We start from the raw sequence: 144,179 nt of genomic DNA on the forward strand, positions 1-144,179 counted from the left end.
TAAATAAATATTCAATCAATCAATCAAATGGCGGGGGGGGGCTGGCTCTTGTTGTTCCCCCCCCCCCGTGCGAGTAGATTCCGCAGGACGGTTGCCCGGTGCTCCGAGTTGCGGTGCTTTTGCCCCCGGGGAGGTTCTACATTTCGGCGTCATTTTCCTCGGAGCTTTCTCAAAATTGCTGGTCAAGCTATTTTAATTTGCAGTTGAGAAGCTTTCAAAGAGTGATTTCCTTGTTCTGTAAAAAAGGAAACGTTTGAGCGCACATCTTAATGTAGCAACGCTGGACATGTTCCCTGCCTGTGGGAGCGGCAGAAATGCGAGAGTCAGTGGGATTATATCAGTCCGGTGGAGTTGCTCTGGCCGATGTTTCATTTCATACGATTCAATTAAAAACCTTTATTTTCCATTTGTGTAATCACTCGAGGGGTCGGCCGTCATTAAAGGAGCTGTGAGAAATCACCAATCCATTTGTGTGCTTGTTATGCTCGTCCACTTGTGTCTTTCAACTGCTTCACAGTGAAAATGTAATTGTGAGGGAAAAGCTGCGACAGAAAAAGTTAACTGTGGGGGGGGGGGGGGGGGGGGGGGGTGGTGAAGGAAAAGGAGTACAAGGACTCGGCTGCATAATGCAGGAGCACTACTCTGTGGACGATATGTAATCACCTCGGCACAGCAGCTACCTCTCCTCTTTTGTTTTCCTCCGTGGGGCCTGCTCAGGTTGTATGTTAAAGTGGATGAAACACTTCACAATTTCTTTTTTTTTTTTTTTTTTTGTGCCATCGCTGCATTAGCGAGGAACAGTGAAGAGGAGACAAGGCGAACGACAGAGAGAACACGTCCCCTCACCACCAGCCTTTCCCTCACGAAACACGGGACCGCAGAGCTGACATATGCAAACTCAAACGGGTGGCGGTGTTTTAAAAGCTTTAATCACACCGCTGCTCCGAGCCCGCTGCACTCTGCATCATTGGACGCTTGTTTTATTAATGTTGTCCAGGGTGAAGTATGGTGAGATAGAGGGGTTGGCTTGGGGTGGAGAGAGGGTGGGTGGGGGGGGGGGTGCTGCATTGTGCTCTTGATTTAAAATGGGGTGGGGTGGAGCAGAAACAATAGCCATGAAAAAAACATGGCAAGGCAGAGAGAAGCAGCACATTTCCATTACTCGGCTCGGCACAAAGCCTGACATGGTGCACGAGAGAGAGAGTGGACGCAGAGGGAAACATTCTGATCTGATGGGTCGTCATGTTTCAAAATGACACGTAATGCCATGTCCGTTTGTAAGAACAGGACTTCTCAATCGTGGAGAAGAACTTGAAGCTCCTGTGCTCCGGACGACTCTGTGCGTCACGTGACACGTACGAGCCAATCACGCCGCCTCTCGAGCGGGCGGGCGGGCGGGTGGGGTTGAATCTCATGTGAGTCGGAAGCCTAATTGCTCTCATTAGCAGCCGACGTTCACACCAGTTATTCTGCACAATTAACCGGCTGCCACCGAGATGTTATGAGGCAGAATATTGCGGTGGGTCAGGGGCGAGGAAAAAAAAAAGGTTGTAATTAATTCTCACTTAAATTAATGATTTCCAGATTTCGAAGGCTGGTACAATGGCATTCCGTTGAGATTCCCCAAGGAGGGACCACTGATGAGTGTAATTTGGGTGTGTGCGTGTGCCTTGTGTGTGTGTGTGTGTGTGTTGTGGAAATGAGGAAGTGCCCACCGTTGATGGAAATCAGGAGCCATTGTTGTTTGACAGTAGGCACCTTTGCCGTGATTGCCTGTGTTATTAATTTGTGAGATGAGAGGAGGCAGGCTCCTCCAGCCTCTGATGGTTTACGCACCGCATTAAAGAACTGCTGCTATGAATGACACTCAGGACTAATGAATATGAATACGTTTACAAAAATAGGCACCGGCTCCCCCTTCTCCGTGCAGATTGGGAGTGACAGTCACATCGGCTGGGCACGGTTGATGAGAGAGGGAGCCGCTGCCCCTGGAGACGGGGGAATGTTGCAGGGATCAGACAAACAAGCCGCACACACACACACACACACACACACACAAACACACACACAAACACACACACACGGCCATTCACGAATCCTCCCGCTTGATGACATTCAAGGCTCCTGCTTTTAAGACAATCTCGGATCCTATGACAGTATTTACACGCTGGACACAAGCAGTCTGCCTCATCACCATCCCAGTATCATGAAGCTAATTGCTCCATTCATGCGTGATGTCACAGCGGATAGATCACCCATTGTACGTGTGACATATCCAGCAGGTGGGTGGCTGGAAAGAGGTTTTTGTCTTACTATTGGAAACCGCAGGTGACATATTGTTTTGGCTCGTAATTTATGCGTCGCAAACAATACATTTACATTTCCTGTCAAGCGATTTATAGTCTGTTTCCTGTGGAAATGAAGCACGGTAATTTATTGTCATTAACACTCGATTCATTAAGGTCAGATCGACTTTGGGGATGTGAGGAGTCGCCTCTCTGTGTTTGCAGTTTGGCATTTAAGCACAGTCATTACCTCACATGCATTAATAATGAACCGGTGTTAAATGAAATGCATTTGTTCACATTATCCAATATACATGGAGGAATGCCTTCAGCTCTGTGGTTAATGTATGCAGCAATGTGTGGTGGCAGTGTGGTTTTTTTTTTTTTTTTTTTACTAGAAAAATACTTTGGGAGTCATCCATCACGTGTGCGGTCCATCTCACGGAGTGTTGTCTCTCTAAAGATGTATTACTTTTTGCTATTTATCAACATCGAAAGCCGTGACCTCAAAAAAACCCTCAGTCATCAGAGAAATGAATCACCGAGCGCGTTCTGTCTGTGAAGCAGACGAGAGATACGCCAAACACCAATAATATGCAAATGCAGTCATCTGTTTCCCTCGGTATAGGCGACCATTTTTAAATTGATTAATTGAAGATGTTTATTTGACTGGTCGCGGCTTAATAATCCACTAGGTTCCTTTTCTTTTTCCCAGTTGAGGTGCGACAGTGTGTCTGCCACCCGCCTCCTTTACATATTTACATATTTTCCCAGGAAGTTAATGTGCTTATTTTTTCCCGCGTTTGAAGCACAGGCAGAACCAATCCCTCGGAGATTTGTGAAGGACTTTGATTGAGATGAGCGGGATCCTCGTTGCCTCGGACGGACGTGACCTTGCTGTGTGTGTTCTCTGGCGGCCACTTGAGGAGCACGGGAGACAGGGGGCGCCGGACGCCGGCCGTGACTGATGCCACGGCGCTGACCTTGAAGCCAGGTTCCTCCCGAGCAGCGGCTCCGTGTTTAAGGGCCTGGAGAGAACTCATGGAGCAGCTGACTTAACTGGGTTAGACTGCACCCATGGACGAGCGCCATCAAACTGAACTAATTAACAGCGGAAACAACCTTGAAAGCTGCAGACAACAGTGTGTTAGCAGCGTTTTGCCCACCCCTCAAACCACTCTCGAGCCCCCCCCCCACCCGTTCCAACGCAGCCCGCGCTATAGTGCTGCGGCGCTCCGCTCGTTTATTTTGCACTTGAACAACGGTTACTTTATAATATTTCCTCACCAGCCGAAATTAGGTTTGAAGTAGCTTCACATCAAACCGCTCTGTTGCAAATTGGAGAGGCATAAAAAGACAGATAAAAGCAATACATTGTGCCCCTGGAAAAAAAAAAAGCCTGTTGGTTTGTGGGGTTGGAGACAGAGGAAGAGAGGGAGGGAGAATCTTGGAGAGGAGAGGCGGTGGACTAGTGGCAGAAACTTGGACTATGGGCAGAAAAGGTCTCTGGTTCGACTCTGGTTCGACTCCACGGAGAAACAACAAAAAGACGAACCTGGATTGATCTGTCCAAAAAATCCAAGAGGATTCTCCCTACCCTGTCTAGTGCCCCTGAGCAAGGCACCTTACTCCCCCAACATCTGCTCCCCGGGCGCCGTACATGGCTGCTCACTGCTCTGTGTGTCCTGCACCAGATGGGTTCAAAGCAGAGGTTACATTTCCCTCCTTGCATGAGTGTTCCTGTGCATGTCTGTGCAGATGCAAAGACCAATAAATGCTCATCACTTTCTGGGATGCCCAAACTCTGCTGAATGGCATGACTCATTTATTTACTCATTTGAGTTTTGGCAGGTCTGTGTTGCCTTGGAGAGGGAACGTCTGGGTCTCGGACTGGAATCAAAAACAGCAAGAAAACGGACGAGACTCATCAAATTCTGTCAGATTTCAACTCTCAGAACTCGAGGCCCCGGGGGGATCCTGTTTGATTTCCTCCGCCATTTCCCTTCCGAGGGTAGTTTGGTGTGAGCTGATGCTTTGGGGGGGGGGGGTCAGGGGCCAATTCAACATTATTGAATAATGAATAAATAGAAATGTGTGGCGGCCGTAGCTGATCCCTGTTGTTTCTTCTCCTCTCACTTACCGCGGCAGACAGACAGCAGCTGCGGCCTTGTAGTCCCTGTAATGGCCCTGTATATATGCAGGGTTTCATATTTCAATCACCGCCACGGCAGCAGAAATAGGTGGTTTTAAGATGAAGTTGAAATTGGAAAGTGGCTATCGTGTCTGCATGAGGAAACACATTTGAATCCCGCTGGAGAAGGTGCTCGGCAGCTGCGTCTGAACAGCAAGTCTGACAAGTCCTCGGGAGCCGAGTTAAAGTTAGAGCCACAAGTGCTCCGGACGCTTTTCAAGCCGGAGCCGAACAATTTTTTTTTTCCCGGCGGATCTGGAGGTCGCATCAGGGACATGAGATTTTTGGGGGGAAGTATTTCATAAAAGCCTCATAATCAATGATTCATCACGGGGGAAATATAAATGAGCCCATAAATGATGTATTGGACTCTGATGAGGTAGATCTACAAATCACATCGTTAAATGTCACCGGGGCTGCTCAGTCATGATGGTAATAAGGTATTTGTAATAATTAATGCTTCGTTTTTTTATTTTTATTTGCCTGTGAAGCGATCCGCCAGCGTTCGTTGGGTGGATTGTCGGGCGTCGTTCTGTGAGGCTGTCGGCGAGTTCGGCTTCTCGCTGTCACTTAGTTCTTGTTCCACTCGCAGCCTCGTTCCTCGCCGCTACATTAACTGAATATTCATTATGTGGCTAATAGCGGCGCCTTTGAAGAGGAATGATCATATTTAATTTTTTTTTCTCTCTCTCGCCTGCGAAGGAACAAGCCAGTAAAGGGGGAGCCGTGGAGGAGCGAGAGAATTAGATCAAGCGATGGATCGAGCGGCGCAGGGGCCACGGAGTTTATGGACAGGCGGGTGGGGGGGTAGGGGGGTGTGTGATGTGGGCGGCTGGGCGAGATGAGTGTCCAGATTACAATATGATTATATCAAGTCTATCCCGCCTGATAGCATTGATTGACCTGCACCTGTGTCTGCGGAACTCCACCTCCTCTCCCAGTGTGTGTGAGGAGGCTTTGTTCTCTCTCTCTCTCTCTCTCTCTCTCTCTCTCTCTCTCTCTCTCTCTCTCTCTCTCTCTCTCTCTCTCTCTCTCTCTCTCTCTCTCTCTCTCTCTCTCTCTCTCTCTCTCTCTCTCTCTCCTGGCGTTGTGCCTCCTCTGTTTGCAAGAGGAGATTCTTTCTCTCTCTCTCTCTACTCCCCCCACCCTCCCTTTACTCTTGGCGAGAGAGGATCAGATTATGAGAAAAAGAGAAAATGAAAGAAAAAAGCTCAACCGGTGGCCGCGGGGGTATTTCTTCGGCCTTGCCCGTGTTTATCGCTTTATCGATTACCATCACAAGGCAGTAATTTGCTGGGACTTGCCCGGGACATGATTAAAGATCCGCCAGCGATGCATTCGGTGGCTGAAAGTTGGTACCGGGGTGTTCAAGGGAAGGGAAAGAGGGGGGGGGGGTGGGGTGGGGTGGTGCATTCCTGTCAGAGTCATCAATGGCTTTAAATCCTCCCGAGCTAACCTTTTAATGCTCTCAGATCCTCACGGCCCGGCTGGATAATTGATTGTGTTTGGTCTAATGGGATTAAGAGGCAGCGGCGGGCGGCGGGCAGCGGCCTCGGGGCTGGACACAGTGGCAGCGATGGGTAGTGGATGGGAAGATGGAGAGGTAGATAAAGAGAAAAAGAGGGAATGGGAGTGTGAATTGAATGGAGACATAGGTGTGTGTCTGGGAGAAAGAGTGAGACGTCGTGGCAGAGACGGAGAGCGAACAAAAGCGGCAGGGTTGAGAAAAAGGGGAAAAAGAAAGGAGAGAGAGAGAGAGAGAGAGAGGATGAAAACAGGGTGAATAGCTGCAGGTCTGCTTCTCAGTCCGTCCCTAATTAGCCGAGCGAGAGAGAACCAGGGGGGCCGACGGTCTCCCCCCAGTGAGAAGCTTGTTAGCGTAAGAGATGCTATCTGCCGGCTATTGGTTTTGGCCGTGTTTTGCTCGGGGTGGGTGAGTGAGTCACCGGGTCTGCGGCGTGAGCGGCGGCGAGATGAAAGCGGCGGCAAAATGAGAGCCAAGGTGATGTCGGTGGTGGGGCCCATCCCCCCCCCCCCCACACACACACACACACACACACTCTTATCCCCCAGGATAAAGCCTGTCCCTATCCCTAACTTATCAACACCCTCGGCGCTCGAGCCTCATCCGCCGACACCGGAGCTGGTTTGAATGTGCCAGTCTGCGAACCCCCCCCCCCCCTCCACCCCCCCCTTCCTTCTCGGGAATTATTTTTAACTTGGCTCCACACTTGGGAGGAGATAAAAGCAGAAGTTTGTGTGGGAGCCTGGTTGAGGGATGTGGCTGCGGTTAGTGGATTTTTTTTTGGTTGCTGGAGTTTTTCACTGACTGCTCGGAGCTCTCGTGTCTGGAATCCCCGGTTTCTTCTTCGGGCGCCAGGGTCTCACTCGGTTTCTTCTTCGAGTGCACACGCAGCAGAGAGCTGTCATCGCCAGTGCCAGATTTTTAACGTCGACTCCCCCTGTAGTACTACTAGGGTTGCAAAATTCCGGGAATATTCAAAGTTGGAAACTCTCCATGGGAATTAAAGGGAATAAACAGGAAATGTTGTGGGTCATTTATACTAACTGTATTGACCTTGTCATATACAGACATAAATATAAACATTTTGTTTTGTCATAGGCTGATTTGAGCCCTGAGGAAACTTTGGGCACTTGACTATATGCTTCTGCATCGTTGTGTCATTCTTAACATAGGTCTTTGCACAGTATTTGCAAATGTACACAGCCTTTCCTTCTACATTGGATGGGGTGAAATGTCTCCACACATGAGAGAGTGCACGTGGCATTGTTCTGTAGAATAAGATGAGAAAAAAGTTTGTAAAAAAACACTAATGCAATGCCAGAGATATAAATAGTTAGCCAAACAATTGGAATCGTCTGTAAACATATTTTACAATTGATGGATAAATCAATGGAAATAGGCTAGATGAACAGATGAACAATCCTCAATCAGCATGCTAATATATTTTCCCCAGTAATATCATGGAAACTTACCTGACTAGTCCTTCACTCTACAGCAGGCCTCAATAGCCCTGCTGTAGAGTGAAGGATGCTGGGAGTTATCTGTGCATGTGATGGAAGAATGCACAGTGGAGGCTTGAAACTCAACGTTCCATACATCTTTAAAATAGAGTTTTGAATGATGTTTTATTGCTCAGCGTTTAATTTGCGTATTTTAATGTAATTTTTGAGCTAAACTTCCCATGGAAAGTTAGGGAAAGTTTCCGGAAATTAACCGGAAACTTTCCGCCCCTTTGCAACCCTAAGTACTACACACCATCAGCCCCTCCCTCTCCCTCTATGCGTACAGCCAGGCAGCGACTCGCAGTATGAGGGTTAACAGGGTCCGCCATCGGTGGATTGTTGGCTCTATTCACACGCCCAGCCGGCCAGATCATACCACAGATCCAGGTTTTGTCTCCTGTGAATAGAGGGGCTGCCGCAGCCCACCCGCCCTTTATACCGGGCTGCGTTCTCCCTTTGGTGTGAGAATATGCCAGGTCAGGATAACCGTTGCCCTTTTGGTGGGAGCGGTGGAAGGCATTCTCCCAGCTGTCTGTGGCGTAGCTGAAATGTGTTTTGTCGCGAGCGGTGTGTTGTGTAGTGCTGAGTGAATGAGAAAAACGGAGGAGAGAGAGAGAGAGAGAGAGAGAGAGAGAGAGAGAGAGCTCAGCAGAGGGGGGAGAGAGAAAAAAGGCAAATGAGAAATGTTGCTGTGTGTCGAGCAAGAGTGTCTGCTCGTGTTCTGGTGGGAATACGAGAGCGTATGGGGAACTGCACGGAAAAATCATCACGGTGCGTTTGGGAGTCGGTGGAAAATGTGTCACCGTGACCTGGCTGTCTGCCTGCTCCTGTCGAGGAGGCGACAGGTGAGGGGGTTGCTATGGTTACCTGGAGTACGGGGTAGGGCCGGAGTGAGTGTGGCGGCGCCGGCTCCCCCCCCCCCCCATTTCACGTGTTCCAGTTTTGTTTTAGGTGATGGGTGATATTGTAGCGCCATATGGGTGCAGCAGGTGTTTGCTAGTAGCCGAGTGGCGTCCCCCTCCTGCACATCGCGGGCGTTAGAAAGAGCTATCAGTCAGCCCCCCCACCCCGCCCCCCCCACCGCTCCACAGAGGATTCCCAGGGAGCTGTGCTGTCCCTACAAGCGCCAGATGCTGCCTGGGTTTGCTCGGCTGCCCTCTTTCCTCTCTTCCCTCATTCCCAGGCCCACATCAAACACGCGCAGCCCATTTCCCCCCACAGCTCTAAATCTTTTTAATTCCATCATCTGTTGCCCATTGAGGGTAGCAATTTAGTCTTTACGCAGCATTTTACTGTGCCATTAAAAAAAAAAATTCCGTGAGGTTGGTGGCCAGGCCCTGTAGCAGCGGAGAGGTGGCCGCTCTTCAATCTGCGTCTCGGCGTCCAGCCCCGGACGCTGCCCTCTTCTGAGACACATCCGAGCGTAGAAGAAAGTGTTTGAACAGCTCGGCCTGAGCACATAGAGAAGATATTGCATATCGTGTACACCCCACCACTCCGTCAGGATGACTGTCCGTGTCATTACTTTATGGGAATGACCACAGAGGCCACACTCCAGCCTTGTAAGGGGCTGCCTGAGTAATTATCAAGAAGGTATTTTACTTTTTTCTTCCCCCTCTCTGTCGTTTACAGCCTTGTACATGTAGAACCAAGTCACTTCAATGTCTGGCAATCGTATAATTTGACCTTAATCAACATCTGGAGCGGAAGGTTATATAAGTGCTGCTGCCTGGATTTTATAGACACGAAGTTTTATGCAATTTCCAGCAATTTCACCATTACTTTTACAGTGATTGGAAACTGTCTGTGCTCGGGTAATGACTTCCCTATCTCCCAGACGGAGAGCGTCGCCCACCCTCCAAAACAATGACGTAACAATGACTTGCAAAACACGCCTGTCTCACATAATGATAGCAGTGTGAAATGTTTACATCGTTACAGCAGCAGCACTCCAGACTAACCTGAAGCTGCCTGCGCTTAATAAGCAAGCTGTACAGAGTCAGTGGGGGTCTCCTGAGGTTGGGTTTCACAGGTTCACTCCAACTAATAGAGTCTGGTGAGCACTGTGGCCGTTCTCTTCCTCCAAGGTGAGAGAGAGCATGTCTTTAGCAAACCTGACCCCTGACTCTAAAGGCTCCATTATGCTTCTACTTATCCGTGTCGCGGAGAGGGACGCACGGATACCAGGGAGTCTTTTTGATTTTTGCTTCTCCGACGACCGTCCGTCTGAAAACAATTCACCGCCAAACAGAAGGTGGCGCAACGGAAAACAAGCTCGGAGAAGCCTACCTCAACCCCAGCTTCCACACACAGTCAGCAGGGACTCCCGACACTAACTACTACCCAGTGTTTGCTTCTAACCTGACGGTATTATAGAAACAGTGTCATGATAGAAGTGGAATTAAAGTCGTGACGGCGGGTTTTTGCTCTGTTACCACCGCAGTTAGCATGGTGGCTAGCCTGCTAGCCTAGCCCGCTAGCGCCGTTATGAATTGTTACGAGCCACCGTCAGCCGGACAACTCCGCTGGCTTAACACACACGTCACATTAATCGTAGAATCATAGTTGTGTTTGGGTTTGTTGTGACACGGAAAGAAGCAGGAAGTCTGAGGTCTGGAAATGACGTCGTACGGAAATGATGTCGTACGGAAATGATGTCGTTAGCGGACCAATCACAGCCAAGGCCTGTCCGTAGGCTCTCCGAAATAAACACGGACAGTTAGAAAAATCAGAGGTGCATGAAAAGCTCTCCGAGGCGCTCGGAGAGGGCGTTCCACGGCGAATAGGGCGGTCCTATCTGTCCGTATCCAAAAAAACGGAGAAGCATAAAGGAGCCTTAAGAGTGATTGGCCTTTCTTAATCAGTGGAGTGCCTTGCAGCAGCAGGGAGTCCCTGTTTAGACGAGAGATGTCCCTCTACCCTTCTGCCACGGCTCAACCTAATTTTACCAACACCCTCTCAAAAAAACCTTTAACCACTATCTCCACCTAAACAGACAAATACAATACAAATAATACGATAGAGATACTTTTTCTTTAGGAAATGTTTCTCTCCCCTTAAATGATACTCGAATACTGATTCTCTCATATCAGTTTAAACACTGCAGAGAGCCCTCTGGAGCGTTCACAAAGCCACAGCATGATACAAGGTCTTATGTGTACTCGTACGCTTCTTGGCAGGGTCACCACGACCAAGCGAGAGATCAGTGTCGAGTGTCCCTGGAAGAGGCAGCGCGACTCCGACACAGCGAGAGAACGAGTCATAACACAAAGACCAGCACCAACCTCAAATACATAACACACCTCAATGGTCTGTGTTTGCATTTGAGATATCATGCATGTTTATCACACGGCATTAACCAGGATGGATGCAGAATAGTAGAAATGAGATATTTGTTGTCGAGGGACGAGAGACTGCAGTCGTCTGTTTGATGAGATTATTATCAGTAAATAATTCCCGTCCACCTGTTTACTCTGGCGTCTCATTGGCGGCGCTGTGTGTGCGTGTGTGTGTGTGCGTGTTTTCCCCCCAGTATCGCACAGACAAAGATAAACACCGGTGTTGTTTGCTGGTGAGCTGATGTCAACACCCGTGATGTCACTGATACGCATGGTAACAAACAAAACCCAGGAAACAATGATACGGGATTAGCCGGCCGCCGCTCAGGGACGGCCTTAGGGCAGCCGAGCGATACGGGTGCCTGTTTAGCGCTCTCCGGTTTAGCACATCTGGCTGACAGCTGTCTGTCCACATGTCAGTTGCCGGAGCAACAAGCCCTAATCCAAGGCTGCCGTGGCACCTCATGCATACAGCAGCGGTGACAGTAAGGTGACCAACAACATGTGCCCCCCCCGTCCCTCTCGGGTCGGAAAACGCTAGGTGCGGGATTACTCCTGGTGTGGCAGATCATCCGCGGCCCTCTCACCCACCGCGGCAGCCCCGGAGGTGGATTAGAGGCCGTGTAATCTGACTGTGTGTGGTGACACATGTCAACCAGGGGGATGTCTCGAGAGATGAGTCGGGCTGAATTAGAAATGGCTGGGTAATCCAGGATGTACAGCACCGGAGAGTCTTTCAACGCGCTCAACCGCACAGAAACACACACACACACACACACACACACACACACACATGTACAATCCATGTTTGTATATTGCACGTACACCTGTGGGCTCCCTTGACATTACCTCACTGACACCACCTCCTCAGAATAAGCCCAGCCCCGGGATTCCTGTCACATCCGTCCAAGGGGGCTAGAATCACTCTGAATCACAGTGAATCCGGTGGCGCTGCACAACCTTTTTTTTTTTTTCCCTCCTCGACTCTTCCTCTCCTCCGCTCCTCCTCATCACAATGTCAATCATCACAAAGCTGTCACTTTGGATCTGTCTCTGAACTAAGCCGTCTCACAGCTGAAGCTCCAGACACACTTGAGAGACGGAGGCAGACGACTCACCGAGACACTTCTCTCTCTTCAAGATCTACAACTCTCTCGCTCCTCTCTGCCTCTCGACTCTTCCAGACGTGTTTCCTTTTTCTTTTCCGTTTCCAACATTTGATTTTTTTGTCCTTCTCCTTTTTTTCCACTGATCTAATTTGCAATATTTCCACATATTAGATGAAGCCTGTACATGCGGAACCGAGTACACATGGCCGGGGAATTGAGAAGTGCAAATAATTCCCTCATGTGGAAAGGCTGCAATTAACTGGGGATGTCAGCCTTTGTAAAATATAATTGAGTTCAGGACGAAATGAACGTCTTTAATCCGGCCGACAGAGCACTGTCACTCAGCGCTCCTTGCACCCCCCCCCCCCCAGAAAAACCAACCGCCGTGCTTGTTTGTGTCTCACCACCAAATATTTGGACACTAATTCTCCGGCAGCTGCCTCTCTTTAATGCGTGGGTGACTGGGTGACTTTGCACACGCCGGGCGGGCGGGAGCGGTGCTGCCGCGGCGCAGGGGGAGAGTGGACATCTGTTTTCTCTCCCGCTCGGGCTGGAGATAGCGCCGTGCGATCAGGCGTGGTGTCAAACACCTGTGTGATTGAGGAAACATTTTCTCCATTACCGAGCACAAATCGCCTCTCGTGACGTGTGGGATGATATCAACAGGGGAATGCAGCTATTAGCGTGTCATGGCTTCACCGCAATTCCAAGGGTCGAGTAACGGTGCGCCACGCAGTCGATGGGGCCCCCCCCCCCCCCTCGCCCGTTGGTACCGCGTTGTGAATTACCTCTCCCCGTCATCGCAGGGCCGTTCGAGGCATCAACCGAGACACCCTCCTGGAAATGTCAACCATTTACAACACTCAGATATTGCTTGTCACGGCAGAAAAGATGAGCGTTGACCTTAAAGTGTCGGGATAAATGAGTCCACTTAGAGGAAAATCATTATTTTGTCCTCTTTAATTCCTTCCCACCTGTCTCTCATAAGGCGCCGGCTGCTCCGGGGCTCTGATCTACGGCCTCTCTCTAATCAACCCTCTCACCGAGCGGTGCCGGGCGGCGCACGCATCCCTCACAACAGGCCTCTGTGTCTCTGTCCTGTGTGAGTCACACAGCTCAGTTTTTTGTGTGTCTAATGATTGGCTTTCAAGGGTCTCCTTAGTGATCCCCACTGACTCCCAACAGGCTCCCATGGAAATGGATTAATTACAGAGCGCCTGACAAACGACGTCCCACAGCCGCGGCCGCTTTGTTCGCTCTTTTGATTAATCAGCTGAGGACAGAGCCTGGTCACTCAGCACGACCTCATCACCGGCCCCGGCGCTGCAGCCGCGGCTGAAGGGGCTCCGGTCAGAGATTAATTGAGTTGGACCCTCGTTGCTGCTCGGCCGCTAACTGACGCTGTCATCTCGGGCTCGTCAACAAAAAAAAGCGAGGGCTCTGTCGTGGCAATTTCTACAATCCCACCTTAGCAACGAGGAAACGAGACACAATTCTCTTACAGTATTGTCACACTTTAATGCTCAGAGCATGGTGCACACCACAAAGTTTAGTTTGTAATATGCACCCAGATAGAAAACAGTTCACTGTCTTTATACATTTGGCTAACCTCTCCCATACTGGAGGGGGTGTGTTAAACAGTCAAAGGTTGAGATCCTTTGATCACATGAATACAACAATGCCTAGTCGAGGGCAATCAAGGCAATATGCATCTAGTGGCTACAGGAAACACAGCATGATCAAAGAGAGGAATCAGAACAATAAACATTTAGTGTCTAGACAAAATTAAGGTTACAGTGGCTATGGTAATCAGGTCAATAAACATTCAATAGTACAGGAGGCAGCATGATAAAGGTTACATTAACATAGAGATAATCAAGTTACTGTGTCTAGAGATTCAATCATGATCAAACAGAGGGGAAATACATGATTATTATGGTCAACTGTTATATTTCCCTTACAGCTCTTAACGGCAGACACCTGTGGAGCCGGCGTGATCGAGAGAAGATCTCTCTCTCTCTCTTCCAACTCCTCTTCTCTGAGAGTTGTGATCCGTCAGCGGAACAGATTAAATGTTGATCCCGTGCACTGTGACCTGGGTTCTCTGTGGATTCCTGTGGATTCGGTGCCCCCTGTTTGCTGTGCTCTGTTTCCTCTGGGATCACAGAGCAGGTGAATGCACATTATTCTGTGCCGTCTCAAAGCGATCCGGGGGAAATTTACATCGATGCTCTTTTCGCGGCTCATCGGAGCGTCACATCAAATGAATACGCAACCCTCGTACAGGAGAGACGGAAATGTGTTTTCACACACAACTGATGTGCAAATATCTGTCTCAAATATCACTTTTGCGGCTTCAAAGCTTCAGAGAGAATTACTCGGGGAAAAATTCCTAAACCCTCTCTGAATTGATCTGTTGTCTGTAACCTTGTTTTCTCTGCCACTTACCTTCCATGTTGGTTTTGAAATGAGTTTCTTATCCACTGCTTCAAGAGGAGATGCTGAAGTTTGAATAATCATTTAATATATTAAATCTCTGATTTCTGGAGTACAGAGAAATACCTGCAGCATTGTCTAAACTGCATAAACCTGTATCATACCATACAAGAGGAATACACAGCCTTGTGTATAGAACACCTTAGCAAGTATAGGTCTGTGAGGTGCCTGTTCAAGGCAGGAATATTGCACCTGCATTCCACCGCAGGGCATTCCTGCTCTGCTCTCAGACCTGGCACAGCGCTACACTGGGGGTCCGGGTGGGCTAGAGCCATGTCACAAATCTATGCAGCCCCAGTCAAGCCCCCTCAGGTAGTTTAGGAGGCTATATTTCCTTGTGGCTGCACTGTGGATAGTTTTCATTTACATCTGAGGTTGTGACAGACATTTGTTCTGTAACCAAGGCACCGCAGTGCGCCTGGATTCAGCCGTGAACATTTATCTTGTTTGCAAAAGAAATATACTCGTGATGATAACTTTTCATATTCCCGATTTGAATTTGGGGTTTTGTGATAGCCTTTTCCTGAAACATTATTACAATTGCACTGTTATCTTGTTATGATAACGGAATAAATGCACTTCTTTTTATTGTGCTTTTGGATGTGTTTGTGGAATAAATTGTACACTGCACTGGCACTGTCCGGTGCTTTTGGTTTGTTTGAATATTCTTTGGCCAAGTTCAATTAAAAACGATATCTTAATCGAATATTCTGCGCGCCATATGTGCATTTGAGGGGAAAACTCAATATAAAAGTTACTCTGCTCTGAAAACTTGTTTTGTGTGTTTGTAAAGTGGAGACATGTTGTGGGACGCGTTTTGTTCAACGTTCTCGTAATATAGGATCCTCTTAAAGACAATAGAGGTGGGTTGCTGCCTTAAAGGGTCTTAGGGTAAGTGTGTTTGCAGGGAAGAGAGAAGGTGGGTGAGAGAGGGTTGGTGGAGTGAGGGCTGGGCATGCGTGATCCCCTTCACCAGGTTCCAGATCCACAGGCGGGGGGGGGGGGGGGGGGCACTGAGCCCTCAGTCAGCACATCACATGAAAGCACCGGGATTTGCGGGATTGCAAACCGAGAGTTCATTTTCCCCCCCTCGTCGGTGAGGACAGGTTCTCTGCCATTGTGAGGCGCACACAATGGAGTCCACCATTATCCCAGCTGAAATCTACCATTATAGTTTGTCTCCCACCGAATTGTTTTCGATGGCTACGGGACAAAAAAAAGGCCTCGGAAACCGACCGTGTGTCCTGGTGCTAAACAACAGGGCGGATCATCGTTCCAGCTTAAACCAACAGCTTGTAAATTGAATCCTGTGGCATCCAGTCAAGTTTACAGTGTTCAGTGGAGCTTCGCCGCTATCAAGCAGCCAGCAGAGCCCCGAGCCGACCCCGAGGATCAACAACACCTGGCTCGCTCTCCCTTGTTAATCACGGGCACGCATCCAATCCAAATAAAAGTATCTGTGTAGCCGTGGCGTTCCACGTGAGGCCTGATCCGTGCCCGTTCGCCACGTTGTTTTAAAACATCGTAAACAATGCTTTTGCCTCATGTTTGCCGGGTTATAGTCTCTGTCAGACGTTCTGCATTTTACCTTTTTTTCCCAGGGGTTCGGTCTAATTCACTGTACGCCGTTCTCATTGTGTCTGCATCCATTTGTCGTTTTTCGCTCCCTTTGTCAAAGGGTACTATTGACGCTAATGGGCTTAGATTTTTCAACTAAATGTGTGTGCTTGTGCTTGTATTTGGGGGACGAACTGCTACTTTTGCGCATTTGTGCATTCGACTTTCCCTACGCTTCAGGTGGCTCGTCCTCGGGGGAACGCTCGCGACAAATATCCAGAGAAATTATGGGCGACAGCAATCACTTTACATTCCCGGATCTAAGCAGATGGGGCGTGCTTTTCAGTGAGATAAACACACCGCTGAGTGTAGCACTGGTAAACTCCAGCCAGCTCAGGGGGGGGGAAGGGGCAAAAACATGGAGAAAACAACATTTGGCAGAGCTTAGTTCGGGGGGTGGGGGGGTTGTCCACTGTGTTGATGGACTTAAGGTGGACAATTCATCTGATGATCAAACTAAGACTTGTCCCTAACACCTCGTCATCCGTTTATTTCAAACACATCCCTCAATCTGCTCTCCACTCTCCAAATGTCTTCTACATTAAGTGTGTGAGGTGGTGAAATAGGATTATGGGAGAACTGGACCACATATGGCCTGTGCTGGTCCCGGTCCCTGTCAGGGGATGTAATCCCACACCCCCCACCATGTTCTGCCCTGCCTCATTATCAGATGGCCAGCTTGTGTATTAGTATTATGCCACATAGCAACACTATCAGCAACCCTCTCTCACGTCGGACTATCCTGGAGATGTGTTTCTTTGTTAATAAGTTAACTGTCATCTTTTCTTCCTTTATCTCCCCCTGTTTTATGGATGACCAGGAGGTTTGATGTAGTATATTTGGGGAAAGATTGGTGGACCAGAATGGACTTGCAAGGAGATTACAGTGGGCGAAGTAGAACGACAACAATGCACGGATTACAGGCAGGATTTGTGTGAGGAACACATGATATCCTCTCTCATCCCTTTATCAGATTGTCCGCGATGGCGAGGCGGTGGTGTCGGGGGGGGGAGCAGGTTTGAATTCATCAGGACAGGGACAGATCAGGACAGGAAGTGAGGATAGCGGCTCATGATTCTATTGAAAAGATGATCTGACAGTCAGATGAGGCGGCGATCTGGAAAGTCTATCTTAACAATTAATGTCAGATTATTTTTTTTTCAAACAGTCTATGATTCAACTTGACTCGATCAGTGGATTATTATCAGTGGTAATAACGACACAACAGCGAGCTGTAGTTGAGAAGTGCAATGATTTCATGTGCAAGTCGCTTGTTACTGAACAGCTTTCTGTAAATTTAGCTGAAAAACTAAGGTTTAAAAATAAAAAATCTCTTGACTTTGTCCCCTAGAAATACTACAGGACAATTTCAGAGAAATATCCCAGCTCCCAAAAAACTAAAAAAAAGAAAGTTCAAGTGTTGAACCTCTGTAGAGGCCGATGAGTCAACAAGAATCTGGTACTTTGCTTCGGGAGACAGATGTTCGTTTCCTGTTTCCTAGCGACAGTTAATTTATTCTTTTTTTTTAAATATGACTGCTGTAATTCTTTGATGTTAACTAAGAACATAACCATGGAAATGATGGTCTACTAATCTCAACAAGGTGTGTTATTTTAACCCCAGACTAAATATTTTTTTTATTTTAACCCAATCTACACACTTTCCTTTAACCCAATCCAGGTGTTTTGTGCCTAAACGTATCCAAACCATTGAATATTTTAGTGTTCTGTAAACAACTGATGCATTTGGATAAAACACAGATAAATTAAAACTCTTCTTTCATTAGCATCAGATCAGAAAATGGTTAATCTAGAGGGCCGCTACAAATGAATTATTTTCATGTTTAAAATTCTGGTTTCGCATTACTGTGATTTCTTATAATCCAGGCAAGTGTTGGTATAACTTCAACCAGTACTCTGTTTTTAATTTTACAAGTTACATTTTTTTCTGAAATTTGACAATATTTTTGGTCCAAATTCGACCATCTGCTCAGTAAATTCCATTACTGACTGACCATCATCATTTGCATTTAACAGTGAATTTTTCCAATCGGCAGCCCGACACGCACCCCGCTGTGCTTGGTAGAATTCCAGAGAAAGGCGTGAGAGATGAGACGTTTATATAATTTTATAAAAATATAAAAAATCCACATGAAACAGAAGAAAACTTTCAAAATATATGGGAACTTTCAAATTTCTTTGGGCTGTTTATTCAAAGAAACTCTAATTTTCAAACAATTTGTCTAAATCGCTGTATTGTAAATCACAACATTTATCTTAGTTAAAGATTAAAATGCACGAAAACAACCTGTATGGTCCTTTAAGAGAAGCCCGAGATGCATTTTTGCTGCAGTGAAGTCGGCCACATACTTAATGGGAGTCTCTGGAATCTCAGTGGTGAGGGAGTTGTAATTTAACCTATACCGACAGAAAATCTATTCTTTTCCTCCCATGAAGCTGTAGGCAAACACCGAGCAATCAACAACATGCCCTTTACCTATAGTTATCTGTACTGACCGGGGGGGGGAAAATGAATACACACACAGAGCGCCGCCGCAATATTTATCGTGTGTGTCCAGGAGAAGCAAACTCAAACAGCACCAACAGCCGACCAAGCTGGCTCCGTCGCTATTCAGGCGGATGCACCTTATTACAACGCTGTCCTCCCACACCAATCTCTCCTCTCCCCCCCCCCCCCCCCCCCCCCCACATGTCTCCTCTAAATAGCCCCGGTGTACGGGCAAAGCTCTGCATGCGGTAACTGTAAAGACAAAACTCTAAAGGGACGAAAAGCGAGAGCGACCGACTGAGGAGGGCGAGAGAGCGGAAGGGATAATAGAGTGACGGGACCGGGGAAGGTAAAACGGATCGAACAAGAGGATGCCATGACAATTACAGGCGACAGAGCCCCTCACGTCAAAGTGGAACTCTATTCCTGGGAGCCGTCCATTCTTCCAAATGTGAGACAGTAAATACCTTGTTTCTATCTCCCCCAGACGTCATTGTGAGCGCCTGCGCCACAATGGAAACCCTGATGAGGAGCACATGCAATTGCTCTCTCTTAATAAAATCTCACAGTTCCCATTACACCGGAGCACAATGGGCTTCTCGCCTGGCCACTGATTGAGTTCCTACTCTCCGGGAGCTATAATAGCAGCCAAGCCCTTCCCTCCCTCCCTCCCTCCACCCTCACCCTTTTTACCCCCGCGTCCCTTCCTCCACCCACTCCAGCCCGATGTCCGTCTCCTTCCCCCTGCTCGGGCTTTCGATTTATTTTTTCTCCTTCCTTTTAAAAGTAAGATCTTTTCACTCAATGCCCACATCCCTCCAGTCCTCTCCTCTCCACCTTATTTCCTCCCCCTTTTTCTTCCCATCCTTGCGACATTTCCTCTCACACAGAGGAAAGAGTGACAGCGACCTGGTTTCTTTGGCTCCTATCGATCTGATCGATAAGTGGCTTCTTTTAGAGTGTTACCCCATCTGATTGATGCGAGGCACACCTTTATCAGGACAGACTTAGTGGCTCGGGGGGGGGGGGGAAAGAGAGTCTGTCAGAGAGCGGCGCTGATTATGAGGGATTTTGAGGAGGTTTGCTGAAAGGGTCACGAGGCTCGTCGGATTCCTTTCCTGGAGAAAAGGGCAAGAGGTTCTCAGAAGTGGGTGAGGTTGTGGGAAAAGGGATATGTTGTAGTTTATTCTGTTAAGGAACTGTGGCCAAAGGAGGGACACAGCTGACAAATGTCAAAGCTAACATGTAACTGACCTTTCTAAGGCATTGGATCGAGACAGGTCGGTTATACTTGATGTTCAAAAAAACTGCACAGACTCATAGATATCAGCTCCCTAAATCTAAAGATGTTTTTCTGATCAAGATGCTTGAATTGTCACCTGGGAAATGTGCAAAAAATATATATATCCTGTTATATATATATATCCCTGATCTTGATTAACACCAACATTTAACAGGTTTCTCTCTGACACATATCACATCCTTTCACCTATAGATTCGTGGAAATCTGCTCAGTTGTTCCCATTGCTCACAAACCAACCAACAAACAAACAGAGGGAGAGGAAAACATAACCTAAATGTAAAGTTAATGTCAAGAAGTCCAGCATTGTCCATGAATACAAATTCCCTTAAAGGGACTCTTACCTTTGTTGCATTTTTACCCTTTTTTTGGATAAGGTTAAATTGTTAGTCTGCTTGTAAATAAAGTTTCTTCAAAAAAACACCGCGGATGGGAACGAGGGGGTGGGGCATTGGAGGAAGGCGGGATGATTTGAATGTGCTGTAATTCTCAAATGCAACAAAGGTAAGAGTCCCTTTAAGTAAGCCATCTCTAAAATGGTAACAAATTAAGAAATAAAGATGTGCCTGAGGAATTTAGTCGGAACATGACCCCACATGACCTTTTCCGGCTTTTTAAAGCTGTGGTTTTGTTGCTGAAATGTCGCAGTGGTTAGAACGTCCGTGTGGTTACTAGGAAGTAAACGATGAGAACGAAACTGGTATTTGATTTATTAATTTTCCAGCGCCTCACGCCCACTTTGAGGTCCTTCGCAGCTCAGCCTCCGTCCACTTTCTAGTGGATCAAAGAGCTAATTTCCGTTTCCATATTGACTTTTAATGATACAATCAAAACCTTTACACGAGCACGTGCACGGCGAAGTTGCAGGCAGACACACACGTGCATCCACAATCTGACCTGCTGCACAAGTACACACACGAGTAGATAGACAAACAGACCCACACACACACACACACACCCCCTCACAGGTGGTAACCCATTAGAGACCTTTTGATTAGCTGTTTTCAAGATGGGAGTCAGGTAAACCGTGGCACTCCCTGCTGCTGTGCGATGCTGGAAAGGTCAGCAGCTGGGGGCTCCGCTCCTGTCGACACCACACTCTCTCCCCCCCGAGCCCAGCCTGGCCCCCCCCCCCCCCCCCGGGAGGGAGGACAAAAAAAAATAAACACATGAAAAGCTTGCATTCACTTGCTGGCTCCATGTGGAGGCCACACATGTACGCTCCAGAGAAAACATATTGACTTCTGAGTGGATTTAATAAAGAAAATAGGAAAAAGAAAGGAAGAGAAAAATGGGATGTGCTATTTCATGCCTTCCACTTTTTCTTTCCAGTTAAAAAGTATGGCTTCCGGTATCACTTTTTTTTTCTGGCAGGGACAATTTCACATTTTTAAACTTGTGTGAAAGCGGAGATAGAGAGAAATAAAAAAGCTGTGTCCAGTCCAATGTTTAACTTCGTTGAATCTGTTTCATGTAGGTCAGAGCTCTTGGTGCGGGCTTACTCTCACTCGGATACTCCACAGGCCTGACATCAGCTGCTTATGTCATATTCATTTCGTATGGACTGTTAGATGGGCAGCCTCCGATGTACTTTGTATTGATTTTTTCCCCGTCTGTGTTGTGTTACTTATATTTGCTCCATTTGGCCGACTCGTCTGTGAGTGAAAAAGGACTGATTCCATAAAGATAAGGGTGTCAGATCAGTCGGGTGCCATGCTTTATTTCCCCCCCTCGACAAATCCGCCCAAGTTTTCACATCTCATCTCGGCGCACGGCGGTGACAGCCCGACAGGAAGGGTCCGGCCCGACACACTGCAGAGACAGACGGCTCACGCTGACAAGAGCCCATCCTTTCTCATTTCGTTGAGAGGGGATACGGCGAGAGAGGGAAAGAGGTGGGGAAGAAAGAGAGGGAGGCTGACTGGCATCCAGGCGGAGAAAACAGACCAATTTATGTGCTCCAGTCGGTCTGTCACCACGATGGAAAGTCCTCGGCAACACCCTTCCTCTGCTGGGCCGGTGGACTGTCAGGCAAACATAGATTATACAAACAATACCTGTAAGCAAGTTAACAAACTTTCAGATTGGATATAATGTCTACGGTACAAGTTCCCGACTCTAATTGAATTAAATCCAATTAAATCATGCCCTCGATAACAGGACAGCTCACCAGTGTCTATGACAACTCGAGTGGAGCACATATCTCCGCCAAGTCACTTTAAGTTCAAGCTGCACCAAATTACCCACACTCATGGATATCAGTTTCCTGAATATGCTCGATTCGTTTCATCAAGATCCATGAAATCAAAAATGTCAAAGAAAGAAATCTTATTCACAACTCTCAGAAATACATTTATTTGTTTTGAAGCGTTCATTAGATAGATAGATAGATAGAGATAGAGTACTTTATTCATCCCCGAAGGGAAATTAAGTTGTCATAGCAGCCGGTATATTTGAATACAACAAAATAAAATACAATACAATAGAATAAAATTAAAAATATTGAGGTAGAAAGAATAAAAAAACAGAAGCACAAGATAAAATACAATAAAATAGGTAGATAAGGTGCATTGGCAAGATGATGGTAAAAGTACTGATGATATGATGGTAATGTTATTGTTAGACAGTATATAAGAATAGTACAGTATATATAGTATATAATATAACATAATATATATTTATATATGATAGTAATTATACCAATATAAAAGCAGAATATGGTAATAATGGCAGCAACAGTATATATAATAATAATAGTAATGGTGATATAATATAGTAATTATAACATGTACACATAAATAAATATGTGTATATAGACTTATGTAAACAAGAATATACAGAGAGTATATGATATATAGTAGAAGTATGAATATGAATATAGGTATTTGACTATACAATAGGTAATATAATATACTATGAGTCTAAGAATATGTAGACAGAGTGTGCAAAAGACAATATTATTGTATAAAATGATATATAATATCAATATGGTTTATATCAACACATATCACATATGATGTGAAGTAAGTGTATATGGAGCGGAGTGTTGTACAGGTCCACAGTGCAAGGAGACAGGTTTAGTGCAGTTCTATGATGGTGGCTCTGACAGAGGTAGAGGAGTTGAACAGTCTTATTGCAGTTGGGAGGAACGATTTCCTGTATCGTTCCTTAGAGCAGCGGGGTTGAATGAGTCTGTGGCTGAAGCTGCTCCTTAGCTCATTCTGACTTATGTTTAAAACGAGCACGCAAATCAAATTTCCACTTACATATGCATGGGGATGTTTACATGCAGTCGGCAATCGACACTTAGCTTTCTGCACAAGTATTTTGGCACAGCTGGTGTTTTCGCACCCACATCACAAATCCGAAAGACAAATGATTTCCACTCGTGCGCAGAAAAGTATGTCAAACTCCCTCCAGTGAAAAAGCTGCCAAACCAATGAGTGATTTCATAGCTCAGTAAAAAAAGCAAATAGTCTGTTATTGTGTTAGAATGTGGGTGTGTGTGTGTGGCTCTGGGAGACCGATGTGACTTCATGCTGCACGTATAAGTTTGACTTGAATTTTCATATTTGGGGGTTTGAGCTGTTAATCCAATCTCAAATATGAGATCACATCTGTGACCTCCACAGGAAAAACCATTATTACTTTTAGCCTCAACATAAGCCATGTTTTTCATGTTTTTTTGCTATGACGACAAAATATCTCTACAATGATTTTTTCTCTCTTTACTTTTTCTTGAATAAGACCTCAGTACTGGAAATACATAAATATTAAAATAGCAGACTCTATTCCTCCATCGACCCACTGTCCAGTCTGCGTTACGCTGCTGGGATGAGATCTGTCAAGACAACAAACACAAATATAGACCGTACATAATTTAGAATAGCGAGTGAGCGTATTCCTGTTGTTGTGAGGAATCCCAAAAGTGTTAAATACACGAAGTCAGCGCTGCACAGCCGACTTGACTACTCAACATAACAAAAATGAAAAAAAATGACATTCTCTGTCTGATATGCATTGGATTAGATCCGAGTGGATTAGAGGGGACGTGGAGGCAGGTTGGTGAGAACAGATCACCTAGATTGAAGAGGGATTTCTCGCACTTCTAAATGAGATATGGGCACGCATTCGGAGATAAGAAGCCACATATGAAAATGGGTCAATTGTTCTGAAGGTTTAGCTTGTGATTAAGAAGATTACGTTCCACCAGTGAACAACAATGGCAGAGTCAGACGGCAGCCCAGTTGTACTTACCCCACTCCGTCGGCCTGGCTGATCCCCATTCTGTCCTTTCACCGTGCAGCATTCAGACTTTCATGTTTTGAGCGATGGGACTTAAGTGCTGAGGCTGTGCTTGTCAGGCAGCAGATTTTCTGCAGGAACAGAGCATAACAAAGCAGAGAATAATTTGACTCGTTCCCAGACCAAAGGCTGTTTTGATGGAAGTTTATGTGGGTGTGTTTCTGGTCCTACAACCCTCATCCTCCATCTTGCAGAGGAGAGTGATTAGAGCATGGGCACTTAGGCCGGAGCTAGTGGACCCCGGTATTGATTGATCAAACCTGGCCATTCAGTCCTGGAGACGAGGGAGGGTTTCCACACAGTCCTCTATTCCTCTCTAATGAAAGGGAGGCGAAGCTCGCTGCCCGCTTTGATCCAGAAGGGATTAAAAAGAGTGTGTTGCTTATGGAAGTAGAAAGCTCCGGGCTGTCTGTTCCTCTGTCTGCCCCGTGTACCGCTGAGCAGGATACACGGGAGTCTGAGGCTGGGTCAGTTCACGGTGAGGCCGCCAGATCTGATTCACTACATGGTCAAACTAACCCCTCGCCATCACCACGCTTTGATCATCAGTATCATCATCACTTGCACATTGAAATCTACTTTCAACCTCCGTTTTTCTGCATTCTGCCGATTTACGGAGATATGGGCCGTGCCACTATCTCCTCTGTCTCTCTTTGATTCTCATTTCCTCCCCGAAAATCGCGTCTTTTTGCGTTTGCCGCTATGACGAGTTTCCTGTGTGTGTTCGAACAGTCGTCTAAGTGCGTTACAAAACCTCCCACTGTCGACAGCAGATCTGAGCTTTTTGACAGGCGTCTCGTTGCAACACGCCAGGCAGATTAGAATCAATAAGATCATTTTTGATATGCTCAGCGGCGCCTTGGACAGCAATTTGAAGGAAGTCCCGAAAAAACACTAATAAACTTGAAGCCACGCTTTCAATAATTAAAGCTGATTTTCTCGGAGAGAGAAAACAGTTTTGGAGCGAGCTGGTGAGGCGGAAGGCTTTGATAGAGCCTAGAAGCCTTCATGAAAGTTTTAGATGTAGCGAGAGTAATTGACATTTTTCGCAAGTTGGCAGTCAGAACCACACTCGCTTTGCCAAGTGGGCCCTCAAGTTCTGTGCGGTTGGTTTCTCTCTCTCCCTCTGTCGCTCCATCGCTCTCTCTCTCTCTCTCTCTCTCACTGATGCACACACACACACACCAAAACACACACACACACACACTAATGCACACTTTCTGTCCAGTGCATTTTCAGTTTGATCTGTTTTATGGATTTCTCTCACAGCTCAGTTGAGAAAAAAAAAAAATTCAATTAATTGAGCCATGCTGTGAAATATCTATCAGATGAGGATACAGACATTTTTTCAGAGTGTGGACGCTGCGTGATGCATAGAGTGCAAAACACCAAACCCGGGTGGAACAGTTGATTTATGCACACATCTTCCTGATTAATCTGCCCTGTTTCACACACACACACACACACACACACACACACACACGCACAGTGAGGCAAGCGCTTCAGGTGATGAAGCAGTGTAGCTCTATAGCTGCTAACCATATGCACTTGTTGCATGCCCTTGTGAAGACACTGTTTGTGGAGCCTTCCAGCCACTTAGAGGGGTCTGTTTGTGCTAAAGCCAGCCACCAGGGGGGTTGTTGATTGCCGGGTTAGCACACAAGCACAGCTGCCCCCCCCCACCCACCCACATGCATGTTAGCACAGAGGGCAGTTGCTAAAGAGACACCGATAGCCGCTGGCAGAGAAGCTGTAGCTCAGTGTGATCGCTCTCTCCAGGAGCGCTGTGCATGGGAGAGTGAAAACACAGCAAGTGCCATTAAAAGACAGACAGAGAGAGAGAGCGAGAGAGCGAGAGAGAGAGAGAGAGAGAGAGAGCGAGAGAGAGAAGGATCAAGACTCTCTCTCTGCCCCAACTTTCTCCAACTACCTCCTCATTAGGCTGCCACTGGAACGTCTGACATTATCGGCTATTTATCTGAAGTTGCCGAAGTCATCAATGCACTGCCCGGCGTCAATACATCAATAAATCAGCGTTCACTCTGGGCGGCCTTGACTTCTAGAGCTTCCTGCCGCCCCCGACACACTTTTATATACTCCCATTTTATTCACTTTTTATGTGCGGGGGTTGATGTATTTTATCGAGCTAGTTACTACAGAACATAAACTAGGGATTACAACCCTGTGCATAAAGAGAAAATCTGCCCCCCAGAGAGAAATGGAAGCAATCTGTTTTTAATATACCCTACTTCTCATTCTCTCCACCACCGCTGCCGCGCTTCACTTTTCATCGCTCAGCCTGCTTTCCCTCCAATGTATGCAGGAACTGAGCAACATTGTTTTTTTTTGTTTTTTTTTTATTATCTAGAGAATTTCCCTGGCCCTCTGACTCCTCCAGGTTCTTTTTCCTTTTTTGTTACCTCTCTACCTGTTAAGACTCCAGAAGCAGATGCTGTTATCTCCAAGGCTTTCAACGGCCTGTCACATCCTCTAGCTGCTCCCGTCTTCAAAAGCTGTCTCCACACTACTCCCTGCAGTTCCCTGAGACCTGCTGGGAGGCACAGCCGGGGATGTCAAACTTGGATGACTCTGGGAAAAAAAAAAAGAAAGGAGGAACCAACACAAGGGTCAGATTGATGGAAGGGTAGAGAAAGCATATGAGTGAGAGAGTGAGGGGGTGCCGCTGCAATGAGGTTGTAATTTTGTTTTTCGGTTTCCAAAGCTGACTTTATTGATTTTTTTTTCTAACCTGAAACACAGCCACAGTAGAACCTTCCATCGTCCTATAGATGGGTATCGATCGCCTTGAGGCTCTCTTGTCCTGTAAATATTTGCAAGACTTTATTGATCCCATTAGCGGCTGGCTGCTATTTGTGACAATGGTATGAATGGTTCCTGTTGGTAAGATTAAACAAATGCTGAGAGGCCGGGGCCTTTTTCCACTGCACATTAAAATTGTGTTTCACACGTGCATCGTTGTATACGACCTGTCCCTGCAGCCATTATGAGGTAAAATGGTCACCTATACTTGATATGTGTGGCGGGTTCTGAAAGCTATTTATGATGTTGATATACAGAACAAGCTCACAGCCATTTCCATTAGTCGTTTTATGCATCTTTATATCATAGCCTGTATGATTTCTTTGCGGTAAACCACACACGGAGGTGTTTTATAGGAAGGTGTCAAGGGCCCGGCCTTGGATGTGACCCTCGGTAGCAGGAGATGATTTCCGCATGGTGGGAAGGAAGGGAGGGAGGGAGGGAGGAGGCCACAGCGTTAAAACAGCTGAAGTTTCACACTCGTAATGCTCATATAGGGCCCACTGACGTATGGTGGATATAGACTGTGGGTGTTTCATCTAATCTGAGGAAGCAAGGGGCCGGGAGAGTGCTGCTTAAGAGCACAGGGGAGAGCGAGGTGGCCCACGCACTGCTGCTTTGTTAATCCACATCTCCTCAACCCCCCCCACCCCCCCGGTCCTTGCATATTCCACTGTTGTCTCAGGAACACAAAGACTATTTTCAGGCAGCCAATCCACGGCGGAGTCGGGGAGAAACTGCAGCCCTGCGTGCCCCTAAAAGCCTTCATGACTTTTTAATCGGTGGCTCAGGGCTCTGCGTCCGGCGGTCGGAGAGTGGACCCCTCCGCCAGAGCTCCACTCCACGGAGGGATCAAATCCCCCCCCGCCGCTTGGATCTCGGGGCCTGTCAAAGCAGTCAGGCATGGAGGCAGCGGATGAGTGGCATCTGAAGATGACAGAGAGAGAGAGAGCGAGAGAGAGAGAGAGACAAAGTTGGCAGTGGAAAGGAGCTGTTTGCGGGTGGAGAGGGGGGGGGGGTGGGGTGGGAGGGAGCCAGGAGGGGGGGATGTTTGTAAAGGGAGACAGAATTTATGTGAAACTGCTGAGAGAAGGAATCGCCCTGTACCGAAAATAGCAATTTCTGAGGTGAGAAGGAGTTTGTACAGTTGAGTTAAGAGAAAAGTGATGTGTGTGTGTGTGTGTTTTGCGTGTGTTTGTGTGTGTGTGCGTTGGTGAGTGCATGGCACGCTCAACACAACATTTGGAAGTGATGGATTGTTACAGCATACCAAACAGAGTAAGAAAGGTGGGCGGTGGATTCCAGTGGAGAGCTGGAAAGGTTTTGTGATGAATAATAGTCATGAGTGAATTGGTCATTGTCGGAGCCCTCCAGAGCCGAGTGAATGAGCCGGGCCCGGGGGGGTTTCACAATGAGCTTCAGCCATGAAGATCAGCCCGTTGGGTCGTAATAGATGGAAAGTGAGTTGATGGAGGCAGGAGGCACGATAGATGAGGCGAGCTCTCACCACTGGAGCAGCGTTTGTCTGTGGGGGAAATGGGCCACGGGAGAGACCTGTGTTCTTCCCACACACTGTGCGGAGATCAAAGAGCAGTATAGATGCATTTGATGATCGCACACACACACACACACACACGCTTGGTGCACCACAGGTACACGCACACATACAATAAGACACGCTGCATGTTTACTAGGCGTGCTGGCTAATGATGCCGTGTTGACCTATCGCTAATGATCCCCCTCTACTCAACTAGGAACATGATGGGCTTTGATCTGCCTGTCATCACGGGACTGATGGAGTACATTCGCGCCCCTTTAATCTGATGAAGAATTCAAATATACACGGATCAACTCAGCAGAGAGACGCATTGACACACATTTAGAAGCGGGTACTCGCATATGAGTAATTATGAATGCGGTCTCACATGTGAAGACGCAAGTAAACAGCTACTGTACACAAAAAAAACATGAGTGTACAAGACTCGACCATGCAGTAACAGTGATTTTGCACACACACACACACACACACACACACACACACACACACACACACACACACTATACACACATTTGCATACGTGCAGGAAAGCGCAAAACCCTCAAATCCATGACAGAGATTAAACATGTAATTTGCTCTCCGTGGTAAAGGAGCAGTAATAAATAAAACAGACGATTTATTAATATCCAGAGTTGTAATCCATTGCATTATATGTGTATTAAAGCACATTACTTACCATGACATGGTGAGCGTTAAAGTGCTTCTAATAAAATTCTTAAGTGCCTACAGGCATTTCAAAGCCGCGGCAGATCTCGGCGCAGCATCTCCTCAGTGTCTCACTAATGGGACTGATGTAAATATGTTCATTTGTGAATCTTCCCTCCAATTTAGCGCTGCTCATATTGTAGATGAAGATTATCCAGGGATTATGAGGCTGGGAGGAAGAAAAAAAAAATCCGCTATTTGATGTGTATTTATGCACGGCTTATAGATGTAGTAATAAGGAATTAGGTCCCATCACGGGTGGAAAATTCAAACGTGAAAAAAAAAAGTGTCACTCCCACCCCCCCTGCCTTTTGGCTCCCAGTCAGGTTGTCATTTAGTGATATTCATTTTCAAAAGTGGAAATTTAACAGACGTTTATGATGCAAATCACAGGCTATAACTCTGCGCCGCATTAAGCCTTCAAATCACTCATGCCGTTGCTTGGGCGCCAGTTACATTATGATCGTTTGCACATATTTCAATGCGTGATTGCAGCCAACAGCAGTCAATACTTCCACTTTGGAGGTCCTTCCAAGCGGAGAAAGTTCAGAGAATCACCAACATGTTTTTTTTTTCACATCGATGTGTTAAGAGCAGTGGTGGGAACATTTCAATAACACAGCAGAGAATAAAAAATCGCTCTCGGAATACATTAACGTGATTGGCGAAGCTGTTCTTATTTAAATTTATGTAATTTCTAACGATAACCTCCAGGATATACCTGACTTTGTGTGAAGACTAAAATTGCTGTGGTTGTAATTCCATTTGTTCTTTTTCTTTTTTTTACCTAAAGAGCTTTTGCATATGTATAGGACTGTGTCAGAAAATAGAGCTAACCTTGGTTTTTCACTTTCACAAAACTTCTTTACTCTTTTCCATATACTCCACATTCTTCTGCATATGGAACAGGCCTGTCGGGGCGGGGGTGTGGAGAGTTAAAGGTTTGAATCCAGGAGTGGGTGGGGGGGATTTTTTCCCTTTTAGCACGATTTTTTAAATCCAATTCAAATGGAACAAAGCAGGACCCATGCCAACATCGCTGCAGCAGCACCGGGAGCAACGTTAGCTTGAGTGCAAGCTTAAGAAAATAATTAGGAGAACATGATTAACCTCATATATTGGATAGCATTTTTGGCCCAGGACTCCAGGCTGCAGTTGTGCCAGTGTTATGATAGGTATTGATTATCAAGGCGTATGGTTTTCTTGTAAGGCAGCTTGCAATTTTTTAGATCGCAATCTTTAAAAGCAGAAATGTGGACGTGTTACATTAATCAGGAACAAAAGAGATGAAAGAACAGAGAAGGGTGATTGAGTGGCCGATGTAAAAACAAACTGTATTGTATGACAGATTTTCCAAATTGTTATTTGTAGTTTACTAAGAATAACCTTCAAAATGTTTTGGTGTGGTCCGTCAGAAGAAGTGTGTAATCATTATATTTTTTCAATTCTCAAGCGTTTATTATTTCATAGCATTCGCGTAGGACGTCATTATGCACACCCGATTTTAACAAGTTGTGTTTCTCGCACTACAAGCATCTGTACAGGATCATGTGGAGCGAGTACAACCATTATAAACGAGATGACCATTGTGGTGTGAGGTCGTGTAAGGACCACCCAAAACGCTACCATTAGCATAATGTCAGATCTGTGTCTCTCTAGCCTGCTAGCGTAGGGCCATGTCGTCACATGGTGTAACTTCAGAGTAACAGACAAAAGCAGTCCTGTCTGTGTGGGTGCCGTGGAGGTCAGGGGGCGTGGCCTGGTGGGATGTTGGAGAGGAGGTCGGCAGCTTTGAGGTTCTATAAAGGAAGTGGATTTTTTTAGGGTGATGGTGGGCGGCTGTCACGCCATCAGCGAGCAGGACTTGGTGCTCCAACACGGACGATGGGAGAAAATAGTGGTCAGAGGGCCTCTCTGTAATGTAGTGGAGAGAGGCAGTTATGTGACAGGCTCCATTCTGTCAGCTCTCACACTCCGGAGGTCCACATTAGGAACAGGGACTCTGTGCTCTGCTTACAAAGGTGATGATCCTGCAGTCCTGATCCTCGCCAGATATACAGAATATTTCAAAAAAAGAACGTACGATGCGTCGACAAAAGATACGATTAAGATACATTTATTTGTCCCAAACACATGCACAGACATGCACAGGCACACTCATGCAAGGAGGGAAATTTAACCTCTGCTTTTAACCCATCTGGTGCAGGACACACAGAGCAGTGAGCAGCCATGTACGGCGCCCGGGGAGCAGATGTTAGGGGAGTAAGGTGCCTTGCTCAGGGGCACTAGACAGGGTAGGGAGAATCCTCTTGGATTTTTGGACAGATCAATCCAGGTTCGTCTTTTTGTTGTTTCTCCGTGGAGTCGAACCAGAGACGAACCAGAGACCTTTTCTGCCCAGAGTCCAAGTTTCTGCCTCTAGTCCAACGCCTCTCTCTCTGTCTGTCTGTCTTATTCAGAACAGGTAAATAAAGCCTACACTGATTGCTGTTCACGTCTGGGCCCCAGAGGGAAGGAGGCAGACAGGCAGACTGGCCGCGTAAATGTAATGAAGGGATGTAATAATTCTTTCCTCTGTCAGCTGCTCTCTGCCATTAGTATTTACTGCCAGCCGCTGCCACTCACTGCTTGGCGCCTGTGCTCTCTGCCACACCGATAAGAATCACAATCACCAGCCACTCCGAACGCATATATTACAACGGCGGGCGGCCCGATACCTCGCACCTAGCAAAACATTATTAGCATGCCGATGGTATCGCTCCAATTCAGAGATTCAAAGAAATCGGCCGTGGGGGGGGGGGGGTGGGCACGGATGGGACATGGCAGGTGGAGACGATGCATTTTGCCCGATAGTATTCTGGTGTCTGTGTCTAAGAAGACAACCAGTCACAAACACACAAAGATGAGGGCATCCAAGCTATGCACATCCTACAGTATGAAGGAGAAAGGAGAATCGGGAGCAGACAGGTGTTGAGGGATTTTTGACCATCCTCACCCATTACTGTATATGCTACTATATATTATGTATATTGTATATTACTACAGGAGAATAGTGCCTGTCTGAATTCCACAGTCCCTTTTCTCTCTGAGCAGTACCAAGGGTCAGGTTATAGATAGAGGGCAAACCAACAGTACCTTGTAGTGTCTACGATCTGGAATTTCATATCTAACCCAGATGTGCCAGACAGAGAGGCACCAACTTCAACTCTCACCGACTTTAACTGTTTTCCGTATTTTATCATTACATTACATTACATTACATTTAGCTGACGTTTTTATCCAAAGCGACTCACAATAAGTGCATTTTAACCCCGAGCGTACAAACCAAGAACAACAAGAATCAAGAAAGTACAAGTTCTTCAAAAATAAAGCAAAACTACAAAATGCTATAAGTAAGTGCCATTGAAGTGCTACTACATTGTTAGTTTCATAAATTGTTAGTGTTTTTTTTAAATTTTTTTTATTCAAGGTATAGCCTGAAGAGGTGTGTTTTTAGTTTGCGGCGGAAGATGTGTAAACTTTCAGATGTCCGGATGTCGATTGGAAGCTCAGTGGCAAGACGTAAGGACACAATGTGATTTTGGGATACGTATTTAGACTTAACTATCTAATAGGAAGCGAACACCTACATGTAACACAGAGAGTGACTAGCGGAATTCTGTGGAAGACATGGTGAGACTTGGGGTCGACAGTTGCTCCTGTTACTCTGTTGACGTCTGTACATTGTTCCACCTTCCGGTCTCCTTGATGCATCAAGTCTCCATTAAAACCGTCTGAATAAGACATCAGCTGCTGCCTGAGTTCTCCTCTCACCAGCTTCCAGAAAACTTCCATAACAACAGTTTTTTTTTTCTTTAAACGTCAAGAGCAAAGATAATTCTCACAAAAGTATAACAGGACAGCTCTATCTCTATATGTCAATGGTGGGAAAAAGGAAAGCTCCAGATTCCGTCTGGTGCATCAAGCAATTAAAATCCAGACCCTGGGCGATAGATACGTCTTCATGGAGAATCCCACCGAGGTCCCAGGACGGACGGGCGTGCAGCGCAGCATCGCAGGTGCATCTGAGCGTCTCCATCTCAATGCGTGTGAAGTAATGTTTCCCCACCATACCATCTACTAATTAGGCTCTAATTATCCAGCCTAGTGTAAACAATCAAGGCAGATGGCGTAGCGCGCGGTATTAACTCTAATGACCCGGGGCCCCGTGGAATTCACATTTCAGCGCATTTGTTTATTTCCCTCCATTAATCTTTGCCCTACTTTCTAAAATTCACTTAGGCCTATTCCCAACCTTCTCTTGCCTTGAGAGAAAAGCTGCCCGCCTCCCGTTCCCGATGCCGCTCTCATGGTTTTGTTTTTTTTTGCATTTGCTATTTCTTCCCGCTTACTGTCGTTTACCTGTTTGTGTTACTTTCTTCTTCCTTGTTTTCACAGTGTCAATTAGCTCTCACAAAGATCAAGTGAAATGTTGTACCTATTTTCTCCCTCCACCCGCTGCCGTCTCCCTTCTCCCCTGTGAAATAGAAAAAAGGAAAGTGGGAGAGAGACGTGTATGTGATGTGGCGCATGAAACCCTTTACTTCTTCCTCCAAATCCAAGCTGTCTGTCACACCTGGGAAATGATACTGTGATATCAATCATACACACACACACACACTCACACACCTCAACGTGTGTAAAGCCTATAGATCCTTTCCCGTCGTGTTCTACCCATAAGAGCTCACTCACCAAACCTCACTTCTTGGAGAAAAGAACCCTTTCATATATCACGTCCTTAGAAAGTGAGAAATTGCCACAGCGTTTCTGAATCGTGGCAGCGATCTGTTGCTGCCACGGCTTGCTGCCGCAGGACATAAATCTTATTTGAGTGCCACAAAAGTCAGACAAGAACCCCGGCTTTATCTTTTTGTGCCGCTGTGACTCTCCCTTCGTGATTAAAAACACAACTTTCTTACATCTAGTTCCAGTTGTTCAGACGCGGTTTCCCCCACTGTTCACAGGACGAGGTTTGAGCCGACTCGAGGCTGGATGCTGCAGTGGGCGTGTGATGGCGGCTGTGGGTGTGTGAGGTCTCATTAATTGACGCCAGGCCTCGCGCCCGTTGCTCCTCTGCGTGCCGTGTTCTCTGCCAGGAGCTGGACTGGCTAATTAGGCTCCTGGATATCACAGACACGTCCCCCGGTGCACCGTACAATATACTGCGAGTGACTCAGAGAAACAGAGTGCTACAGAGAGGGCCGGAGGGATGGAGAGGGAGACTAGGAGGAGCGACGCAGAGACCGGGAAAAGATGGAGAGACCGCTCGGCAAGAAAGCTCGGAAGGAGGGGATGTGGAGGGGAAAAGTGGGAGAGAGACAGATGACAACTGATGAAAGGGCAGTGGGGGGGGGGGTAGTATGAACACTATTGAGTGGAGAGAGAGAGTGCCACAACAGAGAGGAAGCTGTTGTTGTGGTCGGGGAAAGAGAAAATAAGAGAGAGAAAAAAAAATGTGAGTGAATCAAGAAGAGAAAGATAGTTTGAGACAGTCAGAGCAGAGAGGCAGAGGGATTCCAAACAGAGATGTGTGTGTGTGTCTGGGGATGTGTGCGACTGTGAATTTGTCTGCGCTGCCCGCTGGAGTTTGTGTCCAGATAATTCAATCTACTGCCCATTGACTGGCCTCCCGCTCTGTCTTCGCTCCTAATTAAATCTCCATTTGTTGGTTGGATGCTACTGCTTCTAATTGCGTTGCCGTAGCATCAGAGAGACACACGGGGCGGGCACACCTACACACACACACACGTTGCACGCACACAAAGGCCCCCTGCAGCAATTGGGATCACAGGAACGTCACCGCGGTACATTACACCTCAATTAATCACATCAATTACACATCAATTACACATCAATTAACCCGTGACAATCCACTAAACACAGCTGGGGAGCCGGCGGTACTTCATCTGGAGCAACCTGAGGATTTTTTTCCCGCAACATCAAACCGGATACATCATCATTTTTGACAGCTTCACATGGGAGTCCATATTACTACCTCATCTGTCCCTCTGAGCATCGAGCATGACTGTATGTATGGCTCTTTTAAAGCATGTCACATGGGCCATGAAGTCTATATTGTCACACCTTAGATACGGAGAGGGATCTTATAAAGTGCAAAGTCCCACTGGAAGCCGGACGAGCTTGATTTAGAGGCTGTAGATACGAGATGGGAGGTGATGGGGGGGGGGGGAGTGATGGAGTGGCGCTCACCTGCAGCATGCAGATGCTGCACGGGCCATTTCCTAAAATGAATGTGGATTAGATGGAGGCTCTCCATCTCCCCGGCCTGTCTTCCAGTCCTGGGCTGCTTGTTTGGCTCCTGCCGTAATGGGTCGCTTCACCTTGCTGCCCGGTGTTGGAGGACGGCCCCCTCTCTCTTTTCATTTTTCTTTCTCCACCTCTCCAGTCCCTCACCTCACCCTGCCTCTACATCACTTCTCCATCTCTCTTTGTTCTCAGCGCTCAGCCCCTGCGTTTCTCCCGCCGTCTGCTTCACTGTACCTGCTCCTCTGTCTCCTCTCGTTCAGCCTCTTTCTTAATCCCTCCTTTCGGGTCCACCTGCTTTCTGACTCGCCCTAAACGATAGTGTGTGAATCGGCGAGGTGCCTGTTGTCACGGCGACAGCATCTTGTGACAGAGTGATAGATCGAAGTGACCTTCAGCACGGACCATTGTCACGAGGGAGAGGTGTGAATATCTGTGTGCGCATTTTATGTATTTGTTCAAAGATCCTCATCTCAGCTCGCAACGCAACAAACAGGTTGTAAAAGGAAACCTAGCATGTGTGTGGCTGAGTGTGTTTGCTTGTTATGCATGTGTGCGTCCCTATGGGAGGTGTTTCATCAGCTTTAAAGATGCTTTTACCCCCCCCTCCACCAGCCTCCCCCCCAACACACACCCTCTTACAACACATTACTAGGCCAAGGTCACTGCCATGACTGTTGCATAACCCCCATAAAAGAGGCTAACCATAACCCATCTCACATGTTAAAGTCCAATTGAAGAGGCTAAATGACAGCTCTAAATTTCCCTGGATGACAGGATGCACCAGGAGGTGAAGTGGAGGTGGTCGATGGAGCAGGGACGTTATGTGCATACGTGCGAGCGCGTGTCTAGGAAGAGAAGGAGTGCTGGAGCAAATGGATAGATAGCAAGGTTAGAGTGAGTGATAATGGGGATAGAGTGGGAGCGGATAACAAGAGAGGGGACCTCCAAACGTTTCCAAAGCCAGGGTCTCCCCTTTATCACCGGATATCAGTTGAATCGAGTGCAAGCGAGGATGTGGCGCGTTGTCTCTAAAGGTCGAGTTATACAACTGCGTATGCAACCGCGGCTAGCCACGCAGCTGGATCGACGGACTCGTTTTGGTTTATGCTTCTATAACGTGTTGCGCGTGTTGCAAACCAATTCCCCGCCAGAACACTAGGCGGAGTAATGTTTTTTGTCGAAGTCGGCCGTTTATTTACATCGCCACGGCGGCTCCTCAGAGACTTTTTCTGGCGGACAAATCCGCCGGTCAGTGACGGGTTATACTAGTGGTCATAGTTTCGGATCTCTTCTGCCAAGTGCTCTTCTATTTGGTCCATATTCGTTCTTCTACATCTTCCGTGGTTTCCGCCGGTTCCGGGCATGAAACCGGAAATGCGACGGATGTAGTTAGCAGACCAATCACAAGTCTTGCCGGCTACTTAGGCTCGCGTCGCTTTGTCGTATAGTTAGAAAAATGGCGGACGCACGCAAGCCGCAAGAGGGGGCACGCAGGCATGCAAGGGGCGTGTTGCGTGTCTTGCGTGCAGGCGTAAAATCCGACTATAAATCGGCCTTAACGCAGGAGTCTGAGGATTAAACGGATGGGGGGGGCTGCAAGAGCTCCCTGCTGCTGGAGTCAAGCAGAGGTAAGGAGGTGCAGCCTAAAATAAGCAAGAAAGAGGAATATGTGACAAAAGTCGAGTGCGAGCGCCGTCTGTGTGATTGCCTGCCAGCACGGAGGCAATGGGGAGCACAATGGGCCTTGGTTTACAAAGCTGCCCCAGTGCCTGTGGTCTTTGTCTCAAAACCATTAGAATTCTGTGTATGCAGCAGCGGACCCGGTTGGAGCCATGCCACCATTCAACCTCAGCTGTCAGGTTAGAATAAGGTGTTTTTATATCTGCGGTGAATGAGCTGTGGTGGTGCAGCCCGGCTGCTGGGGACAGCTGCTCCGCACAGCAGCCACATTAAAGCCCACCTGGTCTTCCCATGCCAGCTTTCGGTCTCTCCTAGATCAGGTGACCTGCTCGGGTTCACTTTTATATCCGTCCGTGGTGCTGCAGGAAGCCCAGGTCCAGCAGGACTGGCCTCTAGCTCTCCATCTGGATTTGAAGCCCGCGGCAGGCAATGGCGTGCGACTGCCAAACGCACCGGTGCTCCTTCTTTCATTACTGGCATGGAAGAAGAGACTGTTCCTCTTGGCTAGTGCTGTTTGTGTTCTCCCCCTCCCTCCCTCCCTTCCTCCCATGCTGGTATCTTCAATAAAAAAATGACAAATTTTACCTTGACACTGAGCAGCCACGCAGTTCCAGGTAGAGACAAATGTTCCCTGTTGACGCCATAGACCCATTTTGTACCGGACTTCTTTGATTTTGCTTTCGTCGGGCATGTCTGTAAACATGCGTGTGTGTAATATGTTCCATGAAGTCCCAGAGATAGAAGGAAGGTGAAATGTGAGACAAACCATGGATCAGATCAGCACAGGTAATACTGAGCCTTAGCAACAGCAGCACACTCGTTCACGGTGTGTCATCACAACTGCTCATTCTGTAGAAATGAAGTGAGCATTAATACCGTATGTACATCGATGTAATATTTCACTGCAAAAAAATAGACAAGGATGTTCCCACCTTGACCTTTATGCATGTGCAGACGAATTACTCGTATTTGTCAGGCCTGGACTGGAATGAGGACTCAGAAGCAGAGAATATCACGTACCAGCACACTTTATTGATTTCAGAACCTCAATGCAGAGTGACAAACAAGAAGGCTATGAAAATCTCACTAACTATATCTATATAATAATATAATACTTGGCAAGCAATAACTGGGGAAAAAGAACTTCCTAATAAACAAAAAATCACTCTCAAGGAGGAAACAGAAAACAACTTACGTGGCGTAGCAAGAAACTCTTTGGCAAAAACGACAATGACTGTGGGTAAGGCTTAGGTGCACGAACAAGAACGAAACACTTCGGGAGACGCAGACTATAAGCACATGAGGGTGAAGGGAACAGGTGGAAACAATCAGAGACAATCAGACCGGTGACACATGAGGAAGGGCAAGTGACCTGAAACGAGAGGAGAGTTAGGATTTTAAAATAAAACAGGAAGTTACGAGACAAAAACCCCAAGACAAGACAAACCTCACCGCGGTGTGACAGTATTCATTTGCAGTGGCTGACGCACACACAAAGAAATTGTGCGAAAGATTAAAATGATTCAGCCATCGCTTGGCGTTAAAAGGAAGAGGAGATCGAGAGTCACACAGGAGGTTTCTCTGCAAACTCAATGTGTTTCCAGAGTCGAGTATGCAAAGAAAGCGGTGCCATCTTCCCGCAGCAGCATGAGTCTTCTTTGCGGTCTGTGGTCATTGAACTTCTCCCCTGGTCTCGAGGAATTGCAAGTCACTCCTGCCTCTGTTGAATGAAAACACACACTTCTGCCTGAATGTGAAATTGGCTACAAGTGGCGCACGCAGCCAGAGCTCAGGGATTCATAACCAGGCCTCAACTGAGCTCGCACCGTGAAGCAAATGCGAAAACCCCACCAGCAGCAGGTATCCAGAGCGGTGATTAAAGCGCGCCTCAATTCCCTGTACCACAATAACGCAGTGGTAACTCGGTGTTATACATATTCCGTCTCTCAAACGCTAAGTCAGGATTTGGCAGGCGGAGGTCTCTCATGGCCGCTTGTTGATGTGGCCGCACGGATCCACCGAGCCCCCCAACACGCTTGAAGTGGTTGGGTGTTGCCTGGATGGGAATTTGTGCAGGCATAAGTGAATGCCTTGGGACCGAGTATGTGTGTGTGTGTGTGTTTGTGTGTGTACGTGTGCGTTTGTGAAGTATGACCGCATTTTCTCGTGGATGGAATTACAGCGAAGCCACTACTCCACTGCTGCTTTAGCGCCTGGGGAAAACAGGGATGGCTCCTCCATTTGGGCTCAGACCGGGATCGGTTTTGTCGAGGGCCTGTTAGGTTTTGACAGAGCGTGTTTGTTTTGGAGAAGTTCACGCGAGGAATGGTAGAAAGAACAGATTAGCCAGCGAGTGGGGGGGGTAGTATTGTTACCAAAGGGGAAACCTCCAAGGGGCTGGTTTTTTGGAAACAGAAAGCGATGAGATGGCTGGTTTGTTTTGCCTCCTTTTTTTTATGAGTTGTGTGTTTGTGGGTGACAGGAAGCTGCAGCTTTCGGGGGCGGGAGGGGGTATTGTGCGTGCATTGTGTGCACGTGTCTTGTTATCGTGTTGGACGGAGTGCGCGGACGATGTGTGAGATTTATTGTCATTCCTTTATTTACAGTTTCAATCGGTTTCAGTTTTCAGCCGCCCTTCTCTTCGCCCACTTCCACCGCACCAGCTTCTGCATTTACCACCATAAATCTTTGGGTGGGAACTTGCGTAGGGATGTGGAGAGAGAGCGCCCGTGCACGCCCGAGAGAGAGAGAGAGAGGGAGAGACAGAGAGGGAGGCTCCAGTAATCAGCCACGAGAGTGAGTCAGTGGTGCGGTGGAGCTACAACCAGGCATGCTCCAGGCCTTGGCGGCTTACTGCAACTATTAATACAGACTTTAATTAGCCCGCCACTAACACGGGCACAATCGGCTCAGCGTCGCCCATGGCTGGCGAGGCAGACAGATCAATAGGTCTGATCATGCCTTTTTCATCAGCTCAAATGAAAGCACTTTGTCTCTGAGCCCGGGCCCGGACCCTGTGTATCACCTTCAAGGCTTTCTGTGGCTGCGCTGGCTCGCTGCAGCGCTGCGGACGGGCCCCGTATAATCTGGCTGCATTAGGGAACTATAAAGATAAATGAAGGGAGGCACAGAGCATAACTCATCCTGTCAGAGAAGGAGGTTTAAGGCTGGAAGACTTTGTGTTTTCTGAAGCAGCCCCGGCCACCCCCACCCCCCCCCATGGCTTCCCAGTTTCTCACTCTCTCATCTTCCTAGTTGCTTGCACTCTTTTTCGAGTGTGTGCGTGTGCGTGTGTGTGTTTACAATCTTGTATTTTTTCTGCCTTATGCTGTCTGCCTATCACCCCCTCTCCCCTCCATCCACCTCCCTGTCTCTCTCCCCCCCATCCTCTCTTCCTGATCTAGAGGTAGGGAAGTGCTCATTCACACTTCTTCTGCCGCACAAATTGCTCCTCCACCTCGTCGCCAGCACATTTCAATTTGAAATAAAGGAGCAAGCTGCTTTTGCAGTAACAACTTATTCCTGGTGCTCCTTGGCAGGCTTTTCTGTTGACCTTCAAGTTCCCAATCAGTGCAGAAAGAAAAATGAAAATAGCTTGTTCGGAGTCCTCATTTCCTGTGAATTGCGGGAATTGTGTTGTGTGTCTGCTCACAGTGGTTACGGAATCACAGCCTTTTTACCAGTTAACCCCTCTCACTCATTTCCTTTCTTTCTTTCTTTCTTTCTTGCGTCCCCTTCTCAGTAGATGACGTCCCACCTTATTTCAAGATGGAGCCTCCTCAGAAACAGGTTCACCTGGAGGGGAACCGCCTGGTCCTGACCTGCATGGCGGAGGGCAGCTGGCCCCTGGAATTCAAATGGATCTACAACGGGTCTGAACTCACACGTTTCTCTTTGGAATACAGGTAAACAACGAAACCCTGCCCACATGAGCTGAATCTATTCGTTTGTTTGTGTGTAATTCTTCAACTATAATTAGCTTCCTACATAAGGACATTTTAGCGGAATTTAATTGTACCTAATAGCTCAATTGTGTATTTGTATTCATATTACAGGCTCATGTTTATGGATTTATTCAGGACTGATTTGGCTGCACGTCTCCCTGAAGTCGTAACATCTTGTGTTTAGGGGATTGTCAGATTTATTCCTGTTTGTAACTCACACAGCATTCAACATTCATAGATGGTGTAGGCAGATACTCGGGGCTACTTTCCTCTGTTAGCATTAAGATGCTGTTTCGCAATTTATATTGCATCATCTTGTAAACACAATGCTTCAGAATTCTGATAAAAAACGCCGAATGCGGTTGTGAGAAATCTCGAGCCTGGGCTAACAAGGTCTTTGTGTTTGTGTGTGTGTGTGTGTGTGTGTGTGTGTGTGCATATATGCATGAGTTTTCTCTGCCCATTCCTATATGTACTCTAAGCTTGAAAGTCCGATGTTTCCTCCGAGGGCTCTGTTCATACCTGAGATGCATTTTGGTCGATCCATTCACAAGTGGACTGCTCCAAGGCCTTAATGCCTCTCTGTGTGTGTGTCTAGAATCGCCACTTGTGATTAGATCTTACCTTCCCGCTCTCTATGCAAATAAAGATGCATGTCCATTCCCGCATCGCTGTTTTTAACACTCTCTGTGTCTCCTCTGCTAGAAATTAAAAGAAAAAGAAATGAAAACACTTCAGACCACTTCTATTCCTTGTCAGGTTCAAGGCAACCCAATGCAATATTGGTGCTCTATAGGCTTTTCAAATTGTTCAGACGTCATGTATAAAGCCGGCTTACCAGAATTGTGCAACATGCGTTTGTTAATAAGTGCAGCTGCTTAGAGACACAGAGGGAGGAGGTGGTCTCTCTTTGGGGCCCAGGACACATCCACATTCACCCTGTAACAATTTAGGTCTGTGTGGGTGGAAGTAAAGAGCTTGGAAAATAATAATAATAATAATAATAATGAATCATAGTTTGGTTTGTGTGCAGTTTGAAAACATTTTTTGGGGATAGTTTGGATTGCTTTTAGTCTTTGCCTCAGAGGAAATAATGTTTGAAAGTCGAGGATTTGCATTTTTAACGAGATTAAATTTAATAATTTTAAGGAAGAAATGGACATTGGTCCCGAGCAGACTTTCAGTTGGGAAAATTCCCTCAATGTCAGGTTGGACAGGGACAGTCTGTCTCAGGTGGCTTTGCCTGATTGCAACCGGTGGTGATACCTCACTTCTTCTTCTTCTTCTTCTTCTTCTTCTTCTTCTTCTTCTTCTTCTTCTTCTTCTTCTTCTTCTTCTTCTTCTTCGTCTTCTTCTTCTTCTTCTTCTTCTTCTTCTTCTTCTTCTTCTTCTTCTTCTTCTTCGTCTTCTTCTTCTTTCTTCGGCATTTGGCTGTGCTCTCACGTGGCTTAGTCCCTGGGTCTGCCTCGCAGGCCAGCCCACTGCTTGTTATTCTCCACCAGCCCTGATCAAAGAGGAGAACTGGAATCCATTTAATCAGACCCCCTCCCTCCCCTTCCCCCAGAACCCCACCACCACCACCACCATCACTCCTCCCCACTCAGCCCCCAACACCACACACTCACACACACTCACACACACACTCTCACACACCCGAGTTGCAGCGCAGAGGGAACATGGCAGGGGCAGACTCCACACTCCTAAGTGGCTGTAGCAAACCAATTAAAGGGGGCTCAGCTCTGGGGTTATCTCGCTCGCATTTCACACGCACCATTTAACATGAATGCACGTCAGGGGAGAGATGTAGCTATGACTGCCGAGGACCAACGTGTGAGAGGTGCTCATATGATTTGATTCAACTGAGTGAAGACACAAGACAACAACGGGGTTTTGCAAGTCCTGCCAATCAGCGACTCCACTCTCTGCCTCCAAATGACCTTTTTTTGGAGTTCACTGCGTACTCTCCAGTGTGACAGCAGCAGCAAATTACACTTTTTAAACTCCTAATTTAGAGCATTTATGTCTCATAGCTAAGTGCAATGCCATTTAAGATGTTGTTCAGGTGCCCGGGGAAACATTTCGATTCTTTTACCACCTTGAGCGTGGAGGGACGACAGCGACGAGATGACAATTGTCCCCGTCCTCCGTGCTGATGATGACTAATGGATCTTTGTGTTGTTTGCGCCCCTCAGGTACCTGATGCCCTCGCTGGACCGATCCCACGCCGGCCGCTACCGCTGCATCGTGAGAAACCGAGTGGGCGCAATAATGCAGTGCAGCACCGAAGTGCAGGTTGCCTGTAAGTGCTGGTTTCTTTCCTTACATCCGAAAGGCGATGGGGAGAACACTGTTTTTGTGAATTGTTTGTCATGCACAGTATGTGGATGAGTCACTCTGAATAAAAGAGGTTGGTTTTTTGTAAATGGTATATTGCTTGGTAATAATGGCGATAGTTCTTTTGTCGTCTTCTTTGTTCGGCTTGTTTTTTCTTGGGCCATACATTTTTCATTTTAACTCACTTTCTTTGTCTCTCTCTCTCTAGATATGGGTGGTTTTGTGGAGGCTGAGAGGTCTCAGACGGTGTCCCAGGGCGAGGGGGCTCTCATCCACGTGCCGCAGATCCACAGCTTCCCCAAGCCACAGATCACCTGGTTCAGAGACGGGCGTAAGATTCCCTCCAGCAGCCGCATGTGAGTCTCCCTTCACCTCGGAGGCTCGCTCTGTTTGGTTCGAGCGGAGAGCGACTCCGGTGTTTCTAGCCGAGCATGTGCTCTCTTATACGAGCCGCTGAAGCAGAAAATCTTGCACTTCACAGAGTTCTAAGAAGTTCAATACTGCTCACAGATTTTCTCCAATAACCCCCCCCCCACACACACACACACCATGAGTGAAGTTGAGCAGAATAGCTGATGATCCGATGTGTTGGCGCCAGCCCTATGTTCATCGTTGAATCACCTCTCAGTGATAAAGCGGGTTATTATATGGCCCCTATTGACTCAGCAGGCAGAATGATTGAAGGGTAGAGCTCAGGCAGGCAGCAGGGGAACCAATTAGACAAAATTGGACAAAAGGCCTCAATTGATGATGTGTTTTGACTGACAGCGTTCAGTGTGCGAGGTTGTGTGTGTGTGCGTGTGGAAAGAAGCTGCGTGAGGCCGTCGGTACATGATGGGAGTTCTGCCGGGTGTTACTGTATTTCAGTATCGCTCCGTGCTCCGACTCTGGAGTGTGTGCGTGCGATTGCTTTTTTTTTCTTCCCTTTGTTGGATTCGTGCCTGCTCAGATATGCAATTTTCCTGAAGAGGCACTGTGCAGGAAATCACCTGAGATTAATTGCACCATGCCGACAAATAGAGGAAGGCAGTCCACAGCTCCTCGGAAACCACCTCCCCATGTATTATTCAGCAGCGAGCTCTATGTTGTAGCTGACATGAAGACTTCCACCCTGACTTGCCGTGCTCCTGCTTCAGGAACAGATTGGTGCATGTCTCCTTTGCCTGCAGGGCTCCTGAAGCCCCGGTACAAGCGCTGGAAGGAAGCTGCAAGGGGAAGAAATCTCAACCCCTGTCAATGAGTGTTGGACCGATTCTAGACTCTGGTTACTATGCGGCATGTTTCCTATCCACAATGAGGTGCTGAGGGTTTGCTCTCGGGGAATCGAGAGGCATTGACAGGACACTCAAAGCGCTTGTTAGCTCACTTTGTGTCACGCCGCACTGATGGCTGCTGCCGTGTGCGTGTTATTGCTGTTTGCGTGTTTGTATTAAGTGTCTGTTGATTCCACTCCTAATTGCGCAGGAGAGTGTCTGTTTATCCGGCAGCCATCAGACAGATGCTGGCAGATTCAAAAAGCCTAATCTGGCTGCATGTTTAGCGTCAGCTCTCATTTAATGGGCCCCTCTCAAACGTTCAAGACCGATCAGCCGACCGGCGTTCAGCCGAGGCTCAAAGCTGCGGAGCCACTGCAAACCAGATAAAGCATTTCATGGTGATATCTGCAAATTTGAAACTAATTGCTGCTCTTGGAATACGTGTGTTTTTCCACATTTTGTCTCGTAAATTGTGGATCTTAATAGTTACTTTAAATGCGATTAATGTGCAAAAATCTATTGCAAGCGGATGAGACGTCACAGTTCTAACATATTTATATTTAAAGATCGATGACGCATCTCCCAATGTTTAGAAATTAAGCTAAAAATCTCCTCATTAGCAATGGAGGGATGGAGCTGTGGATATACAAGCTCGACCAATCACCTGTCAGTCTCAGCTTTCAGTCATGATGTTTCATTCCATTTTAATAACTCATTAAACCAAATTCCCCGTAAAAATTAGCACTCAAACATACCACTGTGATAAGAACTACCTCAGAGTACAGAAACCGTCTTTGATCTAATTGTACTTGATTTGTACTTTTTGGTTTGGTTTAAGACCTATACTGAAGCCAGCCACCAGGTGGAGATCGGGGGAGCTTTGGCTTCACTTTAGGGGGGAGCTGTCATGTCATCCATCTTTATATACAGTCTATAACTACCACAACACTCGTCTGGTACAAAGATAATAAGGACTTTGAGGGGTTAATTAAGTAAAACTATACTTGTTTTTCTTACCCTTTTAGCATCCGAAAAAATATATTTAAAATATGTAGATATGTGTTGCACCATGTTGTTGTAGGACGAGTTTACCTATCTTCATATCCAGAGACTTCAGAGGGTGTCAGGAGGCATTTGGATTGCTTGTGTTTCTTGCTTGTGCTTTTTGAAATAAAAAATAAGAAGATAACGTGACCTGGACGACTGAGAGTCTTCACAGATACATACCCAAACTCTATTCCAACAAAAAAAGTCAAATGAGCTTCCGCGGTCAAGCACTCAGGCTGGCCTATGGTATCTCACCAGAGCAGCCGAGCCTATCGTAGCCCCGGGAGTTTACACGGTAATTAAAATGGCTTCTGAACTCGTGGTTCTCCTCCTGTTCTGCAGGAACAGCCCGTGCACAACAGCCAGATAAATCCTCCACTATTCCTTCAAGACAATGTGGTACCTTGTAGATGGAAGTGCTCATAAAAAATGTTTTCGTGTGCTTCGTTTCAGACATAATTTATGAGTTTGTGCGTGTGTGTGTGTCTGTGTGTCCATGGTTTACCCTCAGGATTTATTGACTGTGAGAAACAACTACGCACCGTTTAATGATACCAGAGTGTCGGCGTGCTTGTAAGTGAATGTATGTGCGTGCCAATGCAGTGTGTGTGTGTGTGTGTAGGTGTGTGGGGACAAATGTTTTGAAAGCACACCAGTTGACGGGGGATGTCTGTTTAATTGGGAGGCTGATGTTTGACCCCCCCCAGTTGGATTTAACTACATTCAACACAACGTTAAGCTGTTTCTGTCCTGATTAGGAGAAAGTTGAGTTTAAGTCAGAGAATAACGTCAATGAAAATCAATGCTGGGTCCCTTAAACGTATGCTAAACTCATGCATGTGTGTGTTGTGTGTGTGTGTGTTTGTGTGTGTGTGTGTGTGTGTGTGTGTGTGATTATGTGCTCAGTGCCATCACGTTGGACAACACGCTGGTCATCCTGTCCACGGTCGCCCCTGATGCTGGACGCTACTACGCCCAGGCGGTTAATGACAAGAATGGCGAGAACAAAACCAGTCTGCCCATCACACTCACAGTGGAGAGTAAGTAAACACACACACCTACACACACCTACACACACAATTTCACACACTCAGGAAGCAGCACATTGTTTGTGTCAGATTGCGTTAAAAGGCTTTTCCACGTGAAAATGTGTAGAAGGAAAAAGAAAAGAATTCCTATAATTCTTTTGAGCTCAAGGCCTCAGCGCTCAGTCAACACAACAGGTTGGTCAAGCATCAGGCAGCAGACACAGAGATAGCGCCCTCCACTGGCCGGCCTCTTCTTTCTTTCCACAAGTCTCTGCAGACTTAATCATACACATAACCTGCAGCACAAGGGCCGTCCTCATGTTCTGCAGTGACCCTCTGACCTCTGGCTCCAGCAGTGAATTACAGTCAGAAGGTGCTTTGCAGGTGGAGCTCCGGCTGCTCCTCTCTGTCTGGCTGCAGGTGCCGGCCCGTAAAGTGGACCTTCGCTGAAATCACTCCTCGCAAAAAAAAGCAGATTTATGAAAGTGATTAAACGCATACGCACACCCCCGAACCTGCACCGCACAAACACGTCACAGATTCGAAGGTCGGCCTCACTCACGGGCCGAGTTGCTCACGTCTTCAGATGGAGTTTTCCGTTGCTGGAGAAACAACGGCTACGTGTCAAAACATTAGTGTTCCACCAAACCTGACGCTCCGGTATCCCGTCGCCTGCTGTCACCTTCCATCCACACGCAGTCACACAAACCCTCCCACCCGCTGCTGCTCGCTTTCATCCAAACAAATCAGCCGCTGTCTGCACACAAACACCAGCCAATTAAAAGAGAGTCCCGAAAATACGCTTTATTTCTAAGTTGCTCTGTGGATAATATTTATAAGATTTTATCAAACATCCCCTCGCAAAAGATATCAGCGGATCCCCTCGTGATTTGTGTTCTTTATGTGCTGGTGGCTTCTGACGACCTCACAAGGATTTGAACCTGTTCGCCGTGCGGCCGCTCACTTTTTAATATCGGCGTCCCGCTCGTTCCGGCGTCTGCTCATCGTCTCGTTAATGCTGTGTTTGTGATTCAGTGCTCAGGACGCATGACGCAGCAGTCTGCAGGGACCAGATATCACTGGACATCACCGGATCTGACCTTGCGGATCGCGCAGCTGCATTTTGCATCTGAAAGTCAATAAGGTTTTTTTTCTACAGCTGCATTTGTTCATTTTAGCAATTCTGTGGAGACGAGGCAGGAGAAAAAATATGCAGTGGCAGGAGCTTCTGGTTCCAAAGGGAGAATACAAATGAGACGGAGTTAAATCCTGATAGTAAAAGGCAAAGCGACGGCGGGTAACACTCCGACATGTGGGCACATGTCTTTGGGGGTTTGTTTGGTTTGTGTCGCTCTCTCTGTTTTATTCCTCAGAGTGTGAAAGGCACTACAGTCGACCGGGGTTTACAAACGTCTTTGGACACAGACAGATGTCAACAATGCGGTGATATTAGAAGCGAGAACTTGCTATGCAGGTCACCACGTTGTTTACTTTTCCCATTTAATTAGAAGATGACACACTTGAGGTATTCTCCACAATGAGGGTTTATGAACTGCAGTGCATTAATTAGTGTCTGCCAAGGAACCAATCACGTCGCCTGGAAAATAAAACGAGCTTCTGACAAGTCAAATGGAATGTTTTTCCTTGTGTGTCGCTGGCGAACGTAGACAAAATTGTACATTCACCCAAATCTGTAAGACACATGGACACTGAACTGATGTAAATATGTGATGTAAGCATGAGGGAGAACAGCAGCCACCACGTATTTCTCTTCACACTTTCAACATGATTGCATCAACGATTTCAATCAATAAATCCCCCATGAATTATTCATGAATGAGTCATGAATTAATTATATCTTAGGTCCTGTTTATGCCATTACCAGTTATTGGCCCATAACTGCTTTGCTTATCCTTCATCTCCTCCTCTTCTCACTCGATCATTTCTTCTCCTTCTTCTTCTTCTGCTTCTTCTCTCTTTACTTCTTGACCTCTAAATGTATCAGACTCTCAGAGACCATCAAACTTTCCACTTTATCTCGCCCATTAATTGGGAGAAGAGAAATTCCATAGAAACTGTAATTTTACATTTTAGCCAATAACTCCTAACCCAAGTGAGTTAGATATTTTTTTTTCTTTCCTCATAAATCCCCCGGACTTAAGCCGATCATTGCAGCCTGTTTGATTTCTTCTTTTTCTTTTTTTTCTTCTTCTGATGACTTGAAAGCGAGAAGCTGTTCTACATGGATTGATTGGTCTTTGCGATGCTAATTAATACTGATGTCAATAACACCCTCAACATGATGCTTGTGCCACCGCGATGAAAGAGATTAGCAGGGATGTGTTGTGTGTGTCTGAGATGAAACACGGCTCAGCTCCTTTAAATCAGAAAATTAGCTGTTTGTTAAGGAATTGTGGTTTAAATCTGTATTTGGGTGTTTACCCATTTCTCCCAGTTTCTCCCTCTTAACCGCATAGAGCTGTACAATCAAAGGTAAAAGCAGGGCCGGGTCTAGGCAGGGGCAAGAGGGGGCCTGGCCCCCTCAAATAAATGTTGTGCCCCCTCAAACTAAATCCCAATTTATAATAATAATAATATAATAAAGCACAATGCCCCCTCAAGATTTGTGGCTGCCCCCTCATACATGCCTGTCTAGACCCGGCCCTGGGTAAAAGCATCTGTATTAGTCCAGTATACTTTCAGTAGAACCTCATTTGAATACAACTAGCTTCTGGTTGTGTTTGACTTTTAAAAACATGCCCCTTCTGTGGACATTTGTACTCAAAGTTAAGCTTCACACCGATTTTTATTAGCTTATATATCAACCTGTTTTATTGAAGCCCATAAAAAAAAAAAATCACATCTCACAAGGTAAATTGTTACAGCAAATTATCCAATGTATTGAAACGTATACAATCGTGATGAGTTCGACATCGTGATTGAATGAAGCAATCAAGTGGGCAGCGGAGCCACCCAGCGGTAACCCATCAGGGGGCCGGCGCCGACATTCATGCAGTGTGTTGGTGGAGGACGCTTTGTCATTACACCACTGAGATCCCACAGAAACGTGTGTGTGGGGATTTGTGAGGGCGTGATTAACAATGAGGTGGCACAAAATGACAATAGCGATGATGAAAACTAGATTAGGGACACTATTAAGCAGGGGAGGGAAAAAAAAAGAAAAACTTCCACAAACAAACCTTATTTGCACATCCACACAGCACACACACACACACACACACACTCAAACGGAACAAACCGTAAACACGCAATCACTCAAACACATACAAGTGCACAGGCCCCATAGCTGTAGACTGGGGAGGTGGGGGAAAAATGAGATCAGATTCAGAGAGAGATCACTGATTGAGGGCAGTGAATCGATGGTTGGCTGGAGGCTCCGTGAAACCAGTGAGTGATGGTGCTGCATTTAATCGCCTTTTGTGTTTGTCTCAATTATGCTATATAATGGCTTCTAACACCTGGGCTAATACTGTGCCGAGGGAAACCGCTGTGTGCACGAGGAGCCGCTTTTTAAAAGTAAAGACCGGGGTGTTGATGGTCTGCTGACAGCACGCCGGCCACGGTGACAGATCGTCTGTCTCCCGTGTGCGATGGGATAGCCGCGGCTCGGTCGGGTACATCACCCGGTTGCACCGCTTTAATCTGAGGTCTGCATATTGTTTTTCATTTCTCCAACTTTCTCTCCTGCTTCTGTGTGTTTCTGCGTGTGATAGACGTCGGGGGGCCGGTAGACCCCATCGCTCCCACCGTCATCATCCCCCCGAGGAACACCAGTGTAACGGTGGGGAGGAACGAAGCCGTCATGGAGTGTGTTGCCAACGCCAGGTAAACGAAAAACATGTTCACGCAGACACCGAGGGAGAAATAAATGCAAATAGAGACGTGCACACATAATCAGTATACGCCTCCACCTTCCCTCACCTCCAAATGCGATATTTTGCGATTTAAATGAGTCTTGACATCTTTTGTTTGAACATGATAGCAGCGGTGTTTTCTACATCTCTCATTTTGTACCTCTCCTCCATTCTTCCCTTTGATTCAAGGCTTCACTCTCTCTCTCTCTCCCTATCTCGCGCAATCCCAGTCCTGGGTTCTGACTATTATCTCCAATTCAAAGACTTAATCAGAATGACAGATGTATCCCATTGCTCCCTCAATGCTTTCTAACCTTGAAACAGAATATGAAATCTGTATTAAAAACCACGCTCCCCGTCTCTTGCTCTCTCTTTTTTTCTTCTGTATTCGTCTTTTTTCGTCTTGTCTCTCTCCTCCAGACCGCTCGTCAAAATGAGCATCACTTGGAGGAAGAACGGGGCGGTGGTCAGCACGGGGATCCGGGATTTTGGCCGCAGGCTGGTCATCAGTTTGCCCGCGGTGGTTGACAGCGGTTACTACGAGTGTGAGGCGTCGCTCCGCAGCAGCAGCAGCGTCCCCTCCGTCACCGCCGGGGCCTTCCTCCATGTTCTTGGTAAATCACCCGCAGCTCACGTTTTACCCTCGGATGGAGCAGCTGAGTCCCAATTACCCAAATATTGCATCAGCGTGACAACCCCCGTGTCGAGAGAACATTTTGTAATCATGTTTTATTTCAGCCGCTGAGTTGACGCTGCTATCTAGAGTGGTGCTAATGCTCATTTATCAGAGAAGGGTCAAGATAAAAAAAGCGCCCCAATGATTTGTGAGTTGTCTTTTAAAAGCTTTAACCAGGGTTGCAAAGGGGAGGAAAGAAATTTCCATTCATTTATCCATCAATTGTACAATATGTTTACAGACGATTCCAATTGTTTGGCTAACTATTTATATCTCTGGCATTGCATTAGTGTTTTTTTACAAACTTTTTTCTCGTCTTATTCTACAGAACAATGCCACGTGCACTCTCTCATGTGTGGAGACATTTCACCCCATCCAATGTAGAAGGAAAGGCTGTGTACATTTGCAAATACTGTGCAAAGACCTATGTTAAGAATGACACAACGATGCAGAAGCATATAGTCAACTTCCGGAAACTCTCCTTGGGAAGTTAAGCTCGGGAATTTGGGGAATTTTGTAAAAAAAAATAAAAATACGCAAATTAAACTCTGAGCAATAAAAACATCATTCAAAACTCTATTTAAAGATGTATGGAACGTTGAGTTTCAACCCTCCACTGTGCATTCTTTCATAACATACACAGATAACTCCCAGCATCCTTCACTCTACAGCAGGGCTATTGAGGCCTGCTGTAGAGTGAAGGACTAGTCAGGTAAGTTTCCATGATATTACTGGGGAAAATATATTAGCATGCTGATTGAGGATTGTTCATCTGTTCATCTAGCCTATTTCCATTCATTTATCCATCAATTGTAAAATATGTTTACAGACGATTCCAATTGTTTGGCTAACTATTTATATCTCTGGCATTGCATTAGTGTTTTTTTACAAACTTTTTTCTCATCTTATTCTACAGAACAATGCCACGTGCACTCTCTCATGTGTGGAGACATTTCACCTCATCCAATGTAGAAGGAAAGGCTGTGTACATTTGCAAATACTGTGCAAAGACCTATGTTAAGAATGACACAACGATGCAGAAGCGTATAGTCAAGTGCCCAAAGTTTCCTCAGGGCTCAAATCAGCCTATGACACAACAAAATGTTTATATTTATGTCTGTATATGACAAGGTAAATACAGTTAGTAAAAATTACCCACAACATTTCCCGTTTATTCCCGTTAATTCCCGTTAATTCCCATGGAAAGTGTCGTGGCAATTTCCACAATCCCACTACCAACGAAGAAACGAGTCTCAAAAACTCTTACAGTATCGTCACCTTTAATGCTCAGAGCATGGTGCATACCAGAGGGTTTTAGTTGTAATATGCACACCGATAGAAAACACTTCAGTGTCTTTATACATTTGGCTAACCACTCCCATACTGGAGGGGGTGTGTTAAACAGTCAAAGGTTGAGATCCTTAGATCACACGAATACAACAATGTCTAGTCGAGGGCAATCAAGGCAATATGCATTTAGTGGCTACAGGAAACACATGATCAAAGATACATTGTCTAGAGGAAATTAGGTTACAGGTCTACAGCAGTTAGACCAATATACATTCAGTGTCTACAGGAAGAGCAGCAGGATCAAAGAGAACAGTCAGATGAATATACATTCAATAGTTCAGGAGGCAGCATGATAAGAGTTACATTGTCATAGAGAAAATCAGGTTACTGTATCTACAGATTCAATTATGATCAAACAGACGGGAAATACATGATTATTATGGTCAACTGCTATATTTCCCTTACAAAAGTTTCCAACTTTGAATATTCCCCGAATTTTGCAACCCTAGCTTTAACAGAACAATATCTCTGTCTTCGCCACAGAGTTCCCTCTGTTTGTCAAAGAGCCACCGAGTCACATCAGCGCCGAGATGGAGAAGGTGGTGGATATCCCCTGTCAGGCCAGAGGTGAGTGATGCCTGTTTGCTTCATCGACAGCGTAGAAAGAATGAAGGGAACAGAAGGGGTCACGATAACAAGGGGAAAGAAAATAAATCCTCTCCTCCCCTCTGCAGGCACACCCCAGCCCGACATTGTGTGGTATAAAGACGCGGTGCCCATCAGCCCGGTGAAGATCCCCCGGTACAGGGTGCTGGTGGGCGGCAGCCTCCAGATCAACGGCCTCCTGCCAGACGACACCGGGATGTTCCAGTGCTTCGCTCGCAATCTGGCGGGAGAGATCCAGACGAACACCTACCTGGCTGTTACCAGTACGTCCCTCTTGACAAAAATCTCAAAGCTATCTGCACGTCGGCTACTTAATTCTGCTCGTCTTCCCCCAACCCCTTTTCTTTTTTTCCAATTCTTAAATCCGCTCCTCTGTTCGTCTCTAATCCTCTTCTCTCCCTCCCTCTGTCTTGCCTCCTACACTCTTTCTATCTGTGGATCTCTCTGCTGTGACAGATTTGTCACCTTGGATGCTTGGGCCATTATTGGCTATTTATGAATCAGAGAATGTGCGGGAGGAAGCGAAGGGGAGATGGAGGCGCCTTGTCAGATTCCCAGAGCTGTCCCTGGGAATCAGACCTGACAGCCGCCCCCCCCCCCCCCCCCCCCTTCTGTCAAGTCTATTAAGCTCTCAGCTGCCGTCTGCTTTATTAGGGAGACGGCTGTTTAATGTCGCTCATTATCACCTCTGTCTTACCTGATCTGGTTTCTCCCTGTGTGTTTCTCTTTGTGTGTGTGTGTGTGTGTGTGTGTGTTTTTCTGTGTGTGTGTGTGTGTGTGTGGCTGACCCCCCCCTCCCCTCTTAGGCATCGCTCCCAATATCACCGCCGGCCCCTCCGACAGCGCCGTGATCGACAGCATGTCAGTCATCCTGCACTGTGAGACCTCCGGAGCCCCCCGGCCGGCCATCACCTGGCAGAAAGGTGGGTGGGCTCGCACAGCAGGAGGTTCTGTTTGTGTGTGTGGGGGGGGTGGTTCATTATCCTGCGTTCCGTCTTGTCAAACGACGAGAAAAGGATTCAGAAAATGCTTCTTTTTGTTTTTTTTTATCCAAGCCAGCTTTTCTTCTTCAGCTTTGCTTCTTCTCCTGTTTTGTTTTCCCTGACATTTCTCCAATACCCTAATCTCTCTCTCTCTCTCTCTCTCTCTCTGCCTCTCCCTCCTGTCCTCCGTCCCACGCCATCAATCACCTCCGCCCGGCCGCGCAGGTGAGCGTGTCTTGGCCAGTGGCTCGGTCCAGCTGCCCAGGTTCACTCTGCTGGAGTCGGGCAGCCTGCTGATTAGCCCCTCCCACCTGTCGGACGCCGGCACCTACACGTGCATGGCCAGCAACTCCAGAGGCATCGACGAGGCTTCAGCCGACCTCCTGGTCTGGGGTGAGGAACCAGACACTTGCCGGATATATTATTCAAGTATTATTCTTAGTTGTGTGTCTTTTTTTTTACCTTTTCCCTTTTACTCCGCACATGTGATAAACACTGCAAACCGAGACACAATAATATCAGGTTTGAATGGAGGAATGTATATAATGGATGTTGAGGGAAGGTGGATCTGACATGCAGGGGGTTCAGTGTCAGGCGTCTTTCCACGTGAGCTTATTACTCCTCAGCCTAGAGGGAGAAATACAAGAGGTAAGCTGGAGAAGAAGGGATGAGTGAAGGAGGTGAAAGAGGATGAAAGGATGTAAGGGAAGGAGGGAAGAGAGGAGGATGAATGGACGAGAGAAGGAGGATGAAAGGATGAGGGGTAGTTATGAGAGAAGGAATATGAATGGATGAGGGCTGGGATGAGTGAAGGAGAATGAAGGGATAACGGTAGGGATGAGGGAAGGAGAATGAAGGGATGAGGTGAGTAGGATGAATGGTCCATGGGAGGAGGGTGAGGGTAGGGATGAGTGAAGGAGGATGAGAGGATGAGGGTAGGGATGAGCGAAGGAGAATGAAGGGATGAGGTGAGTAGGATGAATGGACCAGGGAAGAAGGGTGAGAGGATGAGGGTAGGGATGAGTGAATGAATATGAATTGATGAGGGTAGGGATGAGTGAAGGAGAATGAAGGGATGAGGTGAGTAGGATGAATGGTCCAGGGGAGGAGGGTGAGGGTAGGGATGAGTGAAGGAGGATGAAAGGCTGAGGTTTGGGATGAGTGAAGGAGAATGAAGGGATGAGGTGAGTAGGATGAATGGACCAGGGAAGAAAGATGAGAGGATGAGGGTAGGGATGAGAGAATTAATATGAATTGATGAGGGTAGGGATGAGTGAAGGAGAACGAAGGGATGAGGTGAGTAGGATGAATGGACCAGGGAAGGAAGATGAGAGGATGAGGGTAGGGATGAGAGAATTAATATGAATGGATGAGGGTAGGGATAAGTGAAGGAGGATGAGAGGCTGAGGTTTGGGATGAGTGAAGGAGAATGAAGGGATGAGGTGAGTAGGATGAATGGACCAGGGAAGGAGGATGAGAGGATGAGGGTAAGGATGAGAGAAGGGATATGAATGTATGAGGGTAGGGATAAGTGAAGGAGGATGAAAGAATGAGGGTTGAGATGAGTGAAGGAGAATGAAGGGATGAGGTGAGTAGGATGAATGGATGAGAGAAAGGACTGGTTATGACTGGAGGCGTGGCCTTGCTCCTCAACCAACTGTTTTCGATCCAGAAACTTGTTTCAGGGTTCCCACGGTCATGGAAAACCTGGAAAAGTCATGGAATTTTAAAATGTGTTTTTCCAGGCCTGGAAAAGTCATGGAAAAAAATAATCTTCCAAAAGTTTTGGAAAAGTTTGATTAATGATCCATTGATTAATCGATCATTAAGAACTTCGTCGATGACATTATTTTTTCATCGATGAAAACTATTGCATGTTCCCTATGTGGCAGGAGGTCTGAATATCCGAGTTGCCCTGAACGCAGCACAGCGAGGATGTTAGCAGCTGGAGGAAGCAGCCCGGAGCTAGCCTCCGCTGCTACTATTTTCACTGCATTTTAATATAGCCTATAAATAGTGAATTTTAATATAAAAATATTAATGATTAATCAAAAATCGATCGTTAATTCTCCCGACGATCAATTGAGACAATTTAATCGAATGCCCATCCCGCTGAGTTTTAAATAATTCATATGCTTTTAAAGAAATACGCTCAAAATATAACAAAGCATACTTGGGTTTGTGTCATTTAAGGTGTGCTGTATGCCTTGGAATTCTCATTGTTAGTTTGAATACTACATTTTGTCACTTTTTGTGTGTATGAACCCTGTTGTTTACTTGTCAATGTGTTAACATGTCTGGCTCCTGGAGTCCAGAGTCTACCACCTAGTAGAATGATTCATAGATAATTCACATTACCGGTCCTTGAACGCCTCGCGAGATACTCCAACGACTGCAGCTGCTGCATGATTCACCCTGTTTTCAGAAAGACATTCAGTGAAAGGACGAGTCCCAGTCAGGCAATCTGTCCTCCGAGCGTTCAAGTCCAGAAAAAGCTGAATAAAGAAAACTTGTGTGTTTGTGTTCGCAGCACGAACTCGTATCACCAAACCGCCACAAGACCAGAGCGTCATCAAAGGCACCAAGGCCGTGATGACCTGCGGCGTGACCCACGACTCCAGTGTCACCATCAGGTAAACGCTGATTCATCCACTCATGCAGCTGTTTGAATTGTATCATTTTTATTTCTTGTTTTTAAACTACAAGGAGAGATCACGTATTTTGTTATTTGTTCTGTCTGACACATCCTTGCTGTGTTCGCCCATGAAATCTGTAAAAAGACCTCGTTGTGTTTTTCATTCCTTTCACCACCGACTCCTGTGGGAAGAGACTGAAACTCTCATAGTCAGATTGAGGAATTAGCCCATCACTCCCCCCCCCCCTCCCCCTTCTTCAGACAGCCTTGAGCATGACAGAGTGTGCGTACATGCATCTGTCTCGGAGGGGGGGGTGGGTGGGTGGGGGGGGGAACTGGAACGGGCGTCTGTGGAGCCCAGTGATTAGAGTGCCTGTCACCTGTGGGCCCGCGGCATTGATCAGAGCGGGGGGGTAAACAGACGAATATGTAAACAGCGTAATAACTTCAGACAGCGCCTTTAATTAAACGCAACACAAGAGGAGATTAGCTGGAGAGAGAGTCGGGAAAAAAAGTTGCAATTAATCACCGAGTGTGTGTGCATGCATATGTGCATGTGAACGGGGGGGGTGGGGGGTGGTGGGGGGGGGTTGTTTGTGACAGGGAGATGAGAAATGAGTGTAAGAAAAGGGTTTTGGAAGCGTGTGTGTGCGACAGAGAGAGAGACGCTTCTCAGATTCCGATCACTTTGCCGTCGGCCTCCGAAGACTTTATCATCCGTGTCAACCACCCCCCCCCTGTGTAGTTTCACCGTGTGATCTGACGCCAGCACTCAGAGATACACACGGGAGTTCACGTGTGAGTGAGTGCGTGTCGTGCGCTCTAACACTGACACACATACACGTGTACACACCTGCAGGTACGTATGGGAGAAGAGCGGCTCGGTGATTGACGTGAACACGTCGCCCCGCCTGCGGCTGGAGCCCGACGGGACGCTGCACATCTCCCAGACGTGGTCGGGCGACATCGGAACATACGTCTGCAGGGTGACCTCAGTGGGGGGGAACGACTCCCGCAGCGCCCACCTCCGAGTCAGGTCTGCAGACTTTACACATCTCCTATCTGGCTCTTTTTTGCGTTTGTCTCTCTCTTATTGACATCTATAGGGTTGCAAAATTCCAGGAATATTCAAAGTTGGGAAACTTTCCGTGGGAATTAACGGGAATTAACGGGAATATACGGGAATTAACGGGAATATACGGGAATATACGGGAATTAACGGGAATAAACTGGAAATGTTGTGGGTAATTTATACTAACTGTATTTACCTTGTCATATACAGACATAAATATAAACATTTTGTTGTGTCATAGGCTGATTTGAGCCCTGAGGAAACTTTGGGCACTTGACTATATGCTTCTGCATCGTTGTGTCATTCTTAACATAGGTCTTTTTTATTTATTTTTTTTATTTTTTTTTTATAATTAAATTTTTAAGGAAACAAAGATTCAATGTACATACAAACATAAAACGAACAAACCAACAAAAAAAACAAACATTTATACTGATGGTACACTGATGAAGATAAATGTCAATTCCCACAGTAACAAATGTGTTAAGCGATGATCCTGTGAGGTCACAAACACAATCCATTTTCCCCAGTACTGCAGATATTTGTCAAAACGTAGATTCAGCGAAAAAAACATTCTCTCCATATTTTAAATATCTTAACATAGGTCTTTGCACAGTATTTGCTAATGTACACAGCCTTTCCTTCTACATTGGATGGGGTGAAATGTCTCCACACATGAGATAGTGCACGTGGCATTGTTCTGTAGAATAAGATGAGAAAAAAGTTTGTAAAAAAACACTAATTCAATGCCAGAGATATAAATAGTTAGCCAAACAATTGGAATCGTCTGTAAAAATATTTTACAATTGATGGATAAGTGAATGGAAATAGGCTAGATGAACAGATGAACAATCCTCAATCAGCATGCTAATATATTTTCCCAGTAATATCATGGAAACTTACCTGACTAGTCCTGCACTCTACAGCAGGCCTCAATAGCCCTGCTGTAGAGTGAAGGATGCTGGGAGTTATCTGTGCATGTGATGGAAGAATGCACAGTGGAGGGTTGAAACTCAACGTGCAGCGTGTGCTGCATTCCATACATCTGTTGTTGTTTTTTTTTTACATATATGTTTATTAGTTTTCCAACAGGTAATACAACACAAAACAAAACATCAACAAGACAAACATTTGGCTCACACACATATTCAAATCCATACAGGCAGAAGATTCAGGGATCACGTCCTATACAAGTAAGAAAAAATTAAAAACAGATAAGTAAAATAAAAGTATACAGAAATAAAAGTAAATCAATAAATGGTAAAACAGAGTCCCTCTTTTGAGGCAGAGCATTCTGAGCTATGATACAAACCCTCTTGTGAGAATGGTGGAAACATTCAGACCAACATATGACAGAAAGGGTTTCCATGTTTTACGAAAGGCATCATCATTGCTGTGAAGTTGACATGTCAAATGGTCCAACACAACATATTCAAATACAACCCTTTGCCACTGAGCCATGGAGCTTTATCTTTGATCCAATTCAAAAGAATACACTTTCTAGCACAAAAAGCAAGTGTCTGATAAAGTCTTCTTTTAAATTTGTCAGTGATGCACATGTCAGATATACCAAGTAGCCGGTATAAAGGGTTATTATTACTGTTAATAGACAGAATCTTATTAATGACCTGCCAAAACTGCTGTATTTTTCTACAATCATACATCTTTAAAATAGAGTTTTGAATGATGTTTTTATTGCTCAGCGTTTAATTTGCGTATTTATTTTTTTTTTCAAAATTCCCGAGCTTAACTTCCCAAGGAAAGTTTCTGGAAATTTTCCGGAAATTTACCAGAAACGTTCCGCCCCTTTGCAACCCTACTTACATCTGACAGGGTTGTTATTGATGGATTGTTGTCGTCCCCCTGGTGGTTTATTGCTGTTCTTCTCTCCACGATCCATCAAGCCAATATTTACAATGCAGGACTCTTACTTTGGCTTTTGAATTCTGTTATTCGCTGCCTCTCTTGTCTGATTCTATTTGCCTTTTTCATTCTGTCCCTCTCTTACACTCGTTTATGCTCATGCAGGCAACTGCCCCACGCTCCAGAGAACCCCATAGCGGTATTGAGTGCCACAGAGAAGAGGGCAATCAACCTCACGTGGGCGTCGGCCTTCGATGGAAACAGCCCCCTCATCCGCTACATCCTGGAAGTCTCCGAAAACAGTGAGTGGTTTGGAGATCGTTGCCTAAGCAGCGGCACAGTCACCGCACAAAACTGACGCGTTGGATCGTTTCTTGTTAGTCATTCTAAAGGCAATATTGTCGCTTTAATATTGTTACCCCAGAAGCTCTCATTTCCTACCCCTCTTATTATATTACACTTCCATTGTTTTCTGAAATTGGCCCTTGCGTCCTCTCTTACCTTCTGCAATCAGTGGAACTCGATTGCCTCACCTTCCCCGCGAATGATCAGGGGAAACCGGATTGCGTTGATGTCCGATGCTCTTATCTTCCTCTCGCTGGATAAAAATCAAAGAAATGTGAACGCTCTCGCCTGCGGAGAGAGAACCGTTCGGAACCGTTTCTCAACCGAAGCTCCAGCTAACCGAGGGGATGACAGCTCGTTAAGAGGAAAGTGAATCCGAAGATGCAGATGCGAATCTGTTTTTGCGGATAATTGAATTTCAATCTGATATTTAGAGAGGGAGTACACACAATGAATTACCTGCTTTTTTTATCAGTGTGGCTGCGATATTAATACGGAAAAAGAAACAATGGTGTGCCGTGAGAGTCAGGAATGACATTCAAATATATTTTCGGAGAGATAATTCTCAAGAAAAATGTTCTCGCACAAGGTCGTAAATTGACTGCTTGTTTTTTGGCTCACAGCTCTTTTTGTGTTTGTTTGTTTGTGTTTGTTTCTCTCCGTCTCAGATGCTCCTTGGACGGTGCTGCTGGCCAACATCGAGCCGGAGTCCACCGGGGTCACCGTCGGTGGCCTCATCCCAGCGCGCTCATACCAGTTCCGCCAGTGCGCCGTCAACGATGTGGGCCGGGGCCAGTTCAGCAAGGAGACTGACCGGTGGGTGTTGTTGTTGTTCATCCACTGATATTTAAAAACGCCGCAGCTTAATAGATAAAAGTCCCCTGGTTATTTCCTGTTAAGTCCACTTTTTGGCTTTCACTCCTGCTGGTGTAAAGGGGGGAGATGAGCCAGTTTTTCCGGGACAGGCCGTTTTCAAGATAAAACTGTGAATGAGCTGAAATTGCACTTTGTTGAAGACTTGATTCGTGTGCTGACCCAGCTTCATCTCTCCCGCTGCTGTTAACTGTCTCGGCTGAACTCTGTGAGGAGAATACAGAGAAGCTTGAAAGAGGAAGAGATCCACAAGGAGTCGAGTCTCCAGAGAATGATTCTGTCTGGTTAGAAGAAGCGGTCGTAATCAAATGCAAACACACACACACACACACACACACACGCACGCACCTACACACATACACACACACACACCGACATGCACACAAACACACACACCGGCACACACACACTTACACACAAACACACACCTACACACACAAACACACACCCTCACAAACACACACACATACACACACACACACACCTACACACACACAAACAAACACACACACAAACACCTACATACACACACACCTACACACACAAACAAACAAACACACACACATACACACACACACACACACACACACACACACACACACACACACGCACACCTACACACAAACAAACAAACACACACACACACCTACACACACACACACCTACACACACAAACACCCACACCGGCACACACACACACACACCTACACACACACAAACAAACACACACACATACACACACAAACAAACACACACACACACACAACTACACACACACACACAGACACCTACACACACACAAACAAACACACACACATACACACACACAAACAAACACACACACACACACACATCTACACACACGCAAACACACACCTACACAAACACAAACACAAACAAACAAACACACACAACTACACGCACACACACACAGACACTTACACACACTCAAACAAACACACACACATCCACACACACATACACACACACACAAACAAACACACACAAATACACACACGCAAACACACACCTACACAAACACAAACAAACAAACACACACACACACACACAACTACACGCACACACACACAGACACCTACACACACACAAACAAACACACACACATACACACACACAAACAAACACACACACATACACACACACAAACAAACACATACACACACACACATCTACACACACGCAAACACACACCTACACAAACACAAACAAACAAACACACACACACACACACACACACAAACCCACCCAGACACACACACACTCAGACACCTACACACACACAAACAAACACAAACATACAAACACACACACACACATAAACATACACACACACACACACAGTTCACCTGTACACACGTCTATCCGACTCCTCCGGCGCCACAAATTTCCTGCTTTTACTCGTTCAGCACGAAGCTCTGCACCCCCCACCCCACCGTGCACCCCCACCCCACCGTGCACCCCCACTGTGCACACACCTTTCCGCAGCACACACTCATGTGCGGAGCCTGTGAGTTGTGTGCGAGTGCGCCCGGACCCGAGTGCACAGCAGGGGGCGACGGCGTGCCAGAGCCTCTTTGATCCTAAACACTCGGCTGCAGCTCCGAGGCGCCGGGAGGAAATCAAGATGTCATCTGAAATTGACTTAAGGGAAAAACTCTGCCTCCATCTCTCTCTCTCTTGTTCTTTTCTATCGTTCTATCACCCGCCGCTGTCTCTCCATTGTGCCGCTGCTCCATTCTTCCCAGGGCCTCTTTGATCCTTGTCCTGCCACAGAGAGACGTCCCTCTGTGGACAGAATCATAGAGAATCTGTTTCTGGACAAAGACACAGACACACTTTGCTTTATGGCGTTTTTAAATAAAATATAAAAAAAATGGCTTTACTATGATTTGATGTCTATGATGAAATGAGATTGAAATATACGAAACCGATTATAACGAATGCACGTCTTCACTCTTTGTCTCTTCCATCACTCCTCTCTCTCCCCCTTTTTTCCCTTTTCCAGGCTAACTCTCCCCGAGGAGCCTCCCAGTGCCCCCCCCCAGACCGTCATCGCAAGTGGCCGCACCAACCAGTCCATCATCATCCAGTGGCAGCCCCCCCCGGAGAGTCATCAGAATGGTCCGCTCCAGGGCTACGTCATCAGGTAAGAACACACCGTGACCATAGATATATATATAAAGAAGACTAGATGTCTCGTCTGCGTTGCCGGCCAACGGAGCCGGACGTCACCACATGGCGGCCATCTTGCCAGAGGTTGCTCGCTCACCCATAACATTGTGTTGGTAGTGGTAAATAACCATAGACATATATAAGGCTAGATGGCTCGGCCAATGGAGTCGAACGTCACCACATGGCGGCCATCTTGCTGCAGGCGGCTCGCTCACCCATAACATTGTGTTGCAGTGGTGCGTACTTTTTAAATAACCATAACTTTCCCAATTTTTAACCGATTTTTAAACTGTTTGGTTTGGGATAAACATCAGAGATGTAGTTATGACACTGCATACATTATTAAATTGTTTCGAAAAAATAACATAATTATTCATAAGTATGCAGTGTCATAGCTACATCTCTGACGTTTATCACAAACCAAACAGTTTAAAAATCGGTTGAAAATTGAGAAAGTTATGGTTATTTAAAAAGTACGCACCACTACAACACAATGTTATGGGTGAGCGAGCCGCCTGCAGCAAGATGGCCGCCATGTGGTGACGTTCGACTCTGTTGGCCGGCAACGCGGCCGAGACATCTAGTCTTTATACATGATATCTATGTAAATAACCATAACTTTTTGAAACGGTCTGGTTTGTTATAAACGTCAGAGATGTAGATATGACACTGCATACTTTGAAAATTTTATTTTCTAAAAATATTTAATAATTTATGCAGTGTCGTAACTACATCTCTGACGTTTATAACAAACCAGACCGTTTTTAAAAATCGGTTGCAAATTGAGCAAGTTATGGTTATTTACCACTACCAACACAATGTGATGGGTGAGCGAGCAACCTCTGGCAAGATGGCCGCCATGTTGTGACGTCCGGCTCTGTCGAACGAGACATCTAGTCTTTATATATGATATCTATGACCGTGACAACCCGTCTAGTTTCTTTCCTGTCCTGCCGTGCCGTTTCAGACGTAATAATATCTGTTATGTCAGATCCTTTTTTCCCTGTCTCCACTTCGCTTCATTCTCACTCACCGCTGCAATAGAATAATTGGTGCCAATTAAACACCTTCCTCTCTCCTCCCTATTCATCTGTTGTCACCTCTCTTCTTGTAACCTTTTAATATCTGCTCCGCCTGGCCTCGCTCTCCCACGCCGCCCCTCTCCGCCTCGCTTCTCTTTCCCAGAGAATAGCTGTTCTAATATATTTATGTTTTTTTTTGTGTCCGTCTGTCTGTCTCTGTCTGTCTATCCATTACCCGCCTCCGACCTGCCAGGTACTGTCTGTCCGGGCTTCCAGTGGATTGCCAGATGAAAAACATCACCAGTCCGGACCAGACCAGTCTGCTCCTGGAGGACCTCATCATCTGGACCAACTATGAGATCGAGGTGGCGGCGTATAACGGAGCGGGCCGGGGCACGTACAGCCACAAAGTCACCGAGTGGACTCTGCAAGGAGGTGAGCACTTCCTGTCGGCTTCATGGATCCCACTTAGCAGCCTGCAGCCTGGTCCCTGTGGCTGAGCCCGCAGCACGAGACGTGGGAACGACGGTTCAATCCAATCATCTCTTATCAGCCTTCAAATTAAGAGCCACAATTTTTATCCGTAGCACATCGGCACTTTGAATGCTTTGCAAACCTTGAAACAGGTGATTCACACCCGTTGTTAAGACACTCTCTTACTCCGTCTGCGCCCACGTAGCCACTATTCACCTCCGTTTCTTTGGGCAAGTTCGTCGTGGTTAACTTTGCAGTAAAGCAAGGCTCCAAAAAACAAATTATCTGCAAACATGAGACAAGAGCCAATAGCTTCGTCGCAGCCTTTTACTAAAAGAAGAACAAATATTCAAGGTCTTATTTTCGCCTGGTTGATTTTTACTGTTTTAATTCCCTGATTGGAATCTTTTTTTTTACTAGTGTGCCATGAAAAAGTCTCTGATGGCAACACTTCACAAAAAAATAAATCCCGGAGCCGTTGGCAGCACAGATTGAATTGACTCTGCACATAAACCACACAGGTGATGATGTGCGTCAGACTTGTGACATAGCTTACGACGGAAATTGCCTCCATTGATTTCTTGTCTCATTTTACATGCAGAGAGAGAAATATAATTAGAATGCACGTTGTAAACTCTCCGCTGCATATTTCCATCAATCCCAGAGATTTCATCACCTTCTGTTCTTTCCCGCTCTGTCTATTACAAAATCTTCAGAGGACCTGAAAGCACCATCTGGATGGGAACACAATGTTGCCGCGCTCGATAAAGGAATCAGTCGATCTATCTATCCACCGTAGTCACATTTGTTACTGTAAATTTACACCAAGCTGAATCTAATAAGATTATTTTCGGCGCCACATCACTGAGCATTAAATCGTGAATCTGTCTCTGGAGGAAAACCACACATTAACATGCAGACTTTTTTTTAAAATCAAGATATATAACCAATGTAGACGTTAGTTAATGCATCAGCCTCCTGAAAGGTCTCTTTTTTTATTAGAAGTAGCTTGAACGATTTTTCTCCTTTTCCCGCTTTCCTAAAAAAAAAAAAAAGTCAATTCATAGATTAGTCTTTAAAATGCTGCTGCCAGACTTAAACAAGCAGAAAAAAAAAGAGGATTCCGCTCCTGGTTTAGAGATGCTGCGCTCGCTTCCAGTTTGATTTGAAATTCCTTTAACTTGTATATGAAGCTTTGTAAGGCTTAACACACTCCCATATCTGCCAATCCCTGTCATGTTAAATCCACTCCGTGAACAGAGATCCTCGACACCGGGCTCGCCAAAAACTCTCAAGAGCACTCATAAGAAAAAGTGTGAGTGTTTCCTGCTGCTCGGTTCTTCTCCGCTGCTCAGATGCAGGACTTGCAGATATTTTGGTTTGCTTTAGATTGTTACACATGGCCTTACAGCAAGAAGGTTCCCGGTTCGAATCCCAGCTTAGCCCAGGGGTCTTTCTGTGTGGAGTCGGTGAACGGTTGTTTAAGCAGCATTTGTTTAGTTGGTTTTTCTTTGTTGGCAGGTATACAATTATTTACAGAGATATGATTCCCTATATTTATCTGACCCAGGCGTTTTGTTTACCCGGTGGCTCTGTATCTCCACATCACTCACACAAACACCTACACATTCACACACACACCCCCCCATTCACTCTCTGTCAAATCACATATTCGTGCTGCAAATGCAAATGTCGGTATCGCTGTGAAGAGGCTATTTACATTCATGTTTATCTCTCCTCACTGTCACTTAATTTCTCACTTTTTCATCTTTACATCTCGATTCAGATTATCTGTTGTTTCTTCTGCCTCCTTTATGTTATGGGTGTGGAGTGTGTGAGAGTGTGGGGGTGTACAAATATTCTATTTCTGTCACTTTCATTCGGCTTGATGATTATAAAGTACTTCAGAAGCTCCAGAGGTAATTGATCATATCTGGTATGTGTTATTATTGAAATCTTGGAAACTTCCGCACAGTACTTTTGATGCCTTTTCAATCAATCGTGAAAACGAGTGGGTCCAAACTAGACTCTGCAAATAAACAAATGTGCTGCATTAGAGGAAAACATGAAAAAAGCTTGAGATTTCTGTGTTTAATTCTCAAAACTGTGAAACCTGGAAGGTATGTGGCAGAATCTCTTTTCTCCTTGCGAAAAATTAATAATGATTTCATCATCCCAGTCGCTGTCAGTGAATAGCGGCAGCGAACAAGGCATTCACGTTGCTTAGCTCAGCTCTCATTAATTAGACGTCTCCATCACTCACTCCATTAAAGGCACAAGAGCAGATCATGATGTGAATTGAAATACATTCAAAAGGGAATCAAGGATAGCGCCGGGTGAAGAGGGCCGACGCGTTAACGTGCGACTCCACCGACTCTGTTCCGGTGTTACATCAGAATGGCGTGCTCACTTCAAACACAGAGCTGCAGGCTTCACCTGGAAGCCGCCTGAGGCACAAGCTCTCACACCCGGGTTGATTGGCAGGTTCCTCCCTCCTCCAATGAGACAAAACACAAAAAAAAAAGAAATCCCACTTCAGACTGATTCTCACACCCGAACCCAGGCTGGTCTGAGAAGTGTTCTTTTTTCCCTCATCCACAGTCCCTCATCATCACCCCCCCCCTTCTCTGGCTTTTTCTGCAGCCCCTCTCTCCATCTCTCTCTCTCTCTCTCTGTCTCTCCCCCCCCACTCTAACGCTCTCATTTTTTCCCCCCTCCCCTCCCTGGATCAGTGCCCACTGTGCCACCAGGAAATGTACAAGCCGAGGCTGTCAACTCCAGCACGGTGCGTTTTACCTGGAGTGCCCCCAGCCCTCAGTTTATCAATGGAATCAACCAGGGCTATAAGGTGAGCAGCCCCCCCCTCTCTGTCAACTAGTGCTCTCTAGTGGCCAGAGGTAGAAGAGCACTCTGTCACCCCGAGACGTGACAAGCTGTGACATTGTGGAACTAACCCAATGTTTGTATGTAAATTAACTTAACAAATATATTTTTTTATGTCAACACTTAAAACTTGAAATTACATTTCCCTACCAAAAAAAGAATTCTGTTGATATGATCTGAGCGTTCGTGAGCCTGTAACGTGGAAACTAAAACCCTTGTGCCCAATCGCATCCTCTCCAGCTGTTGGCATGGGAACCCAGTCATGCGAATGAGGTCACCATGGTTACGGCGCGTCCCAACTTCCAGGATAGTGTTCACGTCGGCTACATCTCCGGCCTCAAAAAGTTCACCGAGTACTTCTCGTCGGTGCTGTGCTTCACGACCCCGGGAGACGGGCCCCGGAGCCCCCCCCAGCGGCTGCGCACCCACGAGGACAGTGAGTGAAGCCGTTCAGACGATCACAGTTGCTAGTTGCAGATAAACTGAGATAATTACGTGTCAGGCTGTTGTTCTGTTCATTTAAACTGCCTGCTGTTCTTTTTTTTAAAGCCCCTGGTGCTGTGGGACATCTCAGTTTCACCGACATTTTGGACACCTCACTAAAAGTCAGCTGGAAGGAGCCACTGGAGAGAAATGGAGTTCTCACAGGTAACCATTACAGATAGCGTTAACATGTCTTCTTTTTGCACAATTTATGAGTCGCCGAGCTTTGTTAACTGTGGGAAACTATTCTGGGTTTGCCGACTGGTCCAGGCTACCGTATCTCCTGGGAGGAGTTCAACAGGACCAATACTCGGGTGACCCATTATTTGCCCAGCCTGACTCAGGAGTACAAGGTGACGGGGCTCACGGCCCTCACCACTTACACCATCCAGGTGGCAGCCATGACCGCCAAGGGCCAGGGCCTGCTCTCCGCCTCCACCATCTCCTCCGGCGTGCCGCCAGGTCAGTGGTCAAATGAGCAAAAAAAGAACGATTGGACTGGGAGTAAAAAAATGTAATTAAAATTCAAGTATTTTCAAATATCCACCAAGCACTCTGTTGATAGGTTTTTAAATTCACCTCTTGCGACCGGAGAGATTTCTATTAAGGTATGTTTAACAAACCACGTTTTTTCGAATTGGTCTTTCCTCTGTCCTCCTTTCACAGAGTTGCCCGGTCCTCCCACCAATTTAGCCATTTCCAACATCGGCCCGCGTTCTGTCACTCTGCAGTTCAAACCCGGTTACGACGGCAAGACGTCCATCTCCCGCTGGCAGGTGGAAGCTCAGGTGAGACGCTCTGACACGATAAGAACAACCTGTTTTTTGTGTGTCGGGATGTCTTAACTTTGGCTCACAGGTGTAAGTAGCTCATTAGGTTCATTTATTTAGCTGCTTATATCACTCTGCGTTTCAGATTGGCATAATAGGAGAGAATGAGGAATGGCTGATGGTTCATCAACTGGCTAATGAGCCTGATGCTCGATCGCTGGAGGTCCTGGAGCTAAACCCTTATACTTTCTACAGGTGAGCGCACAAAGCAAATTACGCTTGTAAACTGTATTTGCTATGTAGTAAAACCCATATTTTGCACTGTCGTCTTGTATAAACTGATTCTCCTTTATCCTTTATGATCCGTTTTACTGTCATCCCGAATACGTGGCTCTGTTTGCGTTGTGTTCTGTCGTTCTCTCCTCATAAACGGATCCTATTCTCCATTACTCCAATGACCTAGTTTCCCTTTGGCCATCGTTAAAGTTTCATCCAATCTCCTCTAATCTAGTCTCAAGTAATCTAACCTAATCCTTTTTTCTCATATCGCTCGCCTATCACGAGGAGAGGAATTCCAGAGTCAGCTTTTTTTTTTCTCTCTGCCCCAGGTTCCGAATGCGCCAGGTAAACATCGTGGGCACCAGTCCTCCCAGTCAGCCCTCCAGGAAGATCCAGACCCTGCAGGCCCCCCCGGACATCTCCCCGGCCAACGTCACCCTGCGCACGGCCAGCGAGACCAGCCTGTGGCTTCGCTGGGTGGTGAGTTAGCGCGGCTCGTTGCACATCGGGGGCGTGACTCAGCGCGTCTGGAGTTGGTTAGGTTTTTCATTCGATTATTATTAAAGTCAAATATGCATGTCCGGTGCTTCGACCTTGCACTACTGAAGCAGTGCACTGTACATTAGGACTAGACGACTATTTCAATTTGCCTCCTTCTTTTCCATTTTTGTCCTTCTTGGCGGCGGTGGTGGTGGAAAGTCATGTTGGGATGAGAATGAACTGTTATAATATTTGACTGCTACTCATAAGCCAGGCTTTTTTTGGAAATCTGATTTAGGCTCAGTCATTCTGCCCATAAAAATCACAACGTTCCGATTTTTTGACAGTTTCTTTCTTTCAGTTCTCTCTCTCTCTCTCATCGACTAACACTAAATACTTTAAACTCACTCGTATGGCTAAAACTTCTTTGTGTTTTCTCTTTATTGTGCAGCAGATTTGTCCTATGCATGGAAAATTTGAATGTGCCATTGTGTTCTTGTACTCTCGCTGCTGAACACAGGTTGAGCATTTGTTATATTTTGGAAAGGTGCACGCTCTCTGTCCTTGATTGTGGCTGTTGTCTGCATCAGTATTCGGCCAGTGTGTGTTCCCTGCTACATCTGCCCATTATCGTCCCGGTGCCAGCGGCTGAGCTCGGTGCCAGGCAGCAGCAAAGCCCCCCCCCCCCCGCAGCGACTGCAGGATTAAAAAGAAAAGTACATGTTACCTGGATTTAACAGCGGAGGGGTGTCGGCGGTGTGTGATACAGCACCAGCAAATTAATGGAACAGCGCCATGATTTTGGGCTCTTTTAAAAAAAAAAAAGCTGGGCTAAACTGTAGTAAAATTTTGTGGTCCACTTTATCGGCATGGCAGTGGAGGTGTTGGCAGCCTGACTCAAGGCCACGTTGATTTGAAGAACACGAGCGCTGTCGTAAAAGTCCAGTACATGTTTGCGCTAGGATGCTCACTTATCACGTTCAATTATATGCATAGGTCAGTGTGCGATATTAAACATGTACGTCTGTTTTTCTAATTTACTCTCTCCGGCCGAGTGACTTTCTGAGTCATTGCCAACACCTGCTTCTGCCGAGCAGTTCATTTCTATATTGATGAACTAATCACTCAAACCTGCACAGCGATCAGGCTTTTAATTACTTTTCAATACCTATATTTCCTCGTGAAGTATGAAATATTGAGATACAATTATTAATAATGAACTGGGGGATCTCCTCACACGCAGCCTCTTCCAGAGTGGGAGTACAACGGGAATCCAGATCTCGTCGGCTACAAGGTCCAATACTCCAAGGCCGCCTCTAAAGGGGGGGTTCTGGCTCACGTGATCATGGACCGGCTGGAGAGGGAGTTCACCATCGAGGACCTGGAGGAGTGGACGGAGTACGAGGTCAGAGTTCAGGCCGTCAACGGTATCGGCTCCGGGACCTGGAGCCCGCCGGTCCACGGCAGGACCCGGGAGTCTGGTGAGGGGGGGGGGGGGAATGTGTCCACGGAAGCCCACTTTAAAAATCAGATAGATATGTATAATTGAAGTGCTCTAAACGTGTCCCTTTGCCTCCCTGCTGCAGTGCCCTCTAGTGGCCCCACCAATGTGTCGGCCTTCGCCACCACCTCCAGCAGCATCCTGGTGCGGTGGGGGGAGGTCCCGGCCACTGACCGCAACGGACTCATTCTGGGATATAAGGTCAGATAAGTGATCCACATCAGAATCTCTACACGTCAGGGGTTTTCAACTGGGGGTCCGCGTCCCCCTGGTGGTCCGCGACAGCATTGCAGGGGGTCCGCGAAATTCACTTTCATCACATTTCCAGATCACTCTTGAATATCGTGAAAAATATCTTAAATAAGAAAAATATGTCTGAAATAATATAAAGGTGCTGGTGATCATGAGGTTAAACTTAAGTAGGCCTCAATTGTTTGTGTGATAGATAGATAGATAGATAGATAGATAGATAGATAGATAGATAGATAGATAGATAGATAGATAGATAGATAGATAGATAGATAGATAGATAGATAGATAGATAGATAGATAGATAGATAGATAGATAGATAGATAGATAGATAGATAGATAGATAGATTACTTTATTCATCCCCAATGGGAAATTAAGTCGTCATAGCAGCCGGTATATTTGAATACAATAAAATACAATACAATAGAATAAAATAAAAAATGTTGAGGTAGAAAGAATAAAAAACAGAAACACAAGATAAATTGTATGATATTGTATGATTATCATTTGTGACATATTCTGCATTACTTGTAGCCCCAGTTTATGTTGATTGTTATTGCTCTCCGTTACTTTAACGTTCTCTCAACATGTCGGCTTCATGTCTGTACATTTAAGTCATGAATGTTATATATTGATGTGCATATGGTTCTGAGATGCAGTACAACTACAAACTGCATTTTAAATTTGTTTTCAATTCTTAAGCACTGAAAATCAACCGTTTTTGTTGTTTTTTCACAGATTTTTCTAGATTTGTTTGAGATTTTTAAATAAAACCAACATGGAAAACCAAATGTTAAAACTTCCTTCTATCCACATGCACACACACACACACAGGGAGGCAGTGGGCCGTGGGTTACTTTCTAGTCAGAATGGTTGGTCCCTGGGACAAAACCAGTTGAAAACCCCTGTCGAGTAAACAAAACCGTCCCCTTCAAAAAAGCCCCTCACTGTGTAACGTCCCCTGCGTCTCTCAGGTCGTGTACAAGGAGAAGGACTCGGACAGAGCGCCCGACTTCTGGATGGTGGACGGCAACACCAGCCACAGTGTGCAGCTGACCGGCCTGGGCAAGTACGTCCTGTACGAGATCCAGGTGCTGGCGTTCACTCGTATCGGGGACGGACGCAGCAGCTCGCCGTCCATCCTGGAGCGGACGCTGGACGACGGTAAACGGATTTAATCACGTCTGTTATCGATGAAACATTGTTTTTTTCCTCTCAATGTTTTTTTATGGCACCGACGCTGAGAGGATTGCAGTTGATGATGTTCAATTTTCATTTCCTTGATGCAGTTTTTATGAAAGGATTTATGTCACAAATAAAACTTAATTTAGTCTTTGCTGATCATGCCCATATTTTTTTGGTCTTGCCCCTCCATCCAGTCTTTCTGGAGAGAAGTGGCAAAAATTGTTTCAAAGGTTCTATGCTCTAATATGAATGTATTATTCACAACTCTCTATCTTGGGAATATGCCAGATGGGTTGAGTAAAGCTGATATATACCTAGTTAGGGTCTTGCTGGCTGCAGGTAAAAAGGCCATCACAAAATGTTGGCTCCAGAAAAACGCTCCCACTACAGACTCTTTTGTTAATATTGTAAAACAACTACATGTACTAGAGCAAATGACTTATTCAGTCAGACTCCAAAAAGACTTAGGTGAAAAACGATGGCAGAAATGGCCAATGAGTGAGACTGTGTGCACGTACTGGGTTTGATACTTTGTCTTTTGGATTTATTGATCACCCCTGGACCTTGAATTTGGGTAATTGTTCAATGTTTTGTATTTGTCTTTTGTTTTACCTCCCTGTACTAAAAGATGAAAATGATCTATAAATAAAGAGTTTAAATAAAAACTAACTAATTTAGCTTTTCTTGTTTGTTTTTTTTGTGGGACAGTGCCAGGACCTCCGGTTGGCATCCTCTTCCCAGAAGTCCGGACCACCTCAGTGAGGCTCATCTGGCAGCCGCCCGCTCAGCCCAACGGCATCATCCTGGGTGAGTGTTCAATATACAGACTTCCGATGTTATTATCGTGAGGCGAAGGCGAGAGGCAAATCTATTTTCTGGTGCCTTTCTACAACAAGGCGGTTCAAAGTGCTGTATACCTGCAGCATTAAAAGGCATCAAGACGAGGCAATTAACAAGGACACAGATGAAGAGGATTCATAAAGACAACAATAAAACGGAAGATAAAAGGAATAATTAGACAGAATAAAAGCCGGAGAGTCAAACTTACGGCGCAGCTACAGTGAAGTGGGAGATGTGAAAAGTTCAGAATAAAATTTTACAGAACACAGTGGAAAAGAGAAAGTTCTGATTTCAGCAAAACACGTCTTTCTCTCTGCTCTCCACTATTGTTTGATTTTGAAGTGCGGCTGGATTTTTTTTTTGTCTTTGCTTCTGCTTTGCTATGCGTGACCGGGTATAATATGAGTTTGTCTTCTCAGCCTATCAGATCACATACAGACGGAACTCTTCGAATAGCAACGCCGCCACCGTGGACGTGCTGAGCCCGAGCGCCCGGCAGTACACGGCCACGGGACTCAAGCCCGAGCTGGTTTATGTATTCCGCCTCACCGCTCAGACACGGAAAGGCTGGGGGGAGGCGGCCGAGGCTCTGGTGGTCACAACAGAGAAGAGAGGTAAATAAAACCCCCCGGCTCAGATGCATTATTTAATTTATCCACCTCTTAAATATGTAATCAAGTTCCGGAGTGACGGTGCGTGTCTGTGTGTGTGTGTGCGTGTGTGTGTGTGTGTGTGTGCGACCTTCAGCTCGACCCCAACCCACGAGCCGCCCTGTCGTGCCACAAGAGGAAGTCCAGGCTCGCAGAGTGCTGTTGTCATGGGAACCAGGCAGCGACGGCCTGTCCCCGGTCCGTTACTACACCGTCCAGTACAGAGAGCTGCCCGACAGCAACTGGACCGTCCACTCGGCGTCGGTCCGACACGAGACACACTCCTACATCGTGGACAGGTAGGCTTCTAATGTCCTCTGTATATAAACTGAAACATGTCTGCAGCTGCTTTAGTTCAGTCATGTAACATACAAGTACAAAATATGGGTAAAAATATACATGGGGTGTGGTAGAAAGTAGTTACCACTCCCAAATATAACAAAAAGATCAAGTACAAAGCATACAAAGTTATATGTTGGTATAAAAGAGAAAATTGGACATTTTTTTTTAACAGAACAAACATATTTATGCAAAATAAAAACAGTATGAATATCATTATTTAAACGAGCTTTATCTCTTTCTGTAGCCAGACAATAACACAAAAGGAAACCAATAAATGCACATTTTCATTCCACAAGATAACTCCATTAGGGTTTAATAGAGAAACCGGTCCTGGAGATGTTTCACACAGAGGCAGATGAGGAATTCTTCTCCTGTAACACGACGTCCACCTTTGCACTTTTTCCTCCTTCTCCTTTAAAGGTTGAAGCCGTTCACGTCCTACCAGTTCCGCATTAAAGCCACTAATGACATCGGAGACAGCGAGTACAGTCAGGAGAGTGAGGCCATCACCACGCTGCAAGACGGTGAGACCTCGGCGACCCGGCGCATCAGCGTCGTTATCGGTTGTGTGAACACGCCGTTACGTCCGTGTGTTGACTTTGGATTTTCACAGTGAAAACTTGACATCATCAGCGCTTGTTTTTCTGCTCTCGTGCTGTTCCTATCCAGAATGTTTGAATTATATATCGCTCTCCGCAGCTGGTTTGCTTTGTTAACACCAAAATTCCCTTTTTTTTTCCCTGTGGTGTGTGCTTATCTTCCAGCTCCAGACAAAGCTCCAACAATTATGTCTGTTACACCTCACACCACCACATCTGTGCTGGTGCGCTGGCAGGTAGGCTGTTGAATAACTTGGCGCCATGACTGGAAGAATGAATGGTGACGGTGGAATTTGTTGGCCCGGAGATGCCGGTTGTGACGCACGTGTTTGTGAAGTTTTGAGGCATTAAGCTCACCCCCCTCCTCTGTTCCGCAGCCCCCCTCTGAGGACCACATCAACGGGGTCCTGCTGGGGTTCAGGGTCCGGTTCAGAGAGCTGCACTACGACCGGCTCCGCAGCTTCACCGTCCGCACGGTGAACAGCCCGTCGGCCAACTGGGCCGATCTCACCGGTGAGTTCACCTCTTCTCTGTTTCACCTACTTTGAGTTACATGCACGAATGGATTGAGTCACCAATGATTTTATTTTATTCTTTATTGTCGCAGTTCTCACAATTTTACTTTTTCGCATTTGATGCTTGTACTTAAAGCCGTCAATATTTATGTCTTTTTTGGTGCAAGTGCAGAGAATATGTAAATATATGTATAACAACAATGACAAGAATAAGGAAAGAAACTTAAGAAACTGAGAATAAATTACAAAAATTTGAATAAAACATCTGGCTAGATGGTTCATGAACATATAAACACATGTACACACTTACATGTATATCATATATCATACATGTTTTTTTAATTTATAGTATGGTGTTCACATTTGACCTCCAATTGTTGAATGAAAAGTTCCTCGTTGTGTGTTACATAGCTGTAAATCTTAAATATACTGTATTTGTATCTGTCTATTTCTAAAATGATATCAGATGGTGATTTGCCTAAAATAATACATTTGATTGGGAGTATTATCATGATAGAGATTATATTTAATTGCCAGTATGTTTTGAGTAAGGGACAGAAAAGTAAAAATATGTGAGTGAGTCTCCACCTCTTCAATCCGCTGCATTGGAACGGATTGATTCACCAATGATTTTTATTTAATTCTTTATTGTAGGAGTTCTAAAAATTTTACTTTTTCTTATTCGATGCTTGTACTTTAAGCCGGCAATATTTATGTATTTTGGTGCAAGTGCAGAGAATATGTAAATATATGTATAACAACAATGACAAGAATAAGGAAAGAAACTAAAGAAACTGAGAAAAGGGAATAAATTCCAAAAGTCTGAATAAAACAGTTAGGTAGACGGTGCACGGACATATAAACATACATGTGCACACTTACATGTATATCACATATCATACATGTTGCAGATTGACATGGACTGAATTCTGTATTATTATTATTCCGTTCTGATCTGGATGTTTCAGTTCTTGATTTCTAATTCTATAGTTTATTAGTATGGTGTTCACATTGGAACTCCAGTTGTTAAATGAAAAGTTCCTCGTTGTGTGTTACATAGCTGTAAATCTTAAATATCCTGTATTCGTATCTGTCTATTTCTAAAATGATATCAGATGGTGATTTGCCTAAAATAATGCATTTAATTGGGAGTATTATCATGATAGAGATTATATTTAATTGCCAGTATGTTTTGAGTAAGGGACAGAAAAGTAAAAATATGTGAGTGAGTCTCCTAATGTCTCCACCTCTTCACTCTTTCCCCGACTTTGGTTTGCATTGGAACGGATTGATTCACCAATGATTTTTATTTAATTCTTTATTGTAGGAGTTCTCACAATTTTACTTTTCTTATTTGATGCTTGTACTTGAAATCGTCAATATTTGTGTATTTTTTTGTGCAAGTGCAGAGAATATGTAAATATATGTATAACAACAATGACAATTATAAGGAAAGAAACTAAAGAAACTGAAATAAATTCCAAAAGTCTGAATAAAACAGTTAGCTAGATGATGCGTGAACATATAAACATACATGTGCACACTTACATGTATATCATATATCATACATGTTGCAGATTGACATGGGCTGAATTCTGTATTATTATTCCGTTCTGATCCAGATGTTTTGGTTCTTGATTTCTAATTCTAAAGGTTATTCTTTTAATTTCTAGTATGGTGTTCACATTGGAACTCCAGTTGTTGAATGAAAAGTTCGTCGCTGTGTATAAATCTTAAATATCTTGTATTCGTATCTGTCTATTTCTTAAATGATGTCAGATGGTGATTTGCCTAAAATAATGAATTGGCTTGGGATTATTATCATGAAAGAGATTAAGTTTAATCTCCAGTATGTGTTTAGTAAGGGACAGATAATACAAATATGTGAGTGAGTCTCCTTACGTCTCCACTCCTTCCGTTCTGATCCGGATGTTTCGGTTCTTGATTTCTAATTCTATAGTTTATCTTTTAATTTATAGTATGTTGTTCACATTTGACCTCGAGTTGTTGAATGAAAAGATTAAGTATCCTGTATTCGTATCTGTCTATTTCTAAAATGATGTCGATTTGCCTAAAATAATAAATTTGCTTGTGAGTATTATCATGATAGAGATTACTTTTAATTGCCAGTATGTGTTTAGTAAGGGACAGATAATACAAATATGTGAGTGAGTCTCCTAACGTCTCCACTCCTTCCTGACCCTTTGACCCTCACCCTTGTTCTCCCGCTCTTCCCCCCCCCCCCCCCCCCCCCCGTCCAACCTCCAGCTCCTTACAGTGTCAGGAACCTGAGTGAATCCTCACTCACCCAGTATGAACTGGATAGTAAGTGTTATATAATTTCCCTCTACGTCTTCTCCTGCATCGCTCCATGTGTCTGTCGGCACGTCATCCGCTGAACTTCACATCCACATAATAAACCATTTGTATAATAATTCACAGCAAGCGCCAGTTGCACCATCCTCCCACTCAGCCGTATCCGCTAAGGAGCCGCTGCTGACTCTTATGATGTGTGTACGGCTTTAATCTCTCCAAGATCCCCTACAATTATTTCAGTGTGTTTCCTTTCTGTGTAACCCCCCCACCCCATGTCCCGACAACAACCCCAATTTTAGTTTTTTTTAAAATCAGTTTGCTTTATAAATTCCACAACCTCCTTTTTAATCTTCCACTCTTCCATTTGTGATGCTGTGGTTGCCGTGGGCCTCACTATGCCTGTGTGTGTGTGTCTCCTCAGAATAACTTCTTTATTGCTTATTTTTTTTGTTCTTATCTTAACTGTTCTTTTAAAGAATAATGTGCTGGGTTCTGTCCTTGCAGATTTGAGTAAACACAAACGCTACGAGATCCGTCTCAGCGTGTACAACGCCGTGGGGGAGGGGCCGAGCAGCTCGCCACAGGAAGTGTTTGTTGGAGAGGCCGGTAGGTTTTTTTTTTCTTTATTTCTTAACACTCTTACAAGCAGTGATAACATTTCTACTATAGTTATGATCTGAACTTTGCCCCCAGTTCCAACAGCCCCTCCCCAGAATGTGGTGGTCCAGTCCTCTACAGCCACACAGCTGGATGTCACATGGGACCCCCCTCCTCTGGATGCTCAGAATGGGGACATACAGGGTTACAAGGTTCTTTATTTTTTCATGATATCTTTCTTATTTCTATATTTTCATTTAGAAATACTTTAATTCTCAAAACAATTCCGCGTATCCTTAACTCTTAACTCTGTTTGCAGATCTATTTCTGGGAGTTCCAGCTGCAGAATGAGACGGAGCGCCTGCGGACGCTGTTCCTGCCGGAGCTCGGGGTGAAGCTGAAGAACCTGACGGGCTACACCACCTACATGATGAGCGTGGCGGCCTTCAACGCTGCAGGGGACGGGCCGCGCTCCCTGCCCACCAGAGGGCGCACTCAGCAAGCAGGTGAGTTGCACTGAATCCAGATGTTCAGAGAGAATATGGTTTAAAAAGGCGTAGACTCTTTACTTCTTGACACTTGCCTTCCCTCTGTCTTTCCACTGTTAATACTTCAGATTGTTTAACCAGAATGTGCTCATGTGGTTATGTTGACTCTAACTCAAGGTTAAAAAAAAAAAGAAGCACAATCAATGCTTTTATCTGTCGGTGTTACTCAAAAGTACAAAGTGCTACAAGAGCTTTAAGACAAATAACTTAAGAGCCGATCCTCCTATTTCCCTGAGAACATTCTCACTGAGGAGCTTTGGTCCCGTGAGATACATCATGAGAGATCACCTCCTCCAGGACAGGCCTCGGGGGTGGAAGCCCAGTGACAGCAGAGGAGCAATGAATACAGAGCCCATGTAGATTAGCTTTTTGGCTGCTGCTGCTGCACAAAGACGTCTGTGTTTACCAGCGAGTGAGAGTCCCTCCTCTGCGGTTTCAGCACAAAAATGGTTTAGAGTATCGTCTTTTTTCCGCCCCCTTGAAGGCTGTGACATTGGTGAGGGGTACAAAGTGCTGAGAACTTAAAAACACAGGCAGGAATTTTGGCTCCATGCACCGGGGGGTACTGGGAAGCCAGCCAGCGTGAGCTTTGGTGAATTCTATGCAGAACTGTGGCTAAATCCTGACACTGAGCTGGATCTGCGTTGGGTCAGAATTCTCACAGCGCTCCATCAAGGTCACAGTCACATTCTTGTGTCTATTTTGAGTCAGATTTTTGGTGACGCACTTCCCATTTTTCCTCATTAATATGAGCCCCAGTTGATGCAAAAATACATTTTATTGTTGCTGTGATAATAAACGATAAAAGCTCCTTCACTGCTGATCTCATAATATTTTTGTTTCATATCATCTAGCATCATTTTTTCATGAATGTGTCAAATAGCTTTCCTTGCTTTGAGCGCTGCCTCTGGATTCCCACCATGCTGTTTCTTTGTTGACAGTGTAATTTCCCCTCGTGTGCGTCTGCAACAGAAGCAACTTAACAAATTGACAGTGTGCTAAATTGCTATTATCATGACTTATTAAAACTCAAAAGTCTCCTGAAGAGCAACGTCAAGAATAAGGGACATAAATATTGCGGAATTCAAATTTAAATTAGTGGTTCATTTATCAATCAATCAATCAATCAATCAAATTGTATTTGTATAGCCCATATTCACAAATCACAATTTGTCTCATAGGGCTTTTACATGGTGTGACATCCTCTGTCCTTAACACTCAACAAGAGTCAGGAAAAACTACTAAAAACACTTTTAACTTACCTTACTCAAACCTTCAGTGAAGGTTTGAGTCTCAGTGAAGATTTGAGTCTCAGTGTAGGTTTGAGTCTCAGTGAAGGTTTGAGTCTCAGTGAAGGTTTGAGTCTGAGTGAAGGTTTGAGTCTCAGTGAAGGTTTGAGTCTCAGTGAAGGTTTGAGTCTGAGTGAAGGTTTGAGTCTCAGTGAAGGTTTGAGTCTCAGTGAAGGTTTGCGTCTCAGTGAAGGTTTGAGTCTCAGTGAAGGTTTGAGTCTCAGTGAAGGTTTGAGTCTCAGTGAAGGTTTGAGTCTCAGTGAAGGTTTGAGTCTGAGTGAAGGTTTGCGTCTCAGTGAAGGTTTGAGTCTCAGTGAAGGTTTGAGTCTCAGTGAAGGTTTGAGTCTGAGTGAAGGTTTGAGTCTCAGTGAAGGTTTGAGTCTCAGTGAAGGTTTGAGTCTGAGTGAAAGTTTGAGTCTGAGTGAAAGTTTGAGTCTCAGTGAAGGTTTGAGTCTCAGTGAAGGTTTGAGTCTCAGTGAAGGTTTGAGTCTGAGTGAAGGTTTGAGTCTCAGTGAAGGTTTGAGTCTCAGTGAAGGTTTGCGTCTCAGTGAAGGTTTGAGTCTCAGTGAAGGTTTGAGTCTCAGTGAAGGTTTGAGTCTCAGTGAAGGTTTGAGTCTCAGTGAAGGTTTGAGTCTCAGTGAAGGTTTGAGTCTGAGTGAAAGTTTGAGTCTCAGTGAAGGTTTGAGTCTCAGTGAAGGTTTGAGTCTCAGTGAAGGTTTGCGTCTCAGTGAAGGTTTGAGTCTGAGTGAAGGTTTGAGTCTCAGTGAAGGTTTGAGTCTCAGTGAAGGTTTGAGTCTCAGTGAAGGTTTGAGTCTGAGTGAAGGTTTGAGTCTCAGTGAAGGTTTGAGTCTCAGTGAAGGTTTGCGTCTCAGTGAAGGTTTGAGTCTCAGTGAAGGTTTGAGTCTCAGTGAAGGTTTGAGTCTCAGTAAAGGTTTGAGTCTGAGTGAAAGTTTGAGTCTGAGTGAAAGTTTGAGTCTCAGTGAAGGTTTGCGTCTCAGTGAAGGTTTGAGTCTCAGTGAAGGTTTGAGTCTGAGTGAAGGTTTGAGTCTGAGTGAAGGTTTGCGTCTGAGTGAAGGTTTGCGTCTCAGTGAAGGTTTGAGTCTCAGTGAAGGTTTGAGTCTCAGTGAAGGTTTGAGTCTGAGTGAAGGTTTGAGTCTCAGTGAAGGTTTGAGTCTCAGTGAAGGTTTGAGTCTCAGTGAAGGTTTGAGTCTCGGTGAAGGTTTGCGTCTCAGTGAAGGTTTGAGTCTCAGTGAAGGTTTGAGTCTCAGTGAAGGTTTGAGTCTGAGTGAAGGTTTGAGTCTCAGTGAAGGTTTGAGTCTCAGTGAAGGTTTACCTTTTAAGGTAAAAATACGTAGAAACCTCGCAGGAAGAGACACATGTGAGGATCCCTCTCCCAGGACGGACAGAGGTTCAATAGATGTCAAGTGTAGGAAAACATCATCAGGATTAAAGTTTTTAGCAGCATCGATGAGGGTAAACATTTTTCAAGACTGTATGTCAAGCAGTCCTGCTGCAATCCTAGTCTCATAGTTATCATCTTTAGCTGCTCTTTTCTGTTCCACTTAGATTTTACACATTTTATTTCATGCTAACATATCCGGGTCATTGCAGCTTTGCAGTTGAGTTTGCAGATTGGACAGGGTTAAGTAACTTTGAGGAAATCCAGCTGCCTTCACCTCTCCCCCCCCCCCCCTCTTTCTCCTCCCAAAGCTCCCAGTGCTCCCAGCTTCATCCACTTCAGCGAGTTGACCACCACCTCCGTCAACGTGTCCTGGGGGGAGCCCAAGCAGCCCAACGGCATCATCGAGGGATACCGCCTGGTTTACGAGCCCTGCACTCCAGTCGATGGTGAGAAACCGGGCCCGGAGCCTTGACATTCCTCAGCTGGCTCCCTCAGACACTGATTTACAACATCTAGCCTCACTGCTGTGTTCCTTTTAACTCGCGCTGCTTAAAGCTCACGTGCTAATCTGCCACAGACGAGCACAGGCCCTGCAGTGGCATACATGGCACGGCTGATAAAAAAAAAAAATAAGTTGGAATGCTCTGGTGAGACTCTGCACGGCTTCCTCTCACACTAAGAGAAACATGGCTAATAGCTGGCTGAGTGCGGTTGCCTGGACCAGATTGTGAAGTAATTGAGAGCAGAGGTGGAATGCTGAGCAGGGGCTGCGGTGGTCCCACGGCTCTCCACTAATGGACCCCGAGCAAAGCTAAGCAGAGCAGCCGCGACAGGGAATACCAGTCGGTCTATTCTGAAAAGCGCTCAAGTGTCGCTTCTCGCTTCCTGTCTGGAGGTCTGAGAAGCCGCTTGCATAATACACCTTTTTCTGTTAAATATGCATTTCTTTTATATATATATCAGAATCAGAATCAGAAGTATTTTATTGCCAAGTACGTTCACACATACAAGGAATTTGCTCTGGTTATTGGTACATTAGATTAGATTAGATTTCTTTATTTATCCACACAACGGGGAAATTCACTTGTTACAGCAGAAAAGAGAAAAACAGAATTTAAATAACAGTGCCGAAGCACAAATAAAAAAGAAAGATCAAAATATATACACTACTAAACTACACATAATGAGAGTACAGAAACAAAAACAAAAACAACCTGCAAAACAGACACTGTGCAAAAGCAGGTACTGGGGAGAAAGTGGAATGATGTAAGTGTTATTGTAATGAAAACAAAAGTATTATAAGTAATATTGCAACAGTAGTGACCATGATACAGAAAAAATAATTAAAAAGTAAGTGACCATAATATAAATACTACTACAAGATAGCATGATAACATAATGAACATAGAAACATAAAAACGCAATAAATACAACATGCATAGGAGAGCAATAAAAAATGGGAAACCAGTATATATTTACTCACTGTTTACTTCTTATTAACTCACTTTTTACCAATATTTATACAAAGTAAACATTTCTGAATAAAAATATATAAAAATATATAAAAAGTGAAGTAAAAAGTGAAATGCTAAATGCAAAACAGTGAACAGTGTCATATTGCAATATGCAATGTAATGCAGTATAATATAATATGATATGATATAATGTGTTAATTTAACACATCCTAGAGGGGGGGGGGGATAAAAGTCCGAGTCAGGTTGGGGTCCCGGGCCTTGTTGATAAGTATATATATATAAATATATGTGTGTGTGTGTGCATGTGTGTGTGTCTGTGACAGTGTGTGGTCTTCTAACTCGTAGTCACTGTGAAGTTGTCGTCGTGCCTGTGTGTGTCTGAGCAAAGCTTGGCTTTTTTTCGCTTGTAGAAAGCAGCATCTAGAGTCTTAGTGTTTCCTGTACAGACTCCTCTCCTCGCACTCCAGGTGTCAGTAAGATAGTGACAGTAGATGTGAAGGGCAGCACCCCCTTGTGGATGAAGATCAAAGACCTGGCCGACGGCGTCACCTACAACTACCGCATCCGAGCTAAAACGCTCACGTACGGCCCCGAGGTCGAAGCCAACATCACCACCGGGCCGGGAGAAGGTGCTTTTCTAACGTTCATGTAAATTATCTTATTTCTTTTAGTGGCTCCTTGACAGAATGACACTAATATTGTTGTTTTTTATCGTCCCAAGGAGCCCCGGGCCCTCCTGGAGAACCCTTTATTTCTCGTTACGGCACCGCCCTCACGCTGCACTGGACGAGTGGCGATCAAGGTCGTGCACCCATCACGAGATACGTCATTGAAGCCAGACCCTCCGGTGAGCCAGCTCCGGAGTTCTTTCTCCTTCCTCGGTGAAGTTACAGTGATAGTTGATGTGCTGACATGTTTTCTCCTCTTTAGATGAAGGATTGTGGGATATCCTTATCAAAGACATTCCTAAAGAAGTGACATCCTACACACTTAACCTGGACATGCTAAGAGAAGGGGTCACCTATGACTTTCGAGTAATAGCGGTCAATGACTACGGATATGGATCGCCCAGCGCTCCTTCTCCTTCCATATCAGGTTAATTGCACTATAATTAGAATTAATGCAAAACTGTGCTAATAATATAAAACATGTTTTATTGATGTATTAACTTGTGTTACTTGTGTTTTCAGCCCAGAAAGTTTCTCCCTTCTATGAGGAGTGGTGGTTCCTGGTCGTGATTGCTCTGGTCGGCCTCATCTTCATCCTGCTCCTTGTGTTCATCCTCATCATCCGGGGACAGAGTAAAAAATACACCAAAAAGGGAGATTCAGGTAGGAGACCCAGCTGTCTGCCGAACTCAGCGCCAGCGTTTCTCTTTCGCTATCGACTGGCTTTCGTCTTCCTCTCAGACGGCGCTGCTGAGAATTGCACTTTAATGATCGCACATCCGAGGTCTATTTACCCAAGATGGAAGTGTGAAGGTTCACGCAATTAGACAAATGACCTGCATTCCCGTACATGGTTTGAGCTGACGGCCAAGAGATGAGAGTAAAAGGTTACCAGCTGAAATAGGCAGATGAATAAACATTATTGTTCATGTTTAACTGCAGCGAGGATCAATACTGGGATTAATGGCTTGGCAGCGGTTTAACGCTCAGGTCATTAGTCAGGCTGAGAGTAATTATATAAATACAGCGCCAGTGGCTCTCACAGCACTGAATCAAGAAGCCGATTTTCATGGCTTCGAATTATCCCAGGTGACATTTCTGTAGATAGAAACTCTTCATCAGGGTTTCGTCTTCAATCCCCCCCAAAAAACTGAGGACAGGGGGAGTTAATCAACATTAGTGGATGTAAAGTTCGTGGACAGTTGACAACTAATTCGAGTGTAGGGAACTTTTTTTTGGAATTGGTCTGGAACTGCTCAGAATAGACAGTCGTGGTGGTATGAGAGGAAGGAGGGAGACCTGGGTGAAAAAGAGTGAAGGGTCGGGTCAAGCCTTCTTATATCTCCTACTAGCCGTTCTTTGGCTCAGTCAGTCTTCAGCGTGGTGCCAGGGTTACCAGGGTCACTGAATGGGGCTTGGCAAGACCAGTCCGGACAAGGACTGTGTTTGTGTGGGGATACAAAGAGGGTCTCTCAGCCCCTCTCAGCCCCTCCCCACTTTTCCCAGCCGGGAAGATGAACTGACCCGCTGGCGGCTGGTTGTTTTCCCGAGCGGTGTGGGACCGGACAGTGATGATGATGATGATGTTGATCAACCGATGAAGTCAGAGAAGGCAGCTTTCGATGTTGTTGCGACATGTAAATTGAGGATGAAGTGATTAATGAACTTGGTTGTGACAGTTCCCTTCAGCAAGGCAGGGTGTGTGTGTGTGTGTGTGTGTGTGTGTGTGTGTGTGTGTGTTCATGGTCGGGTTAAACGTTAAGGTCAAATGTTCAGTCTTCCTCTTCTTCATCCTCTTCTGCTTCCTCTTCTTCTAAAATCCATGTGTACAACTTATTCCTCTGGTTTGACAAAAAGTACCCATGTGCATGTTCACGCCTGAAGCTGTGTTGTGTAACTATGCTCCAGACCCAAAGATCACAAATCACTTATTTTATTCCACGACCATTACAGTGTCGTCCTCCTACCCCTGTCCAGGCAACCACTCCAACTGCACAGCGCTGCCCCTGACCCACGGAGAGATGGTGCGCCTGGACGAGGGACGCTTCCCGTCGCTGGAGCTCAACAACAGGCGCCTCTCCATGAAGAACTCCTTCTGCCGCAAGAACGGCATCTACACACGGTCAGTCCCATCGGTCTCGTCCGCGACGGTCAGCTGACCATCACGTTCATTTCCTGCAGGAGGAAAAGATTCCACTTCATAAATAATATTGTTAACCACGTTGTGTGTGAGTCCCCTCTTACAGCTGAGTGTGTTACTTGTGATACTGACTAGGGTTGCAAAGGGGCGGAAAGTTTCCGGTAAATTTCCAGAAACTTTGCGGAAACTTTCCATGGGAAGTTAAGCTTGGGAATTTTGGGAATTTTGAAAAAAAAAAAAGAAGCAAATTAAACACTGAGCAATAAAAACATCATTCAAAACTCTATTTTAAAGATGGATGGAATGCAGCACACACTGCACGTTGAATTTCAACCCTCCACTGTTCATTCTTCCATCACATGCACAGATAACTCCCAGCATCCTTCACTCTACAGCAGGGCTATTGAGGCCTGCTGTAGAGTGAAGGACTAGTCAGGTAAGTTTCCATGATATGACTGTGGAAAATATATTAGCATGCTGATTGAGGATTGTTCATCTGTTCATCTAGCCTATTTCCATTCATTTATCCATCAATTGTAAAATATGCTTACAGACGATTCCAATTGTTTGGCTAACTATTTATATCTCTTGCATTGCATTAGTGTTTTTTTACAAACTTTTTTCTCATCTTATTCTACAGAACAATGCCACGAGCACTATCTCATGTGTGGAGACATTTCACCCCATCCAATGTAGAAGGAAAGGCTGTGTACATTAGCAAATACTGTTCAAAGACCTATGTTAAGAATGACACAAAGATGCTGAAGCATATAGTCAAGTGCCCAAAGTTTCCTCAGGGCTCAAATCAGCCTATGACAAAACAAAATGTTTATATTTATGTCTGTATATGACAAGGTAAATACAGTTAGTATAAATTACCCACAACATTTCCAGTTTATTCCCGTTAATTCCCATAAATTCCCGTATATTCCCGTATATTCCCGTATATTCCCGTATATTCCCCTTAATTTCCGTTAATTCCCATGGAAAGTTTCCAAGTTTGAATATTCCCGGAATTTTGCAACCCTAATACTGACAGGAATTAATAATGGAGTGTTTTGTGTCCCCTCCTCCCCTCACAATAGTCTGTCATTCTTGAGAGAACAAACTGGGCCCTGGAGGAATCCAGCTGCTGATTTCCGCCTCCTTACGCTCCCTGGTTGATATTCAGTGTTTGTGCGAAGCAACAATTTATATAAGGGGGCCGCACAATACCATGCTGATTAGCATTCATGAGCTACTGCATGGGCCCTTTGTCCGTCCGACACCGCTTCACATTGGCCCGGAGCCCAGAGTTTCTCTCTCCAGCGCGTCGGTGTGAGAACGCGTCCGACGGCCCACCGGCCGGACTTTGGCAAACTGGCTCTTTGGTGATGTTTGCTCACACGTTAGATAAGAGGAATTTCGCAAACGCTGCAGCATGAGAAGCAAAAGGAATGTTCCACGCCGAGCCGCGGGTCACACATTGGGTGACTGCACTGGGCGGATGGGTCATGTGGTTGCTTTGTGGTGTGTGGGGGGGTTCAAAGTCTGCTTTGTGTCATTGCAAAATACAACATGATTTTCACTTTAGTGTGCGTATTATTGTTGAATCGAGGGCGGGGGAGACTCTGCTGATTTTTTTCCCTTGACCGTGGAGGCATCAAACCGGCCTTGAGATCCTCCCTCTCTTTGAAGAGCTCCTCTCTGGTTCTGTGCTCTTTGCTAATGATCTGTGGACGGAGGAGGGAGAGAGGGAGGGCCCCCCTGCGGGATTATTTGAAAGGGTGAGGGGAAAGAAGGGTGAATTAGTCAGATAAGGCAGAGGGGAAAATATACAGCGCTCCTAAATAATTCAAAGCTCCCGGGCAGCGTTTTGGGTGTAGGTGTGATCGGAGGTAGGAGCATCCATCCCTCCTCTGTATTCTTCTAATGTCTGAAACAACCTTGTATGAATTCGGAGTCGATATATATATTTTTTATTTCTCTTCTCACAGTCCGCCTCCGCACGCCATCCCCTTCCACCCAGAGGACATGTCCCTTTGTTGTGTCTCTATCCCTTCATAGCCTTTGCCATGTTGTGTCTTCTGAGCTCCCTGATCTTGGCATTTCCAGGGACTTAGCTCCTGCACACATCTCAGTATATATATATTAAATTATTTTTTTTATATTTTCCCTTGAGAGGTCGTCAGGCTTGTCTTGCTTTATGCTCCGGTATTTAACTTGACATCACAGAGTTTTATGCTTGTCTCTTTTGCCCCCACGTACAATGTTTTCCATTTCGAATCATTTAAACATTTACTTTCATGCCATTCCTTGCTTATGTAATTCTTTTTGGCCATTTTTTTTTCTGCGTTTAGCCTGAGCTACATTCTGAGCCCGGTGATGTGGAGATAGTGGTCCGGTCTGACCAGCCCATGCAATCAAAAGCAGACCTTGAACACAGCAGCAGTGATCACTGCACAAGAAGGGAAATAATTGCCTGCACAGATGTTTCTTGCTGCCTCACTTTTTCACGGACTTAATGACTGGAGCCAAAAGCAGCTACGGGTCTATTTACTTGACCTGCACTCCTTAAAGAACTTCATAATACTCTGAGCTCAGGGCCATGCTTTGCTTCACAGCCTTTCTGCAGGACGTCTAAATCTACAGCCGACCCAGTATGTACGGCTCTTTCAGCTCTAATCACCACAAAGAATCCTTTCATGGAGATACTCAAGTTTAAACTGAATTCTCTTTGAGCATCTCCTGATGGTTAGAGTGAGTTCATGCAGAAGTCCCACCCCCGCCCCCCCGTTGATGCTCCCAGCAGACATTTGTTAAAGATCTGGATCAGGGAAATATCAAAAGAGTAAAAACCACATGTTATCTCTTCCCTAAGTGTTCTGTTAGTGGCTGCCAGGGATGTATATGTGCATGTTGGAGTTACTGATCAGCACTCTTCAATTTTACCTCCACCAAGGAGGGTATGTTTGCGCCATTTTCTGTTTATTTGTTGCAAGATTACGAAACAACTGCTGGACAGATTACCACAGAAATTTGGTGGAAGGATGAGGAATCATTTTTGGTGCAGATCCCGATGAGGGGGCGGATCCAGTAATCTTTTTTATCAAATTCTTTTATATATAGGGGATTTTTTTGGTCATTTTCACTGATATTGCATAGAAATTTGTGCAGTTTGATTGAATTTAAGGGTTCTGTCGGGCCTTGATGGAGATATGAGCTCTACTTGCAGACTTTAGTTAGTCATGAGAAAGAAGTCAGTCACAGGAATGACAGGGCTGTTATGTATAGCAACATTTGCTCAAAGAGGAGAGGGATTCCCAAAGCAAAAGATGCTGATAATGATGAAATGAACCATTATATAACCTCTGTCCCTCTTTCCCTTATATTCTGTCTTTTGGGTTCAAACTTTTACTAACCCTCTTTCTCTATCTCCCTTTTCTTCCTCTGTGCAGTTCTCCACCAAGACCCAGCCCTGGAAGTCTGCACTACTCAGACGAGGATGTCAGCACTAAGTATAATGACCTGATTCCTGCCGAGAGCAGCAGTCTGACGGAGAAACCTTCCGAGATATCGGACTCCCAGGTGAGCAGTGGCCCTGCCTCAAGGCCGGTGCCGTCTCCGTGTCTGGAATCGGCAAAAAGATGTGAATTAGAAAAAGTAAAATTCAGAAAAGTTTTTACCCAGTTTTCCCTCGTGCCACAGCCATCGTCTATCATCTCGATAACCTCCACTGTTTTCTGTCATAATCACTGCTTTGCTAGATGCGTAAACTAGATAGCTGTCTAATTAAGAAGCAGAATAAATTAATGACAGTCAACAATCGGTCTCGAGTGGATCACCTCAAATTAAATATCCTGTGTGAGCGCAGGCCAGTCATGGCTGACATTTCCGGCCTCTGAATTCTAATACTGAATGCTCTCGTGGGAAAGAAACTATTGAGCCACTTCTCACGTCTCATTTGGAAGATCTTCACAACTAATTAATTTTCCCTCAAACAGGAAATGCCCTGTTAATCTGGCCTGCTAAGTCTCAGCTCATCATGTGATCATCTCAAGAGCTCGGTGTGTGTGTGTGTGTGTGTGTGTGTGTGTGTGTGTGTGTGTGTGTGTGTGTGTGTGTGTGTGTTACTGCGGAAAACAGGGAGGTCCGATGAAGGGAAAGGGAGTGTAGAAGTGATGATGAGATGAAGATGATGGATGCCGAAGACAGGGAATCTGATTGTGAACATCTGTATTCCCACACTCGCTCTCCGGGTCTCCCTGGCCAATTTATCTGTTACCTGCACAGTCGAAACATTGTTCGCTGCCCTTTGAACACACACGTCTCTCCCGGGAGACACGGACGGGTGTTATTCTTTTCCTCTGTATTGCCTCCCACTGTTTACCTGCCACTTGTGCAAATAAATGGAGCTTCAGCATCTGTTAGGGCTGGAGCGTCTCAATAGAGCCGCGGACGGGCAGGCACTTGTCAGGCACACAAATGCACCAAGTGTGTGATGTTTTCTTTGTGCGTAGTTTGCTCTCCTTCGCTTGTCGTTTACCTGTTTGTGTTTCTCAGCCGGGTACAATGTACACCATGTACGCCAACCACACAAACATTACTACATTATAAGACCGAGTGTTTAGTACGACGACAAAAAAAACTTGTTAATCCTGCAAACGTTATCTCTGTCGAATTCTAGGATGCTCTTGTCTACACTTATCACATCTGTGCTCCACAGAGCAACGGGTGAGCTCCTCTGTGTGAAATAGACGAGATTATCTTCACCATAGGATCCCACATGGATTCATAGATTTCCAGTTGTCTCTCTGTAGATGTTTCCTGCTGTGACTCAGTAGCTTTATCCACACTTGTATGTTTTGGCTTTGAAACGTCTAAAATCACTTTTGCTACGTTAACACCTGGTGTGCACACAAGTTTAAAACTTCAGAGACATCGCTTGGGTCGTTTTAGTTTGAAAAGGCAGAATGGGCAGAAATGGAGACATTTGGAAACAATGATGCAGGCACTCTCATTCGACTCCACTACCAGGTCTAAATGAAAAGTGTTGCTTGTGCTTCTTTTTGCACCAAAATGTGTTATTAATATGATGGTGCACCCGCAAAAAAATGCCGATTGACTCCCTTTCTTTCTCTCTGTTATGTTATTTTCAACTTCACAAATGTCTCTGAAAAAGAGCAGCTCTCTAACCTTGCTGTCTGGCCGGTGTTGCACCTCGGACGATGCAAGTAACGAAAAAGAAATCGATGAAGCCGATAGAAACCTGTTTCTACTGCAGAGTCGTTTGACCTCGGAGTGAATGCAGATTGTTTACGCTCCCATTGCAGAATCGTGCGATATATACAGTCCCTGACAAAAGTCTTGTCACTTATCCATTTTGTAGAAACAACAGCTTATAACCTGACTTTTTATTAATCCATTGGTTTCAGAAATGGCTCATATGAAAGCTAAAACCCTCTCAAATTATGTTAAATATACTAAAATAAATTTGCTTCACTGAAGAAAGATTGATCATTTAATGAACACAGAAAGGTCAGATTTTGGCAAGACAAAAGTTTTGTCGCCTACAGAGAGTAATGTGAAAATTGAACAAATAATTTACTTCAAATATAAAAATATGTTGCATAACATCAGTGAATTAAGTAGTGGTGCTGTGAGATCCATATTTAATATCTTGTATGAATTCCATGAGCTTGAAGGACTGCATCCATGCAGTTCGACAATGATTCATACAATTTATTGATGAAGTCATCAGGAATAGCAAAGAAAGCAGTCTTACATGCCTCCCAGAGTTCATCAAGATTCTTTTGGTTTCGTATATTTAGGTGTGTTTAGTACGGACAGAGAATATTTATTATTTAAAGTAGGGCTGGGCAAGTTAACTCGTTTCAATCGAGTTAACTCAAGTGATGAGTTAACTCGATTAATTATTTTATCTCGCCTTAACTCAGGTTTGATTATTTATTGTTTTATTGTGAAAGTCAGGCTTTTATTTTGTGAAAGTCTGTTGCTGACTGCTGCAGAACAGGAAAATAGAAAATAATTGGCGGATAAACAATCGAGTTAACTCATCACTTGAGTTAACTCGATTAAAACGAGTTAACTTGCCCAGCCCTAATTTAAAGTTAAAATGGTACATTAACACGTACTGAGTGTGGATGTAGTGCTGCAGTAGAATTAGCCTTGATTTGTGAATGTGTGAATGTAGCCGCCTTTATTCTCTGTAGCCAGAATCCTAAAACTCTGCAGTTGATTTTCACTGTATTTGGTAACGGCGGTGATTTCTAACTCTGTTTCCACGGCGACCCCCCAGGGCAGCGACAGCGAGTACGAGATGGACCCGAGCCGACAGAAGACGCACTCCTTCGTCAACCACTACATCAGCGACCCCACCTACTACAACTCGTGGCGGCGGCAGCAGAAGGGCGTCTCCCGGCCCCCGGCGTACGGCTACTCCCAGCCCGAGCCCCTGGTGGAGCAGGAGCCGCGGCAGCACCCCCCGCCCGTGCCCCCTCTGCCCCCTCTGCCCCCCCTCCTCCCCCAGAGCGCCCCGTCCCCGGCGCCACAGTGCCAGGGCCAGGGCACTCTGTTCAGGCCTCAGGGAAGCCGGACTCCCACCCCCTCCCTGCTGTCCTCCGAGCCCCCCAGCCAGCACGGCAGCCTCTACCGGCCCCCCAGCAGCCTGGGCTGTGCCGCTCAGGCTCCTACCGCGGGCTTCTCCTCTTTTGTTTGACACACAGCTCTCCTTCCAATGACAACAGGACCCTGAGGACGAGTCTTTGATTTTGTTGTTGTTGGTTTATTTGTATTTCACTCTTTCTTTTTGATCCTTTGGTTTTTTTTTTCTTTCTCAGCTCTCTCTTATTGACGGAGTTGTTGCTCAATATTAAGCATTGCCGGCATCTTGAATAGCGCTTTCTTCTCTGTAAAGAGTGTGTGTGTGTGTATGACTGTGTGTAGCGCGTATGGTTGGTTTGTCCATGTAATATCTATTTCATGAAAAGACAATCATTTGAAAGTTTATATATGCGTCGCTTGAGTACATTTATTTGACGGTTCAACAAGACGAACAAGGGATAAAAAGAACCTGAGGTTCTGAAAAAAAACAAATCCTTGTTTTAAAAATGCTGTATCATTGTTTAATATGAGAGCTTTATGGAAAAAAAAACACCCCCTTAGAACCATAGTTTGTGGACCACTTGGCTTGCTGAGACTGAACAATGGAAAATCCGCCTCTCATGGAAAACTGTGATGTTTGAGAAGAGGACAAAGTGAGAAATGGACTCGGACTTGGCGGGGGGGGCAGGAGCTTCTCACTCTGCCTGATCATCGTTATCTCCACCAAGGGGGTTTTCACACCTGTCTGTGTATCTGTCAGCAAGATTATGCAAGAAAACTGATTAGCACCAAACCTGGTGGAGTGATGTGACGTGGTCTGAAAAAAAGAACATTACATTTTGGGGCAGATTGGGATCATTGACTTATGACTTTGGGTTTGTTGCTCTGAAGTCTGGTGTATGTTGTTTCCCTCTGCGGAGGAACGAGCTCTCCACTGAGTGCCATCCTAGTTGGAACTGCATTATGTGTTTACTGTATGTACTTGTATTATATTGTTTACAAGATATTTATATCAATCAGCTTCAGACATTTCCAGAACATCACTAGTGACAATGTTATGAATCACATTAAAGCATTGTGGCACCTTTTATAGTAGTCTGGGGCTAATATGTCAATTGTGTGCTGGTGTCAGTAGATATACAAACTTGGACAACTTTATTAACATGCATTGGTTTGCCTTTGTGATCACACACAGAATATAACACTGGACAAAAAGCACAAACCTTCATCTTCTGATCACAATCACAGCGAACATAGTGCTATTAATAGAAGTGCAAGAATATCTCACTTTGATCAGGTTCCTAAGACGTAAGGAGCAGCAGCAGAAAATGTGATGAATTGAATGAGTAGATCTCTACAGTGGTCTATATGAAATAATCTAAATTATTGTTTACATTTTCACAAAAGTGACCAAACAAAACAAAAAAATTCATAAGTTTCTGTTACAACATGATGTGAAATTGGGAAAAAAATCTGTATATAAAGATGGACGCCGCGCCTGCTCCCTTAAAGTGAAGCCAAGGCGTGTCGATCTGCCCCTGGTGGCTGGCTGCAGTATAGGTCATGACTCCTGCCTCCTCTATGTTAGTGGATGGGACATGGACCGAACTAAAACCTCACAGTACACGTGAAATAAAGTTTACTCACAGATAGCTTCTATCATTTTAGGTCATTCTTATCACACCAATGTTTTTCCAAGTTTTGTTGAAATTATTTGTTTAATCTAATATAAAATCGGGGTAAGACATCATGACTGACAGCGGATACTGACTCACGATTGGCCGAGAGCGTGTATCTACAGGACCTCCCATGCGGCGGCTCCACCCCCCAGTCGCTGCTGTGGAAGATGACGCTGTTCGTATTGGACGTTTTGGCTTTGGGACATTTTCATCCGTTTTTATATACAGTCTATGCGCCAGCGTGACTCTGTTTCTATGTTTATTTTAAAAAACAGCTTTATTAAAGGACGGACATCAACAAGACACAGGTGTTGTCTCTGCAAACGTTTCACGGAGGGTTGTGTTGTGATATTTATTTACAGTGTGACATGGCATTGAACTGATGACTAGAAATGTGTTTTATGCTCGCAGTGCACGCATATACAGATGTTATGATGTTTTCACTACCGCACCTTTGAATATACTGGTTCTTTACTCCACTGGTTTCTCTACTATACTTGGACCCCTTAGTGTATAAGACGTAGACGTTTGGTCCACAAGGTCCAGAAATATCATCTGTCTAATTACCGATGTGAACATACCTGTATACAATATTAAGGAAACGTTATGAACCTATTCATGGCTCTCTAAAATAAAACACTATTTTTAAAGGCTTTTCTTCATCTGAATATTTTAGATTAGTATAATACAAATTTGGCAAAAAAAAAAGTTGTGATTTTTTTTTAATTCATATTCGACATAAGAGAGGATTAGCAAAGCTTTGAGTTTCCGACCCCTGAGACAAGTGTTTAGCACAGACAGACAGTTCTAAGTAGACATATTTGCATAGTCTGGTATAGGCAAAGTGCTTATAGGTGACACTTGATCCTACAGTGCAGAAACAACCTGATTCTCTAAGCCACAACAGAGACCTGGTTTAGGATGCATAAGAGCACGGTTTGCAGGGGAGAATTTGGAGAAGAACCTGATCTGGTGCACGCATGCTGAAAAGCTGGGGGAGGGCAGAAGAGTGTGCCTGGGTAATCTCCTTCTTTCAGCCTGGAAAACATCGATCTCAAGCAAGGCAGAGAGAGGAGAACCAGAGGGATCAGACCGAAGGGGCTTTAAAGAAAAAGAACATTTTTAAGTCGACAGCACTGGTAGTTGGTGTTGAAGCGTATTTAATTGGCTTCATCAGAAACCAAAACAACGAAAGATGGGAAAAAGGCCCCGAAAACATTATCTGTGGTTGATTTATCATTATGCAAATCACATCTCTTAGTCAGTTAATTCAGAAAATCGGATTGAAATGTTTTAAGAGAAAACAGAGATCTCGGAATCAAAGAGGGTAGATTAGTCACATTATTTTAAATAGCTCTATGTTGTAATGGTAATTCTTTGTGTGCGCAGATCTATCATCACCATTCACCTACAGCCAATGCACTGCAGGGAGCCAATCGTCTCTTCACACACACTCACACACACATGCTGCAGACACAGACAGACGCGGCTTCACGAAAAAATCAAATCGAGAAAATCTGTTGCATTTGTATCTTTTGGTTCAGTATCTCTTCACCGACTAAAATCCGGACAAAACTTGTTACGACGGAAATGGGACGTTGTTCAAGTTTTTGATGACAAAGACTTGTTTCAACATGCAAAAGCCAACTGGTGTATTATTTTCCACTTGCACAGATGCACAGTAGGGTCACATACTGGTTTGTATAAACGCAGCCGGGTCCGGACAGTCAAGAAATGTAATGGTTATATTGGAAGAGTCCTCAACTCTCTTCTTTAACATCCTCTCTGAAGTTTGTGCGTACCGGTTTCAACAAATCAGGCCTGTCCAGACGTTTGCCGGCCCCATACAAAGTAAATGGCATCCTGCACACACAACAAACACACAAACTTGTTGAGTGACATTGCGCAAAGGTCAAAGGGCACGTGTCTTCAGGCACCCACATGATTTACAGGCTCTGCAGTGGCTCCTGACATTAGTTTGACACCGTCTCTGATTTGAAATTTACAAAAACAAAGACGATTATGTACCCGTCACATGTGAGGATGTGAACACGGATGACCGAAAGGAGGAAATTGTCACATCACACAACTTCTCCGACAACAATCGGAACGAAAAAACATATACAACAACAGACCGGTAACACAATCTGTAATCTGCTGCCAAAACTCCAACAAGTGAATGTAACGGAGGTTTCGATTTTCCGTCCACCCTCAGCATCTGACCCTCTGAGCAGCAGATGGTGAAATGAGGACAAATGGTCCGACAGCTTGAGAAAATGGAGTCAAGAACATCCAACATGGAGAGACAGAGCAGAGGCGCAGACACTCTGCACAAAGATCCTCCTCTGATGTTCTCCTGAAAAGAGCTGTCAAACATGCTGAAGATTCAAAATAGGAAAACAAAGGTAGGATATGAGGTTGCTGCAGCAGCAGGGTGAGGAAATAATGAGCCAACGTGAACTTTACATGACTTTAAGGGAATTCATCCACACGTTATTCAAGAAAGGTGCGATTGTGTTTGTTTGTTTTGAATTGTATCTCTTGACTGGTGAGTGAAGAAGTTCATCTTTACTTGTTTGGACATTTTAAACTTTCATGATCGGGTCCAGAGGAACAAATCTGAACACACACGAGTTGCATGTGCCGTAAACGCAGATGAGTAGCTTATTTCACTTACTTCACATCATATGTGATATGTGTTCATATAAAGCATATTGATATTATATATAATTTTATACAATAATATTGTCTTTTGCACACTCTGTCTACGTATTCTTACACTCATAGTATATTATATTACCTATTGTATAGTCAAATACTTATATTCATACCTCTACTATATATCATATATTACATCATACTCTCTGTATATTCTCTGTATACATAAGTCTATATACACATATTTATACGTGTATGTGTACATGTTATAATTATTATTATTATATTACTATTACTATTATTATTATATATATTGTTGCTGCCATTATTACTATATACTGCTATTATATTGGTATAATTACTATACTATATATACTGTACTATTTTTATATACTGTAACAATAACATTACCATCATATCATCAGTACTATTACCATCATCTTGCCACTGCACCTTATCTACCTATTTTATTTTATTTTATCTTGTGCTTCTGTTTTTTTTTAAATTCTTTTTACCTCAATATTTTTTATTTTATTCTATTGTATTGTATTTTATTGTATTCAAATATACCGGCTGCTATGACAACTTAATTTCCCTTCGATGAATAAAGTACTCTATCTATCTATCTATCTATCTATCTATCTATCTATCTATCTATCTATCTATCTATCTATCTATCTATCTATCTATCTATCTATCTATCTATCTATCTATCTATCTATCTATCTATCTATCTATCTATCTATCTATCTATCTATCTATCTATCTATCTATCTATCTATCTATCTATCTATCTATCTATCTATCTATCTATCTATCTATCTATCTATCTATCTATCTATCTATCTATCTATCTATCTATCTATCTATCTATCTATCTATCTATCTATCTATCTATCTATCTATCTATCTATCTATCTATCTATCTATCTATCTATCTATCTATCTATCTAGTAGCTCAGTGCAGTGATCGCAGTCCATTGCCCATAGCTCTCCCAGATTGCATCAACATGGTTGGACAGGGATTCACAGTGTACAGTCAGTTTAGAAGACAGTGGTAGAACTGATACTTTTGGGATTGACAAAACGCAGCTTGAGCCTGGACAAAAGGCCACTGCAGTCAAATTCTCACCATGAAGAATCCTGCTCTCCCATCAGCTGGTGGGACAGATCCGACTGGGAACATCGCCAGAGGGAGAAACAAAATCCTTTTGAGTGTGTGTGATGGACACTCGGTTCATATGGCACCCAAATATTATGAATTACCAGAGTTTTTCAAGAACAGCTTTGTGCAGATGAACTGTTTGTCTGTGAAGGACAAACGTGAATGGTCATTCTCTGCAGGTACTGAAGGAGGGTGACCTTTGCCCTTTGATAACTATCAGCCGTTCACACATTCCTTCTCCTTGAGCCCAGGGTGAGCGTGCACGGCCTGGAGGTGTGCACGCCGCTGCTTCTCTCTCATTTCCATTGCAAAAGGTTCTAATGACCGGTCGCTGGCCGAGGTCAGCTGATCGACGTGGAATACACATGGTCAAACAAATGGTCCCAAGTATTGAGTGTTTGCAGACAGAGTGAAATCCATGACAGCTTGCAGACATTTAGCTTTTCAGAGGGTTTATTTATTTATATAAAACAAGCCCTATATCCCCATTACAGTTATACATGTCTAGCCCTTCTTACAGTATTAAAGCCTACAAGACAATTTAACCCTTTTAAATCCTCTAGATCCAGATTTTGATCGGCACTAAATTGCACGCAGTCCTTGATACTAACCCCATATATATAGTTTAATTTCAAGATTTACACACAATTATCTGATAAATCAATGTGTCTTGTAAAGTTAAAGAGTCAAAAATAACACCTGGATCTGCCCCCTGATAAACCGCTTCCTTCTATCAAGATTCGTGGTCCGTCCAGTAGTTTTTGCAAAGTAAAAATGCAGATTAAATCTCTAATAAGATAACATGCAATTGTCGTATCCAAATTGTTATTGTCTCGTTTTGGGTGTTTCCCCAATCACAGAAATGTTAAAGGTTAGAAACTTACTATTTTTTACTTTCTGCAAAGAAATATACAGTAACAGGTGTTGTTAAGTCGAACAAAATATTCCATATGCTATATTAGTAAAATATTTCTTTCTTCAGTTTGTAATTTTTTTCACAAAAGCACATGCTTACTTCTTCGTCATCAGCCAAAGACATTTCCAATATCCTAATGAGGAAGGGGAGTCGTATTAACACAACATTGCGATTTAGGCCAATATCATTACAGCATCAAATGTTGATTGTATAAGTGTTTTTGTGTATGTGTGGTAATGGTGGTAATGGTGGTATAAAACATATATAAAAACACGGTGTAAATGACACAGTTTCGAGGCGAATTTGAATGTTGGAGCTTCCTGAAACTCTGATGACACCACAGGAGCAGTATGGAGGCATGTTATGGGTTTATTCTGTTTTTTTTTTTACAGTTGAAGATGAAGTCACCAGTAACCAGATTTGGCTTCAACACTGTTTACCACTGTAACTCCAAAAGTGTTTCATGGACTCAAACACTTCACCCACCCCTCCATCGGTGTAATGGTGAGTAAACAATGAGTGAATTTTCATTTCTGGGGGTGAACTTTCCCCTTTTAAATGTTAAATATGTGTTTTGGTTGGATTCCTTTTCATTTGATTAAATATTTAACAGTGAGACAAACCCCACATGTACTGGTAGTTTGTAGAGTGACTTGCCTCCCTGGCTTTCTCCTCCTCAGTGTCACGGACCCCACCCCCCCAGCCCCGCCTGTGTCTTTAAGGAGGCGCGTCCAGGAGGAGGCGTGTCCACGCGTACGCGCACCACCCGGACAGGACGCGTCATCGTGGTGAGTTATCGCGCTCCGGAGCAGCAGCACCGCGCCTGAGGATGCGGTGGCAGCTATCATAACATTTCTAACAGAAACAAGAAAAACACAGGGACCAACGTTTGTGAGGCAGCTTTGTTCTGACGTGCACGTTTTCATCCGAGCGTGTGTGTGTTTGTGTGTGTGTGTTTTATTTTTTTTTTGTCTACATCTCCCTTTTCCATCGTCAACCTGCTGGGGGCCTAGACGCGCAGCAGCAGCAGCAGCAGCAGCACCGGCTTTTATGAATGGGATGCTCGGTAAGTGTGTGCTGGTTTCTCCCCTGTGTGTGTGTGTGTGTGTTTGTGTTTGTTCCCACTGGATCTTCTCCAGTGGGATGAGATGTGTGTTTTTATTTGTGAGCTGCATGCGGATCCTGGACTTGATGGAACCAGTCCCTGCTCCATTCAGCGGTGCGCATGGGCCAGCTGACGCTTTTGTGGCCGGGCTACTTATTGTTCTCCTGCCAGTGACCCCCCCACCCCACCCCACCCCACCCCACCCTGGATCACAGCTTTATTGTAATGAGATCGAAGCTCCAGCGGGTTGTAAACACAGCAGTGATTTAAGAGCCGTTAAATGAACATGATGCATGTTCCTGTTTTCAAGGGTTTTCCTTTGTTGAGGAAATAGCGTTCGAGAGAATCGTGTTGTTTGGTCCACACACCCTCTGACACCATGTGGTATTATTCATGTTCTTGTGATTATTTGAGTGATGCTGTGGATCAAATTCATTATTTATTATCTTGCATCCCTTTTGCTTTTCTTATTTGAGGTCCAGAAGATGAGCAAAATATTCAAAATTAGGCCACACACACGTGTTTGATGACATATTGGGTGAATGTGTCGCAAATGGGGAAATGCTTGGCTTGCAAATGTTTGCAAATCAGGTTTAAAACGTGTGTGTGTGCAAACTCACCTCAGAGTGAGTCAACACAGGAAGTGAAAGGAATATGCAAAAAAAAAAGAACTGGGCCAGATGCTGCCTCTGAATTCAGATCAGATGACTAAACAGAAAAAGAAAAACTCACAGTACACACTTTCTGCCCCAGCATGCACTGCACACCTGCCTTGTTTGTCCACCTCATTACCCACATGACCGCCTTGGCCGCCCTCTCCGGTTTGCTTGGCGCTGTGGCATCGGAGGAGCTCACTCACTGGAGCAATGAGGTGATGGGCCTCAGGTCTGTCGGCCATCCCCCCCCCGTCCTGATAAGAGCTCCTCTATGGTTGTTTGAGGAGATAATGTTATCACAGGTCTCTGCTTGTGAGCTGGATTTCTCTGTTCCCCTATAGGTTTAAATATGACATTGGACCCCTCTTAACCAAAGTAAACAGTTTTTTTTTGTTTTTTTTTGTGATGTGAAGTTAACTCCCTGTGCCCGGGCCTCTGTGATGGATGTCAGTCGACGACACAGCAAACAACCGAGCCTCGCTGCCAAGATTTCCTGTGTCACAGGCTTATAGGCTGTTTACTTTTTCCCAGAAGTGCCTGTGAAATGCCTCCTTTGAACAGGCGACACATTCTTTTCAAAACCAGCCCACACAGGTTCCGTTCCCTCTACTTTTCCGCTTGTTTCTTAAATTACAAAGCATCTAATTGCCTGCAGGAGACATGTGTTTAGTGCCCGAAGGTGAAAGTTAGTCTTGGTTTGTGCGGTGTCGGACACTGTGCCAAGCACTCCACAGACAGCCTCCGCTGGCTGGAAGCCCAGGAAACCCAACCTGCTCTGATTGTTCTGTTGAAACCAAAGTGAACACGTTTTTTTGCGCCTGACTTTTGCATGTTGGAGATAATCAGAATCTCCGAAATCCCTCGGCCGTGGAGCTGAAGTGCGATTCCATAAACTGTGTTATTTGTGGCCAGCGAGTGTAGGGTCCTGCACCCGAGTTTGAACATGTCTGGAGTTTGTGCGCTCATTTGAGGCAGTGTGTGTGTGTGTGTGTGTCCTGTCCAGCCCCTTCACATTCCAGGAAATACCAATATAAACAGTTTGAGCACGGTGATAGTGAACTGCTGGATTATTATAGACTACAACACCGGTCGTTTGACTGATGTGTAGTTTAAGTAACCTGTAGGGTTGTTGTCATCAACCCTGAGATCCTACCACAGGCCTACAAATGATAAATCCAGCTCGGTGGATTATTTACTTCCTGCTTAGATGTAGTTTGACATTGTGGCATAAAGTTTAAACGCTGTACGCTGCCACCTACCTGTTTTTATGACCTTGTTGTCCCAACATCAAATTCTAAGGGCGTCTCATGTGTCAGTGTGTGAATGCCGTGTTTGTTCCCGGGTCTTTTGTTTGGAGGCATTGTGTTTCTGTCGTTGTCCAGCATGCATTGTGACCCAGTGTGCTGGGGTTGGTACTACGGGTCCCAGGAAATGTTTATTCAGTTTTTTCCTCCATCCTGTTTCCTTGTCACCAGTTGTAAATATTGTGTGAGTCTGATGTCACTGTGGCAATAGACAGGCGCAGCAGGAGGGGGTTGTTATTTTAAACTAGACAAATATACAGAGATTTGTAGAGTTTAAGAAGTCATTCTTTAATTTTCATCTTCCCTGCAGTTTTATTTCCATTAATCCAATAATTGGATCCTAAACTCTGAAAGGAGAATTGACACTCAGTAAAATGATTATCCACTTGAGTGACACTGCAGATTGCCTCTCTGTGGCCTAAATCGCCCATAAAGACGTCGAGTGCTCTCTCGCTTTACCAAAAAAAATATCTCATCTTTGACAAAAAGCCCTTCGCTGTTTGATAGCTGCTTGTTGGGCTTCACTCCAACCTGTGAATGTTGTTGCTTTTTTTATGCTCCCTTGACCCTATAATTATGGCACTCTCGCACTTTAAAGCATAATTTCCCCTGCATTCCTTCTATCGAGAGCGCAAGTTTTCACTTGAGTTCTTTTTATAAAAACCTAAGCTCGCTCCTTTTTTTCTGCAGCTCTGAAGAGTCACACAGGTGACAACACGGACACCTGGGCCTGAGGCCAGAGCCGTCATCAGCGGTGACTCATCAGATTCCTGCTCTGGACGAGATTCAGCCTCTAAAATAATTATAGTAACTCAGCCTGAGGTGCATTGCATTGAGAGCTGCTGTTGAGCAGTCCCAGCTCTGTCCCGGACCCTGTGAGGCCATTAAAACTGAGTGTTGATGGCGATATGAGCTGTGTTTGTTAGCTTAGCCCATCAGTCACATAGCCTGATGGGGGGGGGGGGGGGGCGGAGGCCTTGTTTACATGATGTGTGGCCAGGAAGGGCAGGCTGAGAGATTTCCGGAGAGATGGGAGGGTTTGCTGCCTGGTTTTCTCCCCAGCCCTTCCTGCGGACCCCCGGACACGCCAACATATGTCTCTGTCAAACATGGGCTCATGAAATATGTACTTCTGGAAAAGAGTTGACAAATTGCTGAGTCGAGGTTACTGGTGTCGGTCACATACCTCAATAATAGTCAGTCATATTCTGGTCGCCCTGAGCACATGCACCACTTAAGAATCCTCTGACGTCTCTGTGGGGACATGGATGGTTATTAATGACCCGAAGCTTGTTGCTGACCTTTCGTGTCCGGCTGGATAATGAGAGCGATATCAGGTTTCAGCCATTTCCTATTACAGAAATCATTCATTTCTGGCATGCATAAGGGCAGTGCAGTGGTTAGCGCTGTCGCCTTTCTGTCAAAGAAAGAGAGTTGGTCTGAATCCTGGTTTGGCGATGGACTTTTCTGTGTGGAGTTTTCATGTTCTCTCCCTGTGTCTGCATTGGTTTCTCCCTTTACTCTGACCTCCTGTCGCAGTCCAAAGACATGCTGACTGGGGTTATGTTGATTGGAGACTCCAAATATGTGTGAATGTTGGTTTGCCTCTGTATGCTGGTCTTGTGATGGTCTGGCGTCTGTTGAAGCGTGATCGTTTATCCTTTAAGAGAAGAAGAGCCAGGCATTGGATATTCATTTTCCACAATGATCCAGTTGTCCCAATTAACTTTTTACAATTCACATTTTTTTTACTCGTATAGAAAAGTACTCTCTTTTCAAAACATTAACGCAGGTGTCTTAGTAGTTTTCTCTCCTATGCTGCATCTCCAGGATTGTGTGAAGCCTGCAGTTCCTAAGGTTCATAAATATATTTGGAATTCTATATATTTTTTAATATTGTTTACTGTCATAAACTTGCACATAACTTAGAGGTCAATAAAGAAAAATGAGCTCCAGTATTGACACGTATCTAAATTCAGGTATTAGAATCAGGATGAGTTGAATCTGTTTGTCTTTAATACAAACTCAGTTTGCTCAAAGTATTTATTAAGAGACAATGAATAGGTGACAGCAAAGCAATGGGCTTCCAGTACACTAGTTGTATCAGAGCACCACCAACATCCGGTGCCTGTCTATTTTATAACAGTAGATCTTCGTTCCTCCTCCTCGGGAGTGCGCAGGCGTAATCCATCCTCCTGGCTTTTGGAATACAGAAGACAGGGAGACACTCCCAATGACGCTATAGTTGCTAGACAACCTGTTTACTTCATGAAAGGCCCTTGACTCAGCAGATGCCATGACGGCCAAAGGTGTCTACAATTGGAGAAAAGATTATTATGATTTCCGCTTCATCAAGACAAACCTGACTGTAAACATTCGCAACAACTGAACCCAAACAATGTCATACTGAAGGGACCGTTCCATGAACTCTATCTGATGTTGAGTGCAGCTAAGGAAATTATGCTTTAATATCAAAAAAAGTTAATTATGAGAACAAGTAAAAGATTCATTATTGGCACTAAACAGCAACGGTTATTAAAAACATTTGTATGAAGCATAATATCTAGCTAAAACTACTTCTGTCCCAACCTATCTTTATTTGGTTAAGAGTTCAATCAGGCACAGACTATAGTTAAAAGTTTGGAATCCTAACACGTCCTGTCCAGGTAGTTCCCCTCCTCTCAACCCACGTCAGCTGGAAACGCCTCCAGCTCCTTAGCAACCCTCTTAAGTAAACTTGATGCCACACTGGTGCCAATTTCTGCCCCACCCCCACCAACCTCCATGTTTATTTAGATGCCATGCCCAATACACACCGATGACGTTGATGCTGAGCGACGCTGGCTGTAATTTTAGAGGCATGTTCGTAAAATGTATATTCCCCTCAGAGGCGACGGCAAGAGCAGGGGCGGACAGCGCTGTTTGTGTGTAAGAAGGCATCGTCGAAACCGTGACCGTGTTTTGTTTAGCGCCCAGAGAACTTGTTGTGTAGCCTCCTTGTCCGTCACTCGCTGTTTGTGTCTGTAATCAAAGCTGTCGCCTTTTGTGAGAGCAGAAAAACCAAGAGAAAGAGACGGAGTGTCATGTCTGGAGGCTGTGTCGGCTGCAAATGTAAAAAGAGACAAGTCATCTCCTCTCGGGTGTCAGAGGTCAGCTGCTACACGTCCACACCACTGGCTGCGGGCCTGTTCTCTGCCGGGAACCTCTGTCGTTGGCTGATGGCTCCGCTCTGTGTCGCTCACCTTGTCTGTCCGAGTTTTATATTCGGCACGTCAATGATTATACGACGAGTTCAAGTCTGCACAGGTCAATCCACACAGACTTGTGGACTTGTGGACTTATTTACCAGTTCAGTGGATGCTATTTTTATACACTGCAGAGTTTTCTAAGTTTGTTCCTCCAGTACAAGCAGCTTACCGAAAAATATTCCCCTCACGGATCTCGGTGATAAGTCAGTGATGTGAATGCCAACTGAAAAAAAACCCCTACAGGGACTCGTGTATTCGCAGGAAAGCTCTAAAACTCTGCTGTGCTTTGATCTGTGCTAAGCAGAATGTCCTGCTGGGTAAAGTGTGATATTAGCATAACAGAGCGTCTCACACCGGCGTGCCAGGCATGAGTGGGGACGGCCAAAACACTGATATGCGAGTTCTCGTTTGTCTGTGTTTGAGAAATACACACAGGTTTTTTTAGTATCTTTTTACTCTACCTAAGCACATTATTCTTGGTTGTGTCCATATAGGGCCTGAAATGACTCATATTTGTTATCAAACCAACTTTCCAAAACTTCTATTTACCATTTAAAACGTGTTTCTGCTTCATTTATCAGTCCTTAGTCAATAATCTGATGTTATTATGAATTCTAATAACATTTTAATCCCTTAAACAAATTCTTGTAGCATAAATTGGCTATTAATTTTCCACACTGATCCAGTTGTCCCAATTAACTTTTTACAATTGACTTTTTTGTTACTCGTATAGAAAAGTACTCGCTTTTCAAAACACTAAAGCAGGTGTCTTAGTAATTTTCTCTCCTATGCTGCATCTCCAGGATTGTGAGAAGCCTGCAGTTCCTAAAGTTCATAAATATATTTGGAATTCTATATATTTTTTAATATTGTTTACTGTGATAAACTTGCACATAACTAAGGGGTCAATAAAGAAAAATGAGCTCCAGTATTGACACGTATCTAGATTCAGGTATTAGAATCAGGATGAGTTGAATCTGTTTGTCTTTAATACAAATATTGACAGTTAATAATTCTGCCATTCAACAGCTCATTTCAGCTCTAGGTCTTCACAGTGTAATGCAAGTTGGTCTCTAACCTGCTCGGGTCAGGGTCTGTGGGAACAGGAGCCGGTCAGCAAACGCCGGTTAAGTCTGTTGCCGCGGGCGACGTTTCCTCATCCTTTTCTGAATTTAACAGTAACAGATTTTGGATTTGTCTCGCTCTTCAGACCGTGGCGGATTTACACTTTAATCCTGGAACTGCACGGTGGAGAACTGCATGGTAAGAGAGAAGTCCAAGAAACACTGCAGGTCAACAACTTGATCCCGGATCCATAAAACTACAAGCAAATGGCAGTACCCGTTTCCAGGGCCCCCAAATGGGCCATTTAAACAACAGCTAAATCTGGCTTTTTATGTAGAGCCTCTCGGGGCTTTATTTGTAAATTCTCATTAGACCGGTGTGTTTTCTCATTGCTGCATTTATCTCCGAGGGGCAGCATCCATCCGCCTGATGCATTTTGTTCCCCGTCTGTGTGATTGAGAGATAATGTGATTTCCACTGTTCGTCCTAGGGCGGCTCCTTCCTAAACGAGATACTCAGGCCTGCTAACTGAGTTGCGTGGCAGATAGCTCTCTATTAGACGCCATTTGTCTGCTTAATTACTGGAACACGTGCGTGTGTTGGCCCCGTTACTATACAGCATACCTGGTATTGCACTTAGATGTGGTAATAAACCTCCGTTTTTTACTTGCAAGTGGAATGAAGTCGTCTAGACTCATTTTTAGGTCGAGATGTCAGCGAGACGGAGGAAAACGCCAATTTTATTGCTGCTTTTTTAACACACATTTGGGTGCCTCCGTCCTAAGGGGCCTCCCACTCCCTAATGTCATTTCCCCCTCAGGGTTTTACGCTTGTCCGTCCAGGTCAGTGGCTTCAAATGAGGCAGACAGACAACCCCCACCTCCACCAAGGCGGCAGCAGCAGCAGCAGCAGCAGCAGCAGCCACCCTCTCCCAGACAGTGGAATACACACTGGATGAATTAAGCACAAAGACGGCGCATCAATACTCAATTAGGGAAATGGACCATTCGCCGTGTGCGTGTGTGTTTGAGTGATCTCTTGTGTATTATTGTTGTCTGGCCTATTGTGAGTATTGACAGGAAGTGAGAAGTTATATTCGTCCTAAACACAAATCATCCGGAGTAGGGTCGATACTTCTCCGTGATGTTGAACAGGAAATCTTTGTCATGAATATAAATTCACTTTTATGGCCGTGTGTGTGTGTGTGTGTGTGTGTGTGTGTGTGTGTGTGTGTGTGTGTGTGTGTGTGTGTGTGTGTGTGTGTGTGTGTGTGTGTGTGTGTGTGTGTGTGTGTGTGTGTGTGTGTGTGTGTGTGTGTGTGTGTGTGTGTGTGTGTGTGTGTGTGTGTGTGTGTGCTGTAAAACCTTAATGGATGCATGTTAATGATATGAGTGATTTCGGAGTCGCAGCTTGTGCTCACTTCCTCTGATGTAGCATCTGTGCTCGGCGTTCAAGAAATGCAGCTGCAGCATTTCCTCTGAGACTCAAACCTCTCCCAGGTGAACAGAGTCAGTTTATTGTCTGATGTATAACGGCTGCCTCCTTTTTTTTTTTTAATTTTTCTTCACCCGTGCAGTTCAGTCGAAGTGAAATCACCCGTTTCCCTTTGCTGCCTTTCTATGTTATTTGTGTGCTTTTCCCTCTGAAGACCTGGGTGTGTGTGTTTTCTTCCCACAGAGTCGTGGCTACAACCATATGATGTGTAAACAGATTTAGAACCCTCCACGGACCCAGCCTAGGTATTTAAATTGATAATTGACTTTTTGCAATCTATAAACAGAGTCTGCGTTGCATTTTTCCCATAGAATAGTATACACACTTGGACGGAATTGGCTGGAAAATCATTTTCTCACATATTTTGAAAAATGAATGAGATCTTGAGTCAACCGCATCCGAATAAAAGCTTGTCAGTCATCTTCCAGAAAACTCCTCTCACTTCCAGGGCTGCTGCTCTGTGGGTCAGACCCGTCCAGAATGTGTTCGCTTATCACAAGCTGTTCTGGTTTCGCTGTCAAATTTTTAAATGAGGCAGATGCGTTGGATTCTGTCCCACGTTCTGTGTCTCCAGTGATCTCTGCAGCAGCCTGACCCGGAGTGTTGAGAAAGTCTGTTTATAAAGTCACTCCCCCCCCCCCCCCCCCCCCGTGGTGATAACCCCGTAGTTCCCACGCTAACTGCTGCCTTCTAAGGCCCTTTCTCGCCATACACACACACACACACACACACACGCGCGCTCTAATGCAAAGACACACAAAGCTATAAATACAACAGGGCTATACTAAATCGGGGTTTTTGATTCTGCAGAGTTCCCGGGGTCTGGTTTAGATTCGGCTGATGAAGAACTGGCTGCCTGGTAGAGTCTGAATCCAATTGCTGCCTCTCTGAGATGGTCATGGCGTTGAGCTGCTCAGCTTGATCCTGGCCCGGGGGCGCCGAGATGAAGGAGATGGAGACGGGATTTTACCATCTCTCCCCCGTTTCATCTGCGAGTTGTTTTCCCCCTGTCTGCTTATACCACCCAGAAGCAACGACTCATCATTTTTCTGCTTCTTCTTCTCTTTTTCTTTTTTTTTTTGGGGGCTTGGGTGTGAATTATTTCCTCATTATTTCCCCCAAAAAAACAAAATCAGAGCACACAGCTTCAATAATAAACACGTGTCTGTGAAAGAAGTGACCTTGTTTGTGTGTGTTGGCACAAAAACATTTGGAGTTCATGGAAAGTTTTTCACATCTCGGTTTAAGTGAAGCCTATATGCTTCTCTTGATCCAGATCGCTTTATGTCCCCGTTGGAACACTATATGTATATTTTGACTTCTCTCCATGTTGAGCATTAAAAGCAACAGACCCACAGTACGGACGGATGGATGGATGGGTGGTTAGTGAAAACATCAGATTTAAAAGCGAGTATTGTCTGAGACTGCAGACCCACACAGAAGGAGGCCATGTGTTGCTCGCTGGTAAGAAGCCCGGAGCCTTCCGCGGCCCCCCGACAGGAAGCGCTGCTGCTTGCTTGCATTGCAGGAGGGTGTTACCATGGAGACCAAAGCAGGTGAGGGCCTGAACAGGAAGAGGAGTGTAGCGGCTCAGCTGGCAAAGAAAAGATAGGGGGGGTGGGGTGGAAGCAGAGGAACCGGGTCGGTGAACTTAAAAAAGCGTCTTGCCACATTAAAGAGCCGAAATCCCCCCCCCCCCCCCCCGACGGCACTTCTACCCAAAACAACTCTGACTTAAATCTGGTTTGAAGACTCGCCTGCAAGAAATCCAGGAGTCAAGGTTAAGCCGCTGACTGTTTCTGATGATCCCCCCCCCCCGTGTAGAGATGAGTAAACGGAGAAGGCGGCGCTGTGTGCACGCCGGAGAGGCGCTCGCTTAGAAACAACAGAGGTAAGCGCTTTCTTTCGGGCCCGCTTACGTGAAACTATCGAGGTTTTCCAGCCACGAGTCGGTGCTGCATGTGGTTTTTGATGCCCGACTAGAGAAACTGCTTGTGGTTCATTCTGCAGACCACCAGGGTAGTGATCTTTTCTTCATGCGTGGTTTTATATGTTTGATGGTTAATGAGAGGCCCCGCCCCTGTCCTGCAGTGGAGCACCTGAAGAAGCGGCAGCAGCAGCTTGGCAGTTTCCTCTGTCTCGGGCAGTGGTGGGTAACAAAGTAGAAATACTTTTTAAAAAAAAAGATAATCTTGTTTCGTTATCCTAATGATGAATACTGGATACCTAGATGCTGGAAGAGTACGAAATCGAGGCTCCTGGGATAATGTGGGATAATGTTCCAGTCTGCAACACCATTAGTTATTTACTGCTGTTCGAGACGCTCTTGGAAGAATCTGAAACTTCTGTGGGTTGCAGCGTGACTCTGAAATACACCAGTACACTTACTAAAGACAAAACAAATGAGCTACAGAAACCCTCAGACTCACACACACGCTAACACACACTCTGAAACCTGATAAATAGATGAAATAGAAAGGAACAAAAGTAACAAAGTAGAAATACTTTGTTACTGTACTTAAGTAGATTTTTCACATATCTGTACTTTACTTGAGTACTTCTTTTCCTGACGACTTTTTACTTTTACTCGTTACATTTCTACAAAAATATGTGTACTTTCTACTTCTTACATTCTCAAACTGGCTCGTTACTTGAGCAGCGGAGGTTGGCGCAGCTCTCTCTCTCTCTCTCTCTCTCTCTCTCTCTCTCTCTCTCTCTCTCTCTCATCTAGGGTTCAAAATTTGTAAAATTATACATTATATTCATATTGTTGTTATAATTTTTCAATCAGTTGAGATAAATCTTGAGGAGAAACATTTTGGGTTGTTTTGTGTCTGTATAGAACTACTATAAAAAGCACTTTGCATTTTTAATTGTGGTACTTTTGCTACATTTCAACACCAGATACTTTTGATACTTAAGTACTTTTAATATGAGCTACTCTAAGACTTTTACTCAAGTCATTTTCTGACGGGTGACTTCTACTTTTACCGAAGTCACTTTCAGGTAAGATATCTGTACTTTTACTTTAAGTATGGCTTTAAAGTACTTTATACACCACTGGTCTCGGGCCTGGTTTGCTGCGGAAGTGTTTTCTCTCAGCCGTCGCTCACAAACCTCTCGGTGCTTAAACTCTGATGTCTGAGGGAAAACGATGGCGATGGCTTGGTGGATATTCTGTCGTTTCTCGTGTCTCCAGTTAAAATTCCACATGCGTTTGAGCGACTGGATGATCCGTTTTTCGTGCTGTGCAGTCGAGGTTGACGTCCCGACTCTGTGGTCGGTGTTTTTCTCTCAATTATATGTAATGCCGTTTTGAAACAGAATCCTGTGGTGTCCCATCTTTTATTTTTTGTCTTCCCCCCCCCAGAGGTCATCACACAGATGTTTGAAGAGTGTTGCTTATCATTATGGAGATGCATAATTGATGGCTTCGGCGCTTGTAATTAGTGGAAGGTTTTGAAATTCGAAGAAATGTTTTTATTTACTCGACGGCAATAAAACGGTTGAATGAAAATATTCTGTGCAGCGTGATGTGAAACTCTTATTTGCTTTCTCTCTGGCCTGATTTCTATGTTTTGAGCGAAAAGGATTCACTGTGTTTTTCAGCGTCAATGCATTTTATGTTCCCTCTTTAATTTAGTTCAAGGGATTGATCTCTTTTTAAATGTGCATAATGTTGAATTGGTTTCTGTATAATTTATTGTATTTCTTTTCATTTTTCCAGGTTCCCAGGCTGACTGAATTTAAGACGCATCAATATTCCCTCCGAGGTCTCTAACCAGCATCACATTCAAGGTCTGGAAGCTCCTCCCATCGGCTGACTGCTTCTCTCTCTTACCTCCTCCTGCAAAAGAAAAGGAAAGCACCTAAACCGGCGCCATGCCAATCTTGAAACAGCTGGTGTCTGGCTCCTCCCAGACCAAGCGCCGCTCGCGCATGGACCTGACCCGGGAGATGATCAGCGCTCCGCTGGGCGACTTCCGCCACACCATGCACGTCGGTCGCAGCGGTGACGCCTTCGGAGATACCTCCTTCCTCAGCAGCCGCTCGGGAGAACCCCCCCCCGACGCCACCTCCTTCCCCCGCTCCCCCCGGCCGGGCCTCCTGTCTCGCACCTTCAGGAGCAGCAAACGCTCGCAGTCGGCGACCCGGGTCGACCAGCAGGGCGACGGCGGCCTGCTGCTCCCGGGCGGGTCGCCCACCTACGTGAAGAACGCCATGTCTCTGCCCTTCCTCAACGACGAGGGCCGAGGCGACGCCACGGGGGCGAAGAGCCTGACCTCCAGTCCGTTCAGGCAGCAGCACGACCAGCTGGACGGAAGGGGCGGGGCCTCCGCCACCCACTTCCTGGAACTGGAGGAGAGGGACTTTGGCGAGCTGACCGAGCTCCCGGAGAGCTCCTACCACTGCGGAGGAGGAGGAGGAGGGATGAAGCACGCTGTGTCGGTGATGTCCTTCCACGTGGACCTCGGCCCCTCCATGCTGGGCGACATCCTGGGGGTGATGGAGAAGGAGGAGGACGACCTCGGCTACGAGGAGGGCAAGAGCAGCGAGGGCCGGGCGTCCCCCCCCCTCAGCACGCACGGCGAGGACGAGGACAGCCTGGAGAAGGGGCCGGACGAGGACAGCCTGGAGAAGGGGCCGGACGAGGACACCGAGGAGCAGATGGAGCTGGAGGTGGAGGCGGAAGCGGAGCTGCAGCGCTCCGTGCACCCCCCCGGCTCCATCGACAGGCAGCCCGAGGACGGAGGGCCCTACACCCCCCAGTACACCCCCGAGACCCGGCCCAAGCACCTGCAGCACCTGGACAGCTGCTCCGTGTCCAGCTCGGGCTCGGCCGCGCTGGAGGAGAAAGCTCACAGTCAGACGCACGCAGGGGACACGGACAGCGCCACCTTCAGCGCGCCGCCGGAGGAGGAGAGCAACTTCTCCTCCTTCCTGGAGGACGAAGACGACGAGATCCGCGTATGAGATTTTTTCAAAGCCTGGCGAGAAAAGTAGGCCAGAGCTCTGGGAGGGGGCGAGTGTGAAACTAGCAAGTCCTCTGACGGAGTGGGTTTACACTTGGAAGACACTGAAGTCGTCTGCTGTGGGAACGGGAATTTGTGACATGGGAGTTTTACTGTGTTCCTCTGTGAAGACTGAGCCTGCTCCTGTAGGACGGGCCGACCTCCGCCTGTCGGAGAGCCTTCCCCTCCGCTGAGTGTCGCTCCCTCTCTCCCTGTCGAACATGGAAGAGCAGCCGCTTGTTGTTCTTTTCTTTCTATGAACCGGGAACATTCCAGACGTGCGCTGGGAGGAACAGCGTTGGAAAGGAACTTTTTTTTTTCTTGTAAGAAAAACACTTTCCCCAACTAAAGCTCGGTTCACACGCGCTCTCGCTTTTCACACTCGACGCGTCACATGTGCTTTTCTATCTCTCTCTCTCTCTCGTTCGCTGTGCCTCTCTGTTGTTGTTGTTGTTGTTGTTGTTGTGGTGTTTTCTCTCTCTGGCTGTGGGACATCATGAGGCCTGAGCCGAACAGAAGGGCTCTGTCAACACAGGACCACTGGTGGGTGTCTTGTCACAGTAGAACAATGGGCTGTGTTTCTGCCTTCAGCCTCTTTCATCTTAAGAAAAACATTATGCTAAAGCTCCACTGATCCGTTCACTTTCTCCCTTTATGTAACATCAGGGTCCTTGTCACGCTGCCATTTCCTGCTGCACAGCGAGACCACAGAGCCCAAACCCCAAATTCTCTTCTGTTTTTAAATTCAGTGATGAGCGCCACACGGACTCGGACTCGCTGTAAATTAAAGAACACGCGGCCGTAAAAGCTTCTGGAGATTCATCAGCCTGATTTAACTGTAAAGGATGATGTTCCTACACGAAGCTGGAGGAGTGAGGAGTCGTGTGTGTGTGTGTGTGTGTGTGTGTGTGTGTGTGTGTGTGTGTGTGTGTTACACCGGAGAGGAGCCGGGCGTTACTGCTCTAGTCTCGTGTCAGTGAACAATCCCTTTTGATTTCCGTGAACTGCTGCGACATGACGAGCTTCCTTTCGATCTAATCAGCCAAACTGACACAGAAAAACCACTTCCTTCCTCGTTTTTTTTGTTTCGTTTTTTTTTTATACATCTGAGAGACTGCAGCGGTTCAACTGAATCGCGTCAAAGATTGATAATCCTCTTTAAACCCGGGGGTGCCTTTATGTGTAAGAACAGTTTCAAAACTACTTTAGGGTTAAGGGGTTTGTACTGATGCAGAAAAAAAATCAAATAAATAATGCACCAGTAGGCACTATTACACCACACACTACTTCGGACGTGTCTAATACCTGGTGATGTTAATTGTGTTTGCTATGTATGAGAAATATTTGCTAAATTTGTCTGTTTTTGAAGAGTGGATGAGAAAGAAGACACAGCCAGCAATAGATGCAAGGGGCATTTTAGAAGACTTGCTATTTTTATGCAAGTTGCTTTGTCATTGCAGCTAAACTGTTTCTCTTGCGTCATGAAGCTAAAAAAATTGAGATGCAGTGGCCAGAAGTATTGAGTCCCAGTGGCGCTGAGTGATGTCACTGCCTTAACTGAAACTGACATGTGCCAAATGATTAATTTTCTCGCCAAAAATAAATAAATAAATAAGACTCGGTGGTGAAGCTCGCTTTCTGGGGGAGCCCGTCACATCCGTGTGCCGCCTCCCTCCATGTTTGGATAATCACTGTGGAGTTCAGCTCGAGTTCAGCTTGCAGGTTTTAAAAAAAAATAAGGAAAGAAAGATGGGAATAAATAGTGTTTCGAGGTGTGCTATCATGCAGAAAAATGGAAAAACAAATGAACTTGCATAACTGGATATTTATATTGCCAATCGCTCACACACTACATAATATATTCAGGTAATTTCCAGAGTAAATCTTGTGCGAATGGGAAGTTGTCCATGTTGCTTTTGTTCCGTATGATGTATATTCTGCCTTACTGTCGTTTTCTCCTGCCTTTTTCTTGTATTATCCAAAATAACCTATATTTTTCAATAAAATAAAGTCTGAACATCATTTCCTGCTGCACACATCTTTTTTTGTCTTTGTTGCCTCTTTGTCTCAACACATCAGAGGATAATACAACTTTTGAGTGCGACTCCATCGGCAGCATTAACAAAGGAATTCCTTGAGTGCCTTCTCTGTTTCCTGTTACTATTTTCTGTCTCTCCCAGAAGAGGAAGGAAGGAAGCAATTGAGGCCTAAGTTGGACGCGTCTCTTAAGTATTCGCTCTACAAAGCTGAGAGGGATGTGCTGACTCATGATTAAACGTGTGTGTGTGAGTGTGTTGAAGTGTGTGTGAGAGAGAGACGAGCTCTGATCTAGAGCAGCTTTATTCTAATTAGTGCTGATGTGGGGCGAGTGAAAGATGGATGGTGCAGGGAAGGTGAGGAGCTTCGCCGATGACAGGTTCCTGTCCTGATTGGGGCGGAGGTGAAGGGGGTCTGTGTCATGGATAGGGTTGCAAAGTTCTAGGAATATTCAAACTTGGAAACTTTCCATGGGAATTAACGGGAATATACGGGAATTAACGGGAATATACGGGAATTAACGGGAATAAACTGGAAATGTTGTGGGTAATTTATACTAACTTTATTTACCTTGTCATATACAGACATAAATATAAACATTTTGTTGTGTCATAGGCTGATTTGAGCCCTGAGGAAACTTTGGGCACTTGACTATATGCTTCTGCATCGTTGTGTCATTCTTAACATAGGTCTTTGCACAGTATTTGCAAATGTACACAGCCTTTCCTTCTACATTGGATGAGGTGAAATGTCTCCACACATGAGAGAGTGCACGTGGCATTGTTCTGTAGAATAAGATGAGAAAAAAGTTTGTAAAAAAACACTAATGCAATGCCAGAGATATAAATAGTTAGCCAAACAATTGGAATCGTCTGTAAACATATTTTACAATTGATGGATAAATGAATGGAAATAGGCTAGATGAACAGATGAACAATCCTCAATCAGCATGCTAATATATTTTTCCCAGTAATATCATGGAAACTTACCTGACTAGTCCTTCACTCTACAGCAGGCCTCAGTAGCCCTGCTGTAGAGTGAAGGATGCTGGGAGTTATCTGTGCATGTGATGGAAGAATGCACAGTGGAGGGTTGAAACTCAACGTTCCATACATCTTTAAAATAGAGTTTTGAATGATGTTTTTATTGCTCAGTGTTTAATTTGCTTTTTTTTTTTCAAAATTCCCAAAATTCCCAAGCTTAACTTCCCATGGAAAGTTTCCGGAAAGTTTCTGGAAATGTACCTGGAAACTTTCCGCCCCTTTGCAACCCTAGTCATGGACCCTTTTCTGTCATAGTCTATTTTCTGCAGACCACTCTTTGGCTTTTCCACAGGCTCCGGTGATGCCCCGGGCCTCGGGTCAGAGTTCAGTGCTCTCTGTTTATCTGTTTAGTCATCGCTCGCAGCAGACAGGCCGAGGTCTCCACCCTGCGTCCCTCCATGTTAGAGCCGGCACGCTAAAACAAATGGATCCTCGACCCTCTCTATGCAAAGTGCCCCTGAGATAACACATGTTGTGATTCGGCACCGGACCACACCTGCCCACGGCTGGCTGACACCAACGGAAGGAGAGCACTCGTATAAATATATAGAATGTATAAAAACTGCATTCCTCCGTACACCCACACGTGAAGGTCGCTGTCGTTCAACTTGGCACCTTAAAGCTTTGGGCAATTTTTAATTCTTAAAATCCTTAAATTTGAAATAGTTGGATTTCCACCAAAGTTTCGAGAGATAGACGACATGTCAGCTCCGTGGAAGTGAAGCCAAAACATTTCATTCGCCCCCTGGAGGCTGAGAACAGTGTAGGTCATCAACCCCTCATAAACATGTATATTTAAATAACCTCTCTAACTCCTTATCGTGTGTTGTGTTATCGTTGTATCAGCCGAGTGTTGTGTTAGATCACAGATGTTATCCAGGTTAGTGGATGGGACAACGATCATTTTCTTTTTTTCTCAAAGATTGTTTCTGTCCATTTTAGGAAGTTCATTTATGCACAAGTTTAAATTGTTCAATGTTTTATTTCATTGAGATGATAAATATGATGCTGAGGTCAACCGTCATGATTGGCAGCTTAGACTGACTCCAGCTCCATCCCCTTCTCCACTGAGCAAACTTCAAATGTGTTCGGCGCCGGACGACAAATGAAACGCACTTAAATTGAAGGGAATTAATCTCCTTCCACTCTCAGTTTTTCACAGTCACATTAAGCCAGCGTTCAATCTACCAGAGGAGCCCGAGCAAGTCATTATTCTGAGACTTGTGGTAGAAAACAGGCCATTTATATTGATTGCCGTGGTCAATACCAACCAGCAGTGCTATTGATCCTTCTTCTCACTGTCTGTGTGAAGTCATTACTCTTCTTGGAGATTGTTGATTTGGTTTTTTTTTTTGGGTGTTTGTTTGTTTGAGGGAGGAAAGACCAAATCTCCACAAGTCACCACTTCTGCATTTGTTTCAAAGTCCTGTTCTTTTTTAAACTGAAGTATAAATCATCCTCATGTTGGTCCAAGCCTTGTTGTCTACCGCCATCTAGTGGCTGTGTGAAGGTCACATCTGGAGATGGGTGTGTGTGTGTGTGTGTTGAGTGTAATGGCCGTTTTGACTTTGAGATTTGAGATTGATCTTTTGAATACCTCTGCATCATGTTACACTCAAGACCACCACGTTGATGGATGAGTGTGTTTTATCACGACCACGTCTCGGTGTGACCCCCACGTGTCACAGTGTCTACAGAGAAGGAATGCCCCCCCACCCCCCCCACCCTACCCCTTTAAAGAAATAATAATAATCTCAAAACTCATCACCCAAACTGTCGAATGAGATTATACGTGTTGATTTGCAGTGGTGGGAAGTAACAAAGTAGAAATACTTTGTTACTGTACTTAAGTAGATTTTTCACATATCTGTACTTTACTTGAGTATTTCTTTTCCTGACGACTTTTTTCTTTTACTCGTTACATTTGAACAAAAATATGTGTACTTTCTACTTCTTACATTCTCAAACTGGCTCGTTACTTGAGCAGCGGAGGTTGGTTCTCTCTCTCTCTCTCTCTCTCTCTCTCTCTCTCTCTCTCTCTCTCTCTCTCTCTCTCTCATCTAGGGTTCAAAAATTTGTAAAATTATACATTATATACATTATGTTCATATTGTTGTTATAATTTTTCAGTCAGTTGAGATAAATCTTGAGGAGAAACATTTGGGTTGTTTTGTGTCTGTATAGGACTACTATAAAAAGCACTTAGTATTTCTAATGTTGGTACTTGTACTTTTACTTTTGATAGTAAAGTACATTTCAACACCAGATACTTTTGATACCTAAGTACTTTTAATATGAGCTACTCTAAGACTTTTACTTAAGTCATTTTCTGACGGGTGACTTCTACTTTTACCGAAGTCACTTTCAGGTAAGATATCTGTACTTTTACTCAAGTATGGCTTTCAAGTACTTTATACACCACTGTTGATTTGTAGCAAGGAGGCAGGACGTGAACCCAGCCCCTCAAGTTGTCCCGCACATTTAAACCTGACACTGGAGATGGGTGAGATCTGCTCCCCCCCCCATAGAAAGCCCTATTGTAATACGAGTCTGTCATGCAGCTGTTTCTCCCCCTCACACACCCTGGATGGAGTTTCTCATCTGGCTCCGAGGCTGTCAAATGTCATTTCCCCTTTGCTTTCCAATTCACTTTTCGAAAAAAACGAAAAAAAAAAACCTTCACTGGATCCTTACTGAAGCCACCAATGGGAGGCGCTCATTGCCTTCAGGTTTATTATGTCAGGAGCCCCGGCCTGGACCCACCATAGATATATAGATAGACTAGATGTCTCGTTCGACGGAGCCGGTCTGGTTTGTTATAAACGTCAGAGATGTAGATATGACACTGCATACTTATGAATAATTATGTTATTTTCTAAAAAAATAATAATTTATGCAGTGTCATAACTACATCTCTGACGTTTATAACAAACCAGACCGTTTCAAAATCGGTTGAAAATTGAGCAAGTTATGGTTATTTAAAAAGTACGTACCACTACAACACAGTGTTATGGGTGAGCGAGCAACCCCTGGCAAGATGGCCACCATGTGGTGACGTCTGGCTCCGTTGGCCGGCAACGCAGACGAGACATCTAGTCTTTATATATATCTATGGGACCCACAACCCTTTTCCGCCAAATTCCATCAGCAGACTTGAGGCTCTTCCAGGAGGCCGAAGGCATGCAGCAATCTGGAAAGTATTAAACAACCTGCTGGTGGAGGGGGGGGAGTGGGAAAGGAAAGGTGGGAGGGGAGGGGGGGGCAGATGAAGGAGAGAAGGGTGGGGTGGTGGGGAGTAAAAAGTGGGGGATGGGGGAAGAAAGGAAAAGAATACAAAATTGTTCATATGCCGCCCTTTTGCCTCGCTCTGTTCCCTTCCTCCTCCTCCTCCTCCTCCTCCTCCTCCTCCTCCTCCTCCTCCCTCCTCCTCCCACGCGGCTCCCCCTTCCCCAAAAAACATCCACACCCCTCCCCGAGCAGATCCAGCACTTTTCTTTAATGTTGGCAGCAGTAGTTTTGCAAGAACCCCTTTTCTTTTCTTTTCTTTTTTTTGTATGGCTCATAAACAAACAGACGTTTCTGCTGCGTAGCTCTACGCTCAGGGAGGGGTTAGTGGGGGGGGGGAGGGAGGGGGGCGTTTTCCTGGCACAGAACCTCGGAGGCGAGTGCCATGGTCGAGAAAAAAAAAAAAGGCCCCGACTGTGTGTTTGCGGTTGGAAGAGAAAATGAAAACGCTGGACGCCTTCCAGACATCCTTTCCCAGGCTTTGATTCGCATATCTCTGACCAAATGTGTGCTCGGTGTCTGGGAGGGCAAAATGAAAATGTGCCCCGGTGAGAAAGCCCCGCCCATCAAAGATGTTTAATATCTACACTGTGTGCCAAGTATAGAGTTCTTTTTTTTTTTTTTGTCAAGAAAGCAAAGGAAGAGAATTCCTCATCCAGGCAGTTTAGACTCCGTCCCGACTGGAGATCCATCAACGTCCAGCGATCGATCGTCTCTTCTTCTCCTCGGCCCAGATCAAGTTTGACCGAACATCAACCGAGTTAACGATCATTACTGTGTGTTTGTTATCATTCAGCAGAGACATTTCTCCTTCCCTCTTCTTATCGATCGAATCTTAACACCTATTACAAGAGTGATTCGTCTTGTCCCTTTTTTAAATGTGCACAGTGTCTCCGGTCCCGTCTGAGTGTGAGAGCATCAAACTAACAGATCCTTGCTGTGTCCTGTGAGATGGTTTGAAGGGTTCCTCCAGGAGAAGACCACGTGGCGGCCCGGCGGATATTGGCGCTAACAGGAGCCGCGAACATAAACATTCCAGTACCCAGTGTTGACCTCTTGACCTGCCAACCCTGGAACCAGCCGGGGACCACACACACACACACACACACACACACAGTTGGTGGGGGGAGGAGCAGGAATCTTCTCCGGTGTCCCCTCTTTAAAGACCTTCAGATGCTTGCGCCCGAAAGATCGACTGTGAAAAATTAGCCCGTCCTCCGCAGTCTTCCTTCATTGCAGCAGGTATGTCAGAATGTGGGTACGGCTTTTTCCTCAGATGGAAAAGCGATTCCGAGGGAAACACAACTCTTGTTCTCTCCCCCCCCGGCCGTTGTGCAACGAGCAGTTTCCTTTATAAATCTGGAGATTGTGTCATGACCTCTTTTGGGCAGCACCCAGAATCCCGGGCGTTAAAAATGTGTTTCTTTCCATCGAGCAGAACCACAATTGCTAAATCCACGTTCAGCTCAGCAGACTGAAACTGTTCCTGCGGTTTTTCTTTTTCGCTACGAACGAGCAAACAACTGGAACAACATACGCCAGTTCTCTGTTTTTTTTTTAAAACTTCGCTGTCAATCACAATCAACTTTGTGATCTTTTAGCATTCGGCTTGTTGCGCTCAGATGTGAACATGAAGGTCTCGTTTTTTTTGCCATAAGCACAGAAACGATGATTCATTCCCTTTATTTTTCCATTCTTTCCTCCTGTCTGAGCCGTGCTGAGGAGAAGATGGGTTCCTGCAGGCCTGTGTGTCCTCTGGAGGTCTGGTCTGGCCTGCACTCAGCCATGACCACATAGTTTTGGGGCTGGGGGGGGGCTCTGCTGCTCTCTACCCCCTCATCTCCGCCAGAAGCTGCTACCCGTCCAAGACCTGCCCACGGCTGGCTGACACCAACGGAAGGAGAGCACTCGTATAAATATATAGAATGTATATAAACTGCATTCCTCCGCACACCCACACGTGAAGGTCGCTGTCGTTCAACTTGGCACCTTAAAGCTTTGGGCAATTTTTAATTCTTAAAAATCCTTAAATTTGAAATAGTTGGATTTCAAACCAAACTTTCGGGAGATAGACGACATGTCAGCTCCGTGAAAGTGAAGCCAAAACTTCTCGTTCGCCCCCTGGAGGCTGGCAACAGTGTAGGTCATCAACCCACAAAAACATGTATATTTAAATAACTTCTCAAACTCCTTATCGTGTGCTGTGTTATCGTTGTGTTAGATCATAGATGTTATCCAGGTTAGTAGATGGGACAACGATCAATTTCTTTTTTTCTCAAAGATTGTTTCTGTCATTCTAGAAAGTTAATTTATGGACAAGTTTAAATTGTTCAATGTATTATTTTAATGAGATAATGAATTTGATGTTGAGGTCAACCGTCATGATTGACTTAAACCAGTGGTGTCCAAACTTTTTATCCCGAGGGCCACATACAGAAAAAAATACGAAGGTCTGGGCCACTCACGCCGCCACGCCCCCCTGCCCTGGAGCGGACTGTTGACAATCGCGCCGCTCAGGGCGGGGGGGGGGGGCGTAACGGTGTTATCTGAGAAGTACAATACAGTGGGCCATAGTCCATTACATTACATTTAGCTGACGCTTTTATCCAAAGCTACTTATAATAAGTGCATTCAAGGGTACCCGAGGGTACAAACCCAGAACAACAAGAATCAAGAAAGTACAAAATCTTCAAAAATAGAGCAAAACTACAATAAGTGTGCTATGAGTTAGTGTCATTTAAGTGCTACTAAATTGTTAGTTTAAAAAAAAAAAAAAAATGTATTATTATTTTTTATTTCTATTTTTTTTTTTTTTTTTTGAGGCTGGCCAATTTAAAATGGATGGCGGGCCGCAGATGGTCCGCGGGCCGTAGTTTGGACACCCCTGACTTAAACTGACCCGAGCTCCATCCCCTTCTCCACTGAGCAAACTTCAAATGTGATAGCAACACTTGGTTCATGGAATCTTTGGCTTCATGTCTGCACAGTGAGAGGAAGTGGAGACACGTCCCGATCTATGATTTCCACATGTCGAAATAACCCACGATTCATTCATCTCCGCGTGCAGCTCATTGCTGGAAGCCGTCAACGTATCAGCGAACCCAGGTCTGATAAAACCGAGGCTTTTAATTGTGGATCTCACATGGAAGCTTCATCCTTGCCAACACAGACTTGGCGCCGTCCCATCAGAGGCTGCATGTCCATACAATGCCCTCCTTGTTTGGTAGACACTGCATGCCCACTGTGAAGGGAAACACTCTGAAGCTGACCAGGAAGTGGGGGGATCACAAAGGGTCACCTCCCATAGGCCGGCTTTAAACTCTGACCTTCTGGTCCTCATTCAAACTAATCCTCCCTCTCTCTTGACATAATGAGTAATACCAGTGCCACTCAACCAGTGCATGGACAACATCTCTGAGCTGGATGCAGTCAAATATCCTGAGCGATCATCATCTGGAATTAAGTGGATCCATTTGTCCGACACATTTCTGTCATTCATCACCTCTTTTTGAGATGTAAACCAACTTTGCATGCAGAGCTAACTTATCTGGTAAATGGTAAATGGATTTGTATTTATACAGCGCTTTTCTAGTCTTGATGATGACCACTCAAAGCGCTTTACAGAACAGTTTCACATTCACCCATTCACACACACATTCATACAGATCATACATCTACTTGCAGCCCTTTGTTAATTCTATGGGGGGCTATTGAGGGTTCAGCATCTTGCCCAAGGACACTTCGGCATGCAGATGGTTCAGACTGGGGATCGAACCGCACTGCCGACCTTCAGGTTGGAGGACGACCACTCTACCCCTCAGCCACAGCCGCCCTGGGAAAAAATAGATTTACATTTTTCTCACTTTATGACTGGACACTGGGATTAACTCCACGTTTCACTCAGTTATAAAACGTTGACCGAATTATCTTATATATTCTCCCTGCTGCTGTTAAGAACAAATCAATTGAAAATTATATAATTGTATGTCACAAAACTAAAATGGCATAAAAACAAACAGAATATATACACAAACATGGGCTTATAGTCCAGGCAAAGTAGCCCATTTTGGAGCCAAAAATAGAAGTAATTGTAAAAGAATTTTTTTCAGCATAGATTATTTCTATGAGGTGTCCAGAACAACATACTAAAAGTCCTAAGAAATCCTAGTTGAGGAAATATGTTTAATTCTCATCAATGTGTGCATATAAGGCAACAATACACCCCAAAAAGACTATTTTTTTCCATTACTCCTATCAAAATGAAACTTTACACAATGAAAGTAGCCATGAAACGTAACATTTTTTGTATTACAAGTTTCTTTGAAAATGAATTTATGTATGTATTTGTAATACATATGAATGGTGTTTGCCTATGCAAATTAGGACATATTCAATAAGTGTGGAGCTCATGTGCTTGTCAAATTCATTTCAAAAGAAACTTGTAATACAAAAAATGTTACGTTTCATGGTTACTTTCATTGTGTAAAGTTTTATTTTGATTGGAGTAAAGGAAAAAAATAGTCTTTTTGGGGTGTATTGTTGCCTTATTGGCACATTGATGAGAATTAAACATATTTCCTCAACTAGGATTTCTTAGGACCTTTAGTATGTTGTTCTGGACACCTCATAGAAATGATCTATGCTGAAAAAAATTCTTTTACAATTAGTCGGTCGTAAAACGCTACTTTGCCTGGACTATTAATTGTTGTTTTCAGTCATCGTCTTCCTCTTCCTCCTTCAGCTGTACTTTTAATTTAAGGCAACATGGGCAGACTTAAGTTTCCAAAGGAGTTCTTCACGCTTACGAGCAAACCCCAAAAAGTACACGGGTCTCAGCAGCTTTGACATCCCCTCACATTACTTTTGAATATGGGACTTTTCTGCAGGAACCTGTTGCTCAATCGCTTCTTACTTCACCGCTGGTTGTGTGACACGAGGGACTGGCTGTGCTCAGGCCTCCGCATTCCTCGCCTTGCTTTACAAAACACAGTGTCCACTGTTCACATGCATGGGCTCAACCTCCTCACTGGTTTTATAGTGCACCCGCTAATATCAGCAGTGGTGGAGCCAATCAGACAGACTTTCCATTACAGTCTGTCACCTTCCTGTTTTCATGTGACCTTATACGCCAGCCTCTCCTCGCCTGTGGAAACTCTGCGACTGCTTAAAGGCTCATTCACGCACTCCCCCCAAATCTCCACAGCATCATAAATCAGGGTGTGACTGGAGATAGAAAACAACACCGGGGTGAAGAATCCCAGAGCTGCAGGAGGAGAGAGGACTTTAACACACGCTGCTCTGGGTGTTGGTTCCTGCGTTTTAACAACTCCGTCATCCCGCCCGTGCTCCCCTCCCTCTGGCCACGGCTCCCTCAGGGCCGGGCTGGAGAGGAGAGGGGGAAAAGTCCGGCCGATGCTGGCGCTCTTCATCGTCCTCGCGGCCAGGCTCTGACTCTCCTCCTCCTCCTCCTCCTCCTCCTCCTCCTCCTCCTCCTCCTCCTCCTCCTCCTCCTCCTCCTCCTCCTCCTGCTGCTCCTCCACAAGGCCAATCAGAACCAGCAGACCATAAGCAGATGTGTTGTGCTCATGTCCTGTATGTGTCGGGGTTGGGTTGTATTTATTTGATTCTCTCGGTTCAGTGATTGAACGCGGCTGGATTTACATTCCAGTCTGATAAATTATTCAAACAATGTAATTTACCGACTTCAAAAAACTGCTCGGCCTGTTTCGAACGGGAAAAGATCCATCAGGTACGAAAACATTTACAACCTTTTACATAATAAAATGTGCCCGTGTACATTTCTTAGCTCGACGTTCAGATGACAGAAGACAGAAGAACCGTGATAAACACTCTCCCGAGCAGCCGCCCTCCCCCCCCCCCACGGGTACATGTTCACTCAAATGAGGGATTTAAGAAATCGGTGTCAAAACACGGCGCCATGGTTTGATCTCGTTAAACCAGCTCCACGCTCTCACTTCTGTCCTGAGACGCGGTGGATTCAGACTCCGACATCGGAATCTATCTGCAGTGTTTACTTCAAACATCGACACTCAGCGTGACGCCCTCTGCCTGTGATGTAGAGAGGCGCGTCTGGCCTCGGAGCTTCGGGAAGACGCAGCTGAGCATGAGGCCATCTCCTGGCTTCCCTCTCTTGGCGGTGCTCCATCGCACGGTGAGGCCAAAGCTAAATCCCCCCTCCGCCCCTCTCCATCTGTAAGTGATTGCTCGGGATTGACAGCTCGGGCGAGATGCTCACAGAGGCAGAGAGAGAGAGAGAGAGAGCTGAGCGAGTGTTCATCTCGAGCGTCCCGTTGACGGAGTAGAACCTGAAACTTTACGCGTGTAGTCGTCGTACGCGAGTTCAGGAATGCGAAGAGGGGGTGATGTGGGTGTTTGACCGACTTGGTGAGCGGGAAATGTGAAATGGAACAGAATGGAACATGTATAATAATAATAATAATAATACATTTTATTTATAAGGCTCCTTTCAGGGCACTCAAGGTCGCCGTACAACAGTCAGCAATACAGTTAGATCAAAAGTTTTAAAATGCACAAAGCAGAGCAGCAGCAGAACATCAACGTCAGCACACAGTAACATTAAGAGTTATATGCCTGCTTAAATAGGTGGGTTTTGATGGTAGATTTAAAAAGATCGATTGAAGTTGGCTCAATGTTCCTGATGTCCGGAGGAAGGGAGTTCCAGAGTCCATAGATGGGATGGCTAAGTAATCATCCAAGTCCCTGTTTCTGTATCTACAGACATACTTGCGTAGCGTGCTGTGAAAGGATCCGGTCCAGTCTACATCCAGGACGTGGTCAAACTTTACACCCCGGCCCGTTCACTCCGCTCTGCCTCGGCCAATCGGCTCGTTGCTCCTAGTTTCCAGCTGATTTCCAGCTAGAAATTAGTACATAAACCATTAAGTACTCAAAAGGCACTTCTGGCAAGAATGAGTGTTATAATATGGGAAATATATTTAAGTGTGTATTTACAGACGTCAGTATTCATGATTGAAAATCAACAATTACTCTATATTATATCACCTCAATATTAACAGCTATGTACCACTTCAGATTGTCCAAACATTTCCTTGTTCTTTCATTCTCATATTCATACAGACGACATTGGTCTTCAAGTATATAACAGGCTATCTACATTTAATTGTAAAATACAATATTATAAAGTTAGAGGGGAAAGCAGCATTGAAGTCAGCAAGCGTTCTATTTTATTCCCTTAAGAGATGTAGGTCTTGAGCTTCTGTTTGATGGCACCACAGCAGTATATTACTCAGACTGGGAGACAAACATTGACACTCATACTTACACTGTTTTAGAGACATTACGGAATTTTCACAAATGAACAATGCTGGAGGAAAACAGTGTTTCTCCGCATAAACACATTAATATAAACCGCTGAATATCTGAAAACAGCAGCACTGTACCGAATTATTTAACCAAAACATACATCAAATGTAAAAAAAATTGTATTGTGCAGCATTTGCCAAATGCAGAGGAAACATTGTGAGCTCTCTTAAAAATATTTACTTCAAAAATGTACAATAAATGTTTTTTTATTAACAATCAAACTAAACAGAGGAACAAGTACTAGTGCAATTGAGCATATTGTTAAGAAAATGGCTATTAAAGCCTGGAAACATGTAAAATAACTTTTATACTTTATCACAAGCTGAGACCAGGTTATAGTCAGAAGTGCGAGCTGAACACTCATCAAAAATCACGACTGTTTTCTGTCCTAGCTCCTAAACGGTGGAATGAGCTCCCGATCCACATCCGGACATCAGAAAGTTTACACATCTTCCGCCGCAAACTAAAGTAGTTTGTAGTTTTGCTTTATTTTTGAAGAACTTGTACTTTCTTGTTGTTCTTGGTTTGTACCCTCGGGGTTGAATGCACTTATTGTGAGTCGCTTTGGATAAAAGCATCAGCTAAATGAAATGTAATGTAATGTATTTCTTTTTTTTTATTGTGTATTTTTTTTTCTCAGTATTCTTCTGCTACAAGCCCCAGCTGTGCTCCAAGCTGTGCAGGAAGTGTCGGAGGGGGGGAGTGTGCAGGGCGGAGGCAGGGTGAGGTCACGGCGCTGTGGGCCCCCGGGGATGGGAGGATGGCGTGGAGGAGAGAGAGAGAGAGGAGACACTCGTCCCACTGTTACTGCTCAATCTGTCCATTCTTAATCGAATTGTCAACTGAGACCTTCTTCTTCGTTTGCGACATATGGAATATCTGAAGAGTCCCAGCGCACGCAACATGTGGGGCACAACACACTGCTGCCACTTTGGACACACACACATACACACACACACACACACACACACACACACTAGACGTTCATATGAGAGAGTGAGTCACCCGCAGACCAGTAGGCATATTTAGAGACCACTGTGCGAGTGCCTGGCCCTGCATGCCTGGGATGCCTTGGGTGTGACCGGGGTGGCCCACAGTGTGTGTGTGTGTGTGTGTGTGTGTGTGTGTGTGTGTGTGTGTGTGTGTGTGTGTGTGTGTGTGTGTGTGTGTGTGTGTGTGTGTGTGTGTGTGTGTGTGTGTGTGTGTGTGTGTGTGTGTGTGTGTGTGTGTGTGTGTGTGTGTGTGTGTGTGTGTGTGTGTGTGTGTGTGTGTGTGTGTGTGTGTGTGTGTGTGTGTGTGTGTGTGTGTGTGTGTGTGTGTGTGTGTGTGTTATGGTCACTCCAGCTGCCTGTCATCCGCAGCCTGTCCCATTAGTTCTCGCTGAAGGAAGAAAGCCAGACAGTGACTCAAGCAGACACAACGTGGACACACACACACACACACACACACACACACACACACACACACACAGAATGGAAGGCTAATCGATGGAAAGAACTACTGAGAGAATTTGGAATTTCCTGGTCAAATGCAGCACAGGTCATGTTCAGACCTTTGCCGGGACACTGGACATGAAGTCAGTTCTGTTGTGAAAGTGAAAGAGTTGGCGTTCAGCAGTCGTCACGGAGTCGGTGGCGAGAAGTCAACACAGAGTTTCCAGTTTGTCAAGAAGTTTCCAGTCATCCGTTGGAGCAGAGACGCACACTGCAGTGTGTCTGCTGATCCTCGGGACCCGGGCCGGCTCGCCCTCCTCCCTCCTCCCTCCTCCCTCCTCCCACAACCATGTGTGTCGTTTTTACAGACTGGAGATCCACACACCCAACCATGACCTCAGAGAATGAAATACTCTCCTCGGGAAACCCCCACATCCCTAAAGTGGCACTTTCAGGTGGTCAGCTGCATTGTGATTGTAAGCTGTGTAGTGTAGTGTAGTGTAGTGCGTGTGTGAACGCACCAGAAAGAGAGAGAGAGAGATATGAACTGTTTTCCACACGCCTCTGACTCGCTCTCCCTTCGTGTGTGTAGTCAACACAAGCTTGTACTTGCGGTATTTACACCAACAACACAAGTTATCAAACCCAATAATCCGACATTGAATCTCGCAGGAGTCCAACACTTTTTGTTTTAACGAGACCGAAGCTGAAGTGTAACGAGAGCCCAGATTGTTTTTGAAACGCTTACTTTATAATGGAAAAATATAAAAAAAACAATGCCTGTTTTCAGTTAGCTCTTTCCATACCATCCCCCCACCGAGAGAGAGAGCTCAATCCCAGCTGCCATGCTATATTTTCTTCTCCATGTTAAACACTTGCCTGAACCATATGGACCAGTTTGGGATTTAATGTAATTTTTCCGCCTGCACGCTGGAAACCTCAGTTTTTGGTTTGGCTAAAGGTCTCGTTTATAGTCGTTCTTCCTTAAAAACCTCGTTGCTCCAGGAGAAAAAAAACCTAAAAGAAAGTCTTTGTGGATGTTAAAAAATGCAAATATGTTTTTTTTTTTCTTTCTCCGTGCACAGCAATGCTTGTTGTTTTTGACCACACCCCATCTCTCTTTTTTTTGTCATGAAAGGGCGAACTTCATTACATACAGGAACTCAGCGCAACACATGTTTTGAAACACGGGTATGGGCCGGGGGGGGGGGGGGGGGCGGGGGGGGCTGAGGTCTCATCTGGAATGCATAAAGCATAACAATACATCCCAAAAGCTCTCATCACGCTGGATCAAGAGGTCAGGCTGGGATGGGAGTGGGTGGGATCCGATATGTTCCAAAATCCTGCTGGAGCAGAATGGCCCTGATGCTGAAGGCCGAGCGGATTAAACTGTTCTTCATGTGGCTTTTCTTCATTCATCGCATTAACTGTTTCATGGGGATTTCAGACGCGTCTTTCCCGCTAAGTGATAACTGCTGTTGTGTTTACGCTCCACATTTCACAGACGTTATCCCACAATCAAACAACCACTGCTCTAATGTATATTTTCTCCCTCGGATTTGTCTGCAGTGAAGTTTCGGTTTCTGTGGTACCTTAAACGTTTTCTACATCATTTCGCCTGTCGGTATACGTTGTGTTTTAGTGTATGCTGGTCACTAGCATGCGGTAGAAAAGATTGTGCGTTTGGATGTTTGGTACGGGGGAAACCTGGGTCGTCCACCACCCAGAGGATCAATGGTTCGATGCCCGTCTCCTCATGTGCGCTGATGTTTACTCGGGCAAAACATTGAAGGCCAAATTGCCCCTGAAGGCTTTGCAGGCAGCGTTTGTGATTGATTTGTGTGTGTGTGAGTGATTTGTGTGTGTGTGTGAGTGATGTGTGATCGAGAAAAGGCCGCACATAGATGAACTGTGTGAGTGTGTGTGTAGATACGTGTTTGGCTTTTTCTCCCGAATGTCTGAATCACATTTTATATAAATACACCCGTTAGCTGCCAAATCATTTCACTCATAACCACAAATGTTGCCCGTCCTTTAGGGGCCAATCTGTACACAATTCACCGGCTGACCAGCTTCCCATTCCCACCAGCACGGGCAGTAAATCTATTATCATAATCAGTTTCTGTGTTTGGGTTGATCCTCAGGTCAGGGAAGGGCTGTGAGGGAAACCTGGCTGTGAATCTGTGGATGTTTCCAAGTGTGTGCATCGTCTCCGTGTGGGTTTTGTGGCTCGGCTTGTGCAACGCGGCGTCTCCTGCCAGAGTCTTTCCAATATCATCCTCACCTCCTCCTTCCCTCTGCCACTGAGAGGAGCTGTCAGTGGGCTCGCTGCAGAAATCGTGGCGGTTCTGGGCCGCGGTCCAGACCGATGCCGACGGATGAGCACACACAACACAGAGTCTCTGCTTTCCAAGGCGGGCTTTACGGCACGGCCACAGTTTCCTCTGGCCAGGCCACTGTGCCGTCACCAGGCTATCCATCACTTACTTATGGGTATCACCGCATTCGCCAAAACCAATAAAGTTTCCCAAACCGTGTTCGTCTACAAATGGCAACGAGAATAAAAACAAAATGAGCGCCGTATTGCAGTATTATCTTCTTTGTTTTGGTGTACTGGGGAGGTGTTTTTGGTAACAACATGTTGGGAGAGCTGGTGAGGGCTGGAGAGGAGGAGGAGAGGAGAGAGAGGAGGATGAGAGGGAACCTGGAAAGCTGTCATCCTCCCTCTGCTGAGCCGAGGCGGCCACGTGCCTCAAAGTGCTCGGATCCTTCATGCAGTCAGCCGTCAGACTCCAGAACAGCTCGGCACCCGGTTCCTCCGCCCGACTGAAACACACAACAGAGAACCATTCTCAGTTACACTGCCCCCACCACAGATATCACACCACACGAACACTGCACATGCACAGTGTTTTCACAAGTTGTTATATCTTCCTATTTCGAGTAAAGTCACATTGAGAGGTTTACTCGAAAGCACATTGGTCTCCCTGTGTGTGCTGTACCCAGTGGTGGGAAGTAACGAGGTAGAAATACTTTGTTTCTGTACTTAAGTAGATTTTTCACATATCTGTACTTTACTTGAGTACTTCTTTTCCTGACGACTTTTTACTTTTACTCGTTACATTTGAACAAAAATATGTGTACTTTCTACTTCTTACATTCTCAAACTGGCTCGTTACTTGAGCAGCGGAGGTTGGTTCTCTCTCTCTCTCTCTCTTTCTCTCTCTCTCTCTCTCTCTCTCTCATCTAGGGTTCAAAATGTTTACATTATATACATTATATTCATATTGTTGTTAAAATTTTTCAGTCAGTTGAGATAAATCTTGAGGAGAAACATTTTGGGTTGTTTTGTGTCTGTATAGACCTACTATAAAAAGCACTTTGCATTTTTAATTTTGGTACTTGTACTTTTACTTTTGATACTTAAGTACATTTCAACACCAGATACTTTTTATTCTTAAGTACTTTTTGAGCTACTTTAAGACTTTTACTCAAGTAATTTTCTGACGGGTGACTTCTACTTTTACCGAAGTCACTTTCAGGTAAGATATCTGTACTTTTACTTAAGTATGGCTTTCAAGTACTTTATACACCACTGGCTGTACCTCAGTCACTGCTCTGTTTTTATATGCAAAACCATTCCGGGGGAAATTCCTCCTTATTTGTCTTCTCTTTTAAACCGGATCACTTAAGTCATAATCTTTATTCTTCCAAATTACTGAGTTGAGAAATGCACAGACTAATTCTCAGACTGATTTTCAACTCCACAAACTCATCATTTCAGAGTTTAAAGCTCATGGTAAAATATCTTGAGTCCAGGTCGCCCTAGTGCAAGTACTTATACGTATTATTTATGTAATTAATATATGTGTCTGTTGATTATGTTGAAACTGTGTTGCTGGTATTCTTGGGCCAGGTCTCCCTTGAAGAAGAGATCTCTAATCTCAGTGGGACTAACCTGGTTAAAAAATATATAAATATCGTCGTCTTACTTTTCTATTTTCATTTTATTCTGATGCATTTGCAGAAATGTATTGCTTAGATGCTAAATACATTCCCTTGCACTGCTAAATTGAATTCCCTGAACTGGTGCGTTCCATGATCATGTTTGTCAGCAGCCAGACTCGTTACACAAGCAGCGAGATCGATCCAGACACAGATAAAAACGAAAAGCTCCTTCAGCGGAAATCTTATGAATGATCTTATTCATGTGTTTTCTCCCTCTTGTCTTTTACATAAGACAACAACTAGTCCTGAAGCTCTTAAAACGCTGTTAATATGCAGTGGTGGGAAGTAACGAGGTAGAAATACTTTGTTTCTGTACTTAAGTAGATTTTTCACATATCTGTACTTTACTTGAGTACTTCTTTTCCTGACGACTTTTTACTTTTACTCGTTACATTTGAACAAAAATATGTGTACTTTCCACTTCTTACATTCTCAAACTGGCTCGTTACTTGAGCAGCGGAGGTTGTCTCTCTCTCTCTCTCTCTCTCTCTCTCTCTCTCTCTCTCTCTCTCTCTCTCTCTCTCTCTCTCATCTAGGGTTAATTTTTTTTACATTATATACATTATATTCATATTGTTGTTAACATTTTTCTTAAATCTTGTGGAGAAACATTTTGGGTTGTTTTGTGTCTGTATAGACCTACTATAAAAAGCACTTTGCATTTTTAATTTTGGTACTTGTACTTTTACTTTTGATACTTAAGTACATTTCAACACCAGATACTTTTGATACTTAAGAACTTTTAATATGAGCTACTTGAGGACTTTTACTCAAGTCATTTTCTGACAGGTGACTTGTACTTTTACCAAAGTCACTTTCAGGTAAGATATCTGTACTTTTACTCAAGTATGGCTTTCAAGTACTTTATACACCACTGCTAATATGCAGATTCACCCTTGAGCTGTTTTATACAAAGACTCAATCTCAGTCTGTTCCAAGTGTTTAACCATGTGTTACACAATCCGGACGACCTCAGATGCACTCACAACCCACACACATCTCACCTCAGAGTGTTTACATTAGCCCATCGTGACCTTTGACCTCCGGGTTCAGCTCCCTATATCATTTCCACTCAGCCACGATAAAACCGTGCCTCACACAGCAGTGTGCTAATAACCAGTTAGAGTCGGCTCCTTTCCTGATTTACAAGAGATACAAAGCGCTGGCATCTCTTTGGGAAAGAAAACATTTGCTGGCACACACCTTCTCTCGCATAAGCTGTGAATTGTCCGCCTGCAAAGGAAGTGCCGCGCTGTTCGCTGTCAGATGAGCACACATGCGTTTGCCTGGAAAAGAAAAGATAGCGCCGCGGCAGGAATGAGAAAAACCGCCGATAACAAGTAGAAAAGAATTGTTTGCTTTGCTCGGAGCGGTTTTGGGGATTTCAGCTGCAGATCTTACAGCAAGTGGATCATATGACCAGGAGTATTTATTCAGGCACATTGATTGGAATTAAAAGTAACTTGCGTGAAGCGTGTCGGATGCAGCATAGATATTAATCCAAAGATAACGTATCTGTGAGAACTGTGTGGAAATGCGAGCGAGGCGATCAAAATGGAATTCTTTCATAAGGTTTTTATTGCTTCATTCCAACCCCCTGAGGCCCGTATCCCTCCGAATCCGAGCAAGAGCTCTGAATGCTGGTCCTGCCTGTCGGGATGTGTGCGCTGATGACATCGCCTTCAACAGGAAGCCAGGGGCTAATGATTAGCACATGTTTAGTATCACTGGGGTGCCACAATCTGGAGTCTGTCATGCTGCATGTCTCTGATTTATTTGGTTGTTGTTGCTTCACTGGAAGGGGAACGGGGCTTGGTTTCTTGAGGAAAAGAAACCAAGCCCATTCCCCCTCTCAAACATTTGGGTCGGCTTTATCTGATTTCGCTGGCAGCCAATGGAGATCTGCAGCTCGGTCATGGTTCGATTTGTAGCCTCAGAGTTAAAGAGATGGGAGAGGTGAGTCTGGGCGTGCACGGCAGCGATGCTCTAATGTGATCCTGTGATCACTTGTGCACAGACGGCCATGTTGTCCAGGCAAAGTAACTCATTTGAGAGCCAAAAATCAAATTAATTGTAAAAGAATTTTTTTCAGCATAGATCATTTCTATGAGGTGTCCAGAACAACAAACTAAAAGTCCTAAGAAATCCCAGTTGAGGAAATATGTTTTAATTCTCATCAATGTGTGCCAATAAGGCCAGGCAACAATTCACCCCAATGGGGTTATTTTTTTCCTTTACTTCTATCAAAATGAAACTTTACACAATGAAAGTACCCAGGAAAAGTAACATTTTTTGTATTACAAGTTTCTTTGAAAATGAATTTTAAAATGCTTATGAGCTATACACTAATCGAATATGCCCAAAATACACCCAAATAGGCTCAATATTTTCCTTTACTCCTACCACTCCAATAAAACGTTACACGGTAAAAGTATATATGCAAAGTAACTTTTTTTCGTATTACAAGTTTCTTTTGAAATGAATTTTAATATGCACATGAGCTCAACATGTCTTTGTTAACGTGCATTGTGATGTCAGTGTCGATATGTGTGTGAACAGCTCCGGGTGACGACACTAAGTGTGCGATCCTTTAACCGATAGATCCGGGGGCCTCCTCTCCAGATCCTCTGGGGTCACGGGGTCATCTGATAGTCACTGAGTGGCACACTGAGGCCTCTTCGCCCCGGAGGAGCGGGGGGGGGGGGCACAGAGGGAAGAGCGGTACACATCCTGGTGAGCAGAGGATGCATGTGCAAAAGGAAAGTTACCGTCTAAAGTTTCAGAGAATGATGCAAGCGACCGGGTATGTCACAGGCCGCGGCACCAACGGGTCAAACTAACTCGTGCTGTAGTGAAACAGTATGAAGACCATATGCAGCTGTGAGGATTCATCGGCTCTCCAGATGTTCCCCAGAGGTGTCCAGCCAGATGACCTGAGGTTTCTGTAGTGAGCAGGCGTTGTCGGCTCCTCCTGACGACATGTGATCAGGCCTGACTTCAGCGCTTTAGCGTTTCCTCTTTTGTTTTGGCAGCGGCTTCCATAGGTGAAGGAGCACCAGGGCGTTCCATAATTCCTTCATATTCCCACAAGTGGAATTGCCTGTCCAGCTGTTTTCGCTAAGACCTCCTCCAGACAGCCCAGCCAGTTGGCGCTTTGCGTAAAAAAAACCCTAAAGCTAATCCCTGATTGTCTCTCTCTCCTCTCCCTCGGTCCCCATGTTTGCTATTGGGGCCGGGAGTCGTCCAGCAGAGTCATTGGCCACTCCTGCAGGTGGAGCCCGTGCTGTACACCAGGGCCGGGCTTCAACTGGGGCTGACTCATTCTGTCACGGACCAGCAGACAGTCTCAGTGTTCCACCTCGACTTCACTTTCCCTATGATCACTGGTTTGTGTCCAGTTAATCGTGGTTCTAAACAGAGACACACAGACCTGGAATAAGTTGCTTTGCTAGCAAGAAGAAACTTTTTAATAAAATCCAGAAAAGTTGATGTAACTGCATAACTATTTAGAAGAATTGTACAATTCATGCCCAAACTACATAATCACTGTAATGTGTACTCTTTCTTATTAAAAACAGATTTTTCCTTTTCGTTAAATAACAGTGAAATCAGCATCACGCCCCTGTGGTTTCATTTTAGATCAGCTGCTTTGCTCGAGGTTCTTTCACGTTAAGGGAAACAGAAAGTTCTTCGGTTAATGATCACAGTTCAAACTCGTATTTACTAACTCTGGCAAACAGCTCACCTGTGTCCTGCTGCATGTCTCCATAAAGAGGGGTGTGACAGTTTTATATTACAGCTGCAGCCTCGCCACAATGGCCGTGACTACAGTTACCGGGCGGTTTGGCTCCTCTCACCTCTTCTCCTCTGTTTGCTTTGTAATCCGTCACTTTCAGGAGAGAAGACGAGCTGCGTGTTTTCATTTAACAGGCCTGGGGGTGGGGGTAGGTCCTGGATGGTTTCCAGCGCTATCAGCCATGTAAAACGAAAAAAGATCACAACCTTTCCTGGTTATGGTTGAGCCATATGACAGCACAGAGTAATCAGTCAGTGAGATGGGCACTAATATGCTTTATGAGATCAAGGGAGACAAAGCAACAGCCACAGATCTGTTAGAGCATCTTCACAGCAACTGAGGATTTATCTTTATTTCTTTTTGGTGAAAAACGCAACTAAGCTTCATTTAAAAAGACTATGTGTGCTTGTTTTTCTATTATGTATCATAAAAGTCCAACCACTGTCTGAAGAAACCTCCGTTGCTAACCCACTTATTAAAGTAAATAATAAAGAAAAGGGCGGGGCACTTTGCAGCTCACTGCAGTGCAGAGGAATGAATCACAGCTGCTACTCGGTCATTTGATTTCCAGTTATGATAAGAGGAAAGATGTTTGACTCTGTAATGTTCTAACAGAGCGGCGCTGTGTGTGAAGCCTCTCTGAGCAACACACACACACACACACACACACACACACACACACACACACACACACACACACACACACACACACACACACACACCTGCTCCATGTGGGCAGCCGGGTCTGCACTCTCACCCTGCTGCTGCTGCTGCTGCCCCCCCCTCCCGGACCACTGCACCAATTACATCTTCCTAAGCAGCGGTCGGTCCAGCTGAGTGGTCAGCTGATTGTCAAAGGCCTCTCTCTCTCTCTCTCTCTCACACACACACACACACACACACACACACACACACACTTTCTCTCTCTCTCTCTCTCTATCATCCTCCTCCAGCTCTGCCAGGGCACACACCACTGACCCGTCCCTCAGCGAGCCCGGGCAGCGGCCTCTCTCTCTCTCTCTCTCTCTCTCTCTCTCTCTCTCTCTCTCTCCCTCCCCCCCCCACTGGTGTTTACAAACACAGACCACAGGAATCCACCTGATGAGCCAAGAGCTGTTTAGCAGACGAGAGAAATTACGCACACGAGCAAACGTTCGGGCTGGGCCGACTTCAGAACAGCTGATGCGATGCTTGCTTTTGTTTATTTTTTTTTCTTGTCACTCTTGTTGTTTGCATTCTGGCTCGGTTTACAACCTTGTCGCTTGTGAGGAAATGGCCCGAGACCACATGTGTAATGAGGGATGCAGAGCTGATCTCTTGTCACTCATCCACGAGGGGGAGATCCAAGCTGTTCCATCAATTTAGCATGACCGAAACATTGCACCGCGTTAAATCACCTTGGCACCGGACAAACGCTGCCTTCTCTCCACAGAGGCAGGAGTAAACAGGAGGCCTGCTTCACACACACACACACACACACACACAGGCATTCTGGGCATACCTCGGGGCCTCCAGAGGGCTGGTATGCTCACATCCAAACACACACACACACACACACACACAAATATCTGGACAGAAACAAAATATGCCGGCCATGTGTGTTTTTTGAAGCCCAATGTGCACCAGCCTGTCTCCGGCCAACTGCAACCATCTGGAACAAGGCAGCGTCACCCTGAGCGTCCTGACAGCCACTGCTCAAATAGTTTGGATTTCAGGTGTGGCCTGCACAAGGAAAACATAAACAGTTTAGTTCTTTAGTTGTGTTTATTCTAAAATATAAAAAAGATTTCAAAGAAGATGCGGCACATTGTTTCTGAGGCACTGGGAAGGAGACTTTGCAGGAAAAACCCTGCAGGGGTTTGGGGATTAGGGAGAAAATGACAGGAAATAGGCAACGACATTGAATATTGTGTCAATGTAGAACTTTGGCAGCAATTTATCCCATAAAAATACATCTACTACATATGTATACTCATTTGTACACATGAAAAACACATCTCTAGCTCGTGCAAGTGTACACAAACACATTGGGAACACACACACCCACCAGTGTGGTTAAGAGTCATCAAAATACAAGATGTAAGTGAAAACACATGATATATTGTGAAATGCTATTCATGTTTTTTTACAGACTTAATTCTAAAATGTCTTATTCTATTCTAACCTGTCAATTTTAAAGCTGGCACAGGATTGATTATTTGTATAAATGCTATATTATTGATTGGACCCAGTTTAGGCAGTCTATATATATATATATATATATATAAAAGTATTGATTAGTTAGGGATTGCAGGGCTTCTTTAAACTGTTGTGAAGACACATTTTAAGAAATGTGTTGGCAAAGAATATCTTGCACTGAAGTGGGATTTTGGGAGTTTGAATACAAACAGAAAATATCTCAGTTTTAAAGTTCACTGATAAGACAAAATTCACTGTAGCACAGATGCAACACGTTCTCATTCACTGTTTGTGTCACGATTGTGTTGAAACAATGAAAGTTTCTCAGGAACAGATGCAGAGACTCTTCGTCCATACGCCTAAGTATTCATATTTATATATATTTATATTTTTATCCTGCTCATAGTGTATTCATAGTCCTTATATCTTACAATTCCTGTTAATACTGTAATATTCCATATATATTTCTACTGTACAGATCTTATTTATTACATTTTCACTTTAATATGCACGATACTCATATGCTTCTTATTGCCACACACTGCCACACCCCCTCCTCCAACCACTGATCATTTGAACATTTGTACATTTGCACTACTGTTACTTTTTTTTACTACTGTATTACCCCGCCTATAGTGTATTCATATTTAAACATATTTATATTTTTATCCCGCTCATAGTGTATTCATAGTCCTTATATCTTACAATTCCTGTTAATACTGTAATATTCCATATATATTTCTACTGTACAGATCTTATTTATTACATTTTCACTTTAATATGCATGATACTCTGCACTTTTACTGCCTTTTTCTTGCACTTCTGGTCAGACGCTTCACTGCATTTCGTTGGATATGTACTTGTGCAATGACAATAAAGTTGAATCTAATCTAATCTAATATTCAAGCTGAGGGGGTTTTGCGCAATAATACCTCGGGATACTCACACACAATCCTGCAGACTTTACTATAATCCAAAAAATGTAAAAGTAGTTATAAACCCGAGAAGTTTTTTTTCCTGAATTATCTTTTTTCTTGATATGCCAACTAAGAAATGTTTTGAATTTTGTAATCTAATAGTGCTTTTTTATCTACTATTCTTGAAATGTATAGCCTACTTTGTGTTGCAAGCGTCATGTCCTGTGATTCATTTGCTTTGTACAAAACTGTTTCCTTTTTTTGTCCGTATTCTTCTAAATAAACCTTTTGAAATTAATCCTGCTGGAATTTTCAATAAGTAAAGTATGTATTTACACATGTAGATTTTTACAATGAGAAATTAGGATCTATTTCTTCTTACTCTGAACCCGTTGGGTGTAGCCGAGGACAAAGCAAATCTTACAATTCCTGTTAGTACTGTAATAGTCCATATATATTTCTACTGTACAGATCCTATTTATTACATTTCCACTTTAATATGCACGATACTCTGCACTTTTACTGCCTTTTTCTTGCACTTCTGATTAGACGCTACACTGCATTTGGTTGCATATGTACTTGTGCAATGACAATAAAGTTGAATCTAATCTAATCTAATATTCAAGCTGAGGGGTTTTGCGCAATGATACTCACACACAATCCTGCAGACTTTACTATAATCCAGATGATAGGTCTATATACCTCTGGAGGGAGGGAAGGAACAGGAAAGGAGGAAAAGGGAGGGAAGGGTGGGGGGGAGTGGGGGGGGGTTGGAAGCGGGCCTCTGGTGACGTGCAGGGCCTGCAGGGGCGGAGGAAGACAGACTGGGGCGTGTGAGCCACATCTGGAATAGTCGCTCCAGAGGAAAACGAGTCGCAGAGACGCAGCAGAAGCTTCGGTGATACTTTCCTCACTCCTCGCACGGACACACACACACACACACACACACACACGCCGGGCCTTTGCCTTTTTTGTAAGTTGAAGGAGTGTTGTGTTTTGTTTTTTTAATACTTTCGCTTTTCCTCTCTTTTTCCTTCCTGTCTTTTCCTTCCACTCATAACAACAGGACCTCACCCCTGGACTTTTAAATGGATTTTTGGATTTACGCACGGAAAGAAAAGGGCTTTTCTGTCCTGTGTGCTGTTGCTTTACTCCATTTCGGGTTTTTTAAGGGTTTTGACTTTTTAGAGGCATCCCAGAATAACGCTTATATAAAAACCGCGCACGGTTGGCGGCGCACGCATGGCGGCACTACGCTGGAATGCGTTTTTTTTTACGCAGATGGATTGCGTTTGTTTTCCAGCAGCATGCGTGGATCAGAAGTGACCGCACCTCTCTTCCCTCCTTCCTCACTTTAAAGCTCTTTAAAACTAAATGTGCAAAACATGATTTGCTTTTATGATTATTTGTATTTAAAATATCTTGCGGGTTTTTAAAGCGATAGTGTTCTGTGAAACCAACTCGAGGATTTGTAGTTTCTGACTTTAAAACCCTGAGCGTTTTTCAGAACCATCGGGAAGAAATTAAGAGTTCCTTCTCTCTACGTTTGAATGTAAGAGGATACTTTCACATTGAGGTAAACATTGCGGTTGGGGGATGTGGAGCGAGGAGTGAGGATGTGGCGCCACCTGGCGACGGCACCGCGCCTTGCAAGGGGGGTTTGGTGGAACTTTTAAAAATCCATGAGGTTCTGACTTCTACTTGTCTTTTTATTTATTCTATAGCTCTACTTGAAAACTCAAAATGCTGCTCATCCTGCTCGGAGTGCTCGTCATGCACTTGATCATTCTCGTCCTCCTCATCGTGTCCACGGCAGCAAGTGTAAGTCCAACTTTTTATTTTTCATTTCACTCTTAAATGCTGTAAAATGGGAAATGAGAAGGAGTGAGCACAGACTCTAGCTGTGTTATTGCAATGACTATTTATTATCATGGCCGGTGCATATGACTTCCCTCCTGGTGCGGATGCTGCCATGTATTTAAATGACTGTGTTGTTGTGTGTACCAGGCCTGGTCTGTAGGTGGGGATGTTACCTCAGATCTATGGTACAGCTGCACGACAAACAACGGAGGCTACCACTGCAAGCCGGCCAGCAATGAAGGTTTGTCGGCGTCCTCGGAAAATCAAACTGAACCAACAGAGCAACAGTAATGAACGTGTTGAAAATCACATCCCCCCTCCATCTGTTCTGCTCCGTCCTCTCAGACTGGATCCAGGCGGTGCAGGCCCTCATGATCCTGTCCCTGCTCTTCTGCTTCTTCTCCCTCATCGCCTTCGTCTTCCAGCTCTTCAAACTCCTGAAGGGCGGACGCTTCTTCTTCACCGCCATCTTCCAGATCTTGGCCAGTGAGTATGACTTCATCCCATGCCGAGCCGGTCACACCCTGGAGCCGATGGTGGAGGGCGGAGGAGCAGTGAGCTCATCCGATATGTTCCCTGCAAATTCCTCCACATTCCTCCTCACGCCCTCCTGTCGTCCCCTCCCTAGGTTTGTTCGTGATGTGCGCGGCGATCATCTACACCGTGATGATTCCCGACGACAACAGGCAGTTCGGCTACGCCTACGTGCTGGCCTGGGTCGCCTTCCCCCTCTCTCTCATCAGTGGCCTCATTTATATCGTCCTGAGGAAGAAAGAATGAGAGCCGGGAGCAAGGGGGAGCAAAGCAGAGGGGAGGGGGAGGTGGTACGGAGGAGACCCCTTCCACCACAACACCGCACTGTGCCTACTGCCCACAGACCAGAGACTGACATCCTGACAATACAACAAAAGTGCATGTGTCACTGACAATTGGGAAACACAATAAGCAGATGTTGATCGCTGCAGGTGATCTCGCTTCACCGCGGTTTATGATTCCATCACCGGCTCCGTGAATTCCAAACTAACACCCCCCCCCCAAACGATCCCCATGGCGACGCTGTGTCCTCGTAATGTGTTTTTCAATTTGTCGGTGACATGTTGACTTTTGTTGCACGAATCCATCATGTGTGATGACGACGACGAGATCATCCTGCCTTCCTTCAGTACAAAGATGTACATAGTGTCTGTGGTTTTTAGACATATTTATAACATTTTTACATACATTTTTGTACATATTGTTGTCAAGTTAACATTGTCGTGCTCGTTTTCGTGATGGAGCTTGTGTCTCGTCACAAACCTTACAGCTGTGCCAAAGAGATGCCGCTTCAACTGCCAGAGTGTCAAGCTTCTTCCAAAACCCTTGTTCGTCTGTTTTGAGTTTGTTTTGAACAATGTGCCTTACTTAGAATATCTCTGTTCTTCTTGAAGGAAAATGAGTAAATCCTCCGAAAAATGTAAAAGTAGTTATAAACACGAGAAGTTTTTTTTTCCTGAATTATCTTTTTACTTGATATGCCAACTAAGAAATGTTTTGAATTTTGTAATCTAATGGTGCTTTTTTATCTACTATTCTTGAAATGTATAGCCTACTTTGTGTTGCAAGCGTCATGTCCTGTGATTAATTTGCTTTGTACAAAACTGTTTCCTTTTTTTGTCAGTATTCTTCTAAATAAACCTTTTGAAATTAATTCTGCTGGAATTTTCAATAAGTAAAGTATGTATTTACAGTAGATTTTTACAATGAGAAAATAGGACCTATTTCTTCTTACTCTGAAGAAATAGGTCTATTCTATTTCTTCTTACTCTGAAATATTGGGTGTAGCCGAGGACAAGCAAATGACACATATTTGGGAAACTGACCTGTAGGTCACACACGCCTCCTTGTAGTAGCTAAATTGTTCCACACGGTGGAGCTATGACATTCAATACCATATTCATGTGGGGAAAACATTCCCAACATCCTGTTATTCATCTGGGGAAATATTGTGATATGGTTGAAATACCTGAACAAAACAGAATTAAACAAGAAAGTTATTTTTGTTTATACTGCAATTTTCACAAAAAAGAGTCACAAAGTACTTTGCAAGGCAACAAAAAGTTAAACACAGAGTTGTACAGGCTCATACAACAGAAAACACAGAGAAAAACAAAGCAGTATTCAGGCATGATGCTGTACTTTACTCATTCAGTATAGTGAGATGTTGTAGTGACAGAATTATCTCAAAATAATCAAGTCAGTCAAAGCCTTTGAACGTATGATTTCTCTTTTACTTGTTCACAGTGCAATGCAAATGTTTCCAACAACTTCTGAGTAAAACTCCACTTTGTATTTTTAGATAAATCCTAAAATCTATATACAATTACAATCCCTGACTAACTTGAAAATATGAAAAAACTAAAAAATACAAAGTGCTCCTCAGAAAAGAGACTAGAAAAGAGATTCCAAGACAAATCAAATGTTGAACAAATGGTCATTTTTTGTCGCTGATATAATTTTGGAATTAGAAATACACTGGAGCAACCATGTGCACATGTCGCAGTGTGAGTTCATTGGTCTATTTTACAATTACATCATCATTAGATCTCATAAGGATGAATATTCACATGTACAACTATTTATTTTTTCTTACAGTTTTCTATCTTCTCACTTCAGGTCCACATATTATCATCTATACAGCAAATATCAGACACTGCTCAGCCAGTCAATGCTCATGGGCATTGAGGATTATGTTTGAGGATCCAATTCCCTATTATTCCACTAGGTGGCGATGGCAACACACTTTTCCTGCTTGGACAACTGGTAACAGCACAGTGGCTTTTTTTTTTAAAGCTTTTTAGAAAAAAGTTAAATCTATGTAGATTGTTATTTGACACATATGTTTTAGAAAACGTCGCTGCTCCTCCCTACCGAGCAGCCGACTCTGTTTCCTGTTTAAAGCACATACAATACTGGGGTAACGTGACACTAATCTTCTCTTGCTCCCTCTCAGAAGTTGACACCACAGTGGATTATTGAAATAGGATTCTGCCTTTGATCAAAAGAACTTTATAGACTTCACACTTCCCAGCAGAAACCAAGTTTGTGGCTGCAACTGCTCAATATGCACACGACGTTCCACCAAGAGACGACTGCTTAACTACACAACATCAAACCTTACCCAGAATAAACCTCTACATTTCTGTTTATCAGTGATAAAAAATACCAGATATCAGATTTTACATCCTCTGTGTTTGTACGCAAAATCGGACCTGTGTTAGAATGCAATAATAAGAACTGAAAAAATTGAAATTATTATCAGTAAAATGTTTTATCTGCAA

At 45.0% G+C, this 144,179-nt stretch overlaps 3 protein-coding genes across 3 annotated transcripts; all 3 read left to right on the forward strand.

Annotated features, from left to right (window-relative positions):
* The first annotated feature begins 41,071 nt into the window (after positions 1-41,071).
* On the forward strand, positions 41,072-92,884 carry sdk2a (sidekick cell adhesion molecule 2a). The gene is made up of 44 exons (XM_061089966.1): positions 41,072-41,151; positions 43,383-43,489; positions 43,733-43,880; positions 46,734-46,867; positions 50,590-50,701; positions 51,151-51,344; positions 53,240-53,323; positions 53,431-53,625; positions 54,169-54,285; positions 54,571-54,738; positions 56,876-56,978; positions 57,840-58,016; positions 60,081-60,217; positions 60,929-61,076; positions 63,160-63,300; positions 64,602-64,783; positions 67,555-67,670; positions 67,946-68,141; positions 68,255-68,353; positions 68,459-68,650; positions 68,855-68,976; positions 69,104-69,213; positions 69,567-69,717; positions 70,961-71,198; positions 71,304-71,419; positions 72,444-72,633; positions 73,363-73,461; positions 73,914-74,108; positions 74,242-74,443; positions 74,907-75,010; positions 75,251-75,321; positions 75,463-75,598; positions 77,869-77,925; positions 78,421-78,522; positions 78,610-78,725; positions 78,833-79,019; positions 82,061-82,198; positions 83,695-83,856; positions 83,949-84,074; positions 84,158-84,322; positions 84,418-84,558; positions 85,873-86,017; positions 89,473-89,602; positions 92,334-92,884. The coding sequence occupies exons 1-44, from the start codon at positions 41,072-41,074 to the stop codon at positions 92,751-92,753; spliced, it is 6,453 nt and encodes a 2,150-aa protein (XP_060945949.1). The 3' UTR covers positions 92,754-92,884.
* Positions 92,885-99,841: 6,957 nt separating this feature from the next.
* cdc42ep4a (CDC42 effector protein (Rho GTPase binding) 4a) lies at positions 99,842-113,850 on the forward strand. The gene is made up of 2 exons (XM_061089931.1): positions 99,842-100,122; positions 111,656-113,850. The coding sequence occupies exon 2, from the start codon at positions 111,811-111,813 to the stop codon at positions 112,900-112,902; it is 1,092 nt and encodes a 363-aa protein (XP_060945914.1). The 5' UTR covers positions 99,842-100,122; positions 111,656-111,810; the 3' UTR covers positions 112,903-113,850.
* Positions 113,851-139,871: 26,021 nt separating this feature from the next.
* Positions 139,872-142,549, forward strand: LOC133023167 (peripheral myelin protein 22-like). The gene is made up of 5 exons (XM_061090131.1): positions 139,872-139,975; positions 140,727-140,823; positions 141,010-141,103; positions 141,208-141,348; positions 141,491-142,549. Exons 2-5 carry the CDS (start codon positions 140,746-140,748, stop codon positions 141,640-141,642), a joined length of 465 nt encoding a protein of 154 aa, XP_060946114.1. The 5' UTR covers positions 139,872-139,975; positions 140,727-140,745; the 3' UTR covers positions 141,643-142,549.
* The last annotated feature ends 1,630 nt before the right edge of the window (positions 142,550-144,179 follow it).

The sequence above is a fragment of the Limanda limanda genome, chromosome 17 (assembly GCF_963576545.1).
Source record: "Limanda limanda chromosome 17, fLimLim1.1, whole genome shotgun sequence".
Taxonomy (NCBI): domain Eukaryota; kingdom Metazoa; phylum Chordata; class Actinopteri; order Pleuronectiformes; family Pleuronectidae; genus Limanda; species Limanda limanda.

Bases quoted from the DNA above. Each gene is read 5' to 3' on its own strand.
- cdc42ep4a (XM_061089931.1), top strand. From the start codon at position 111,811: ATGCCAATCTTGAAACAGCTGGTGTCTGGCTCCTCCCAGACCAAGCGC.
- LOC133023167 (XM_061090131.1), top strand. From the start codon at position 140,746: ATGCTGCTCATCCTGCTCGGAGTGCTCGTCATGCACTTGATCATTCTC. The intron at 141,104-141,207 runs GTTTGTCGGCGT...CCGTCCTCTCAG, and splicing joins CAAGCCGGCCAGCAATGAAG to ACTGGATCCAGGCGGTGCAG. The intron at 141,349-141,490 runs GTGAGTATGACT...TCCCCTCCCTAG, and splicing joins CATCTTCCAGATCTTGGCCA to GTTTGTTCGTGATGTGCGCG.
- sdk2a (XM_061089966.1), top strand. From the start codon at position 41,072: ATGGCGGAGGGCAGCTGGCCCCTGGAATTCAAATGGATCTACAACGGG. The intron at 71,420-72,443 runs GTCAGATAAGTG...TGCGTCTCTCAG, and splicing joins GACTCATTCTGGGATATAAG to GTCGTGTACAAGGAGAAGGA. The intron at 83,857-83,948 runs GTGCTTTTCTAA...TATCGTCCCAAG, and splicing joins CACCACCGGGCCGGGAGAAG to GAGCCCCGGGCCCTCCTGGA.